The sequence below is a fragment of the Antechinus flavipes genome, chromosome 2 (genome assembly GCF_016432865.1).
Source record: "Antechinus flavipes isolate AdamAnt ecotype Samford, QLD, Australia chromosome 2, AdamAnt_v2, whole genome shotgun sequence".
NCBI classification, from domain to species: Eukaryota; Metazoa; Chordata; class Mammalia; order Dasyuromorphia; family Dasyuridae; genus Antechinus; species Antechinus flavipes.
The window spans coordinates 519,522,970-519,648,624 of record NC_067399.1 but is presented as its reverse complement, the minus strand read 5'-3'; the positions used below and the strand labels follow the sequence as shown (position 1 = coordinate 519,648,624).

The following is a 125,655-nucleotide window of genomic DNA, read 5'->3' as shown; positions in this document are numbered from 1 at the left end:
AGCAAAGATGCTGAAATGGATTGACCTTTCCTTCTCTGGAAGGCAAATAGGGCTAAAAGACTTATTGAGAGTCACACAGCTAATAAGTGGCTGAGACCAGGTTTGAATTTGGGATGATTATTCTTCCTGACTCCAACACTCTGTACAATCTAGCTACCCCATACAAAGTCTAGACCCTTGCTTTCATGGAGTTTAAGTAGCTTTAGGGTGCTAGGTCAAATATCTAAAAATCAAAAAAGAAATTAATATTTCACAATTTTTACAAAAGAGTTCAAGCTTGCAGGAAATGAACTCCCAATATTTCTCTAAAATTAAATGTTAAAAAAAAAAAAGCAATGGTAGTGAACCTAGAAAGACAGAGCAATAACAAAATGAAGCAATTCTTTAGATGATTCAGGCAAAATACTTAGGTTTTTTCCCCACTGAAATTATTTGGGTAATTGAAGCAAAAGTTCAATTTCTGCCCGAATTATTCAGATAATAATTGCCTTGAAATAAGTGCTTCACTGTAGTATAACTAGAGATTGTTTGTCTGAATATATTTTTGGAAGATATACACTGGCAAAAAAGGATCCCTAAAATTAGTCTGTCAGATGAAAATCAGATGATGTGCAAAAACAAAGATTTGTTTGTAAAAGAAAATAGGGAATTATCATCAGAAAGGGCACAGCAGTTTAGAGAGAAACAGAGAAAGAGAGAGAGAGATAACATAACGAAGAAGACTGGATGATATTAGTTTCTGTCCAATATGCCAAAAGCAATAAGATGATATCAGCATAAACTAATCATCTATTTTCTAATGAAAATTAAAATACACCCACTAAGTCAATTCTTTTAATTCTTCACAGTCAGTTTCTCAGCAAGAAATGAAAGTTTCAAATAGTATCAAGAGAGACTTTCAGTGTTAATAGGTATGGAATGATGATCACTTAAAACACTGAAAATGATTCAATTCCTTTTGAATCTTCTATCAAATTCTTATAAGTAAAAAAAATTCAAAGGCTCCTCACTTAGATAAAGATCTTAATTTAAACAAAGTTTTCAATAAATTCTGAAATAATTTTATTATGTGCACTCTATTTCTCTTTTTTGTCATTTTCATCCTTTTAGTTACTCTTTCTTTTAAAGGATATTGTTACTATGAGTCACTTATTAATTGAAATAGAGAAATTGGACTATATAAAATCCCTTCTCATTTTAAATCCCATGGTCTGGTACAGATTTTATTCTTAACTTCTAGGTGTATTAGTCATGTTCACTGATCATAGCAAGTAAGAAAGAAAAGTAGGGAGGGAAAAGCTAGAATAATTTCTTTTGTTTGCAAATTCTCAGTTTGACAATTTGATAAGCGAGAAAAGATTTGACTTAGAGATACTTGATGGGAGAAAAGCAAAAAGTCAGAGGGAACTTCATGTGGTCATTTTTCAGGATAGCTGAAACTAAATATAATAATGGGTGTGGAAGACAACTTCAGAAAATCAAATTATGATGCAATGAGAATCTGGTATAAAATTGCAAATGGAGCAACTGCAGGGCTAAAGTTGCCAATTATTTTGTTTTTTAAAGCACTTCCCATGTGCCCAGAAAAAACTAATTATGTCTTGATGAGACAATATGGTTGAAAGTCATGGGCTAAGACATCAAAAAGATTAAAATAGCAAATAAAGATACTTTAGTGTAATGGTTAGGGGGCTGGTCTTGGTATCAGAAAGATTAGAGTTCAAGCCCTACCTCTGATTTACATATGAGTGGCCAGCCTGTATCTTTGAAGGGAGAGCTTCAATCTTAGGAATTCTCTACACCTATAAAATAAAAAAGATTTGGACCTCTGAAAGAAAGACAGAGAGAGAGAAAGAGAGAGAGAAAGAGAAAGAGAGAGAGAGAGAGAGAGAGAAAGAGAAAGAGAGAGAGAGAGAGAGAAAGAGAGAGAGAGAGAGAGAGAGAGAGAGAGAGAAGAGAGAGAGAGAGAGAGAGAAGAGAGAGAGAGAGAGAGAGAGAGAGAGAGAGAGAGAGAGAGAAAGGTGGAGGGAGGAAGAGAGGGAGGGAGGAGGGAGAAGGAAGGAAAGTATGACCCCATCCTATTGCCAGTAATCACACCTTGACAGGGAGAGATGGACTCAATGATAATAATGACATTTGTGATCAGTAAAGTAGGCAGTCTGGTCACAAATGGAGAATGAAAGAGAATAGAAGGGTGGTTACCATGAGTGGCACATTGATATCCAATAGAAATGCTAAAAGAAGGCCATTACATTACAGGGAGTAAAAACAAAACAGACTAAAATCTGATAGGGTGAGAAGACCAATACTCATAAATCCGCCAAACCATGAAATATGTGTGCAATATTATGCTGACAGGTGAAGAGGTGACTTGGGAAACAAGAGTGAATGCTATTTGATCCTGCTTGGTTTGTCTCAGTCAAAGAAATCATTAAGGACAGTCTGTGTACAATAATAAGTTAACATTTATGTACAACTTTAAAGTTGACAAAACAGCATAAATATATGTTTATATATACATACACAGTTTAGTGTGTATGTATGTATTTTCCCAGAGATAAGTACTTTTTCATTTCCATTTTACAGATGAAGGAATGGAATTGGAGATAAAGTCCTTAGGCTAGGATTTTATAACTAGGAAATATCTGAAGAAGGACCCAAGTTTTCCTCTCTGTTCTATCTTGTGAAGTGCAGAATCTACACAATAGTAGTATACATAAAAGTATATGATTATAAGTGAATTTAATTCTATCACTATGTGAAGAATGATCACATATCCCAATAAATATTATATATTTCAGGAACAGGTTTAGATAATATATCTTGGATAACCTATCAGTTATTTTCCTTGGGATGTGATTTTGCTGATGTAGGGAACATTCAGGGAGGAACTTTTTCGACCATGCAATTAGTACCTCCTCTGAAATTTATAATCTTTAAACAGTTGCTAAAAGGGAGCACTTTCATAGGGTCACATAGTCACTATGTGACAAGAGGCAGGACTTGAATCTACTAGGAATCCCTCTGAGGCCAGCTGTCTATCCTGAGTATAGTAACTAATATTACAAAATGGGGATGGGAAGGGAAAGGGGAAATGAGAGTATGGGAGGCAACATGATATAGTGGAAAGAGCATTGTTTCTTGAATCAGAGAACCTGGGTTCAAATCATCCCTCCTATTCCCTATGCACGATTCTGGACAAATTGTTCATTTTAATCCAGATTCAGTTTTCTGTTCTGTAAAATGAAGGGGTTGGATTAGATCAATGGTGTCAAACTGAAATAGAAACAGATTCTTGAGGCAACATATTTACTAAGAAAGCCACAAGTTAACATTTGCTATTTTTTTTTTTTTTGTATTTCTATTTTTTGTTAAACATTTTTCAGTTACATTTTAATTTGTTTTGGATTTGGAGTTTCACATCTCCAGGAGTAGATGCCTTTTGACGCCCCTTTCACTGATAAATCTATGGCCTTATGAGCTATCTGAATGTGCTTTGTCCCTGTTGACCCTTCCCAGAGATCAGAAGAGAGGACAAGGAAGTGGAATCTTAGCCTCTGTGTGATACAAATGGAGAGGGGACTGGATTTGGACTCAGAATTTGGACTCCTCAACTCTCCCACTATCTCTGTGAACATGGGCAGGTAAATTCCTCCTTCTAGACCTGGGTTTCTCACTTGTCAAATGAAGGGGCAGGAGACTATGAACTTGACCATCTGTGTCAGCTCTAAATCTATAGTTCTACATTTTCAGTTTGATCAACAACTTTCTGGGTGAGATTTTATAAATAACTTGAATCTCTGGATGTCTACTTCTCTATCTGTGAAATTAAACTTTTGTGAAGAGCTTTGAAACCTTCAGTTGAAGTAGATCATATCAGTGTGAAGTGCCATTATAGTACTTAAGAATTCGTGATTTAGGAACTGATTGAGTTTGATGGATTTCTCTTCTACAGGGAGAAAAAAAAAAATCTTAACGAGATTTCAAAACTCCATAATTAAATTTATTTGATTATCCTCAAAGGCTTCCAATAAGATTCCCCTTAGTACACAATAAACATAATCAAAAGCTGAAAAATACTTATTAGCAGTATCCAAAATGAATTTTTTTAAACACTTTTAATGAAAAGGATAGACTCTCCTCCCTCCCGCCCTGATTACTGTCCACAAAACTTTAAAATACAACCCTATTATTATGTGCTGAAATCTTAAACACCAGGAGACCTCAGTATCTCTTGCCTCCTATAAACCTGAATCCATTCTTCACAGAGTGAGTGGGAATCATTCAGTCAATAAGTATTTATTGAATGCCTACAGAGCGCCGGCATCACAAGCATTGAGTGATTTATTTGGATCCTTCCAGGGATGTTTTAGGGGAGTCCGGAGCCCAAGCGAGGTCTTCGAGGTTCACCCCTACTAGCACCTCCCAGGCAGGTGATGAATGCGCACCAGGATTGAGCGCAGTCCCTGCGCTTGGCCATCCCATGCTGTGTCTCCCAACTACAGAAGTGCCGCTGATGGTCAGGGTGCTGGGGGGCAGCTGATTTACCCTCTCGTAAGGAAAGAGGGCAGTCAGGGCGCTCTGGCTCCGCCCTGTTGGTGCGACAGGGTCGAGGCAGGGCCTTAGCGCGGTGCACCTGGCTGACCCCTGGTGGTGCCCCACCCGGACCCCACTTTTCAAACCCTCCCCCAACCTCGCACCCATCTCGCCCCATCATCTCCCCCATCCCCTCCCGGACCAGTCCCGACCCGTTCTCGCGAGATCCGGGCAGCCGAGCGCTCGGGGCCTTTTCAAATCGGGATCCGTTACCGCTTCCCCTGCCGCCGCCATTGTCGCGCTCGGAGCCCCCCTCAGCGCAGGTGGCGGAGGTAGCGGCGGGCGGCGGGATGGCAGAGACTGACAAGCCCGAGGTGCCCGGGGCCGCTAGCGACGACACTCCGCGTCAGCAGCTGTCACCCCCGGAGCAGCCGGAAGAGTCGGGTCAGGAACAGCTACAGCCACAGCAGGAGCTGGAGAAGCAGCAGCCGCCACACGGAGGCAACTCCAATGGCGTTAAAATGTATTGTCTTTTCCTCGGGGGTGGGGGAGGGGGTCAAAATGGGAGGAAGGGGTCGGGACGCTGCAGGCCACCCCCTTTCCCTGGGCTGCCCTGCGGGGGGTGCCTCGGGGCAGAGAAAGGCGGCCGGACTACCCGAGCCCGAGGCTCTGAAGAAGCCCGTTAGGCCTTTCCCGCAGGGAGAACAATCCGCCCTCGCAGCCGGGTCGGACCCTTTCTCTAGGCTTCCCCACTGAGGGGGGCGGCGCCGGGTGACGACGGGTCGGGTCGGGGCGCTCGGGGAAGGGAGGAGGGAGAAGGGCCGGATTGTGGACCCTGCGCTGATCCGCACGTATGGGGGAGGTGGAGGCCGGGCGGCGTTATTCCGATTTATTGTCATCGTCGTCATCATCATCATCATCATCATCACCATCATCATCATCATCATCATCCATCCCAGGGCCAGACTGGGTCGTCTTGCCCCTCCTGTCCAGAGCAAGTGACTGTGTCCGGGAGCAGCTGATTTCCGAATCCGCTAGGACTTGCAGGGAAAGTGATCCCCTTTTTTAAAGAACAGTAGTTCAATGTTCATTCATCACTACAGACGAACCAGCGATGACTTGCACCTGACAGCTCTCAAATTGAGATGATATTTTAAAAGAATTAAAAAACATACAAAGTGTCCCAAATGTCTTAGTGTAGTTTTAAGACTTCTGAGACACACATCTCCGTAAAGATATGTATACATATATACACACATACATATACATTTATATATGTACATATAATCTTTTAATTCATTTTGAATTAGGAAGGAAAACTCAGGACAGTTGCATATGATGTGATAATTTCCTCAATTAGGAACTTTTTAAATTAACTTTTACAGAAGGGAAGTTTAGTACTGTGTTGTTAACTGCTGTGTTAAAAGGAAAACCCTTCTGTCTACAATAAAACTTTTTGTCTACTTATGAGCTCTAATGGTGGAGGATGGGGAGGGAAATATTTCAGAATTCAGGATTATTGTAAGAAGGTAAGTCTCTCCTATGGCAAAATTTAAAAAATTTGTAGGATTAGAGCTAGAAGAATCTTTAAGGGATCATCTAGTCCCAGTGTTTTCAAGTTACAAAATTTAGAGTAGATTGGCCAAGGATCACACAGATAATTTTGGTCGCATTTCTCTAACTTCAAAATGCAACACTGATTTTCAGCTTTAGTTTCCCTGCCTTTCCTTCCCCCTCTGTCCTCCCAAAAAGCTAACACACTATTTTAAGGGTTGCCTCATTTGTAAGGTAGCCATGAAGAACTTGGTGGATAGGAATTCTAAACAATTTCTAGGTTTCTGAGAATTTTGTGAGTTACCATTGTCCTTTTCTGTGCATGTAAAAGGGGTGATCTTATCAAAAGATAGTAAAATTTTATTTGGCATTTTATAACCCTTTTAAGTAAAATTGGAGATGCATTAATATATGAAAACATCTTTTTTAAGTCTCAGACATCTTGAGGAAGGTAAGTACATATGTAGATAAAAAGGAAAAATTTTAATTAATGTTCTTTTAGTTTAAACAGGGAAGGGGGAATTTTGCTAATTTTCACAATTAATTAGGGAAAATTATTTTCATTCTTTACCCTTTGCTAGGCACCACAGACCTTGGAATCCAAGATTTGTTGGGGTGACCAGAGTAAAGGAGGAGGTTAGGATGCTTCTCTCTAGCCTGGTATTTAATTTTAGCTTGCCTTTGAGTGGGTTTAGAAAAAGGAGGGGTCACATTGGATTAAGTGCAAATACAGGTATAAGAAACTTTAGGTATAATTAAGTTTCATGAGAAATGAAAGTAATTGAGTTTGATTATTTCTACTGTGCTTATCATATTGTGTAGTTTGAGGGCCTTATCTTTCCAAAGTGGGTAGGAAATTATGGAATTGTTAACTTAGAAGTACAGGTGAGTCTTTCAAATGTATATGTAAACAACATCTCCAAGATGGTCTGGACAAGAGGATAAAGCCTTAAATTGTATGAAATGACATCAACCTATTGAAACCAATTGCATTCAGGGCATTTGGTAAATTGAGCTTGTGTCCAGTAGGTCTAAACGTTTTCATCCTTATTGTGTCTATAAGTTCAAGTGGAATGAAGGGAATCATCTATTTTCTCTTTAAATTTGAAGGAGACTAAATGGTTTAGGAAATGATGGTGAGAAGGTTAACTGTTCTTTTTACACTACAGAATTACACTGGAATGGCACAACTTCTTTCCAAAGGCACTTAGTGCTTTATATATAAATATTATAGATCATACTTAAGATCTGATTCTTAAGATTGTCAGACCAATTTGGTAATCTAAAGTGGATTCTACAGAAACTTGATGACTAGGTGCATTATTTTTACTTATAGTAATTTTTGGGAGAGATTATATCTTGATAAAAATAGTGTGAACTACTTGGCTATCTTATCAGTTTTTAATATTGCCTTTTTTAGTGTTGACTGACAATTTGCTGTAGATGAGAAAGTTGCTCATTTTTGGCTCATCTCTGAGGTTTATATATGTTGTTTGTAACTGAAACTATAGTAGAGCTAATTTTTCAAGTATAGAGAAATTAGACCCCATATGGTAGAGGGGAAACATTATTTCTTGCAATATTGAATGTATCCTTTTGAATATGTAGGTTATTTGTCAAAATTATTTTTACTGTGTATATACATGCTAAATAGTGAGACATCACAGGTTTCTATGGAAGTTCCTCAGAATGAGGTGAGGGTCAGTGTTGTGAAATTCACTAGTAGAATTTGCCTTCTTGCTATCAGTATAGCTATACTAGTAATGCAATTTTTTTTTTATCCATATATCTCTTTACTATGCCATAAACAGTCAAGTTTTGTGTTTGCTAAGATCTTCATTTTCTTCTCTTAGAATCCTTAGCCTTCTTAAGCTCAACTCATGAGCTACCCCCTTTAGGATATCTTTCCTGATTTGCCCAAGTTGATGGTTCCTGCTCCTCAAATGGTTTTTGAATTTTATTAAATTGAATAGGTGAATGAAACATAACTAATCACTTTGTGAGTTTCTTGATCAATACTTGGTTTGTAATCTTTTGGAAAGTGTCAAAACAGAAGTTGCCCACATTTTGTTCCTATGATTTAAGTCTGCTTAATCCTAAGGTATGTGCTACCTGTTCTGCTTTTTAAAATCTATATATCATGTCATTAATAGCTTTTATTAATTTGGTTATGATCAAGTAACTTTTTTTGAGGTTATGGAGATAGAGGATGTATTTTTAATTAAAATAGGGGAATTACTAGTGAAGTAGCAAGTATCAGCGTATTTTGTTTGAGGAAATGGAACTGGATTTGACTATTTTTGTCCCCTCAAACTATCATGGACTTCCTTTGACATTAAATACTAAAAGTATTTAGGGGAGAAATAAAATGAACTTTAGATTCTTTAGGTAGTTTTGAGGTTTTTCATTAACAGATTCATTAATAGATTAAAAATGTTAAATTTAGCTTTCATATTGCAAGTAAGCATTTTAAATCTTTTTAAACTATTATGTTGGAGAAAAATTGAGAAACTCATGCTTTTCTTTTTTACAAGACTAATTTTAAAAGCATCTTCTAAATATATTGTTATGTAAGAAATTGGATTATCTCAGGCTCTTAAATCTTTTCTATCAGGAAAAGTGCTTTACATAGAGATATCAATTGTTTGGTGATCCACTTGAAGAACAATTTTTAGAAATCTCAAAAATTAATAGCCTAGAAGGAAAGTACATTTCATAGTACATAGAAAAGTAGTAACTGATTTAAAATAGCAACTAGTATGGCAAATAACAGTAGCATTTTCTAGTCTTCAGTTTCTTTAAATCATGGGGTAATATTTTTTTTATATTCTTATTCTGAAAGGAATTTTCGATCAACAGGAGACTAAAATCTATGAAGAAAGATGTCGAGTTACAGAAATGTTTGGAGAGATGGGGGGGAGGGTCAAGTTGGTCAGAGCTATGTTACTGTTGACATATTTGAATGAGCCAACTGAATGATAGCTGAGTTGAGCCCACCAATTGGTTTAAAGCAGCTGCTTAGAATTATCATTTCCTTGGGACTGGTGCTTCCTCTAGGAGTCAGATACTGAAGAGGAAAACTTTTCCCCTTCTCCCTTGTCAAGTTGTAGAGTAGCAGATTTGAAAGTGGTGATAAAACCAGGTCTTTTGATTAAATTCTATTTCTCATTTTTATGTTGTTCATAGTTGTAGCTCTTATCCCATGTTCCAAGTTCCTGAAATTCCTTTCCTCTGTCTCTGCCTGTTGACTTACTATTATTTTTATTTTTATTTATTTATTTTTTGCTGAGGCAATTGGGATTAAATGACTTGCCCAGGGTCACACAGCTAGGAAGTGAGACCAGATTTGAATTTAGATCCTCCTGATTTAAAGGCTAGTGCTCTATCCACTGTGCCACCTACCTGCCCCTTACTATTCTTTTTAAATTAAAAAAAAATTTTAATACTTTGGTTTTTACATTACCTGCATTTCCCAGTTTTCCCCTTCCTCTCCCCTTTCTCCTTTCTAGAGAACTATATAATATAGAATTTTAAAAAGAGATTGAAAATATTAAAATCAGTTAACAATCATGAAATTATTTGACATTATAGACTTTGTTTCAAACCCATAAGTCCCTGCATTTGCAATGAGGCAAGGGAAAATGTTTTCACATATCTTTTCTTGGGACCAAGCTTGGTCATAATTTTGCAGGATTTGTTTCTGTTTTCTTTTCACTTAGCATTATTGTAGTTATTGTAAATATTGTTTTCCTGGCATTTTGTTTGCTTCACTTTGAATAAGTTCAGCTAAGTCTTGCTGTGCTTGTCAGTATTCATCATATCCATTAATTCTTGCAGCACATTAACTTTTTTAGACTAATATATCATATTTTTAGGCATTTCCCCAATTGATGGTTATCTATTTTATTTACAATTCTTTGCTGCTATGAAAAGTGCTATTATAAATATTTTGGTGTATCTAGAGTCTTTATTATTGAGTTAAAAGTTGTATGCATAATAGTAGAATCTCTAGGTATAAAGGTATGACCGTTTTCTTTGGATAATTCCAGATTACTTTCTAAAATGTTTGGACCTATTCATATTTCCCTTTGCCAATTTGTTGCCTACATAATATTTTTAAAGCCCAATTCAAGTTTGTCACCTCCATGAAACCTCTCCAATTTCCTTCCTTTCCCAACATACTTAATCTCTCTCACAAAATCTTTCATTGCGTTTTGTGTGCACTTATGATAGTATGAATTAGAAGTATTTGTACTGCTGTCTTTTCTTTCCTCCTCCCCTCCATTAGATTGTACAAAACTTTTTTGGAGCCTGATCTGAACAGAGTAGATTTTTACTGACCTGCAAATCAGTTTACTCAGCATTCAGGTTATAATGGTTTGTTAAATCCCATTTTAACCTACTGTTTGTATACAGAAGGAACATAGTACATACAATGGAAAGAATGCTAGATTTAAATCCTGCCACTGATGTATATATACTCCATATATGTGATTTTGGACAAGTTTTCAATCTTTCTAGATCTCTGTTTCTTCATATTCAGAAAGAGGGAAACAGTTGAACTAGATGACTTGTGAGATTCCTTTCATCCCTAGAACTAGAATCGTGTGTGTGTGTGTGTGTGTGTGTGTGTGTGTGTGTGTGTGTATCCCTAGAATTCCATATATCTTATGATAATAGTGTTACATAATTACCATTAACTTAAATAAAAAATTTCAAGAGGCCTAAAATAGAACTTGAAATTATTTGTCTAGTTTCTTTTCTAATACAGATGTGCTTTAATTCATTATTTTGTGTACTTTTTTTTTTCTCAAGACTAAAAATGTGCCTGAAAAAATGTTAGGAAATGGAATTTTTAACAAATACTCCAGGGAGTCTGGAAATTTTTTTCTTTCTTTTTTTTTTTTAATATCATTACATTTAAAAACTAAATTAATATTGTTTTAAGTTTTAAGTTCCAAATTCTATTCTCTCCTTTTCCCTCCTCTCCCTGAGATGATTATAGGTTATATATGGACAATCATGTAAAACATTTCCATATTAGCTGCCTTGTGCAAGATGACTAGAAAGAACAAAAGGAAAAAAGAGAAGGGAAAGGAAAGAAAGTGAAAAATAGTATGCTTTAGTTTGTATTTAGGCAATATCAGCTCTTTCTCTGGAGATGGATAGCATTTTTCATCATTTTTCCTTTGGGATTGTATTGCTGAGAATAGTAATGTCATCTCTGGTTTTTCATCATAAAGTTTTACCTTTAATATGTATAATGTGCTCCTGGTTTTGCTCACTTCACTTTTTATCAGTTCATGTACATCTTCCTAGGTTTCCTGGAAATCAATCTGTTTGTCCTTTCTTATTGCACAGTGATACTCTATTACAATAATATACCACAACTTTAACCATTCCTTAATTGTTGGACATCCCCTCAATTTCTAATTATTAGCCACTGGGAAAAAAGCCTTTATAAATATTTTAGTACAAATAGATTCTTTCCCTACTTTTTAAAATTACTTTGGAAGATACAGAACTAGCAGTGGTATCAGAAGTTTGGATCTTTGGGTTTATTAAACACTAGATCACTATGGTTATATTACTATGTATTGTGTAATTAATCTGTTCCACTCAATATCCCTCTATTTCTTAGCAAGTTCTAGTTTGTTTTACTAGTTACCATGTCTTGTTATTTTCTTAAACAAAGAATACTTTTGTAAGAGAAAGCCCATATCTTCTTATATTGGGTTTCTTTAAAGTAGGAGGCACGTGGCATGCCACAATAAACTTAAACTAAAATTTATTAGCTTAATGAAATACTTTACTTATGTACTTTTTAACAGTTTGATTGTGGTAATGGGAAAAAAATAACAGTGTTGGTATCATAGTTTATAGTCAAAAACTTTTTTTTTAATAAGTTTTTATTGACAGGACCCATGCCAGGGTAATTTTTTACATTATCTCTTGCACTCACTTCTGTTCCGATTTTTCCCCTCCCTCCTTTCACCCCCTCCCCTAGTCCTATACATGTTAAATAGGTTACAGTATATCCTAAATACAATATATGTGTGCAGAACTGAACAGTTCTCTTGTTGCATGGGGAGAATTGGATTCAGAAGGTATAAATAATCCAGGAAGAAAAACAAAAATGCAAGCAGTTTACAGTCATTTCCCAGTGTTCTTTCTTTGGGTATAGCTGCTTCTGTCCATCCTTGATGAATTGAAACTGAGTTACATCTTCTCTTTGTCAAAGAAATCCATATAGTCAAAAACTTGACATAGGAAGGTTGAAAGATATTTTCAGAACACTAGTAAATAAAAACTTTAAACAGGTTAGCCTAGAAGAGTTTTGTTTTTGTTTTTTTAAGTAGTAGTATGCATGAAGAAAGTTCCTGTGATCCAGATTATTTCCTGGTAATGGAATAAACTGCACAAAGATGAGAATGCTGTTTTTCATTTAATTAATAAATTTAATTTTGAAAAGCTCTAATATTATTAGTCCTATTGCCCCTCTCAAAAGATAATTCTCCAAAGGAAAGAGTGTCTTTCTATCATGAATGCTTACTTAATAGAATGACTAAATCTTCTTTATCTTCTTTCTTTCTTCAATTTAATAAAAGGAGTGTTAGAATTTATTAGGTACTAGGTTAAGCAAAGAGAACTTATTTGGGCATTGGGAAACCTGTATTTATGTTGTACCATGGTCACATATTGGCTGTGTGGTCCTGAGTACTTCACTTTACTACCTAAAATCCTGGGCAGCTCTCTTGATAGTTTTGGTTCTGAATAGTTTGGCAGATGGAGTTTCTTCATTGAGTGCACTGATGAAATCACAAAAGAAAAATAATGTGCAGAACTTTATAGTTTAAATATTTGTAGCCTGTTTGTGTCTAGTTCCCAAGTGAGCTCTAGTGCACTGTATTTTGAAATAGAGTTAAGTTAATTGCTGTGTTTTGGGCAACATGAGCTAGGAGTCTGAATCTTCAGCTTCCTCTCTAGAGTCTGTGGCAAGGAAGTATTTTTTGAAATGTCAGATTTGAAAAATATTTATTTGATATAGATTGTTACTTTCAAAGCACAGCTAAATTTTTCTCTTCCTTTTTCTTTTTTTAAACTTTAGGGAGAATGATGACTCTGTAAAAGAAGAGAGATCTGACTTGAAAGAAAAGTCTACAGGAAATAAGAAGGCAAATAGATTTCATCCTTATTCAAAGGACAAGAATTTGGGCACTGGGGAAAAGAAAGGTCCTAACCGTAACAGAGTTTTTATTAGCAACATACCATATGACATGAAATGGCAAGCTATAAAAGATCTTATGAGAGAAAAAGGTAACTATTTCTGCAATAACCCACTCTTGATAATCCATTTCATATAGAAAAGGGAGAGGGGAGAAGTAGTTAATACAAATGTTTTATTCCCTGGAGCCTCAGACTCATTTTTGACATTTTTTGTTTGTTTGATGTCTTTGGACCTAAATTATCTTTCCCTCCTTTTTCACTTGAGGCATCTGAATTCCAAGGTAGAATATGTAAATTAAACATCCATATTTTGCAATATTAGTATTATACTAGAGAGCCAGCATATGTATGTATAGGTAAATTATATACATGTATATATGTGTATATGCATACATATGCCATCGTGAATTTTATTAATCAAGGTTTGTTTATAGTTGATGTTTTTTTCTAGAAAAAAAGAAAGCAAAAATATGAGTGTATTATATTTGTTAAGTAATACACTTAGTGAGCTAACGTATGAATAAGGCCTGATCTTTTTTTTTTTTTTTTTCAAAAGCTGTTTTGTATTTCCTTGGAGGAGTCTGGAATCTGGCTGTGGAATTAATTTCGTTTGCATTGTCATGACTGCCATGATGCTGTCTCTTCTGTTCTTTATAAAAATTGCGTTACTGCTGTTGCAGTTTTGATATCAGAATAACCTAAAAACCCTAAACTTACTGTATTTGGATGGTTTGGGGGGGAAATTATTCTAATATTTGATCTTGCAAAAGCTAGTTTTGTTTATCTTTTGATAATTTGAGTTTCAAAAAGTTATGCAAAGTATGCACTTGGCTTTGAGGCTGCTCCCTTTTAATAAATAAAAACTTTGCACTGGTGTATCTGTTGTAAGGTGACAACTATTTGACTGGTTTTATTCATTGAACTCATTTAGAAAGTGTGTGGCTTGCTGTGAAATATGACTTGTAAATTTAGTTTACTGAAGGCAAACATGATTGAAGACATTCAGGTAGAAAGTCACCTTAAAACAGCTGTTGTGTGTAGGATGACAAAAGTTATTTGAAAAGTGCTAATGTTGATGTTTTTAATTTGATAGGTTAAGGGACTATCTGTATATCTTTGCATTTGTTCACCAACTATATCATGCTGGCCAAAATATGATTTGTAGTATGAATTAGGTTAAATATAGTTGTTTAGCTTTTTTAGAGAATGTGGATGCTGTATATTTCTGAAAATTAGTTAAATTTATATAGCCATTGATAGGAGGTATGTTGGTCTGGTTTTGATTGTTGGTGAATAATAGGTGCTTCTTTGTAGAGTTGTGCACAGGGGCACAGTAAAGCAAGATATTGGTGTTTAAATGCATTGTTTCTTGGTATTTTCCTTTTGTATGTCTTATGTAGTTGGTGAGGTTACATACGTGGAGCTCTTTAAGGATTCGGAAGGAAAATCAAGGGTAAGTGCTGTGGGCCATAATCTGCTAGAGGTTTAAAAGTTCCTCAGCAGTTTACTTTTTGCTTAATAATTGTACCAGTTTTTTGGAAAGTAAGTTTCATTTTAAAAATTTTACTTTATTTTGAAAGATTTGAGGTTTCTATACTGGAAAGTTTGACACTGTCATGAAAATCAAACTAGCTGATTGGAAGGGATGAGTGTTGTAAATGCTTACAAAAATGGTGTTTACTTTCCTAATGCTCTAAGGTAATGCTTTTTAGCCAATAGATTTTAACATAGGATTTTTGTTGTGTTCTGAATGTCTTAAGGGATCTTTTTTATTTTTTTAAGTCACCGAATTGATAAAATTTCCTAAGTGTAAGGCCTATGGCAGGCCTGTAGCTTAAAGGTGTTAATTCAGAATGTATGTTTGAAACTCTTGAAGAGCCTAATTTAGGAGCTTGCAGGATTACTTAAGAGGCAGTACTCTTAACCATTGGTATTAATGAACTAGATTTTAAATTGAAGTGGAAGGAATTGGTTGGTAGCAGACTTTGATTGCCAGCAACAAAGAATGTAATGTAGTGAAGGATATACTGGGAAGTCCCTTTTTAAATAAATGATTATAATTAGCCATTTGTATCCCCAGCGCCTAGCACAGTGTCTGACACATAGTAGGCGCTTAATAAATGCTTGTTGATTGATTGATAGTGAGCAAAAAAATCTGTTGGGTGCATGAGAAATATAACATAGTAACAACATTTCACTGCCAATTTGATTGGTATTAATCATTTGTGTAATTATTTTAAAATTCTACAAATTTTTTAACATATGACTTTTTCATATTTTTAATTTTGGTGCAGCCTTTCATCTGTGAAAGACATATTTTTTTAGACATGAGAATAATTATATGGTTAATGTTTTGTTTTTGGTAGAATTAAAGAGTATAAATTTTAAAAAACCGAATTTGGAAATGCTTTCGACATTTTAATTATTCAAAAGTAATTATATTGGATATCTTAAATGATTCCTTCTGGCTCTTCTGATTTTTATTTGCATAGTGCATTTTTTTAACTTTTATTTCACAGAACATGTAATTTCAAAATAAGACTTTTTACATGACAATATTAGATTTTTATTCGATAACCTTATTTTAATAAGAGTTTACAGAGAACTTTTTTGTGATTTGAAAATTAGAATTTACTTTTGTTCAGGAGGTGGAAGTAATTGAAATGACTGTCTTACAGTAACTTAAAATGTTAAAATCCATTGTTAATTTTACTGACCAAAACCTTTTTTTCTCTTACATATGTTGACAAATCTTCGTGGATATAGGGTTGTGGGTAAGGATTACTTTTAATATATTAAAGTAAAATTTTTAACTTCTGGCTTAAAGAAACATAATTACTTAAATACTTTCAAAATTTTTTTCTTCCCTAAGTGTGGTTGAGTTCAAAGATGAAGAATTTGTAAAGAAAGCATTAGAAACTATGAATAAATATGATCTTAGTGGAAGACCACTGAATATTAAAGAGGTAAGATTTTTTTTATTTTGAAATTTTAAACTGGAACAGTTTTTTTTATCTATAATATTTTCACTTTGTATTGGGTTAGCTTCATTAGAAACATTTGCTTTAGCATGAAAACCTACTGAAATTTTGTTGTAGTGGTTGTTATACTTGTCAATTCATTTTTTCTTTTTCTCCTTTTGTAGTTAACCTATATTTTTGTTTTATTCTGTGTTACCATAAGTAGAAGTTGAGAAATTTAATTATCTAAATGATCTAGAAATTTAAAGTAACCAGCTTCTAAGTGCTCAATGTTTAGCATAGAAATTTTCCATTGCTTTTTAGACTTTTAAACTTTGTAAATATATGCATTCTATACAATTGATAATATAAATTATATGCTTAATAAAGTGAATATTTTATTGTTTACTGCAAATAAGTAAGAACCCAATTTTTAAACCATAATAATGGGTTCTACCCTATATTAGCCTGCTTAATGACTTTAGGACAATTTATAAATCAAGCTTTTGAATTTGTCACTAAGATACAGAGCCCCTGAATTGATGGACTTAAAACAGTATATTACATTTTGAGGGAGAAAAGAACAAAGGAGGAAAACTATTTAAAAGGTATATGAAGACTTATTTTCATTGAACATTAAATGCTGAAATGATCATGGAATAGTTAGTATGGGAAAAGTTAAACTCTTTAAGACCCTATATTCCACATCTATAATAATTTATATTATAATCTTTTTCTGCTTTTTTTGGTCTCTAAAAATTCTAAAAAAGAAATTTTAGAATTAGAAAAAGAAAAAAGACAATTTCTGTCATCATTCAAGATTCAGTTTGATGTGGATCATTGGTTTTTGGCAAATACTACCATTTGTAGTTCAGTGTGAGAATTGAATTGTCAATCTTGAGTACAAAATCTTAATAACCTTAAAATGAAAAGTTGTACTAAAAATACACACACACATATCTCAAAAGTGTCCTTACTTGATAGTTGACACAGATTTTTTTCCCTAAATTTTTATATTTTAATTTTTATAATTATATGTAAAAAACTATTTTTAGCATCTTTTTTGTAAACTATTCCTTTAGAAGCAAACAGTTTGATATAGATTATTACATATGCAGTCTTGAAAAACATAGCTCCTATAAACCATTTTGGGGAAAAAGCACCACCTATAGTCTTCTAATCCTGATTTAGAAATAGTATTCTTTTGAGGAGTTTAATTATCTAAGCCTCTTCAGCACAGTAATTTCCCTCTTTAATCTAACACTATCTTATCTAAATTTTGTCTCCTCTGATATACAAATATATAAATGCTTAATAATTGTTAAATTGAATTTTTTCTGGAGTGGAAAAAGAGATTCGAGGCAATGTGATTCATAATAATTTATTTTTACTGCCATTTTATGTGACCATTTATATTATTTCAACCATTTTGTGAGAGAAATGTAAGATCCAAAACCTTCCTAATTATAATAATTCCTTAAATGAAAGACATTTATAATATTTTATAATATTATATAATAAATAAAGGAAAGAGACGGAATACTGGCCTTGTTATCAGGAAGGCCTTAGTTGGGATCTAGCCTCTAATACCTGTTTGTGATCTTAAACAAATTACTTAGCCATGTTGATTATTAAGTCTCAGTCTCTTAGACTTTTCTACTTAGGAACCCTTGAGAAAGTTTGCTAACCTGAGAAAATCTCAGGTCTTTTGTTAAATCTTCTATGAGAGATATCATGAATATGGGGTTAAAGATTAGTTGTTTAGTGTTATATACTTTTTTGCTTTTCCAAATATTCAAGTTGTGGTTTATTTATAATAAAACACCCTTCTCTTCATTCCTTTTTCCACTCTGCTATAAATATTTATATATTTGTATATATTTGAAAAAATAAAAATCTTATCAAGGAAAAAAATTGTGAGATTGGCTTTTAGCAGATGCTTAGTCAGTGTTTCAGTAAAGAACCCCAAACACTGGAATAAAGTTTATCTGACCAGTCATGTTGGTTACATGTATAATTACGTATTCCAAATTAATAAATAACATGTTTTTACTCCTAACTCATTTCTTCTTTTTTTTCCTCTAGTAGAAGTATTATCTAGTAGTAGCTAGTAAAGCTCTCCTAATTTTAATGGATTGTTAATTGTCAACATTAGTATTGACAGTCTCCATAGAAATAATATGGTTATATGTTATGATGATAATAATATGAAGGTTAGGTATTATTAAGGTTTTGCTATTAGTACTGTACCTCAGGTATTATCATGTTATAATATTATTTCTGTGACAAAAATGTATAATGAGGTCGATCAGCCAATTTAAGAATAAACCTTTAGAACAAAATAGATTTTTAAGTTTAGGGAAGATGAGGGAGATTGTGCACTTTTTTCACTGATATCAAAATAACAACAAAAACCTTTTTATGTTTGATATTGTTACATATGAGTTGGTACTATGGAAATCTTTCAGGATTCACTTTTTCATGTAGGAAATTGGCCTATATTTGTTGCTTTCATCAACATTATACATTAATTATACATTAAAACTTTTTGTAAGTTAGCAAAATTTTACATTTATTAAAATTCAAGGGTTTGTGATTTAAAAAGACATAATTACAAAAGAAAAAAAAATGTTTACAGTAAGCACATAGCTGTGTTCAGTGTGCTGGATTTTGTAACCTTGACCCATATCCAGTAGGTGCCCTTGGACAAATCACTTAATCTCTCTAAGCCTCGGTTTCTTTACTTATGTAGTAAGATGATGAAATTGGGCCTAAACCTTCCACCTTCTAGGATCTTAAACAACACTCTGTTAATTTCATGAGTATCTTAGCATCAGCATCATTGTTTTTATCTACTGACGTGTCTTCTTAAATATCTGTTCAGAATAAATCAGTGCATCTGAAATTTATACTACTTAGTTCATTTTTGTCATGGTTAATAATTGAGCATAGATGTAGTGTTGATCTCACTCCCTACTTGACTATATCTTTAAATCCAAATTATTCTGGTTCTGATTGGCTAATAATAAGTTTTAGTCCAAGCCTCAGTTGCTCCTTGCTTGGGTTTTGATTGCTCCGAGTGAGTATAAATAGAAATTATTGCTGTTCTGGCCAGAAACTCTGTCTTCCTGTCCCAAATTGATTCTTTTGTGAAGGCTAATTAGGCCATCTTTTGCCATTCTTACCTAGCTAAAACTACTGAATGGATTTTGTCTCAGACAACCTCAGGACCTGAGAAAGGCATTAGCTTAAAAAAGGCCAAGGACTCCCACTACATCTGGGGACATCTTTAGTCTTCCTGACCCATGTCTTGCTTTTGAACTCTGATGACTGGAGGAGAGAGTGAGAGGCCAATGACTTTGCACAGCTTTGCCTTGCTTTAATCCAATTTGCTTCCAAGTCAAGACATTACCCTTCAGATGTCATTAGTCTTCTTCAAGAATGAAACAATGATCTCACTTTAACAACTCAGATTTTTATAGAAAAAAAAAAGAAACAAACCATAATTCTTTTTCAGGAAGTAGGCCTTCAACACATTTTCCCAGAAAGCATGCTATTGATTGCAAAGGTTATGGGTGAATCTAGATGACTCTATACAGCCTATTGTTATGCCTAATAAATACAATTCACTATTTATGTAAAACAAAACTGAAAAAATAATTAACATTTTACCTTTGAATACAACAAGGCAAGCTATAGTTGTAGTATAAATCATTCTTAAATGAAGATTCATGTAAATTCTATACATATATGTATTTATAAACTGGCTTGCCCTCTTAAAAAAGGTACTATTTTTATGAATTGGCTCTTTTTTTACTATTTGTAGCGATATAGAGATCCAATTTATAGAGTGCTTTGTTCTGATTGATAAAACTTCTTGACTTCTTTTCCATTTTGAAATATGACATTACATTTTTAAGTTTTGTGAAAATTTTCATTTAACTTATAAAAACAAAAATTGCTTGTTTTTCCATGTACCTTCTCAACCAATGTTAATTGTTAGTAATAATAATTTATCTAGCAACTTCAACTGTCTAGACCAGAATGGAAAGTAAAAAATGAAGCAAAAACCAAAATAGATACCACAAAGTTTATGCATTAAAAGTAATATGCTTTATTCATAGACAAGCCCTTTTGGCCTCTTAGATTCCCTAGATTCCCTTTACTTTTATTTTAGGTCTAGTAATAAAAAATTTGGTTATTCTTTTTTTTTTTACCAAATAAGCTGGAGAAGATTGAAAGTAACAGATTAAAAGCTAGAGCATTGCTAGAAGTATAGAGATGTGAAGGAAAAAAGACTTAATAGATTATATCTCTTTTTTTCCTTTTTTCCTTTTTTTTTCTTTCTGAGGCAATTGGGGGGATTAAGTGACTTGCCCAGGGTCACACAGTTAGGACATATTGTGTCTGAGGCTAGATTTGAACTCAGGACCTCTTGACTTCCAGGCTGGTGCTCTTTCCACTGCATCACCTAGCTGCCCCAATAGATTGTATTTTTATAGTACCACTTTCCATACCTAAAGTACTCCACACTCATGAAATTTCAGATCCATTTCCTGTGTCCAGCCCAACAAACAAAAATAAAACATACTACAGTGTTAGAAAGTATGACATTCTAGGACTAGTTAATACAAGAGCAGACAACTCTTAATATTTTCTCCATGTTTCATTAGCATTGCATTCCTGAATTGTTATTTTTCCCTTACCTCCTATGATTTTTCCTACATTCTCCAGCAAATTCCAGTGTTCCTCTACCTTTATAATTGGCTTTGTTCTGAACCTACTAGCTCTTGCAAGAAATGTATTCAATGGTTAATAGAGTTTATTCATTCAGATTAGCACTTGCTATGTTACAGATACATTGTGTATTTTGTAAAATAGGTGAAGAAGGTTTTAACATTTTGAGCTTGTTTCACTTCTGCCTCACTTAAAAATAAAATATTTTTCAGATAATAGTAATCTTTTGTTTTATATGAGGGCATTGATCTCTAATCCACTTTCTAACTAAAAACTTTATTCTCCACGTTTGGTCTCAAGATCATAGTCACTTCAGTAGAGTGAAAGGATTTAAGGAATAGGTAAATGTTCCCATTAGGGAAAGGACTAAGACTACATAGAGGAGAATTTTAAAAATTACTTTTTTTTCAAAGCCCTGGGTCATGTAACTTGGCTTTAAAGCCTTGCATTTGCTAATCAGTCCAAATATTGTATTTCATTGGGGTCATCAGTAGTGAGAATTCACTACAGCTGCATTGGGAAGAAAGAAGTTACAGGTAAGTACTTTTCTTCTTTTTAGGGTTTGTATTTTTGTATCTATGTTGTGTATCTTAATATGAGATAAATTTAAACTGATTTCAAGTTCTTTAAGTGACTTTAGTGATTGGAAAAAGGTATTCAACTGACATCCCTGGAGATTGAAATCTTTTATCTACCCCCAGACTTTGTACAGAGCTCCTTTCTATGTATAAGAATAATTCAGTCTCTGCCTATATAATAAGTACTTGATACTTCAGCTAGGTCTGTAAGATGGTCATTAATATTGAGCCAGTTGTGTTAGTTTCTATAGAATTTCAAGTTGTTTTAAATGATTTTAGACATATTGATTCATCTAGTGGTATTTAATATTCAATGTGTGTTATAGGATCCTGATGGAGAAAATGCTCGTAGGGCACTGCAACGTACAGGAGGATCATTCCCAGGAGGACATGTCCCTGATATGGGTTCGGGGTTGATGAATTTACCACCTTCCATTCTCAATAATCCAAATATTCCTCCTGAGGTTATCAGTAATTTGCAGGCTGGTAGACTTGGTTCTACAATTTTTGTTGCTAATGTAAGTTTAAGCTTTAGTCTCAAATTTTTGTTGTTCAGATATTTAGTTCTAATTTTTCATTAGTTCATTGTCACTGGCCAAATTGCTTTTGGGTTTTACAAGAATATTTTGCTTATTTTTAATAAAAGTAAGTGAAATAGTAACTATTTAAATTCTTAAGTAAAAATACATTTCTACAAATTGGGAGTATAAATACAATTATTTTAGCTTAGGTTTTCCTCCCAAAAAAGAACTGTGGGATTAAACATTTGTACAGTTCTTAACATTTATTTCTTCTGCATGTGCTCTTATTTTTATGTTGCTAAATGGGTTTTTTCCTGGTAGTTCTGCATATCTGGTCCATGAATTATATGTATTCATGAATTGTCATGTGTTGTAGTTGGTTTGTTTGGAGAATACCTGTCCAGCTGTTCTGTACTTAAGAAAGTAAATTAAATTAACACTGTTCGATATTAATTTCTTTTAGTAGAATTAGATGTACAAGTGTCAAATGTGTAATTTGGTAAGGACTGAGATGTTTCTCAGAGTTAATTGAGCAGGTGAGACTTTTGGGAATTAAATTTTTTAAGGAGAAGGGGATGTGTAGATGTGATTTAATAAGTGAGTTTAAAAAATTTAGGAGATATACAGTTTATTATTTGAGAATTATTGATATGTTGTATGCTGGTAGTAAGAATTATAGTTCTTTGGTATCATAATTTTGGAGTTTAGAAAAGATTTTGTTGTGTATAATTGGGAAGACAGGTATATTAGTAACATAACTGATATAATTTTATGTTAAGCTTGACTTCAAAGTTGGTTGGAAGAAGCTAAAGGAGGTGTTCAGCATAGCTGGAACAGTAAAACGGGCAGATATTAAAGAAGACAAAGATGGCAAGAGCAGAGGAATGGGCACAGTCACTTTTGATCAAGCAATTGAAGCAGTTCAAGCAATCTGTATCCTAATTTACATTTTAGCATTATATCTAATGTGATTGAAGGAGTCTGATACCATTTTCCCCTTGGTTTTTATTGTTAAAGTTCAGGCCAGTGGAATTTGGTATAATTTGTTGCCTTGTGCCTTCTTTGCACTGTACTTGGCTTAGCTGTATGTTAGACTTTAGTCTCCAGTACATGCAGACCTTTATTACATCCAAGTACTAAAGTCACTCCTAAAACTTGAAATAGCATTACAGTGCTGTCTTAGTAAAATACATGGGGTATTATAGTCATATACATAAAGCCAGCTGTTTTATATAATCCCTTGTTCACCAATAGTATATATACATTAAAATGAAACGTATTTTCTTTTTTTTAATTATTGGATTAAATAATGTTATATTTGCCTTTTAAAAAGCATAAAACAAAAACAGACAAATTTTTTATTTGCCAACATTTGTATACCTAAAAGAGGCTATTACAGTATTTAGTAACCTAGGAAATAATTGTTCAAAATATTTGTGATTGTTTAAGTATAAAATGGGGTTTATTTGTTTGGTTGATTTCTCAAAAATTCACCTTCAGTAATTTGATTTAGCTTTCCTTAACTGAATTTTCAGCTATGTTCAATGGACAGTTTTTATTTGATAGACCTATGCATGTGAAAATGGTGAGTCCTTGCCCAACCCACCAAAAACACCTCCCTTTGTCCCTCCGTATATTATATCTTTCTAGTTATGCTATTTCACAGTTTTGACCACATAATATATTTGCCTTCTTAATAGGATGACAAATCAGTCCCTCATGAAGACTATCGCTCTCATGATAGTAAGACACCTCAATTGCCCCGTAAGTAGAGCTGTACTTAAAAAATGAAATGTTTTGAGACTAGATAGCTATTTTTGTGAATTAGGAAATAAATTCATTCCTTGTAGCATGAATTAACTACTCAAAGATGCTTATGATTTTTAGGTCGTTAACTAGTGATTTAAGATGTGTAGTATTCTTTGCTATATTTAATTAAATGCAAGTAATATTTATGTGAAGTTTTCATCCATAGGTAGTGAACATGGCATTATTGTTGTTTGTCTTTGAAATGTTTTTATAACTAGATTATTAGAAAGATATTTTGAAATTTTGAAAATGCATATACAACATACAGTCTACTATTACAAATAAATTAGAGTTATTTTCAGGTCCTGTTTTAGAAAAAAAATTGGCAAAAATATGTATATAGGAAACAAGACATATGAGAAAATTAGCATAAACCAAGAAAATCTTGTGAGGCCTTTGGTAGAATTATATTGTTTTGTTTATTTAGTTTTGCTATGATAATCAGTAGAGTATTGTGTTTTTAAATTCTTTTTGTCAGTTTTTTCTGGTCTGTAATTTTATAAAGATTGAAGATGTAATACAATTTATTTGATTTTAGGACTGGCTCCTTAATACTATCATGTTTTGTTAATTGTTATTTTTGTTTTTAGGTGGTCTTGGAGGCATTGGAATGGGGCTTGGACCTGGTGGGCAGCCCATTAGTGCCAACCAGTTGAATATGGGAGGTGGAATGGGAAACATAGGACCAGGAAGTAAGTATTTTTATGGTGGTTTTTTCATTTTTTTTAATATTCCCCAGCTTGGTCAATCACAAAGCTTATGTTTATACCAGTTTCTACAATGTATTAAGAGTTTCCTTAATAACTTTGTTAATATGGTGTCATCACTTGAATTGAAAGTGAAGCTAAACTGTGAGAGTGGGAGAAAGCCAATTTTCCTTTACAGAAAATAGTTGATATAATATTAGGGGAGAAGGGAATGCCTAGAATGCCTTCATAGAGTAGAATTAAAGTTTTGTTGGTGAATGAAGTAAAGGTATATCACAACTCATTTATTGACAGGATAGCATAAATTTGCAGATCAGGTAAGGGTAAATAAGAGTGTGTGTCCATTCAAATGAAGCAATATAACTTAAATGATTTTTACATTTTATTGCTTAACTAAAATTGCATGATTCTTATTTGCTTCTAGAATTATCCTTTGAGCTCGGTCCAGGCATGAGAATTTTCCATAATCTTTTTTTTTTGGCTTTCTTAGCAGATTACACTAGGTTACATCTTTAGGGTACATTGTAAGAATGGGTGATGGTGTAGCCATAGGAATGCTCAGAGTACCTTTAGATATTATTTAGTGGCTTTATAGTGTCTGTTCTGAAAAGTATAGGTTTTTCTGGACCTGGAGATGAGGTTGAATATACTGCTACATAGATGATTTTCTCATACTTTCTACATTTTCTTAGATGTTTGTTGAATTTAAACTGAATTCTTATATTTATTGAAAACATGATGGGGAAAGGGGATTGGATCTGAGAGGTGGGGAAAATGGAAGCAACTTTCCTTTCTTGTCCTCAAGTAATTTTTCAAACCTATTCCTTGAACCTTCACAACTGGATGGCATAGGGGGTCAGACAAGTGACCCCCACCCCAAATATCCTATTATGACTTAAAGCATTTATTTATGCTTTGTTGCCTCATTTTGTGGCCATAAACACAAAACATTATATTCGTTTTTCACATTTGTCTAAGAGTAAATATTTTGTATTTCATTTGAGGTATGGGAATGGATGGTCCTGGTTTTGGAGGAATGAATAGAATGGGAGGAGGTATGTACAAAACTTTACATTTTGTGTGTATGATCCTCATTTACTGTAAAATTGTCAGACATGAAACAATTTAAATTCCTGCTTCCTTTAATGCTAACTCATTTCCCAGGGAGCATTTAATAGGAATTGATTCCACACAAAGGCTTTAGTAGGATTAGGAAGCAGCCATGTAAGGTTGGTGCAGTAGTCTGATGGGTAGAAAAACCAACACTTATTACTGACAAAAATATACTTTTAAACTATGTAATTAACAATAGTGTCTTCAAATTTATCCTTATTATGTAGGAGTTGGGTTTGGTGGCATGGAAACCATGAATAGCATGGGAGGATTTGGAGGAATTAGCCGAATGGGAGGTAGGTAAATTCTTAATTTGGAGGGGGGAGGGGAATTGGGAGTGTGTTCTGTGTTTAGCTCTTCCCTACTATTAAACTGTTCCCTCCTTCACTTAGGAATGGGTGCTATAGATGACTTCAGAGGGAGCATGGGCAGTGGAATGAGTGGAGGGATAGGGACTGGCATGGCAGGAATGGGAACTGGTATGGGCGGCCTGGGAAGCAGCATGGGAGGTAAGTTAGGTAAATAATATTTTCATATTTACAAGTTTTACTATCATCTTTTATTTTAGGCATATTATTAAATTATTTAGCCTAAGAAATATTGAAATGCTTGAAAATATTTAAATTGTTCCTACTATTATTTTTACATTCTTTACAGAATTATATCGTGGTGGAATGGCTAGTAGCATGGAAAGAGACTTTGGACGTGGTGACATTGGAATGAATAGAGGCTTTGGAGATTCTTTTGGTAGAATTGGTAGGGCAATATTATCATGTACTTGTTTTTCTTTCTGTGAATGTCAAAATACTTTTATTTCTCCTGTCTTAAAAATTAGGAATATTATGTATGCTATATCATTCAGTTTTGTTTTCTAAAGAAGGGAATATTTTTGATAATAAACCAGTAAGACTAAGGTGTTCCATTGTAATTTACTCTTTAAAAACAGAAAACTTGTACAAAAAGCATTTGCAAGTAAATTCTTTCAGAAAGTCCTCAATGACCTCAGTTATCTTCTTTAGCTTCTCACAAGCAAAATATTAAAATGTTAAATGAATTATTTTTAGCTTATTGAAAGTAACGGTAGCTAATTAGCATATTGTCTGTCTTTGTTAAGGTGGTGCAATGATTGGAGGTTTTGCAGGAGGAATGGGAGCTTCTAACATGGGTCCTGTAGGATCTGGAATGAGTAGGTTTTAAAGTTTTTCCTAAAATTAATTTAAAAATGTTTGCCATATGCAAAAAATCACTAGGAATTTGATTGTGTAAACATTTCTTCTTATGCTTATTCTAGAATAATACTTTTCTTGTGAAAGAAGGTTATAATTGAAAACTAGTAGTTTGATTGAAGGCTCTTTTTCTTGAGCATTAATTTTTACTCATTTACAGATATCTAAAAATGTGAAGTAAAACCCCACCCTAGATTTTTATTCTCCAACAAAGCTTTCCTGAACATACATGACCATGTGTATAACAATTACTTTTGCCCAAGTATCAGTTATATCTCCCTTGTCAGGTTTTTCAGCTGCCACTTTTTAAAAATTTGTTTGAGTTATAGTTGTCCAATGAATTGCATTGTACTTTAAATTTGAGGGTTCCTAAGATTGTGTGGGCCAAGATTTCGCCTAAGAATATCTTTATATTCTTACTGAAAAACAGATGCTAAATTTCTTCCACTTTAGTTCTCTTTATTTGTTGCCTTATTTTACTCTTATTTATACTCACTTATATTTATTACCCACTTTATTTTTATTTATACACACTTTATTAGCCCTACTTCCTTATTAAACCATATTTTCCCTATGAATTTTTCTTATCATAATGGCTTTTCATTGATAGACCTAAAACACTCCCTACATTCCCACATTGAACATTTAAATTCTAGCTCCTGAAAACTTTCTTTTAACAACACTTCCACTAAACCATTTTATCTGCCATTTATGTTGTCATAGACTAACTAGTACATTATTTCTGACAGCTCTTCTCATCCGTAATGTAGAATCATAGAATTATTAAAGTTAGGAGTAACCTAAAGGAGATATCCCTTGAGATGATGCATTTTCACTGACTGTTCCCTATGCCTGGAATGCTCTTCCTCCTTATCTTTATCTTATGGCTTCCCAGACTTCCTTTTTAACTTCTAGCTAAAATCCTATTTTCTACATGGAGTATTTCCTATTTCTCTATAAAACTTGTTTGTATATATTTGTTTAATTGTAGTCTTTTCCATTAGATGGTGAGCTCCTTTAGGCTTAGACTGGCTTTTTACCTTTCTTTGTATCTTCAGCTTTTAGCACAGTACCTCCTGCATAGAAAAATACTTAAATACATTTTGATTGACTAGTCATTTGATTCAATTAATATCTAAGTAGAAATAACAGGCAAGTGGCTAGTCAACTTCTACTTAAAGACCTCCAATGAAAAGAAACCTTTTAGTCAGCCTATTCCTTTTTGAAAATTCTTATTATTAGCTTTTCATTAAATCAAATCTAGATCTGCCTTTTTGTAAGTTTTACTCAGTGCTTTTATCTTTGTCATCTGGGACTAAGCAAAAGGAATATAATGGCTTCCACTGAATAACATTAAAGATAGCTCTCATGTCTTCCCTCTTTCTTTTTAGGCCAGACATACTCAGTTCCTTCAGTTTGTTTTTGTTTAGCATGATTTTGAGTTCCTTACAACATCCTGGTCTCTTCAGAATGTATTGAAGACTTGTCAATCTCTTTCCTAAAATTATATGCCCAGAAATGAGACTGTAGTCTAAATAGGGCTTATTAAAACAAGACTACACCCTATTTTATTTCAAGCATAACTTACTAATAATAATGGTAATATCATTTGTATAATGGTTTTATTGTTGTTGTTTAGTTGTTTTCCATCCCTTTCTGATTCCTGTGACCTTGGAATTTCTTGGCAAAAATATTGGAATTGTTTGCCATTGCCTCTTCTAATTTATTTTGCAGATGAGGAAACTGAGGGCTAAGTGAGTTAGCCAAGGGTTACTAACACACAAGTAATAAGTATCTGAGGCTAGATATAAGGTCTTCCTGACTTCAGACACAGTGCTCTGTTTACCATGTCATTTGCAGCTGGAAGAGATCTCAAGGGCCATCAAGTACAAGCCTTTCATTTTATCTTTTAAGGATCAGAAGCTCAAGGATTGTAATCTACTTGTGCCAGCTCATTTAGGTAGTAAATCACAGAACCAAAATTTAAAATTTGAAAACCAGGTCCTCTGATTTCAGAACCTGGTGCCTTTTCTGTTGTACTACTGTTATACTAAGATCACATTAACATTTTTGTCTGTTACATTACATCATTAATCCAGAGTGAACGCTTTACTCATTAATAGCCATGAGTCCTTTTATATGTGTATTTTTTTATGTTATCCCCATCCCATAATAATGAAATAGATTTTTAAAAAAATGAAATATAAGACATTAGATTAGATTGCATCTTAGTATATTTAGCATATGATCCTCGTCTGTTAAGATCTTTTGGGGTTCTGTTTACTTGTCCGTTGTGCAAGCTAATCCTTATGCCTTCATCTGCCAATTTGATACATATTTTAATTATACCATCATATAGGTTATTGAGAAAAATGGATTCAAGGATAGATGACTGAAACATTCTGTCAGAGACCTGACTTGACACACTGATCCATTAATTACCACTCTTTTGGTACTTGTTATTCAACCAATTCTAGATCCAACTGTTATCCAAATATATCTCTCTACCTTAGTCCACAAGGATATGTAAAGAGAAATTTTGACAGATGTCCTGCTAAAATCCAGGTATACTAGGTCTGCAGAGTTTCCTTGACCCACCAAAGTAGTAACCATGTCACAGGAAATGAGGTTAGCTTGGCATGACTTATTATTTAAGAAATATATGTATATATATATATATAATTTTTTTCAATTAATACAAATCTATTTTCTCTTCTGCTGCTTTCAACAACCACTACCACCGCCACAACAACAAAAGAAATCAAAGCCCTTATAAATGTGCATAGAAGGCAGAATATCTTTCTCACTTCAACGTGACTTATTCTTAACAAATCTGCACTAGGTTTTAATGATCTTTTATCACTATTTAAAATTTTTTTTTATTATAGCTTTTTATTTACAAGATATATGCATGGGTGATTTTTCAGCATTGACCCTTGCAAAACATTCTTTTTCACCTTTTCCCCTACTTTTCCCCATCTTCTCCCTTAGATGGCAGGGAGACCCATACATGTTAAATAATGATAATCTTTTCAAAGTGCCTCAAATTCCTCTCTTTAATATGTTATTAAATATTAAATTTAGGAATTAAAGTCACAAAGTCTGTCACTTGATGAATGCACTTTATTTTAAAAATTGCAAGAAAATTTGGTTATTTTTAAAAGACTAGTACCTTTTCCAATTTCCACATTTTTCAGAGATCACCAATAATAGCTTAGCAGTCAAATTCACATTCTTAGGATATCAAAATGCCTAGGTTTGATTACTTCATTTCATTGAATATTTAGGACATCTCATTTTTGGCTTGGGTTTAAATTCCCTGTTATTATTTTTCCTAGCTAAGAGATCTTTCTCCTTAGGGGAAAAAAAACAAGTAAAGAACTATAAAAATAGTTCTGTCTTCAGCCCTATTTCTATTATCATTATTTTTTTTTAACTCTTAGAAGTGGTCCTTTTTCTTTTTTGAATTTCCTCATGCTTCCAAACAAAGTGTTTAAAAAGAGATTTTTATTGTTCTTCAATATTAATTGTATGCCTTAATTCCTTTTAGACTTTTTAGCAATCCTAAATATTTGTTTATTCTTAGGACTTCATCCTTGCTTCTATCTTTACATTTTTTTTAACATAAGTTGATCTACTTCCCTTCTATATCTCTTTAGAGAACTACTTCTACTCTTTCTTATTGGAATTATTTGTATCTATTATAAGGATTTGATTCCTCTTGAGATGATTTCTCCATGAGTTCCACCTGTTTGGGTTTTTTTTTTTTAATTTCTTCAAAATCTACTCTCCTAAAGTTTAGGATATTCATTAGATTATGGCTGGCAATCTTTTCCTTATCCTACCCTTTATTTTTTTTTTCAGTTACAAACTGAAAAAGTGGTCAGCATATCCCCAAATCTTATTTCTTATTTGACAACCTGTCTGATCTTTTGCTTAACCAGGTCTTTCAAAAAAGATTGTAATTTCTCAGATGCTCTGATTTTGCTATAGAGAAAGTAATCACCAGCAGATGTCCAGATAGCTGAAGTGACACATCACTCACTACTCTGTTCTTTCCCTTCAGGAACCCATCATCTTGTTCTCTAGATTGGGATAGTCTAGAATGTACTACCATACAATAATGATGCTATATCTTTTTCTGTAATCATAACCTAAGTCTTCACCATGCTTTTCTCCTATAATTGGTAAAATTTATATTCTAATAGTATATACTTTCTTGACATGCAGTGCTTTTGTGTTGTTACCCCTTTCCCTCTAATCTTTTGACTTTAAACAAGCTGTACATTCTCATTGCCGTAGTCTGGTCATAGATTATATCCCATAAAATCTTAATCAAATTTTTGCTTTCCTATTTTTGTTCTTATCATTCATTCCTCCTTTGTTGCTCATATATAAATGCCAACTCATATTGGAATTTTTTTTAAATCATGTGATCCTAGAATTTTAGTGTGCTCGTTTGGTATAAAAAGAAACTAAGTAGCAAATGTTTTAACACCAATGGATAAACTGAGAGAATTGATATTAGAAGAATATTAGAGTACCAGGAGTAAGATTAAGGAGAAAACATGAACCAGGTACTTCAGTTCCCAAGCCTCCATAGCATTTTCTCTTTATCTCACTATATCTCCTGATTAATATTGAACTTAATGATCTTGCTATTAGAAGATGGTATCTATCTTATGTAGTATCTACTGACTCTTGCTGAGAGAAATCAAGAATAATTTTAGCAAACAGGATTTGTTTAAGGAAATTGGGAAAGTAATATAATAATATAATAATGGAGAATTTAGAATGTTAATTTAAGAGTTTGTAAGAATTGCTGTCTATGAATATACTTACCATAGTTCTGTATTTAGGAATGATCAAGTAAAATAAGGAATGAAAATAAAAGGCAAAAAGAAATAATGAAAAATTTTAACTATGCAATGTTGTGTGTGAGCTTTTGTATAAGTTGGATATGTTTGATCTTGAGAGAAGCACATTAGATGTGTTATATGCTGCATGTATATATAGTAGGTAGTATATTATAGGTATTCAGTTAACAACTTTTTACAACAGTTAACAGTAATCTTAAGTTAGATATTTTTAAACAACTTTCAGAAAACTTGTATTTTTAATATTAAAAGACTATTTTTTTTATCAATTTGATTATATTAAAAGAATAATGACTTATTCCCCCTATTTACTCTACCTTTTTTGTTTATCTAAAAAACAAATCTTCAAACTACCAACTCCCAAATCTTTTTTTCCTTCCCAAAAAACCCAGGTGGTGGAATGGGTGGTATGAACAGCATGACTGGAGGAATGGGGATGGGACTTGACCGGATGAGCTCCAGCTTTGATAGAATGGGACCTGGTATGGGAGCTGTCCTGGAAAGAAGCATCGATATGGATCGAGGATTTGTTTCTGGCCCAATGGGAAGTGGAATGAGAGACAGAATAGGCTCCAAAGGAAACCAGATATTTGTCAGAAATGTAAGCAAATAAATGTAAAAGAAACTTGTTTTCTTTAATTTTCTTTGTGTATCTGTTACTAATACCTGTTTTCATTCTAGCTGCCTTTTGACTTGACTTGGCAGAAACTAAAAGAGAAATTCAGTCAGTGTGGTAAGTATACAAATGATTGCAGATATGTTCATATTAATTATGGAGGAGAAATTAGTTCTTAAAGTTCTTAAAATTCTAAATGTATTTACTCATATCTATTGAAATTACTATTTTCTGGTTTGATTTCCAGGTATAATTACATTAAAGGCTTAAATGGAAGCTAAATGTTTTTTAAATGTTTTCTTGGAACAATAGAGGTCTCTTAGGGATTGTAGGGAAGTCTGAAGTTGCTTCTTCTGTAAAGTCTTTGATTTAAAGAATCTAACGTTATTATTTTATTTTATTTCTACTGTTGTAATTCATATTGTTGTATATGTTGTCAGTACTAGGCAAGTGACTTCCTTCAATTCATTGGTTCTTTATTGTCTATCCAGATCTGGTTTGGGCCACTCTCAGGAGTGTTGTGAGTTGCATATTTTACACTTATGATTTAGGTCATAATGGGCTTGGACAAATAGCATAGAGGTGGTAGAGTAGGGGAAAAAATGATCTCTAGTTTGAGGTTTTCGTGATATTTCTGTCTCATAGTTTTCCTACTTGTCTGGCCAGTCCTTCTCACTCAGTCTTTCCTAGATTATCTTTCCAATGTAACTCTAGGTATCTTCTTATCTCTTCTTTTTCATCAAATCCCATAGGTACAACTATCATCTGCGTACAGATGACTCTAATACATACATACACACATGCACATGTGCATCTTCAATTCTGTTCTTTCTCATGGCTTATCTTCCATCTCTTAAAGCTGTTTAATATCTCTCTTTTCTTTTACAAGTAAACTCCTTGGAAAAAAAAAGCCTTATATATTTTTTGCATATTGAATATTTTCAATTGGATATCTCATAAGCATCTCAGATTCAGCATGTCCAAAATAGAACTCATTATTTTTCTTCCCAGATTCTTACTATTCCTCACTTTTCTATTTCTTTTAATCATCTTCAAGTCACTCATATTTGCAACCTTGGTGAATCTTTGGCTTTTCTCTCTCTCTCTCTCTTAACTGTCAAGTCCAGTTACTTGCCTAGATTTGTTGACTTCTTTTCTCTAAACTTTAATGTCTACTATCTCAGTTTGAGTCCTTATCATCTTTCACTTAGCCTATTATAGTAAACCCCTGTTTGGTCTTCTTGTACCTATTCTCTTTTTTCCCAGCTCAACTTAACACAATTGCCACACACAGCTCAAATTCCGCAAATATCTAAAGCACTTATGCTTAAGAAACTTTTGTGGCACCCTATTTCATTTAAGTTAAAATATGTAATCTTCAGTTGGTCATTTAAAACCCTTCAAATTGGCTCTAACCTACATGTCAAGACTTCTTACATATTATAGTTCTTCAGATAGCCTGTGGTTTAGGTGAATTATTTACTGTTCCCTCAATAAGGCATTTCATCTCCCTTTTTTGTACCTTTGTATAAATTACTTCCTATGCTTAGGGTATTCTTCCTCCTTACCTTTTAAAATATTAAACTCAAGTGTAATTTCCCACACAAAGTCTTTCCTCTCCACAAAATTATTTTTTGTTTACTTTGTGTATTTTTTTGTGTATACTTATCTGTATGTGTGCTGTTTCCCCCAATAAAGTGCTGATGGCAGCGATTCTTATTTTTATATTTGATATTCTTACTATATCTAGCACAATGATTGACAATAATAGTAAGCATTTAATAAACATTTTCTTAATGAAAGAAGTCTATCTTCAAGCAATGGATGAATATGGTAATTACTTGGAATAGAGGGGAAATTACAAATGTTTCTTGGAACATTGTGTTTATTTTTTTACTTTGAGGTTGACATTAGGGCAGACAGCTTTGTTAATATTGGCACCAAGGACATTTTATGGGCAGTCAATGATCATGGGCTTAAATAGATGCCAGCCTCCAATGTGCTGGGGTTATTAAGAAAGAAAGAAAAAAAAATTGCCTGTACCTCCAAGGATCTCACATTATAATAGAGGAGAAAACATAATAAAATTGTTAAATACATTCAAAGCATATTTGTACACCATGTAATTAATATACATATCAATCATATCTGTTCAACAGAGTGGTTTGAAAATAATTTCAGAGGGGACTAGCAATGGAAGGAATTGAGAAAGGTCTCCTACAGGAGATGAGATTTGATCTAAGTCTTCAAGGAAGTTAGGAAAGCTAATAGATGAAGATCTTCTCAGGCATGGGGACAACCAGTACAAAGAGATATCATGAGATAGAGTTCATCTGTAAGAAATGGCAAATAGGCCAATTTAACTAAATCATAGAGTGCAAAAGAATTATAAACAACTTCGAAAAGATAGGAATGGGTAAAGTTGTGAAGGGCTTTAAATCAAAAGAATAGCTTATATTTGATTCTAGTGGTAATAGGGAAATAGTTAAATTTATTGAGGAGGGCTAACATGGTCATCTGTGCTTTAGGAAAATCATTTTAGCAGTTTATGGATTAGAGTGGGGGAAAAGTTGAAGGAAACTAGAAAGAAAGCTGTTGGCAGTAGTCCACATATAAAATGATGATGACTTGAACTAAATTGGTGGCTATGTTGAGTAGTGAGATGGAGACATATACAAGACCTATTGTGAAAATAGACAATTTTAAAACAGATTGGATGTGCAGGGTAAATATCAGTGCAGAGTTAATTCAATTATGGATGACATTGAAGTTGCAAAGCTGGGTGACCAGGAAAGTAGTGGTACCTTCAACAATAATAAAAATGTTAAGAAGAGGGGAACATTTGGGGCTTCATCTTGAGTAGTGACTTCTTTTTTGAACATGTTGAATCTGAGATGCCTATGATACTTCTAGTTGAAGATGTTGTGTCTACATACATACATATATATGATGTAAACGAAATCTGACCAATATAATTGGTTTCCTATATATTTTATTTTCTTAACTTTAAAATATTAATTTAAGAGGAGATCTATAGTTTTCAAAAACTAAAAGTGATCCATGACATAAAAAGGTTAAAAGTCCCTGGTCTAAAGAGAGAAGAGAGAGCCCAGGACAGAGCTTTTTCATGTTTAGTGGGCATGATATGGATGATGAACTAAAAGAGCCTGGAAAAGAATACTCAGAAGGAAAATCAGGAGAGAACAGTATCCAAAAACATTATCCAGGAGGAGAGATAGTTACTAATAAGTATGAGAATCTGCAGAAAAGTCAGGAAGGATTAAGCTTAAACAAATCAGAAAACAAATATTTGTTAAATGACTTCTAAGTGCCAGTTAAGAGCTGGAGATATAAGCACAAAAAATGAATGTCTGCTCACAATGGGCTAGTACAAACAACATAAATATAAAGTTAGTAAATATATATACACACATACATACACACATATATGGACATACAAATGTATGTACATGCAAAGACAATATTGTTAAATATAAAGTAATTTGGGAGAGTGGGCATTTGAAAAGAACAGAGAGATGATTAGTTAGTATAGCTATTATATCAGAGAGTAAATGTCCAATGGGGCTAGGGCCAGGTTGTGCAGGTGCTTAAATGCTTTGAAGAGTTTATATTGTATTTTAGAGGTAAATAGAAAGCCTCTTGGAGTAGGAAGTCATATGATCTGCTCAATGGAAAATTACTTTAACAGCATTGTGAAGAAAGGATTGAAGGAATAAGAGAATTGAGGTAGGAAGACAATAGTCTACTAGGAGGCTGTTAACAGTAATCTAAATAAGCTGATGAAAGTTTGAACTAAGATGGTAGCTGTATGAATAGAGAAAAGGAATTGGACATAAGTGTAGTAAAAGTAGAAACAGCAAGATTTGGCAATTAATAGGAAGTGTAGCATAAGTGAAAGTGAAAAAGTGATTAAAATGCTGAGGTTATAAACATGAGACATTGTAAGGATGATGGTGCCTTCAACAAACTGGGATATTTCAAAAGAGTAGATTGGTTCAGTGGGGCATATCAATGAGATAATGGGGAGTACATGCAGTTTTGGTCACATAAGGTTGGAACTGCCAGATGAAGAATTTAGAAGTAAATTTTAGTAGCTGAAGCACCTAATATAGATTACTTTCTTTTAATCAAGTTAGTAGAGAAGAAGAAAAATTTTGGGTGATAGATAGCAGGGTTGCAAGATCTAGTGAGTATGTTTTAAGGATTGGTTAGAGACATGGGAGGTGTTTGTAGCTAGCAGAGAAAAAGTCAGTAGACAGGGAGATAGTAAAGATGAGAAACAGTGAAATTAATAATAGAGGTACTCCATTGGAGAAGATGGAAGCATATAGGATCCAAGGTAAATTGTAGAGGGTTTTTTTGGCAAAAAAAAGGATTACTATTATTTAATTTATACTTTAACATATTTAACATGTATTGGTCAATCTGCCATCTGGGGGAGGGGGATGGGGGAAAGAAGGGGAAAAATTGGAACAAAAGGTTTGACAATTGTCAATGCTGTAAAATTACCCATGTATATATCTTGTAAATAAAAAGCTATAATAATAATAATAAAAGGATTACTATTTTAACAGATAAGAGTGAATAAGAAGATAGAGGGAAAGGATGTTTTAATGATTTGAAAAGATGAGAGAAGGACCTCTCAGTGAATAGCTTCAATTGTTTTTCCACTGTAGTGTATAAGTCAAATTCTGAGAGAAAAATAGGAGATGATGTGGTGGCAACATTGGGGAGAAATGAAAAGGTTTAGAACAGTAATTGCTTGAGTGCAATAGTTGAATAGATTGAGGTGAAAAAAGACTTCCTTGGGGCAGTGGATAGAGTAGATAAAGCACCAGCTCTGAAAGTCAGAAGGACCTGAGTTCAAATGTGGCCTCAGACACTTAACATTTCCTAGCTGTGTGCCTTTGGGCAAGTCATTTAACCCCAATTGGCTCAGCAAAAAAAAAAAAAAAAAAAATTGTCTTGCTGCGGTGAGAGTCTAGTTGAGATTATATAATAGTAATAATTATATAATATTATTTTATAATTATAATTACAGTGAACCTAATGTGACCCATTACTATGTAATTTACATTTATTTTTAGTTTTCCTTGGTCTACTTTTAGTCTTAATCAACTTGAGTTTTTAAAGAATGTAAAAACAAGCTTCTTAAGCAAAAATGATAGAAGTGGCAGTAAAAAGCTATCTTCAGTTTTTATTCTTCCTATACTCAAAAGAAAAAAGCAAATTAGTAAAAAGGCTTTGGGCAGTGACTAAACCTTTGAAGGGCAGTTGATGTAAGTGGGAAAAGGTGTTAAGATTAGGTAAGTAAAGATATGACATGAATTTCTGTATAAAAAATGGAATTAAGGACATTGTGGACAATGGTATAATGGCTTTCAACAATTACTGGTAATTTGTATAGGGTAGCAGATTAAGGAAACATCATTAATTGATTTCTTTTCATAGATGGAAAGTGAAGATGTTATGTTCAAAAGAATTTAAATGATAAAAACAGGTGCTAGAGCAAAGAAGAATATAGTTAAAATCTTACTATTGTATACACAAATTCGAGATAATGGCATTGATTGAATCTTCTCCTAACTGAAACAGAGCTGAGAGTCATAAAGAGCTTGTTTGGTATTTGTAGTTAGAAAGAGTGGTGGTGTTTTCAATGTGGAAATAAGTTTTGAGAGAGTAGTTTTTTAAAGGCATCAAATGTGATTATTGCTAAAGTTTACTGTGTATTCTTTTAAGATGGTAAATGTATTTTCCCTTCTGTTCCAACTACTTATGACTATTAAGATATTTGTTCTATGTTGAGTAAAACTCATTCTTTAAATCTATAAACCTTTAAAGGCTTATACTTGAAGTTAATTGCATGTTTATTACATAACTTCCTTATTTTCCCTCTGATTACTTTTTTGCTACAAAATTTGGGTGTTTTGGAGGCAATTAAAGGAGTTGACTGGATGTTGACATTTCTGTCTTGAGTGGGATCCAACTTTTATTCTGTTCTAGTCCTTGGTAAATATTTGTTAAAATGAATTGCTATTCAACCAATGATAAATTGAGGGTTTACAAAGAGACACATTTTTTGGACTTGGCCATTGTAGGAATGTGTTTTGCTTGACTGTGCATATTTGTTTATATGCACAGTATAAACAAACAACATGGGTTATTTTTCTTTTCAATGAGAGATGCAGGTGGAAATTTATTTTAAAGTGAAAAAATTAACTAAACAAATTAAGATGCTGTTCTCTATGCCCCTGATAGTGGAAACAGTCTGTTTTCTGTCTAATCCCAGGCAAATTTGGTCTACCATTCTTGTCTTGTCTACCATTAGCATTAAAGCCTATTGGAGATTTGGAAAAACATCTCTTTTTCCCTAATCATAAGTTGTTAGCATTTGCTATTTACAGGTACCTTATCTAAAGTTGTCTGAAACTAGAGAGACCTTCTGGCAAACATTCCGGATAACCAGCATTTTTGTAGCTAAAATTAGCTTAAAATTTATTGCTTCTACTTTACCATCCACTTATCCCTTGCAATATGGCTTCCATGTTTAAATTCTCTTTTTTATTATTTTGAACTTAATAAACATGAACCCTGTCAAATATAAAGAACAAAAAAGCTTATATATGAAATCATGAATCTCTAAAAATATATACTAAATGTGCTATGGTGGTCTAATACTTTTTTTTTTCTTCTTTTGAACTTACTGTCTTTTGTATATTTTTTTACATATTTCATTGATACTCTTTTTTGTTCTTTTGTTTTTTGCAGTACTTTAATTATTCCTCTTTTCCTTGCCCTTAATAAAAAGTAAATACAGTCACAATCTATACACATTAGAGAATGACTTCTGTCTGTACTTTCTCCTGAAATTTTTCTCTAGAGGTTCATTGATGATCATTGAATTTCAAAATCTAAAAGCTTTTTTCTATCTTCATACTGATTTTTAGTAATGCTGTCAACTCCCCCTCTTTCTGCCTTTTTTTGAAAACTCATTTTTCTTAGGCTTTATGATACTAGGCTACCTTGATATTCTCTCTACTTAATATTTCTCCGTCTCCTTTACAGAATACCTGAATACAAGTATATCTCTGGATTGGTCTTTCTGTGTTCTACTCTGGTAACCTGGTACTTGCTCCTATAATTAAGTATCCCTTTTACATAAACTAACCCTTTGTCCCTTTCTCTAAAGCCTTTAACTTTTTTTTTCTGAGCTATGAACAAATTGTCTATATTTCAATATTTCCAACATTTTATTTATTAATATCATTATTTCCTATTGTTTTCTGGATACTTCTATCTGGAGAGGCTCTTGGTACCATAACTTCAGAATTTTCCAAACAGAATCAAATCCCATGCCATTCCCCCTAGACACAGACATATCCTCTTCTTGACTTGCTTATTTCTGTTAATGGTTTACCATTATTCTAATCACCTAGTTTGGAAACCACATGTTTCTCTCGTATTCTTCTTTTGCCTTCACCCTGTATGTCCAATCATTTCCCAAGACCTATCAGTTGTGCTTTTGCAGTGTTTCTCCAGCCTGGCTTCCTCTCCATTACCATCATTCTCAGTATTTCTTACTTTTTTACAATAATGTCTTCATACATCTCCCTCTCATTTTACAGTAATTTAGCATCTACTATGTGCTAGACATTGGGCTAAATGCTGAGGTAAAAAAAATGGCAAAAAAGGCAGTATCTGTTTTCAAAAAGCTGATTGTTGGGGGAGATAGATATTCAATTAATAACAACTATGTACAAACAAGGAATAAAAATGTATATGCATACATCTATACATACATACATAAGTGAGATACATAAGCTGGGGACAAAGTTGGGAGTAGTCTTAGAAGGAAAGCACTAAGATTGCTGAGAAAGGATTCTTGCAGAAAGGGGGACTTTAGATGAAACTTAAAAGAAACCAGGGAAGCTAGGAAGTAAAGATGATAAGGGAGAGAGTTCCAGTTGTGAGGTCCATAGTTATGATAAAACTTGTGAATGAAAAAATGGAAAGTCATGTGCAAGGAACAGCAGGGAGGTTAATGTCACTGAAACAATAAAGTATGTGGTGAGGAATAAGGCGAAATAGGACTAGAAAGAAAAAAAGGAGCCATGTTATGTGAAAGGCTTTAAAAGCTAAACAGAATTTTATATTTGATCTGGAAATAATGGGAGCCACTAGAGTTTATTGAATAGTTGGGATGATATGATCAGATTTGAGTTTTAGGAAGATCAGTTTTGACAGCAAAATTGAAGGATTGGGGTAGGGAGAGACTTGGAGCAGAGAATAATCAGTAGATTATTCTCCAGAAGTGAGATGATAAGGGACTGTACCCGGATGGTTGTAGTGTCAGAGGGAAAAGAAGGGTATATATAAAAGATGTTTCAAAAGTAGAAATGACAAACCTTGACAACTGATAGAGGAAAAGATGAGACAGAGTGAGGAGAAGGAGGAGAGGGGAGAGGAGCCAAAAATGACAACTAGATTATCTCCTGTCATTCACTCCCTCTATAGTAATAGAGAAATTAGGAAGAAGGGAAGGTTTTTAGAAAGAGTACAATTTGTTGAGCCTTACGTGTTTTCTGTGGAAACATCCAGTTTAGATGTTCAATACAGTTGGAGATGAGAGGCTGGAGATCTTGAGAGAGATTAGAATTGGATAAGTGGAATTGAGAGTCATCTGCAGAGGTGAAAAGTGAAACCATGACAGCTAATTAGATTACCAAATGAAATAATATAGAAGAAGAAGAAAACATTCAAAACAACATTGGAGTACATTCATGGATAGAATGAGTATGGCCTGGATGAAGACCCAGCAAAGAAACTCAAGGAGCAGTCAGATAAGAGAGAGCACTATCAAGAAAACTTAGAAGGAAATGTCAAAGAGAAAAGAGTGATTGATAGTGTCAAAGGCTATAGAGAGGTCAAGAAGGATGCAGAAGAATGGGAAAAGACTATTAGATTCAGCAATTCAGACAGATCACTAGTAAATTTGTTGAGAACAATTACTGTTGAATGATGTGAAGAGAGTAAGAAGAAAGGAAATGCAGGCATCTATTACAGCACCTTCTCAAGGAATTTAGTTGGGAAAGAAAGGAGAAAAATCAGATGATAGATTGAGATGATTAGTTGAGATTTTTTTGAGGATGAAGGAAACATGGGTGTGCATGTTAGTAGGTGGTAGAGAAGCATCTAGTAGGCAGTGATTAAAGATTAGTGAGACAGTAGAAATTATAAAGGAAGTAGTCAGATGGAGAAAATAAGATGAAATTGGATAACTTGTGCATGTTCAGGGATTTGTCTTAGTGAAAATGTGAATTTAGTGAAAATGTGAAATGAGTAAAGGAAGAGGGGATAATTGCAGAAGATGATGTGATGAGAGAACTCTGCAAATACCTAAGTTTTTCAGGGCATTCAAGGTAGTGTTTTCAACTGAAAGGGAAGGGGAAAATTTGGGAGTTTAAAGAAGACATGAAAAGATTTGGAAAAGTCACTTTGATAAGTGGGCTACTGAAATCGATAAGGGAGATTAAAAGGATTGTGAGTTCACAGGGAGAACCTCTTTGAAATTATGTAACTTAAAATATGTTGTAAATTCCATTAGAATAGTCTCATGATTTTCTCCAATTTTGTTCACTGAGGCAGCATACAATGGAAGTTAACCAAAACTGGAATTTAGTAGGGCAAGAACTTCAGTAGATAAAGAGGCAAATTGGAAGGAGCCAGTATAGCTATAGCACTGAGCGCTTGTTCACCAAAACTTCAAGATAAAAAAAAAAGGAAAAGAGTGTACCCAGTGCAGGGGTACTGATCTGGAAAAGAGTTGAGGTTATGGAAGAATTGGAAATTTTTGATGAGAACAAAGAATAAGGTTTGAGATTACAAGGCCAAGGGAGAAGTAGAATTATAACAGATTATGATCAGATAATGGAATTCAGATTTAATGAATCTGGATGTGGAACATTTATAGATGATGGCAAGATAAAGGGAATAACCATCTCTGTGTGTAACTGATGAAATCAATAAATTGTTCATGAGAAATTGATAATTTGTGGTATTGGATATTTAGGTTATCAAGTGTGTAGCTTGAATTTGAAGTTCCCTTTGTATAGTAGTAAGAAGGTATTCTCTATTCTTAACTGCTACATTTTTTAAAAATCTGACTAATTTGGAGATAAATAGGCTACATTTTCCTGTCTCCCTCAAATTTCAGTGGTTTTTCACTGCCCACAATCTAGCAAATATTTTTTATCATGGACAGATAGTATGCTGGATATAAAATTTGTAGAATACCATCCTTCCAGATTTCATAACCTCATTCAGGAAATAAAGATATACACAAAGAGGGATAAGATAGATTTTTTAAAAGGTTTCAAATAGTACTAAGAAGTGATTTAGTAGAAAGAATATAGCTTTGAAGTAAAAGTTCATGGATTCAGATTTTGGTCTTGCCATATGTGTATGACCTTGGGCAAATTAATGAGCCTCAAGTGGAAAATGAAGGGGTTATTCTGAGCTACCTAAAAGGCCATTTTTTTCCAGCTCTAAATCTTTAATTCTGTAAAGTTAATGAATGGTAGAAATAATAGTGCTTATTTGAAAAGTGTGCTAGGGCATGGTACTAGAGAACCTCATAGAAGAGATAGACCCTGATAGATTTTGACAGATAGAAAGTATTGTAAGCTTAGAAAATATGTAGTATTTGGAAAACCACAAGTTATTCTTGAAATAGCAAGTATACTAAAGTAGTAAGTATATGAGAGATGAGAATGTTGAGAAATAAAGTGTAAAGGAGAATTTGAGAAGGCTTTGAATACCTCTTTTTTTTTTAATAACTTTTTATTGATAGAACTCATGCCAGGGTATTTTTTACAACATTATCCCTTGCATTCACTTCTGTTCCGATTTTTCCCCTCCCCCAGATGGCAAGCAATCCTTTACATGTTGAATAGATTACAGTATATCCTGGATACAATATACGTGTGCAGAACCGAACAGTTTTCTTGTTGCACAGGGAGAATTGAATTCAAAAGGTATAAATAACCCGGGAAGAAAAACAAAAATGCAAGCAGTTTATATTCATCTCCCAGTGTTCTTTCTCTGAGTGTAGCTGCTTCTGCCCATCTTTGATCAATTGAAACTGAATTAGCTCTCTTTCTCGAAGAGAACCACTTCCATCAGAATACATCCTCAAACAGTATCATTGTTGAGGTATATAATGATCTCCTGGTTCTGCTCATTTCACTTAGCATCAGTTCATGTAAGTCTCACCAGTCCTCTCTGTATTCATCCTGCTGGTCATTCCGTACAGAACAATAATATTCCATAACGTTCATATACCACAATTTACTCAACCATTCTCCAATTGATGGGCATCCATTCATTTTCCAGCTTCTAGCCACTACAAACAGGGCCGCCACAAACATTTTGGTACATACAGGTCCCTTTCCCTTCTTAGTATCTCTTTGGGGTATAAGCCCAGTAGAAACACTGCTGGATCAAAGGATATGCAGAGTTTGATAACTTTTTGAGCATAGTTCCAAATTGCTCTCCAGAATGGCTGGATGTGTTCACAATCCCACCAACAATGTATCAGTGTCCCTGTTTTCCCATATCCCCTCCAACATTCCATTGAATACCTCTTTTAAAGACTTGGCATTCATATCATAGTTATAGGAAATAAAATCTATTTTCATCTACTAAAAAGTAAACTTTGTTTAAAAACCTTCATTGATTGTCTATTGACCTGCTGAATAAAGTCTGTTGCTCAAGGTTCATTCAAGGTTCTACAGTCTGGCCCCACCATCTTGCTGTTTTATATTTAATTCTCCTACACACACATCTGCCATAATGGATCACTCATCATTCCTCAAAATGCATGTCCTTTACTGTTTACCTATCCACTGTTACTTTTAGGTGAAATGTCCTTCACTTTTCTCACTGTCTGTCAAAAACCAATCAACACTCAAAGTTACCATCAAGTGCTGTTTAGATCAGTCTTTGTGATCCTCCAGTGAAATGTGATCTTTATTTCTTTTGGACCCCTTTGACATTTTTGAATTAATTATAATTATAATAATTAGTGTTATTAATAATAATGATAATAATGATCATCATTTATGTAGTGCTTTAAGGTTTACTAAGCACTTTATAAGCAATAATTCATTTGATCTTCACAGCAACTCTGTAAGATAGGTACTATTATTTACATATTTACAGATGAAGAAACTGAGACAAGAGGGTAAGTGACTGTCCCAGTCACACAAGAAGCAAGTATCTGAGGTGGGATTCAAGCTAGATTTTATTGACTCCAAGTTCAGTACTCTTATCTACTGTGCCACCAGCTGCTTAACCTATCTTGTAATTCATCTTTCAGCACTTAGTAATTATTTGGATACTTATCTCTTCCATATTAGATTGTAATTGTAAGCCATTTGTAGGTTGTAATTACAATTGTTTGAAGGCAATGATTCTGTCTTAGTCATCTTTGTTTCTTTTGATTGAGAAGGCATTGGTGATGTTTAACCTGGAGAAGACTTGTATGGGAAAATGGGAGGTACAAGTGGGAGGGGTGTGTGGTGTATGGTTCTTTATTTCAAATATTTGAAGAGTTATTATATGGAAGAGAAGGATTAGATTTATTTGCTTAGCCCCCAGGGAAAGAACTAAGACTGAAAGACTGAAAATCTAAAGCTAAGAGGAAAAAACTAGATACTTAAAAGGAAAAACCACTTAACAATATGAATTATTCTACAGTGGAATGAACTGCCTTTAAGAATAGTTTTTCTTGTTATCAAAGTAAATAAATAAATTACCATTTTTTGAGGCTATATTAGGATTCAGATTTTAGGTAGAAGATGGATTAGTTGACTTTCTGAAATCCAATCCATTTCTGAAAAACAAGGATTTTAATTTATATTTAGCATAGAATCTAACACAGAGTAGGTATCAAAGTATTTTTTTATTTGAATTTTATATTTGAAGAAACTCTTAGGAAGGAGGGGACGTTTCCCATTGTAAAATGAAGGGGGGAAAAATAGGTGAGTAATATGATTTGTTGTCACATTTCAATACCAACATTTTAGTTATAAAAATTATGTTTTTCATGTTTCATTCATTGTAAAGGGTTGAAACTCTTTGAGTTCATGCACTTAGGTCGGACAACCAAGCACTTAAGGCTAATTACTTATTGGACAATACTCTATTAGCATATGCTTGGAAAATGGCCCGCCCCACCATTCTGTGCTGGCTTGATCTGTTGGTGTATACAGAGAATTGTAGGAGGGATTAGAGGGTGGAGTAAGACAAGCCAGAATTACTTCTGGGTGGGAGAGGAAGAAGAGAGATGTGGAAATTCCTGTGTCCATTCCTCTCATTTCGACCAAGAATAAAGACCAAGGACTTTTGCTTATCCTGACTCCAGCTGATTCTAAAGTATCTAGGGTGCTAACTCAGTTTTCACAATTCATTACCATTTTTTTCAACATATTAGGGTGACAGAAAATTACTGTTTTTAAAAATACATAGATTAAAAAAATACTATTGCTCTTTATTACTAGAATGTACATTTTGAGTTTTCCCAAAAGTATGCATGTAATGGACTCATTTATTCACACTTTTTTTGCTTCCATTTCTCTTGGCATGCTTTTTCACAATGGCTAATGACTGACTTATACCTATAATTTCAGTTCAAGAAGTGTAGGAATATTGATTGATTAATGGAAAATAATTAACCCTGGACTCATTAACCTGATAATCTGGGTTAATCCATGATATTATCTTAAACATCCATTAATTTCAGGCTTTCCATAAAATTCTTTTCTTGATTCAGCCAAGTATAATAACGTATCTTTTGTTGCTATGGAGGAAAATTTTCTCTCAGACACTCTAGTTAAGGGGTGGTAGGGCTGGGGAATAAAGAGTTCACCTATTCTAAGAAGCTGAATAAATTTATTTCCATGAATTTCCAGTAAGTTACTAACCTACTTATTCATAACAAACAACTATAATAATCTTTATTAATTTCAATAATAATTGAAACTTCATTGAAAAGTTTCATTACCATTCTTCTGGGTAGAGAGCAAAATATATATGTCTATTAAAATAATAGAGTTCTTTTGTTTGGTCCATATATTTATACTAAAATATCTTTTATCTGATAATTTCTCAGTTGGTATCACAATTTTGCTACATTATATATTTTTAAATCAGTTTTTCTCAGGATTACACCTCATTGGTTGCTTCACTCAAGATCATAGGATGAGCTAAAAAGGATATTGGGATCAGAAGACATACATTTTAGTTTCATACAGTTGAAAAAAAAAACAACAGCAACAATAACAACAACAACAAAAAAAGACAGTGATCATATAAAATGAAATTCTACAAATGTATTAGTATTCAATTTATAACATTAAATTGGTAGAGTCAATACGAGTTTTAAATCTGGAACTGAACTTAAATAATTATATCTGATAATAAGTTTTCATTGTACAGATGAAGAAATAAACCCAGAAAGGTTGAGAGACTTGCCCAAAGTCACAAAGCTAGCTAGCAAAGAGTTAGGACATAAATTCAAATCTTGTAATTACTATTCTGAGATTTTTTTCTACTCCATGATGCTTCCTCTTAAGATTTTTTTTTTTTTATGATGGACAGAAGCAGCTACACCCAAAGAAAGAACACTGGGAAACGAATGTGAACTATTTGCATTTTTGTTTTTCTTTCCAAGTTGTTCTTATCTTCTGAATCCAATTCTCCCTGTGCAACAAGAGAACTGTTCGATTCTGCAAACATATATTGTATCTAGGATATACTGCAACATATTTAACATATGTAGGACTGCTTGCCATCTAGGGGAGGGGGTGGAGGGAGGAAGGGGAAAAATCGGAACAGAAGCGAGTGCAAGGGATAATGTTGTAAAAAAATTACCCTGGCATGGATTCTGTCAATATAAAGTTATTATAAAATAAAATTTAAAAAATTAAAAAATAAAAAAATAAGATTTTTTTTTTGGCTGGCAGAGTACTTTTTCTTTATTTTCTGAAATTAAATGTTGGTCTGTGTAGGAAATATGGTACTTGAAAAATAGCTGCAACTTTTTTCCTCATTAAAGATGAGAAACTATCTGATGTGTCTGTGGTTGTTATATAGACTTATTTAACTCATTTTGTGAGGCATAAGTATAAATTTCTTAAATTTCTTAAAATAAGCATTCTAGAATTTAATACCTCTAAATTAGTATCAGCCTATAGTATTTACCATGGGAAGTTATATTCTTACTTGAGTGTGGCAGCTATTATGATACAATTTTAAAATCATGTAATGCATTCCTTTGACCATACCAGGAAATGGTCATTTCATTTTTTACCCAAAAGTCATTTGGAGGGCAACTCTGGTGAATGAGGTGAATCATTAAGCTGGAAATAAGTTGGTGTTATTCAAACAAGGTGTGACTAAAAATTGAGTTTGATATTTTATGTTTATTGCTAAAGTTAATTTCAGAACAGAAGTCACAAGTATATTTTGAGCAATGGTAATATATTTGGAATTAGCATGTAAATCCCAGGATAACTTTGAAAGATAACGAATAACCTGCGTATGGATGTATAAATGTTATGATATTACAATTATTAGTCCCTTGTTAAGTAACTAAATAGTCCTATTACTTTTGCTATTAAGTTGTGTCTAACTCTTTGTTACTCTGTAGTATTTGTTAGTATTGACCTGAGGTTTTCTTGGCAATGATACTGGAGTGTTTTACCATTTTCTTCTCCAGTGGATTAAGGCAGACAAAGTTAAGTGACTTGTCCAGGGTAACACAGTAAGTATCTGAAGCCACCTTTGAACTCAGGTCTTCTGACTTCATGCCTAGCATTCCATCCACAGAGCCTCTTAACTAAATAAAACTTTTGTAGAAATATTTTTACAGATATTTCTCCTTTAGCTAATTATTATAAGTTAGAATGGTATTTACTTTTCAAAATTCTTTGCCTAGTATACTCAACTATTAAAAGAGCTGAAAAGATTTCTATCATGCAAGGTAGGTGTTGATCAGATTCTATTTAGCTATTGATGCCTATTTGGAAACTTTTAGGTCTTTTTATTAAGAAAAGTATGTTAATTTCAAATTAACTAATAATGTCAGGTTACCTTTTTCTACTTTACATAATAATGGATTCACTTATCTTAAAAACATCCTATTAGGCAGAAAAACATCTTTATTTTTGGAGCAGAAAAAAAAAAAGAGGGGGAGAGAAATAAAACATTTATTCAAAAGTACAGGTGTCTGTGATAAAAAGTGTCAGGAACTATGATAAGAATTAAGAATGAGGAAATGTACCAAAGCTGCTATTTGTTATGACTTCACATTCCTTCAAGAATGTTACCTCTGTTACCATCCACTAAGTTCTCTTACTCATATGCCCTTGTGAATCTCTTAATAGGTTTGTTTGGGGTACACATAATTTAATAAACATTTTGAAATTTTGGTCTTTTAGATAAAAGTAAAGAGAACTTTTAATTTTTTAAATATTAACATAAATATGTGCAATTTATATAATTTGTACTGTAGTTTTGTACATAAATATCTTAATATCTAGTGATACATTATTTCATTCATATTAATAATAGAGATTATTTTAACATTTCATTCATATTAGTAATAGAGATTATTTTGTTTTATTTTTCCTATTTGAAACTTTACAAAGTAAGTAGGTATTTAAATTCTTTGGGGAAAAAAAACAAGTTTTAAAATTTACCCCAAAAAGCCAACTGGGCTTCTTAGTAATGTGGAAGGTAGACTTCTAAGTATCAGTAAGAGAAAATTTGTCCCTCCACTTTAGGTTCAGCATCTCCCAGTATATGTTTGAGCTATTAGGGGAGTGTTAACCAGTTCTTTCATTCATGGAACTTATGGACTAGGATAAAGTAGATAACATAAAAATAATTGGTATAAAGTTTGTTGCTGAAAAATAGTTAGAGAAATCTTTATTATAAGGAAAGGGCATGGTGCTTATAAGTGGAATTTTATAGATGGAATTAGGCTGACTGGGAATTACACCCTAACTAGAAGACATAGCTTGAGTAAAAGAAGGGAAATGTGAAAGAATAGGGTATTTCTAGACTTGAGAGCAGTCTGGCATACAGAAAACACTTTGGGCCCTGCTACTTTATTCTCTAACCACAAATCACAACTTTGAGTGTAGATGAGAATTTAGAATCTGTTGATAGGATAGACTTTATTTGCTACTTGCAGTCATCTCTTCACCATACTGCCTGTACTCTGACCATCAAACTTATATCTCTCTCCCTCTGTCCACCTCCCCCAGCCTTAGACTATAACTGTGAGTCTGATGGGTTAGCTTTTTTGCCATATCTTGTAGGAACATGAACTTCATGACACTTCCTATCCTAATCAACACCATGCTACCACATGTATATCATCCCTCCTTCCAGCTCTCCTTTGTGTTCCCTTCATTAGACTGTAAGCTCCTTGAAGGCAAAGGTTGTCTTTTTATTTGTATCATCAATATTTGGCACACTTCTTGCTACCTGGTAAGCAATAAATATTCTATATTTTGATGGAGTTGTAATATAATATGAAGCCAGGACTTGGGAATGTGTGCTCTTGAAAACCCACCTTTTTAAATTTTTTTACTAATCTGAGACAAGGAGAAAGAAAAGAAATGAGAAATGGGAGATATCTTTAGAGAAAATTTGAATTCAAAAGGTACAGGAAATTTTGCTTTGGAAGTTAAAGTAATTGTTACTTTCAAAGTGAAACACTGTAGGTTAATTTCACCTATAAGTCTGAAAAACTGAGGGTTTTTTTTTTTTTTTCATGAATAGCAAGCCTAACAGTAATTAGAACTCTTAATTGTTAAAGCTATATTAAGGGAAAAGAATGCTATGGTTTGAAGTGAAATGATACCCTAGCCCCTGTAGCTGTAGATTCCTTTACACATACTGAAACGCAGATGTTTCTGTCTATCCCTTAATCCTCTTTTAATTTAAATTTTTATTTCTTCAAATAACCATTTAGGGTAACTGGAAAGCTAATTCTCATTCCTTTTGTATTTTCAGTTTCATTTACTTACATAGCACATATGGAGGCTATTTTTTATTAAAAAGATTTTTTGGAGATTAACTTAAAATATTATAGTTCAATATGTATAATTTTGTACTTCTTGCTTAAAAGTAATTATTTCTTTAGCATTTTCATTATTATAAATTTGTAACATTTTCAGCTTCAACTTGAGTTAAATAGGTTCATATGGCCTATCCTGGGTCACTAGTCCTTTTATTCTTCCTGGTGATTGTGAAGATCTTCTCTTCTTGTCTCAAGATACCTTCATTATTATGTTCCCTCTTTCAGTAAATATTCTTTTTTTCTTCACTGAGAAAACTGAAGAAGTCATAAGAGTTTCTCTTCCCTGATTCTACCTTGAGATCCCCTCCTCCTAGCAGGTACTGCCGCCTGATTCTCTCTCTTAGTGCCTTGCTGCCTTAGCTGGGGTATTTTGCCTGTCCTGTGTATGTTAGTTGGTAGAAATGGCTGGCCCCTTCTCCACAGGAGTTGCTTTCTCCAGAGGATTATTGTGAGGGCATAAGGTGATTTGCAAGGAGGAGATGGTTCACTCCTCAGTTCCTAGCCTAGCTACCAGTTGGTGGCAGTTACTCAGATCTTGTTGCTGATCGAGAGAGATAGGCCTTCTCTCAATAAAGATTTCTCCCCTCATTGATATCTCTGGGAATTAGGCAAATCGGGTTGTTTGATGGACACTGCTATTCTAGGGTTCAGGCTCCTTTCAACTTCTCATTCACTGACACTTCCTTGCAGTTTTGAAACATTGCCAGACATCCTTCATTCTTTAAAAAAAACAAAAACAAAATCAGAAACTTCATTTGACCTCTTTTTTCATAGCCAAACTAAAAAACAAAACAAAACAAAACTTGTTTATGCTTGCTACTTTCTAGTTCCTCACTTCTCACTTACCAAAACTTAAGCACTTAATAGACATTGTTTTTTCTGAAAGGCCAGTAATCATATTTTTATTCTTTTTCTCAGTTCTTGTCCATCTTGATCTTTCTGCAGTGGTTGACACTGTTGAACCACCCTCCTTCTGGATGCTTATTCCTCCTTTGGTTTTTTGAGTCTGTTTTATAATGGTTCTCTTCTTAACTGCTGGGCTAATTTTTCTATTTCATCTTTGTAGGATTGTTAGATGAGGACCTGCCCTATGTATGCAGGTGTACCCCAGCTCTCTGTTCCTTAGCATTCTTTTCCAAGGTTCTTGTCAGTTTCCATGGATCTAGTTATTCCCATGCAGTAGACTCCCAAATCTTACCTATCACCTTTATTTGAAAATAAAATTTTCAAAAAATTGTCTCATTCCTAAGCCTCCATCTTATACATTTCCATAATAGATTACTCAGTAGCTTGATACTACTTATAAAATTATTTCTTTGGAAAATTGTTTGATGACATTTCCAGAAAAACTTTGGAATATGACCTGTCTTGAGTTGAAAACTACCTTAACTAGACTTAGACTGAGTATGGCATTTGTATTCTTATACCATTTTATTATTAGAGAGCAGATCTATAGCAAAGAGAAATTTCTGAAGTGGCAGAGTCAAGAAAAGAGAACTAATGACTCAGAATACTATAGATAAGAAAAAAAATAGTTCTTATCATGGACTTTAAAGAAATTAAAAGAAAAAGATCTTTATAGTCCTTTGAAAATAGTTTGAATGAGCCAGGTTTTAGGAATTATCACCAGTTTGCCTTTTAGGAATATGTATTAGTAAACCTGATACTACTACTTCTCCTGGTCTATAAGTCACACATTGTCTTCCTGTATTAGTGACTGGGATATTAGCTACACATTCTCCAATTTCCCAAAGCAGTGTATGGAGAAACACTGTTTAGTAAGCACTCTCAGAAGGTGAAATAGTCAAGCTTTACTGTGTTTGGAGGCAAAGAATCCATAGGCCAGACAGGGACAGATTTCACCTCTCCAGGGAATATCTCAGTAGTTCCAGCTGCATAAAACTCTATTCTCCCCAATTGTAATCTCTTTTCCCCATTAGGTTGCTTCTTGGCTGATTGATCACGTCAGAGTATGAACTTCTAAAGACTTTCTGGGTGTAATATCAATTGCCCATACTCCAAGTGCTTTTTGTCTGGGGCTCTGAAGTTGGGCCCTGCTTCCTGTTTCCCTAAGTCATTCTACATTCTGATGCCCAATGGAAGCCTCTATTGCAATTTGGACATAGAGTTTTGGGTCTTGTTTTCCCACCTTGTCTTCTTTGCCAACATTGAGCTTTCATGTGCCCTACTTTTACCACATTAAGAACATTGACGAATCTCTCTGGAAGTCCCTTGCCAAAAGGGATCCTGTCTTTCCATGTTCAGATTTTGAGAAATCTGCATCATAGTGTGGGTATAAAAGATATTTGTGGCTACACTGTGGCACAGCGTCTTATGATCTCATCTAAAGGAGCATCCTTGTCTAGTCCTAGTATAATTCTTCTACAAACCTCATTAGTATTTTCCTTCGCAAGTTGTCTTATCATAATTTCTGTTGCTATGTTTTCATCAGTAGTTCATATGACAGCTGTCTGCATATGTCTCATGAAATCCGCAAAGGGTTCATTTGGACCTTGTGCTATTTTTGTGAAGGCTTCCCCTCTATCTTGTCTTCCTGGGAGGGTGCCCCATGCTTTGATAGTAGCAGAAGCAATTTGCTCATATGCTGTTACAGGGTAATTAATCTGCTCTAAAGTGTCTGCATCAGGACCTAAACCTGCTAGTTGTTCAAAGGTGACTTGTATATTAACTCCAGTTTGCCTGTTTCATTGTATTCTACAGAGTTCATATACTCAGAAAACCACAAGAAGTTATGTCCAGGTTCTAAACATGTCCTTGCCATATATAGATTTCCAATCATTAGGGATTAAAACTTCAAAAGCCAAATTCTCTAATAGCATCTTAACATAAGATGATGTTTTTTTCAGATCTTTTTTCCTTGACCTGAAGAGTCAAACTTTTCAATCACAGAATATACTTCTATTTTTAAATCATATGCATCTTGCCCTTCCTCTTTAGCTTTAATTAGTGCCCTTTGTAATCATGTCATAGGGGGTGGACAAAACTGCTTATGGGTGGTGCTGATGGTTGTCACTGTCCTTCTCCCACTTCCTCCTTCCTTCACCCATAAGGACAAAATTGAGGGAGGATGGTCAAGAGATAGGGAATGCCCTAATGACACCTACTCCAATGTAACTGAGCTGTGAAAGTGAGAAGCACCACACCCCTTAACTTCATCAGAGCTGTTCTTGTCCAATTCTCCATGCTTTTCAGGTGCTTTGTCAATACCATTTTCCCTCCCTCTTCTTTCTCCTCACACTTCCTTGTCTGATTTTCTCCTTAAAACTTCCTTTTTTTTTAGAACTTATGGGATTCTTTAAAGCCAATTGCATTATATTGTACATAAGGAATGTTTCTTCAGGAATTGAATCAGGACCCATAGCTTCATAATATTCAATTAGTTGCTTTCCCACCAGTGTTCCCACATATCTGGCTCTAATTTTTCTTTCTTAGATAACCAAGGAGATGTGCATTGTTAATATATTTAAGAGTCTAGTGATTTGCTTCCAAGTTACTAACAAACCTAGAGTTGTATGCAGCTGGGACTACTGAGATGTCCCCATGAAGAGGTGAAATCTGTCCCTGTCCGGCCTATGGATCCTTTGCCTCCAATCACAGTAGGGTTGACCTTTCACCTCCTGAGAATGCTTACAAAACAGTATCCATCCATATACTACTTTGGGAAACTGGAGAATGTGTAGCTAATATCCCATTCACTAATATAAGTAGACAGTGTGTGACTTATCAACCAGAAGTAGTAGCATCAGGTTTACTGATACAGACTCCTTATAGACAATCTGGTAATATTTACCCAGTCTCCTCCATCAGTCTGGCAGTCTGACAGTCTCAACCAGTCTTCCCTTGAGTCTGACTTTGCCCCCAGTTTAAATATTCTATTACAATTACATCATTACAGTATACTGCATATGTGTGAACTAGAAAACCATTATATCATCATTTCCACTGAGTTAACACCTTGTTTCAAATATATTTCTTTCAAGTATACTTCTCCACAGTTCGTCCTTTACAGGAATGACAAGGAATTCCATAAAATGGAATGCATAGGATTTGTTAATTGCATTGCATGTTATAGGGAACTAATTTGGCAATGTCTTGCTCTCTAATCTGGTAGCTAGAATATAATTTATTAGTCATTGGCGACCTGGAAAATAAACTTTTTGAAGTATATATTTTATATTTTGAATTTTGAATTTATATTTTGAAATTTGATTTCATAATCAAGAGGGGAGGAGAGAGGTCATGGTAAATAGTTATAAGTTAGTAACCTTTTGGATTTTTAATAATTTACCTCAAATACCAGTCTTTTATCTCTGAAGGGCCTCAGCTATTTCTTCTTTTGTAGAGTAGTCTCAGGGTGGGCATGTCCCGCCCCCTCTATCTCTGTCTCTTTTCTCTCTCCCCAATCCTCTCTTTCCTTGTCGCTTGTCTCGTCTTGACACTGCTACTATTTTCTACTGTCTTTCTTAGATGCTAAGCCTAGGGCCATTCTTTCTCATGGTTCATTTTCCTGTTGTGCATTATCAGATTCTGCCACCAGGTTCACAATTTGGAATTGTGTAGAAGAAATTTGCTGTGGCACCATAGTACCTCCTATTAATGGCAGTAGAAGCCTGGGAATGATTATATTTCTGTGCTGTTACTTCTTGTTACTTGAGGGGAGTACATTTTAAGAATATAGACGGGGAGAACTAAATTTACCAATATATTTTTTACATATATTCTCATAATATACTTTTTGGTGGAGTTCTATGCAATAGATTCTGGGCAATTCAATTTCTTTTAAGAGTTTGACCTACAGCGTCTCTTTTTAATATCAAATGTATAAACTGAGACTAGCTAAGCTTAACCATATTGACCCTTAATTTGTGATTGTCTAGCAATATATATGTATAATTTTGTAATTGTTTCATCTAATTTTAAATCAAGGGTTAAGTTTTTTTCCATAATGGACTTCTTTGGCAGTGGCGAAATTTCTTATAAAATTTTTTTAAATGCATAAGATAAAATATATAGGATTAAAAAGGAAACCAATTGTATTGAAATAGTTATTCAAGGTCTTATCCCTAGGTAAAAAATGTTTTAAATAAAACTTTTCTGAGTATTGCTTATTTGGACTGTTGTTTAAAAATCACTAGTGTTATAACTATATAGCTTATGACATATGATGATGTCCAAATCCATGTAAATTAGTTCTTTCAAATTGATCCTAATAATTGTGTATTTTTGCTTTTACAGGTCATGTAATGTTTGCTGAAATAAAAATGGAGAATGGAAAGTCAAAAGGCTGTGGAACAGTCAGGTTTGATTCACCAGAATCAGCTGAAAAGGCCTGTAGAATAATGAATGGCATAAAAATCAGTGGCAGAGAAATTGACGTACGCCTGGATCGTAACGCATAATTTCAAACTACATTCAGAACATTCCTACATATGTTTAGCTTCTCTAGCCTAGTAAAAAGTTGTTTTAGTAACATTGTATGCTTAAAGAAGCTGTAAAAAGGAACTTTTTAATCCCACCAGCCTTTAACAGTATAGTGTTAAAATATACTGTAATTCTTGCTAACAAACTCGAGTTTTAGTTTTTAAAGACAGTGGCTCTGGTCATTCAGTTTAAATGAATGGTTATACTGTTTTTAATGAAATAAGCCATTTCTTCATTGTTACTTTCAGTACTGCATAGTGGGATTCGTTTAGTGTTCAAATTTCCCCAGCTTGTACCCACTTTATTGTAATGTAAAAAGTAGATGTTTTTTTCCAGAATTTCAGTTTTTCTATATGCATTGTAGTAATACTTTAACTTGAAAAGAAAGGGCTCAGATAAATTAGGTTGTGATTTTGTTGTGTTTAAAATTAGTTTTATGCCGTGGTGCAGAATTACTGTAAATAAGTTTTTCAGCCTAGAGGGAGTTTGGGATGTTTTTTATTTGATTAAATGAAATGTCTCTTTCCTGATCCCTGGTCCTAAGCTCCCACACCTTTGTCCCAAAATAGTCATTTTATCCCTATAACACTAGTAAAGATTAGTCTCCACAGCCCCTTATTTTATTGTTTCCTATAATTCCAAGTTCATATAGAACTGATAATGTAGCAAGCACTAAGTACGTTATTAGACAGATTACCCCCAACTTCTTATTGAGTTTCCAGCCATTCAAGTGAACAGCTAAAAAAAGAAAAACAATGGAAAAAATGAGAGAAATAGCTGTGTAAGCCAATCCATTGCTGTTAACTTTGACAGGAGCCGATGTATTTGTGAATGCAGTTTGAATAAACCATGGAGCACCTAAACACAACATATCAAACACATTGGATCCTATAATGTTAGACATAGCCATATCTCCTCTACCTGCAAAAGAAAAGAGCATGTTGTTGAAATGTGCACATTAAGTTAACATTTTATTAATAAGCTACTTCATCAGTTACACTGGATACTTTTTTTTTTTCTGTTTTGGAAAACTTGTTTTAGAGCAGAATTCTTACTGAATTTGTATTTGCTCATTTGTTTTTAGTTAGTATTTAAAGATTTAACATTTATTTATGAAATAGTAATTATCTTTATTTATTAAACCATTTTCTTATAAGATGTAGATTACTTGTTTTTAATTCTCATTTAACATGTTTAAGCTTTAATAAATTTTTCAGGTGAATTTAATTCTTTACAATTCAGGTTTAGTGAACTTAAGCTGCTAAAATTGTCACTTTTCTTTCTCTTGATTTGCTTTGTTCGGTGAAGTATATTGAGGAAATGAACTGTTTTTAAATATCTTTTCCCTGTGCATGTGAGCCAGCTTAAGAATTGGGCATAAAAACCTGAACCAATTCTTACCTTTTCTTGCAACCAACACACTTGCAACAGTGTCTGGTATGCTTGTTCCTGCTGCTAATAATGTAAGGCCCATTACTGTATCTGGAATTCCCAATGTTTCTCCTATAGGTGACAAAATATTGATAAGTGATAAAACTCGTGGTGATTTTAGTCATCATATATTTTTCAGCAGAACTATTTTACAGAGAGAGAGTTCAGAAATGTTATGGACTCTTAGATGGCACTGTTTAGGATGTTTATTAGCTGGAATTCCACTACTAAGTGATTCACTTTCTTTGTGCCCTGACATAAATTGTGGATAGCATTCATCATTAGAGATCTTTATTTTAATTGGGGGCTCTAGCCTTTAAAAATAAACATCCTAAGAAAACCACTTTTTTTTCTTTTAGATCATTTTGGTATCATTATAGTTTAAGTCAAGAGATCTTGACAGCTCTTTCTAAGCTACACAAATATTATTCTTTTGTTATTTAAGCAATTTTAAAATGAGTTTCTTTAAAAAGTCCTATTAAATAATGAACTCTATGTAATGTACTCTTTGGGAAAGCATGTAAACTCCCCAATAGAGAAGAAATAGGGCTCTATTAAAGTCTTCCTAATGCAAGGTCCAAATTTTTATATTCCTGTAAATTTTGATGTTAGCCGATGGTTAATTTTTCAGAAATGTAATAGCTCTAGGAAAGGAACTGGAGGAAAATAGTTACTGTAAGAATTGCTTCTTTTGTGTTATTTTGAATGAAAACTTGCTTTAGAACCATTTTTTTTCTTGTATATGATGTCAATTAAAACAGTTTAACTAGAAATGTAGTTTGTTTATTGGAAACTCATATGTTTATGTTGGAATCAGTTTGTCAATTTTAACTCATTTATCTTTATCTTTCACATATTCATTTTGTATTTTGGTAAAGCTATTATTAGTTCTTATACTGTAGGCTTGGGGACTCCAATATGACATATTTGATTGATTCTGTTGCCCTGAATGTTGGCAATTCTAAAATTTTTCTTGTGAACTAATACTAATAATACATGGAGGCTCAAATTGTGTATAATCTATGAGAAAGATAACATTTCCCCATACCCTTCCCTCTCAATAATAGTCAGTATAGAAAAGGAACTCAGCATAGAGAGTCCATTTTAGATCCTATACAAGGAAATTGAGTTACTAGTTAACAGACCATATCCTAAAGTGGGACCATAGGATAGAATGCCATGGATTATTAACAGTGAGATGGTAGTATTTGAATAATTTAGTCATAAATCCTAGTAAATAACATTAAACTTTATCCTAGCTGAGTTAGTAAACATTTCATAGTCTTCGTTGTATATTATATGGAGCTAAAACTTAATAGCCTTGGATAAATCACTTAATCTAAACCTTCAGAGTCTCAGTGTTCTCATGTAAATGAGTGGAGATAAATTGTAAATATTTTAAGTCTGAAATGCATACTCAGAATACTTGCCAGTTATTGTGACCATCCAAACAAGAATATAAGTAAATGCAGAAATCCATATTGCAGCCATGAAAAAAGTTATCATGAAACAGTTTTTCCAAAACTTTCTTCTGCAGTCTGGTGTAGTTAGGAAAAGCAATGTAACAATAGGCAGGGTTAGCACCCAAAAAATTCTTTTCAAGTCGGCCTCAGGCATGCTGAAAACACTAGGAGGATCTGTTTTAAAGGAACAGTTAAAATGATGTGAGTTTCCTCAGCCAGTTAAATTTGAAATGCACAGTAAGAAAGCTATGTTACTTTAAATAAGTTAAAACTTAGAATCGGAACAAATTAAACACTGAATATACCAAATTATTGATATTTTTGGCATAATTGAATTTTTAGAGTGGAAGACAAAGTAAACAGTCCTTGCTCCCATTCTCTAACCATTTATGCTCTGAAACATGTAAAGAGAATAACTTGGTAGTTGGGTTATAATAAAGGAAATTATTAGTCAATTCTCGAATATCTATATATAAATTTTCTGTAGTTTTTTTTTCATGGATTAATTTTTTTCTACCATCTAACATAGCATGGGGCTGCATGTATATGACAAGAGGTTCCAGAGCTGGAATGAATGTCAAAGATAATTTAGTCCACTTTTCCTCTATTGGATAAATAAATAGACTGAGAGCCTAGGAGATTAGAACTTAATTAGAATTTAAACTACACAAGTAGGAAGTAGAAGAATCAAGATTATGACTTGATTCTTTAACTTCATAGCTACTGACTTGGGACATAGCATCTTGATGGCTCAACTAAATTATGCATAAGGATTCCTGATGTCTGGACCTTGACTGGTTTTAAAACGTCATCTATTCTTATTTTTCAATTTGTTAAGTTTTTCCCATTTAAATTTATTCTGGGTAGGGGAATGAAGCTGCTTGTTTTACATCTATTTACATCTATGACAATGCAAAAGTGGCCAGTGATAGAGACTTAAATTCAAGTACTACCATCGAGAAATGTGAACTCCTTGAGTAAGAACAAATCACTTTTACTTTTCAGTACCCCAAGCACTCTTCTTAGCTCTAATAAATCACAAATAAGTTTCTGATCTACACTGGAAAATTTTCACATCTAGGGAAATCACAAGTCTCGGTTCTACTGCAAAAAAGCAGCACAATTTTAATTTTAATATGATCTACATGAGCTGCTGATCAATTCCACTATAATGTAGTGACCTATAGGTATATCTATCCTATTTGTACCAGTAATGTAGCAATTTCCACACTATTCCCCTCCAAAGAAATGGTATAATACGAGTTTCATTTTTATTGAAAAATAAAACAGTAAAAAATGTCCTATTGGAACCCACCATCATTGAAGCTGGAGATAATACTCAAAACTGAAAACAGTATTTGGAGAGGAACTTTCTCAGTCTGGAGTTTTTTTTTTTTTTAAGCTTAATTTTTCATCTTATTATAATGAGGCACCCATGTAATAAGAACTTTTAAGTATTTTATAGGTTTTTATACAAGCTATTTCCATTTTTCACATTTTTAATTAAAACTTGGAATCTAATTCTCCATGCTTAATCTCATACCTAAATTGTTTAAAACAAACACAACCAAAAACCTAAGACTGTGGTCTCTCATGAATTCTGATTTTTACCTGTGAACCTGTGAAATATATTTCTGATTGACTCATTTCCTTTCCCAGTGATGACATTTTAATTTAGGCCTTCATTACTTTGGGCTTGTACTACTTGTAGCAGCTCCTAATTGGTCTCCATCCTTTAATCTGTTCTAAAGCACAGTTAGTGATCATATCCCATTACTTTTTATAAACCTCGAATTCTCCAAGTTTTCATAATTAAGGTTAGGGTAGTCTAGGGTCTCTTCATGTTCTACTCTTCTAATGCTTTCATTTCTTATTTTTTAGTCTTTGCTTCTGTGTACTCTATACCCCACCCAACCTAAGTTCTATCCCATGAACCCACTTTAACCTTCTCCCAACTATGAGCTTTTACTCATTCCATTTTCTTGGGGATCTTTTTCTGTCCTTATTATCTTAGTCTGTGTTTTGAAATCCCTTTAAATTCCCAATTCAAATGACACTTCTTTCCAGGATTCCTATGCAAAAATGCGATTTCTAAATTTGTATTACATTTTATATCCCTTTTAAAATACTCATTTTATTATAGCTAAATTGTGTACTTATCTCCTCTACTAGATTTTAAACTCTTTCAGGACAGAGGATATATCGTATTTATAGTTACCATAAGCAATCAATTCTCAGACAAATCTTATTATTCAGTTTTTCATTTAACTCAGTATCCTGGCTTGAGAAATAGTTCCAAAGATAATTATGGGGGAATGTAGCTATAATATTTGTGTATTATATTGTTAAAAAGAATACATTGCAGTGGTTCTTGGATGATCAATCTTGTGTAGTTAGATTATACATTACCAACAAAATTCTGCATAATAAACTTGGTCATTTTATGTGAATGAAAACAAACAGTTCAGATTACATTTTGAACCCTACATTCTTAATAGGCTTATATAATGGAGTAATAAGATTGGTAGGAATGGTAGGCATCTCTTACCTTCAGAAACTTCATTAAATATTTGCAAGCTTGTAGACAACTGTGAATAATCGGAATCTTCATGAAAGATTCCACTATCAGTTCTTGACTGTCGACGGATGAGTGGTCGATCTTCCCACCCCATCAATGACTCTTCAGTTTGTCCTTCAGTAGTTTTAGCAAAACAAGTACAACAGGGACTGCATTTCTTCATGATATATTGATTAATTTTAATGTCAAAACATAGCACTAAAATATATACTCCATATATCAAAAGCAGCACAGTTCCTTCATACCTATGAAACAAAGAATGTTACTGTTTTTTATATTATTTAAATAATTAGTTTAAAGATATAACTGACATTCAAGAAATAACCCATTAATTTTTGGTTTGTTTTAAAATTGCGTTGCTTCCATAAGCAAAATATAGTAATTTCTGGAAATATATTAAATGAAGATTTGTTTGTTACAGCTGCTAGTAAATGAGGTTAAAATGTTGTTGATATTTATTATACACTTGCTAGGCATCAGAGATACAAATACAAAAAAAAGGAAACAATCTCTACTTTCAAGGAGCTAGGGGATATAAAATGTTTATATGTAAATATATAAAAAATAACAAAGTAAATATAAATCAGGGAATGAGAGAGGATGCTATCATTATGAAAACCAGGGAAGGCTTCATTGCAGAAGGTGGTTTTTTAAATTGTCTTGTAGGGAGTGAAACAAGTGAGGGAGTACATACCTTGAATGTGAAGAATGAATGGTACTAAGGCACACATGGGAAGATGCTATATGTAAGAAACAGAAGGATACATGGATTGGCCTATAGGGAACATTTAGGGGAGTTAATATACAAGGAGACTGGGAAACATAGATTAAGACAGATGGTTGTGAAGAGTTAAAAAAAAATTAAAGGAAATTATATTTTATCCTAGAGGCAATAGTGAGCCACTAGAAATTATTAAGGTGGTCACATCATCAGACTTGCATGCCAGGAAAATCCCTGGCTGTAGTATGAATAATGATTTAGGGAGGTGGGGAGGGACTTGAAACAGGAAGACTGATTAGGAAACTGGTGACATTCTATATGAGAGATGATGAGGCTGAACTAAGATGGTGACTCAGAAGAGACCAAATATGGCATATTGTGGAGATAGAGAAGACCAGAATGGGATAAGTGACTGGATATATAAATTGAGATAACAGTGTGGAAATGAGGATAATGTTGAAGTTAGAATTTAAGAGATTAGAAAAATGATGGTGCCTTGACAAAAAATACATGTTTGGAAGTAGGGTAAGGTTTTGTTGGGGGAGTGGGTAAGGAGGGAATTTGGTCTATTTTGAACATAATGAATTTAGATGCCTTCAGGACTGCAAATTTGAGGTGTCCAGGAGGCATGATGATGCAGGACTAGAACTCAGAAAAGAGACTAGTTTAAAATTGCCCTCAGACTTATGAGACCTGGTGTATATAGATCTGTGAGCCATCTGTTTAGAGATAATAATTAAGCCCATGGGAGTAATGAAGTCGACAAGAGGTAGATTATAAAGAAAAAAAATGATGCTTTCAGTGTTGAGGTACAGAGATTCACTTTGCATTTAATCCCCCCTGATGAAATTTAAATTTAATTATGATAAAAATTGTGCTTAAATTTGCCATAGGACTTTTCCTATTTTACACATGCCCCTGAGAGGGGCGTGTAAAGAGTAAAAAGAGTGCTTCCGGAGGAAAAAATAAAAACTTTTGTGAGATGACAGGAAATGATGCAAAAGGAATAGCTTTCTCGGGCACCACAGTGGATCAAGAAGACTGCAAAGAGATGAGCCTGAACACAGAACAGTGAGAGGCAATATGGAGAATGATATTCCAGGTTAAAGAAAATAGCTGTTCCTTTTTCATTTGGCAGAGTCTCTCTCCACCAATTCCCTTGATCATAACTTTTGAGTGGTTTTTGTTGTCTTACCAATAAACTTGATTGTCAAGTATTATGCCAAGAACTGCTGCTGTACTGATTGCATATGCCACACAATCTCTAAACATGGGCCAACAAGATAGCCTTGAAACCTGTAAAGTAAAACAATAATAATTTACTGTTTCCATTATAATAGTGTAACTTTATCAGATGTTATGCCCATTCTATTTTTTAAATGGTTTGTGTGTTTGTAGTTAAAATATTGACTCTGAGAAAATGATTCTGATATAGGAGTTGTAAAGAAAAAAAATATTTTGCTACCCACACTAATTTTCAGAAATTGGAGTGGTAATTTTTTTAACTGCTAAGCAATAAATTTGATTCTTATTAAGTGCATTTTGTGGCTTTGTCCTTGCATCTTAAAAAGTTTATAATTTCTTCATTTGAAAAGATGATTAATTGTGCTATTATTAAGAGAATTTACTTCCATACCACATTAGAGAGCAGCCCACAAGCTGCACAGATGCCGAGGAGATTATAAATTGCAGATCCAAGGATGGTGCTAATTCCAATATCTCCCTTAGTGACAAATACCCCTAAGAGCAATACAATAACTGAGTTAGTAGTTGAATTTAAAAGAGAGGAAAAAAAGATTTATTTGAAGCAGCAAGGTAAAACAAACTGGATTTACCTAAAAAAGCAGTAACTAATTCAGGGGCTGAGCTGCCTGCTGCCATGAAAGTTGCTCCTGCAACATCCTGAGACAAGCCTAGACCTAAAGATACATGAAATGATTGTTACTTTCATAGTGACATTAGAAGCAAGCTGGATGTGACTTCATAGCAAAAAAGAAGTAGGTTAAGATACCACTCCCACTGTCTCATGTAAGAATTTATTATTGAATAAGTTTAAAAAAATGGAACTCGAGAAATAATGAAATGAAAAGAAAGGAAATACTACCTTATTTTAGGGTGTTCTGATGATAATCATTTTTTATTATCATGGACATTTTTTGGTAATGGAATGAAGCTCATGGACCCTTCTCAGAATTTTTTTTTAAATGAGAGAAATTGCTAAAGTTAGAAGTTAGATGTATATTTTTCCCATTCAAGTTAACAGACTCCCCCCTGAAATAAATTTTAGGGTTAAGAACTCAGTTAATGACTATTGTAGTTGGAATGAGACCTAGATTTGAATGCCCATCCCTTATGATTATCGATCATGACCCTGAAACAAGCTAATTCACATCTTTGAAACTTATTTTCAAATAATGAATTCTTTTCCCAGAAGTTAGGGGCTTTGGGTTTGTCAAACACTAGATTGCTATAGTTAACTATTCTGTCTTGTGAACCTAACCTTTTCCACTGATCCACTAATCTATTTCTTAGCCAATACCAAATGGTTTTGGTGACTGCTGCTTTATAATATAATTTTAGATCAGGTACAGCTAGGCCACCTTCATTTGATTTTTTTGAAACTTATTTTCTAATTTGTAAAATGGAGGTGGCAATCATGACCTGTCTTCTCAGGGCTTTTATGAGGAAAAAAAAGGCTTTACAAACAAAAGTGTTATAAAAATGTGAGGTTTATATATGTTTTATAGAAGGCCATTTGTTGAATATTGTGGAATATTGGAAGAAGAGACAGGAGACCTAGTTAGAACCCAAGAATTAGAGGAGCAATGATGTTTGCAGTTAATTTTTGGTCCTCCACCAAGACACACTGGCAACACATTTGTAACTTATAATCAGAAAACGAACACTGAGTATTCCTTTCATAAGTGTCAAAGACAGGATTTCTGAACTAAGGTCTTCTCCACTCCAAAACTAGGCCTCTATCCTGTATTAAGCTTGTGTTTAATTTCCCAGGAGACAAGATTGCATGCAGATAATAAGAGCAGGTATTCCTTTAACTATCAAGGCTGAAAACATTAAAACACATTTAATAAAACGATTTCCAGATAGCCAGATGGAGCAGTAGATAGGCCTGGGACTTAGGAGGACCTGAATTCAAATTCAACTTAGGGCATTTCTAGCTGTGTGACCCTGGGTTTGCCTCATTTTCCTCATCTGTTCCTTCCTGGAGAAGGAAATAGTAAACCACTCCAGTATCTTTGTCAAGAAAACCCAAAAGGAGGTCATCGAAAGTCAGACATTACTAATCAACTAAAAACTATTTATAGAATTTAGTCTATTGATAATTTGTTTTGGTCAATAGGTCATTCCAAGGCATAACTAATATTTTAATTTGTTTGTCTGATGTTACAAAGAAAAAACATTTCCACTTGCCCAGAAATACAAGAAACACTATTACTATTTGGTACATTTCTATAGATTAATAAGAATGATAGCAATAGCATTTACATCCATAATAAGGTGAGATTTGCAAAATGCTTTATAGATAGCATTTTATCCTAACAACCCCCTATCCAATTTTCAAAAAGATAACTGAGGAAGATAGGCTAAATGACTTGCACAGGATCACACAGCTGGATTTCAAGTAAAGTTTTGTGACAGCAGGCCCATATCCACTGCACTACCTAACTAAGCAGTCCATTGCAGTGTGAAAAATGTGGTTAGCATACCATGCTAGCCCTAAAAGGAACAATGCTGAGTGATTCAAATTGTAGTGAATTCTCTGTATAATAAGCAAGCTCCTTGAATACTTGCCTGATCTTGCACCATATTTTCTTGTTTACCTTTAGATCTTATCCTGATTCTTCTGGACCTTAAACACATCTACAGACTCGGGTCCATATTTCCTGGGTGTCTTTGTGTCAGCTGTCCTGATAAGTAACCTTATTTTCATAGATGAGACCCAAGTTCAAATCCCATGTCTTTTTCATACTACATGTATAACTGGGACAGGACATTTAATCTCTTAGTATCATGCTCTTATCTATACATGAGAGTTTTGACAAGATGTTTTGCAAAGACATTTCTAACTCTAAATCTATTACCTTTAAAGTAAAATACTAGTGCTATGGATTATTCCACTTTTATCAGGTCTTGGAATGGTCTCCACTACTGCCTAATCCAGTTCAGTAAAGGATAAACTGTATGGGATAGTATATTAGCCTGAATATTAAAACAAATGGAAAATTAATTGCTTCATAAAACATATCCAACATGTATTAAGTGAAATCAACTGGCTAAAATTACTTGATTAACAAAGAGATTGAGAACTGTGCATATTCTAAGATCAAAGTATTTAGCTATTGTCTTCAGATATTAATAATTTTATAAAAATTTTGTTCTAATAAAAGATTTGAAAAAAGGAGTTAAAATGGACAAATAAGCAAAATGAATAGACTCAAGTGGCTATCAATATTTTTAATTTCCATTTTCCATTTCCATTTCAAATATGGAGGTATACATTTTCATACTTGCTTATTATTTCATTAGCTTAAGTAGATTAAGTAGATAAGATTTGAGCTTTAAATAAATCTTTTGAGATATTTTTCACCCTTTTCATTTGTTCAGATAAAAAGTCAAACTTGAAATTGAGAAGAGAAAGACCCTAAAAAGATAATTATGTTGTGCTTTTAAAAAGTTGAGAAAATATATTAATATATTCAGGAATAGATTAAAGGTTATCAGTGAGTAGATATTAATTCCTTGGTGTATTTTTGAGACATTATGAACCCGAGGAAGGAAATTCCAACACAGAGGCAACATATAGTAAACAATAAAGTAAAGCAGAAGAGAACAATGAATAATCCTATCTGACTGGAGTACAGAATCCATATAGTTAACAATGAAAATAGGGCTGGAAATAAATTAGAGAAGTCTTTGGATATTAGGCTAATAATAACTATCATATAATATTTCAAGATGTACAAAGAACTGTACATAAATCAACTCATTTGATATGTGCTTAGGTAGTAGGTACTAGTTTTTATCCACATTTTGCATGTGTAAACCAAAGATAACAGAGATTTTAAGTGTCTTGCCCACTGTCATGCAACTAGTGTGCTTCAAGCTGAATCTGGACTGGTCTTAGACCAATGCTCTCAACTACTGTGAGTTGAGTTTGTTTAGTTGTTTTTTCAGACATATCTGACTGCATGATTCCATTTGGGGTTTTCTTGGCAAAGATGTAGTTTGCTGTCTCCTCCTTCGAAAAACTTAAGATAAAATTGTGGCAGTAGTGGAAAAAGCATCAAGGATTTGTAGGGCTGGTAAGAGAAAATGAGGGAGAGCAGATGCCCAGCTGAGTGTTGCACCAACATTACACTCTTTTCCACATAATATTAAGGAACTGGAGAAAGGCATCTCTTTAATATATTGGGTGGATCCTCTATAGAGGATTTATAGAAAAATACTGAGAAAAATCATATCTGAAGAGTCATGGGTGATCTTGACCCAGAAGGGATAGACTCCAGGTGTAGAATGGGGCATAATGATTAAAGTAAGAACTCAATTAACTTGAATATGCAGGTTTGTTACAAAGATTTACTTTTTTTTTCTTTATGTGAGAAGGTGCATGAATATAGGGAAGGTCTAATAACAAGGTTGCTCAAAAAAAAAGCTATATGATTATTTTTAAATGTTCAAAAGAAAACAGAAGGAAATCCAGAAGGAAAAAGACAAGCAGAACAGCTTTGAAAGTTACACATTGTATTTATTTTATTAAAAAAAAAGCAAGTTATATGTAATAGTTTCACATCTCCATATATAATCCTCTCTGCTTTACTTTCTATATGGAAATCCTCATTTAATTAGTGTTTGCTATGTCTAGAATTTTTTAAAGCTATGAAAAGCTTGTGGTTTACACTGCCAACATCTATGAGATGATATAGCCAACTGATTATTAAATTATATCACCAGCTAAAAGACAAAGAGCCTTCAGAGTTAGTGCAATCAGGACAATGCTGCCTCTGACTGTGGGACTCTGTGCAAATTACTTAATCTTTCGGTGCACCACGAGACTCCTGAAAACTATAATTGTGGAGCAGAGTCTAATCTAAATTAATTGAGGGAGTTTCTTTGTTGAGCATTCCCTATGCCAATCAAAGCCCAAATTGGGTTCCCTCCCATCCCCATCTCCATCCCTAGCCCTTGGGGGGGAAGGGGAAGTCATATTTGCAACTACAAACTTTGTATGTTACTATGGGAATAGAAAGGAAGGAGGCCTACGTGTACTGAATAATAATTTTTATGATAATGATGATAGGTAGCATTTTTATATAGTGTCTACCACATGTTAGGTGTTGCTTCAAAAAATATTTCATTTGATCCTCAATAATTTTGGGAAGTGGGTAATATTATCTTCATTTTATAGATGATGAAACTGAGGCAAATAGTGGTTAAGTAACTTGCTTAGTGTTATTCAATAGTAAGTGTTTGAGGCTCGTTTTGAATTGAGGACTTCTAACTCCAGGCCTGGTTCTCCAACCACTATGCTATGTAGCTGTTGAATTTCACATGATACTATAAAGCAATAATCATTAAAACCATTTAGTGCTGATTTTAAAAATAATAAATTGATCACAAATTAGAGAAATGAGACTTACAAGCAATAGAACATAGCATAGAACTAAATAAACCCAAAGACATCAGTTACTGGGAAAAATACTATTCAAACAAAATAGTGGGAAAACTGGAAAATAGTCTGCTAGAAATTTTATAGAACAATATCTCACACTACTTGTCACAATTAATTCTAAATGCATACATGAGACATATAAAAGGTTATATCATAAATAAAAGGAAAACAGAAAGTGACACCTTTAACAACTACTATGTATAGGAAAGAATTCTTAACTAAAAAATGATCATAGAAGATAATCAATTACAGTTACACTGAATTGAAAAGATTTTTGCAAAAATAAAAGTAATGCAGTTAGAATTAAAACTTGAAAAAACTTTGTAGCAAATTTCTCTGATTAATATTGATATTCACAATCAATACAGAAGGGCGGGAACCATTCCCCCAAAAGACTTAATATTCAAAAGATATTACCTCTTGCAATAGAATATTACTGTACCACAAAAAAATTACATCAGGTATGTTTTCAGAGAATTCTGGGAAGACTTATGTGAACTGATGCAAAGAGAAGTGAGAACACCTGGAGAATAATTTATATAATAATGACATTATAAAGAAAAAGAACTTTGAAGGCTAAAGAACTCTGAATCAATATGATTAATTATGAATAATAATGAAGCATGTTATTCATATACCTCTAAAGATAATGGACTACAGACCTAGAGTATGACATACATTTTCATGGGTAGCCAGTGTAGGAATTATCTTTTTTGGGTATACATATGTGTAACAAGGATTTAGTTTTTCTTTTTCCTTTTCTGATAGTGAAAAGGAAAAAAAAAAATTTTTTTAAATTGAAAATAAGTCTTTTTTTTAAGTTGCTTTTATATGCCATCTAGTCTTTTAGGCATCAAGGATACAGACTCCACAACTTAAATAATTTATAATCTTCAAGGAGCTTACATTTTATTTGGAGGAGAAAAAAAAAAAAAAAAAAAAATATATATATATATATATATATATATATATATATATATATATATATATATATATACAAATAAGTATAAATGCAATATAAATGAATAGTAATCAGGGAGAGAAGGTACTAGTGGCCAGGAAAACAGGAAAGATTTCATGCTGAAGATGATGCGTGAGTTGCAAAAGTAGGAGAGGAATTCTGTGAGGCAGAGGTGAGGAGGGAATGCATTCTAGGCATGAGGGATAATTGGTGCTTATTTATAGATGGAATTCCAGGTGTGAGGAACCAAAACAAGATCCGTGTGGTAGACTCACAGATTCCAGAAACTCTGTGAAGTTGAGCATTGTATAATAACGAAACTGAATGCTCGTAGCTCATATTTGATTCTAGAGGCAATGGATAGTTATTGTTGTTTATTGAGTAGAGGAATTACATGATTAGAGCTTGAGTTTAAGAAAAATCAGTTTAGCAGCTGAATGGATGATAAGATTGGAGAAAGGGGAGTATTTGAAGTAAGGAGTATAATGAGATTATTGCATTGGTTCTGAAGAGATCCTGAATTATGGTAATAGCCATGTGAGCAAGAGAAAAGGGGATGGATTCAAGAGATATTGTAGAAGTAGAAATGAATTTTTTTTTTAAATTTTGATTGAAGACTAGTATAAAGAGCTGTAAAAAGATTAAAGGGAAACATTGAGATTGCAAACCTAGGTAACTAGAGGGATGATGGTGCTCTCAATAGAATTAGGGAATTTTAGAAGAGTAGTTGGAGTTGATGAGACAATGAATTCTGTATACAACATGTTGAATCTGAAATGCCTATGGGATATCCAGGTCATAATTTTGGAACTTAAGGTCAGGAAAGAGTTGAGAGATAGAGACAGAAGCAGAGACAGATGCGAGGGGGAGAGGGGGTGTGGAGAGGAGGGAGGAGGTAGAAAGAGAAAAAGTGTGTGTGAGAGAGAGAGAAAGAGAAAGAGAAAAAGAGAAAAAAAAACCTTGGAGCTATTTATGTAGTAGAGGTGTTAATCCTATCTAATTTTTTTTTTGTGTCGTTTTCTTTTCCAAATACATTCTTTTCCTTGTTACAAGGACAAAAAAAGAGTTTATATAATGTCCTGTATCCATAATCCTTAAGCCTTGCAAATAAGTAAGGAAAGCATATTTTCTTATCTCTTTGGAGAACCAAAATTTGTCATTATACAGAATTCAATTAAAAATGTTATCCTTTCAAAAATTTTCAAAAGCTGAAATGAAAGCTGCCAGCAACCATATGAAAAAAAAAATATACCAAATCCATGGATAAAGGAATTGCAAATTGAAAATCACTGAAATTATAACTCATATTCATCAGACATAAAAAGATGGTGAAAGAAAAATGACAATTGTTGGATGAGCTTGGAGAGGAAAGGCACACTAATGCATTTTTGATGAAGTTATGAAAACATTTTGGAAAGCAATTTGGAATTGTACCCCCAAAGTCACTGTACATGCCCTTTAACCAGCAATATGAAGTCTAGACTCTATATCTAAGAAGATAAAAACAAAAGAAGGAAAGGAAATTCATGAATAAATTTTTTTATTTTAGCAAAGTACTGAAAACAAAGTAGATATCCCTCATTGGAGAATGGCTGAATCAATTATGGTATAGATTACAGGGGTCCTCAAATTACAGCCCGCAGGCCAGATGTGGCAGCTGAGGACGTTTATCTCCCTCACCCAGGGCTATGAAGTTTCTTTATTTAAAGGCCCACAAAATAAGGTTTTTGTTTTTACTATAGTCCGACCCTCCAACAGTCTGAGGGACAGTGAACTGGCCCCCTATTTTAAAAGTTTGAGGACCCCTGGATAGAATATAAGCATAATGATAAGATAGACAGGATTAAGAGAAATTTAGGAAGATTTGTATGAATGTGGAGAGAATTAAAGAGAACCAGGAGAATAAATTACTCAATACCCACAATAATATAAAGGAAAGAAGCTCTGAAAGACTTAAGAACTCTGATATAGTGATCAGTCATGATTTTTGAAGGCTGATGTTAAAGCCACCTAATGCAGAGGTGCAGAATGACCTTATTTTTAGATTTAGCCAATGTATTGGGGTTGGGTTTTTTTTTTTTACTTCATAATATACTTATTTGTTCAAAGGGAAGATCATTATTTACTGAAAATATGCAGAGCTGGTGGATAACCATAGAGACAAAAAAAGAGAAAAGTGTCAATGAAATATTAAAATACTACAGATGATAAAAGAAAGCTCAGAAGATGACAAGTAGGGCAGTTTTGTTGTCACTGTATAAATTTTATTGTGTACCTAAAAAGAAAAAAGATATACTGTAGGTATTAGATATTCACAGTTTCATATTCAGTCCTCTCTTCTGTTCTTTTTTTTTTGGTATTAAAATATTTGTGTAAATAAAAAAATAATTTTACACCCTGAATATTCAAACTTTGGAAGTTCACTATATTGCCTCCCACATGGAGGGATGGTTGAGTTCATAAAATCACAGAATCTCAGTCCTTATCTATTTCATCCAGTACTTGAATAGAGATAGACAAAACAATATTCACAAGTGACCATTAAACTTCCTCTAATAGGTTTACAGAGATAGAGATTCACTTTCTTCTAAGGCAATACACTCTCCTTTCAGACAATTCTCATTTCAGTGAAAATTTGGTTTTGAGTCAAAATCTACTCAGCAACTTGTACCTATTCTAGTTCTACTTTTTGGGGTCAAACCAAACACATTTCATTCTTCTTCTATGTGATAGCTCTTCAAACAACTGAAGGAAGCTAAACTGTTTTTTTATTTTGTCTTGGTGTCTATCTGATTACACTCACTTAACATTCATTTTCCTTGGAGAAGAATACCTCTGATTGAGTAAGAGGAAAACCTAGGGAAATCTCAGAATTCATACTTTTATCACTAAAAAAAAAAAAAAAAAAAAAAAAAAAAACTTTGATCATCTAATCATTGTTTCTGTGGTCTCATTTGAAGCTGAAGAAACTGAGGGGTGGAAGAGCAAAGTGATTAATCCAAGGTCATATACCCAGGTTTTCTGAGCCTGCATTCTATTATGATATACTGCTACTCTAAGCAGTACTTGGAGATACAGCTCCATTGAGCTAATATAGAGATATAAGCCTAGAGAACCCACATCTCTTGACTGTAGTTTCAAAGAGGGAATATCTTTGCCATATAAGATCCCAGAAAATTCTGGAGACGGTGATCAGGTTTGTCATATTGGACAATAGCATATTGTTTTTGAAGAGAACCAGTGATTTTGAGACTCCTGGGAGAATTAGATTTAAGCAAAGCAGAATTGACGCCTTACTCTCTCTTCCAAAGTCAGTGGAAGTTTAGTGGAAAGACAAAAGTCAGTGTGACTAGTGATGGTCTGGGATGCAGTGGATGACTTTGGCATCTTTGATGTATGACTCAGCTCTAAGCATTCCTCACTTGCTTTTTTTTTACTTGGAACAAATTATTCTCATCTTCCTATTCCATGGGAGAAGTCTTCACATGCGAGGGATAGACATCCCCTCACTCATTGAAAGTTTGAGACTTGTCAGTCACCCTTAACCTGGTTTAGCCTGTCTGCTGAAATGGTTTTACTGGAGTGTAGGCACTGGGCAGGCTATAGCTTCTTGGAGTCCAGGTGACAGCTGGGTGAGTAAGCCCTGCAATGGATTTGGCAAGCCCTCCTCTCATTTGTTAAAAGTGAAAAACAATAATGTATTTTAGGTTGTTTGTTCAATACTCCTAGTAGTATAGTAGACTCCCAGGCTGCCTGATTGTTCTCTTGGTTCAACTAAATGCCCAGTCCGACTGCATCATTAGCCTTTCTTTCTTTGCCCTTGACATTGCCTTCCCTATCTACCCCACCTCATTAGAGTGTATTCTTTACCTACAGACCCTTTCAGCTAAGAACATACAGAGCTGCCTGTGCCCTGTGTAAAATTAAAAGGTTGTCCAAGGGAATCTCAATTGAGCTGAAAGGGGAAAGATAGAAAAGAAGGAGAATAAGTGAAGGATGAGTGTCCTCTTGGCAGGGAGAAAGTAATATTCTTAGTTGCTTTGTTCTTCAGAAAGGCTTATCTATCTTTTATAAATTTTACAAGGGTCAATAATCAAAAAATTCACACAAAGTCTAAGCCAGTGGTTCTCAAACTTTTGTTCTCAATATCTTTATCCAATTAAAAATGATTGAGGATCTGTCCAAAGAGTTTTTGTTTATGTGGGTTATAGTTATAAATATTGATCACATTAAAAATAAAAACCAATTATGAATTTGTAGACTCTCTGAAAGGATTTCAGAGATTCAGAGGATGCTCTGGACCAGATTTTGAGAACCATTGGAAGCTAAACAAATATCCATGTCTTCTACTAATTTTATCAATGTACAGCCAATTAAGTTTAGCGTTAGAATCTGAATTTCCATCCTAAAAACATGGAGACATCACTAAGCAGACAAGTTGAAATTATTTTCCCTTTTAAAAACATATTTATATTGCTTTTAAAATTACTAATATTCAAGCAGCATGTTAGTCAAAAGGCAGAAACATTATGAGGAGCCAGCAATTGAGCAATGGACCCAGTAAGTGGCCAGCAACTGGGAAATGGATAATATGTAGGACCGGAAATTGCGGGTTTCCCCAAAACAAGGATTAATTTTTTCCCTAAAAGGCAACAAAATTTTCCCCTGAGACTTCTCTCTTTGTCTCTCTTGATACAGATTCCCAGTCATCTAAGAGCATACTCAGGAAGATTCGGATATAATGGGATTTTGAATTGGTGAAGCCTGCTTTAAAAGGCAAGAATAATCTGCATGTGCTGTTTATAAAGAGGAAAAAACATGAGTAGTACAAAGGACTTTTTGAGGAGTTTTCTGGAGATCTTGAGGAATACTTATTTGAGATAAGTAAGGGAATGAATTTCACAATGAATTAGTATTTCATTTTATTTGTCTTAAATGTACCTTTTTCTGATGATTCTTCAATTTTCTGCTCCAAGGTTTGTGGACTTTAATCAAACCCCCTCTCAATTTCATTTTCCAAGATGAAAGCTATTAATCTTTTATAGGCTGTCTTCAAAAGACAGCAACTCTGCCCCTCTTGGAATATTATAAAGACTTTGTCCTATAAAATGTAGAAATATATTCAGGAAGGGAAATCTGCAAGAAGGTCCCAAGAAAATAGTGTAGAAATGAGGCAGCAAAGATATCTGCATGGCTCTCTATACTTGGAAATCAGAGGAAAAAATCAAGAGATTTTTGAATCCTAGAACCAGAGCAGACCCCAGAGGTTCTTTATCCAAGCTCCTCCTCTTAAAGATAAATTGAGAAAAGATTCTGGGGAGATGGTGGAGTAAGTCATAAAATTTCAAGGTCTCCAGACTTCCCCCACAAAAGTAGACAAAATAACACCTGAGAGTGAATGTAGAGTTGCATAAACAAATTGGATTTGGAGAACAGTGGTCGTCCTGTGACAATTGGAGAAAATCTGAAGAAATATCACAGGACTGAGCTAGATTAGGAGGTAAATTTAGCTCTAATCACAGGAATTTCTATCTCCCAACCAGTGTGAGAAGTTGAAGATCTGAGATAGATAAGATTGAGGGAAGCCTAGGGGAGAAGGCACTTCAGGTCCAGCTGTGCTGTTGAGATTCAAGCCTGGGGAGAAGTAACTAGCACACAAAAATTAGTGCAAAAGCAGTAGGGCAAGTGGGCATTTACAGGAGAGTGGAAATTTTGACCAGGTCAGAGGGCAGAACTGGAAGATGACCTGAAGGTATACCCCATACCCCTTAGAGGTGATTATATCAACAATGGGATAAAAATTGTTTTTTTTTTAATTTTTTTTCAATGTGTAGGCAAAAGAGAAAGAACCCAACCATAGAAAGTTACTGTGGGAATAGGGAAGATGGGGGTTCATCTTCAGAGGAGGATTCCAAAGAATAATGTTAAATGGTTAACTGTCCAAAACACATTCATAGAAGAACTCAAAAAATACATTTAAATATCAAATGAGAAAGATCAAAGAAAAAAACAAAAGAACAATCCAAGAAAAACAAGATTATGAAAAGTCAATAAAGGGAGTTTCAGAATCTTAAAAGAAGAAAATGACTCCTTAAAAACAAGATGTGGGCAAGGGGAAACAGCAAAGTTATAAAATTATATAAAAAATAAAGAATGAAAAAATAGAAGAGAATGTGAAACATAAGGAAAAGATCAATTTGGAGAACAGTGACAGAAAAGAGACAGCATAAGAATGATCTGGTTATCAAAAGTTATGATAAAAAAAGAATTTTGATACAAAAGTATAAGAAATAATATTGTCCTGAAGTATTAGAACATTAAGGGAAAGTAGAAATAGAAAAAAAAAAAATCCAGTGATCACCACCTGAAGAGAAGATCTTAAGAGCAAAACCTACAGGAGTCTCATAGCCAAATTCCCAAATTCTCAGGTCAAGGAAAAAAAATATTATGAGCAATAAGAAAAAAACAATTCATATATGACAGAGCTAAAATTAGAACAACACACAACCTAAACCTAACAGCAGCTACATTAAAAGACCATATAGTCTTAGAATATTTGCAACTAAAAATAGCATATCCCCCCAAATTAAATGTAATCCTGAATGGAAAAAAAAGAATATTCAATGAATTACCAGACTTTCAGGATCTTGTTGCAAAAAGACTTGAACTTAATATCAAATTTGACATATAAGATTCAAGAGCAATATAAGGTAAATATGAAAGATTACTTTCAAGGGATTGAGTAATTCAAGGTAATTCGAATCAAGGTAAATAGTTTGTTTTATATGTGGAATTTTTTTATGTTTTATATGTGAAAATGTAAATCATATGTTTAAGGTTGTCATCAGTATTTGGGTAGTTTAAAAGAAAGATTTTAAAAAGCAAACTGTATAGGAAAAGTTAAAAGTATGTTATATGAATGAAGTATGAGAGGAAGAACTGACATGATGAATTAGATGGGGGAGGAGGACTGGTAATTCTGGAATCCTACTTCCATTGGGAATGGGTTAAAATATATATAAAGGTATAAAAGTCTTTCCTTCCTTCCTTCCTTCCTTCCTTCTTTCCTTCCTTCCTTCCTTCTTTCCTTCCTTCCTTCCTTCCTTCCTTCCTCTCTTTCTTTCTCTCTTTCTCTCTTTCTTTCTTTCTCTCTCTCTTTCTCTCTCTCTTTCTTTCTTTCTTTCTCTCTCTCTTTCTTCCTCTCTCTCTTTCTTTCTCTCTTTCTCTCTTTCTTTCTTTCTCTCTCTTTCTTTCTTTCTCTCTCTCTTTCTCTCTCTTTCTTTCTCTCTTTCTTTCTCTCTTTCTTTCTCTCTTTCTTTCTCTCTTTCTTTCTCTCTCTCTTTCTTTCTCTCTTTCTCTCTCTCTTTCTCTCTCTTTCTTTCTCTCTTTTTTTCTCTCTTTCTTTCTTTCTTTCTTTCTTTCTTTCTCTCTCTCTTTCTCTCTCTTTCTTTCTCTCTTTCTTTCTCTCTTTCTTTCTCTCTCTCTTTCTCTCTTCTTTCTTCTCTCTCTCTTTCTCTCTTCTTTCTCTCTCTCTTTCTCTCTCTCTTTCTCTCTCTCTTCCTCTCTCTCTTTCTCTCTTCTCTTTCTCTCTCTTTTCTCTTCTCTTTCTCTCTCTCTTTCTCTCTCTCTTTCTCTCTCTCTTTTCTCTTCTCTTTCTCTCTCTCTCTTTTCTCTTCTCTCTTTCTCTCTTTCTTTCTTTCTTTCTTTCTTTCTTTCTTTCTTTCTTTCTTTCTTTCTTTCTTTCTTTCTTTCTTTCTTTCTTTCTTTCTTTCTTTCTTTCTTTCTTTCTTTCTTTCCTTAATTTTTGAGGCAATTGGGATTAAGTGCCTTGCCCCCAGGGTCACACAGCTGGGAAGTGTTAAGTGTCTGAGGTCAACTTTGAACTCAGGTCCTCCTGACTTCAGGGCTGGTGCTTCATTCACTGTGCCACCTAAGCTGCCCCTATGGACTTAACTTTCACTTAATTTTTATTTTTAAAAGTATAAACATCATTTCAAAATTTTATACAGTTAAAATATAAAATGTCAAACATATAGAGTCCCATTCCTTAATTCAATAAATATGCTTAACATTTTTGAAAGCTCTTACAACAAATTCGTTGTCAGCTGTAAGAGACAAAGAGAAAAAGACAAAACAGAAAGTAACATAATAAAGCAGAAGTGCTGTGGGTGTCTATTTCATGCTTAGTATTAACTAAGCCAATCTTTTAAGGTATAAGACTACATTTCAGTACTTGGTACACTCATCAGATTCTCCAAGAGTAGGACAGCCTATCTCAATCCAGATGAAAGAATTTCATAACACTTACATTCACTGATAACTTCCAGGGAAGGTAAGAAGTATTCATCACAAACAACCGATATGGCCATGAACATGTAAATGATTATTAGGAAATAAATTATGATTCCTCCATCTGTTTGCTCCTGTTTGGTAAAAAATCCTTCAGGAAATTCCGACGATGGAGCAAAGACACATTGGGTGTTGTTTTCTAAGAGAGGAAAACAAAAGACAAGAATAATTTATGTCAACTATGCACCATTCATGAACTTGTGAAAAAATATTTTGAACATTTAAAAAGAGATTTTTGTGAAAAGTAAAAAGTATGGAAATATAATTTTGATTCTATCAGTAAATGTAATATATAGATTTTGCTTATATGTAATAACAATGCTCATGTTGTTATGTTTTATATTATACATGTATGTAGTCTGTATTTTCTAGAGGCAGCTAGGTAACAGTCACTGGAATACTGACTTTGGAGTCAGAAAGACCTGAGTTCAAATCTAGTCCTGTGACTCAGGTGAGTAACTTAACCTCTCTCAGGGGTAAAATGAGGCTAATAACAACATCTATCTCCCAAGTTGTTGTTAGAGTCAAGTAAAATATATATATATATATATGTAAAGCACTTTGTAATCCTTGAAGAACTGTATAATAGAAGTTATCATTATATGTTTGCAATTATGGTAATTTTTACTAAACCTGACCTTGGATTTCATTGATATAGGGAAATCCTTGGTTGGGAACTGCCCTCAATCAATGTAGGTCTTCAACTGCTCTGCAATTTTAGAGAGTTTCCTATGAATACTTAAAGGTCATCATTCAGTCACTTGAGCACTTAAAAAATAAGTATAATCATTTTATTTTATTTTATATCTTAAAGTTTTGAGTTCCAAAGTCTATCCTTCCTTCCCTTTCTTTCCCCTGAGATGGTAAGCAATCAAATATAGGTTTTATACACGTGCAATCATGTAAAACATTTTGATATTAGTCATTTTTAACAAGAAGACTTAAATAATAAAACAAAGTTTAAAATTGCATGCATTTGCATTCAAACAATATAATTTCTTTCCCTGGAGGCAGATAGTATGCTTCATTATTAGTCTTTTGGGATTGTCTTGGATCATTGCATTGCTGCAAATAGTTAAGTCATTCACAGTTCTTCACTGAACAATATTATTGTAATTGTGTACAACATCTTCTTGGTTCTATTCACCTCACCAGATTTTTCTGAAATCATCCTACTTGTTATTTCTTACAACACAATAAAATTCCATTACAATAATATATTACAGCTTATTTAGCCATTCCACAATTGATGAGCCTCCTTTCAATTTTCAGTTCTCTGCCATCCCAGAACAATGAGCCTTTTTAAAAGCAATTACCAGGCACTATGCTAAGCATTGGCAATACAAATATGAAAAATAAAAGTAGCTTCTGCCCTCAAGATGTTTACAATCTAGTGAGGAAGACAAAACACAAAGGTTCAATGACTTTCCCATGGTCCCATAGGTCAGCATCTTCCTGTTTCGTGTGTCATTTCTCTCTTCACTATATCGTGCTAACTATTCTAAATTTATTATCATAGTTACTAATGTTAATAATAATGATGAGAAACAATGTTTCATAGAGGATAGAGAGGCAGTTTCATAGGAAGACCTGATTACAAAATCTGGCTTTAATTGGCATTGACTATGGCTCTAACTATGGGCACTGGACTTGGACAAATCTTTTAAGACTCTTTAAGTTGCAAAACAGTAGCCAATCTCCATCAATAAGAATCACCTCACTGGGAGTTCCCTGCACTGATAAAAACATAGGTTTAAGCAAAATAGCAGCAACAACAATAACAACAACAATGATGATAACAATAATTATATATTATGCAAATATATAATAGATCATACAAAAATATGAGTATATAATATAATAAATTATACAAATATATAACATGTAAAACAAATTACACAAAATAATTTTAATATATGATTTTATATGTACATATTACATATGGTTATGGTGTATATACAATTGTATAAACTATATTATGTGGATATACAATTATTATATGCTATATAAATATATAATTTTGCATAAAAACATGAGTGTAGTTTGTTATAAATATACACTTATATGATATAAAATATATAATTATGTCATATAATGTTATATAAAACTATATATATTATATAATATATTAAATGTTATAGATGTATTATGTAAATATATCTTATGTAAAAATAATTATGTAAGCATATATTTAGATATTTATTTTCCATGTTTATGTTACTCATTTTATTATCACTAAGAGTGATAGCTAACATTTATATTCTCTTTAAGGTTTATAAAGCTTGTCACAAATATAAGTGCTTTTCATTGATTGATCTCATTTAATCACAACAGCCCTATGAGGTAAATACTGTAATTATTGCCATCTTACAAATGAGGGAGCTGAAGCAAAGAGATGTTATGTCTTGCTCAGGGTAAAACATCCAGGAAGCATCAGAAGTGGGGTTCAGACTCTAGTCTTCCTAACCCGGGGTCTAGCTTGTCACGCAGTAAGCCGTCCAGCTTCCTTCCCTGCTTCAGTTCAACTAAGCTCATGTTTTGTGTAACTTCTTCATTCTCTGCACTTGCAAGCACAAAATTTCCTAGTTATGACGTTCTCCAAAATGCCGGACAAGGTACCATACTTCTCTCTTTGGCCTCTGAGGTGGCTGGACTTATCTGGCTCTGAAGGATTCAAATCCTTCTTCAGATAAGAAGGTGTGGTACACAGCATTCCTATCTTCAGCCAAAGTGCACTTCCTTATCTGTAAATGAATCTGGACCTGATGCCCCTCTGAGATCCTTGTCTCAAGATCTACAAAGCTGTAAGCATAGTGCTCGAGTTGGAAATCACCTTAGAAATGAGCTGTGCTAGTTTGCTACTCATATGGCAAATTATTTCTCTTCTCTGCACTGGTTTCCTCCCTGGAAGATGAGATGATCTCTAAGTTATGTTCTGTTATTGAATTGTTGGACAAAAGTGTATATTTGAGTTGGTTCATGGACTATAGCAGGTAAAGGCACTTCTACAAAAGGAATGAGTGACCTGAGGGGGAAAAAAAGGAAAGGAACTAGCTCTTCTTCTTCACCTCTCCACACTTGTTTTCTGCTGGTATTATGTCATGACCCTAAAACTAAAAGATACCTCAGAATGAGCAGGATTCCTTGGGTCCTATTTACCTCCAGGCCCTGCTGACACTTTACCCACTTTGCTACCAAAATTTATTCCTTACAAAGAAGGCTTTTGTAGGGGAGGCAGAGAAGGTTGGCAGGTGGGTGAGTGGTAGGGTGGGTGATCTTTGCAGAAAGGATGTAAGAACCCAATCCAGACAAGCCTTTGAACTCCCCCAAATCTCCATTAAGCTCTCCTGGAGTGTTTCTGAGACTCCCTCTAGGAAAGTTAAACCATTCGGTCTATTTCAAGCTGATAAAACTAGAACGAATGCCCCAAAAAGCATGAAATGAGGCAAGTGAGAAGGCATTCCCCTCCCTGGCAAAGCTGAGAGGAGAGAGTATAGCAGAAACAGCTGAAATATCTACCTGTGTCCCTTGGGAGCCGTTGTGGGTGGGAAGCCCCTTGGGGAGGCAGGTGGGCTGTGACCCAAAGAATTCCTAGCAGCATGAGCCTTCTCCAGTACCTCCGGCTGGCTCCCTTCTCCATTTCCCTGCTTCTTGGATGCTCTGTGCTGTGAGAAGAGACAAAGAGGATTAAGCTCAATCATGTGAGGCATGTGAGGCACTCCTGCCTAGTCCCCTGCCCCCAGCACATTTCAGCCAGGCCAGGGGGTGATGTTAGTTGGCTGGGTCCATTCATTCTCTGATCAGGAGATTTCTGCAGGAATAGGGATAAAGAGTGGGCAAGTTAGCCAATTAATAGCTTGTGGAAAGAGAAGCATAACCTGTAGCCTTTCCTGGTATTGCAAACCTCTTAGGGCATATTATATGCCATAGTATAAAAAGGGTTGGATTTTTGATTCAGTGGATATGGATTTGAACTTAAGCTTTTCTGCTTACAAGCTCTATGACATGGAGTGTTACTTCATCTCTTGTGGTTTCAATTTTTTTTCCTACATACAACAACCAGGATACCCCTCTCATTGATGACCATCCAGGTCCTAGGAACTCTGCAGATCTGTATGACTAACTCTCAAGCCCCCACTGAAGTGTTACCTTTTTTCAGCAACAAGGGCTATTTCTCACAAGTGGCTGCTCCAAATTCTAGGAACCTTATGGATCTGCATGAATGGAACTCACAAGCCCCCACTAATTTTTTAATTTTTGTTTCTTTTATCCCTTCTAGTGAACTAGAGAACATAATTAGTATAAACTTCAGAGGCTCTTTAACCTTGGGTCCATAAATTTAAAAATGTATTTAATATATTTCAATGTATTTGAAATGTATTTCAATATAATTGATCTCCTTTGTAACTTATGTATTTAAGAACATTATTCCAAAGAGATCCATAAGCTTCATTAAACTGCCAAAGAGTTCCAGGACACATACTAAAAAAAAAAAAAAAAATTGATAACTTGTAGTTTAAAGAAAAGCAATCTAATGCTTTTCTAATAATAAAATAAAGTAATATAAGTAACAAAATATTTCTTGCCATAAACCTAGAGCAAATTATCCCTCAAATACAAGCACCATCAAGTGGGAAGAATGGATATCTGTAAGAAACACTTGAGAAACACAGATATAAAGAACCAGTGTATGGAATATGCATGTTGGAGGGGATAATGCACATACAAAAAGACATAGAGAACACACATGGGTAAGTCACACAGAGAGGCACCTTTTGATTATACCATTATTCTCTTGCTCCCTGATAACCCTTCCATGAAATCTCTCTGCTTGTTTCTCACTGTTCTCATACAATCTCTACTGGGTGAAATCCCTGTTGAGTGCATGGGACCATGTGCAATCTCTGTTGACCATTACTCCCAGCTGGTATTTCATGGCTGCTGCTTGGCAGTGTTCAAGGAGCTCATAGTGACTCTTAGGCAGGACCCACTGTTCATTAGCCTGAAGAAGTGCTCTCAGCTTTAGCCAGAGGAGAAATAGGTTCTGTTACTGTTGTTTTAAATTAGACAACTGTTCTTTTAGGGGGCTTGGCTTTATCTTGTTTAGAAAAGCAAAGCTTTAAAGTGTTTAATGACTAACCTGGATAAAAAAAAAAAATCAGCTTTTCTCTTATAAGATTGTTTTTATCTGTTTTTTTAAAAAACTTGATAGGAAGAATAAAAGTTTTCTTTTCCACAAGGAACCTCAACTGAGCTACTCAGTTCTTTGGAATATAGAACAATCTCACTTAACCAGTGACTTCAGGCTTAAATTTATTTGTATAACTATCCCTAATTTATAACCAAATGTCTGAACCACAGTTAAGTTTCAATGATTGATTAATCAGTTAAATCTACATTCAGAGTTTGCGTATGTACAAAGTGACAATCTCACCTCTAGAAATGGGGAAATTTTTTTTTTATTAAATGTTTTCTTTGGTCTCTTAAAAATTCTATTTCCTGATTTATTCAGAATGAAAATTTTTCCCTTTACTCAATTATTTGCATATTGAATTTAGCACAGGACTTATCACAGATCAGATTTGCCCCTGAATCTCTAACTAAGGGGATAGCTAGGGGGAATCTTTGTTTACAAATCTTATTTTTTCTCCATGCAAATTCTGTCATTAGAGATGAACTGTGAACATATATATCTTTTGACTATCCAATGCTAATGTTTTTGAAAGTTGTTAATGATCAATCATAGCACAGAGACATAGATAGGATGTGATACTTAGAATTATCAAAGATAGTAGGCAAATGAGAAAGAAAGGAGATGCTTGAGCAACTAAAAATAGAATATATGAGAAATTCAAAATTGATTATTTGATTCTTGCTCAGTCATTGTATTCCACTCATGTATACTGTCCCAATGAAAGGCAATAACTGTCAATCTCCTGTAGAAAGACATGTCTAGACAGATAGCCACCAAATTAATAAAAAGATATGTGCAAGAAACAGCATAACACAGGGGATGCTGGAGTGAAAAATTATCCTGCTTCCCTGAGTGTTTTTTGGAAGATAAGGAGACCAGATTAGGGGAAATGGAGGACCATTCCTGGCTGACTTTTCAAATAATGTCTGTTTCAGAGATACTTTGAAGCTGCCCCCTATATCCTCCTATTTTAAGAACTTTTAAAGAAATCAGCAATAAAAAATGATGAGCTGGCTTGGTTTTTCCATTTCTGGCTCTGATGGGAAGTAAAAATCACAATCTGGGTGTTCTGGTTCTGGGTTGGCAAAAATTCCCAGGCACAGTTGAGTTTTTCTGGGAAATGTTTCCCACTATCACCTTTTCTGTCGTTGCCATTTCTAGGAATTAGATATCTCAGTCTTCTGTGTGGCTATGTGGCTATGCTATGAATGAGATTTTGGTGAATCTGACTCACCAAAGTATAGTCCAGGAACACAGCAGATACTCTTCAGTGGCAGAAAACCCTATATGAATGTATCCTGTGTAATCAAAATGTGGTCTTGTTCAAGAAGCTGAGACTGTGGAAAGGAGCTATTTAGGTTTATTCTATGAGAGGGATTCTAATGAACTTTTTCCTCCTTGGACCACAATAACCTCACTTATCCCTGAACTTTCAGCCTTACCTTCTCCCCAGTCCTCTCACAACAAAACCACACAGACATAGCCAAATAGTCTATATAGTCTATGTGTGGGTAAAACTATGGGAAATAAAGTAGTGATGAAGAAAAGGACAGACCAAGTACAATAGCGCCACATACTTAGTGTTCAAAAAATACTATTGATTAAAATTTAATTGAAAACACATTTTTCCCAATATAGGTGAGTCTAGTTCTGCCCAAATCAATAAACATATGGAAGGAAGGAAGGAGATGGAGAAGAAAAAGAGAACTTAATCAAATGGCAGAATGGGGAAAGCATTTGAATCTAGCATTTGGTCAAATCCTGCCCTTTATCTCTTGTAATACGACCATGGAGAAGACAGTTTTTCTCTCTGAGCTTCAGATCCCTCAGCTATAAACAGGGATAATAATATTTAACCTACCTACATTACAAAGTTCTTGTAAGTAATGCTCTTTTTTTTTCCTTTTTATCCTGAAGCAGCATAGAAATATAAACTGTTTTCTTTGCTTCATTAAAGCACTTGCAATAGTACTCCTTTAAATCGAGTCTTTTGTCTTGAGGTAATAAAAAATCAATTTACACAAAATTTGTGGGAATATATATGGAATCAAAGTTTAGACCAAAGAAAAGAAAACCCTATGTGGGACTAGCAAGTTTATCACCTTGGATAAATTGAGATCTCTAGGCCTTGCTTTCCTCATTTGTAAAATGAAGGGGTTGGAATGCGTGGTTTTTTTTCTTGCTTTGTCTTCTATTTCTATGATTCTGTGATTAATGATCTAAATTCTTCTAGTTATTATTTTTTAAACATTATGGTCTTCTAGTATAGAAGCTGTGTGTTTATTTCAGCAGTTAAAATTACCTTATTACTTTCTTTCTTTATCTGCACCAGAACATATCTAATGTTAATCTTAGATATAGCTATTATAAGTCTTCTTCTCACAGTTTATCTTGCCACTTCTCACAAAAATGTCTCCCAGGATTCATCATCTTCTATGATCCTTTCTTAAAGTTATCTGAGGTGAAATCAATTAAAATAAAGCTCACATTAATAAATAAGTGCTATTTAATATTATTGCTCTTATTTGTTTACTATATTTAATAATATCAATGTTGTTGTGTATAAGATATTCTATGCAGAATCAGGGGTACAAAGACAAAAATAAAGAATTCCATACCCTCAATGGATTTTTATTTTATTGGGAGATGCAATATATACACCAAAAAAGAAACCCACACACAAGCTACTTAAATACTCAAATGGATCTGTGACCCCATTGATTTGGGAATTCCTTTCAAAAAAGAAAGTGACAACTCTTCTTGCCTGCTCATCCCATGTGACTCTTGCCCTTGCCTCCTTCCTGCTCACAGTTTACTCCAAACATGTTGGAGACTATGTTTTCTCTCCTAATGAAGAGGGGACTAGTTAAGCATTCTAAGCATCTTCCTGCCATCTCCAAGCTTTGCCATGTGACCAGTCTATCTCTTTCAGTCTTTTAAATCTCTGATAGCGTCTTTTAGTCTTGTTCTTTGGCTATATATGGCAATCTGCTCACATCCACCATATGCCTTTCCATTGCTTTCTATGTGATGCTCATCTTTAGTTCTTCAGAAGTCCTGATGCTCTAGGTCTTACTGCTAAACAGCAACCTGAGTTAAATATTTGTGTGAAAAAGATAGGTTTTAGCTGTTATGGCATGGCTAACTTGGGATCATTAAAAGTGCTTTGAAATTTCAACCTACGATTCTCTTGACAAAGATACTGAGTTTGCTATTTCTTTCTCCAGTGGATTAAAACAAACAGGGTTCTGTGATTTACCCAGAGTCACATAACTGGTAAGTATCTGAGGCCGGATTTGAACTCTGGTTTTCCTGACTCCAGGTCTAGTACTCTATTCACTGAATTACCTACCTGCCTCCAATTGGATGTTTATTAGCATATAATCATTAAGTAGGATGATATTTTTGTTGTTACATTTTCCAAGAAATTTTTACTTTTGATATATATGGCTGTGACACACCTTGTTGTAAAAAATTCTGTAAGCTGCTATTTTGTTCAATTGAGTAAAATGCTTTTTAAAATAATCAATGACAAAATAAATAACATTGAATCTTATACATTCTGCATCCTTCAGTCAACTGAGATGTTAAAAACTGATTTGTTGCTAATCATCGTAAAAGCATTATTTCTTACTAGCACTGTTATTGAGGATGCCCTTGATTCATGTATAGATGAATGTTATAAAGACTTTGTATAAGTGGGAGAGAAGGTATACGTGTTGGCATCTATTTTTGTAATTTTTTAAAAATTAATAATGTCTGAGGTTTTTCTTATACCTCTGGTATCTTACCCTCCTTTAGATGCCTTGTAAAGTCATCTCTCTCAATTTTCAATTATATTATCTTCAGCACAGTTCTCCTTTATATGTACTTGATCTAATTTGCTTATTTTTTCCTTTGTAATTCTATCTTTTATACAAAGTAAGTGCTATACCAAATAAACACAAAGGAATATTGTAGGGAGAGACCATTAACAACTTGGGCAGTGAAGACTGGGAAAATAACTATTCATGAAAATGAGATGAAGCTGGAATAAAGCTGGGGAATTCTTAGAGATGTAACTGAAATAGAAGAACATGCCACAGATAGAAGCCATTTTATACAGAAACATGATGGCCACAAATAGAAGATCATTTATTGAGAATAACAAATAGCATGAGGAGAAATTATGTCAAATAGTAGGCTGAAGCCAGAACGTAAATACCTTTAAACATCAAACCAAGAAGTTTATATATTATCCTAAAGGCAAGAGGGAAAAACAATGAAAATTCTTAAATGGGAGAATACATGATTTAGACCTGTATTTTTAGAAAGGTTATTTTGTCAACTAGATGAAGAATGGATAGAAGAAGGCAAAGAATGGAAGCAGTGATATCAATTAGAAAACTATTTACAATAGTCCAAGGAATAGTTACTTGATGAGGATTTTAAACTAGGGTGGCAGTTGTGTTAGTGGAGAGGAGCTGGAAATCAAATATTTTGTAGAGGTAGAATCAACAAACTTTGATAACAGATTGTATGTGGGAAATGAGAAGCAGTGAAGAGCTGAGGATGATTCCAGAGTTGTGAGGATTGCGAAGAGGGTTGGCTTGAGGGAGGGGGACAAAGGTCTATATTAAACACATGGAATGCAGATGGGACATAAAATCAGATATGCCGGATAGGTAAGTTTGGTAAAATGAACTGGATTCAAGAAAAAGACTTTATAAGACAAATCTGTGTATCATATGAATTAGATCCATGGAGAACAGGATTTTATCAAGTGAAAGTGGAAAGAGAGAAGTGGAGGGAACATCCCCTTGACATAACCATCCTAAAAGGGTTAGACATGGAAAAAGAGTGAAACACTGAGTCAGTAGAATTCTAAGTTCCATAAGTGTAGGGATTTTCTTATTTTTGTTTTTCTATACATCTATTGTCTAGCATATAGGATCTTTCATATAATAAATACAACTATTTGCAGTTATTAAGCTCATTATACAATGAGTATTTGTTTTTCATTGCTTTGCCTTGGAACTGTCATAACTCTATCCATTTTTTCATTTTATAATATCTAAATTTAATAGATAATTTATCTGTCAGTATTAATTAATTAATTTGTTTATTTGCTTATTTATTGTGCTGAGGCCATTAAGGTTAAGTGACTTGCCTAGGATCACATAGCTAGGAAGTGTTAAGTGTCTGAGGACAAATTTGAACTCAGGAGCTCCTGACTTCAGGGCTGGTATTCTATCCACTGTGCTATTTAGCTGCCCCCACTATTACTTTTTATATTGCTGGCATATTGCATCTGGAGTCCAGATATGTGAGTCAAAAGCTAGGAATTTTAAGTTAGTAGTTGTGTGATTGTGAATATGCTATTTATTCTTTTTGAGTCAGCTTTTTTAAAATGGAAAATGGACACTATCAATACTCCCTGTCTGTTATAAGGATCAAATAAGATAGCTATGAATACCATGTTTTGTGAATTGCTATGAATGCCCTATACTAATATTAGCTATTTTTCTTCTTTATTGTCTACATACATTGATTAGAGCATTTATAACACCATCAATTCTCTCAATTCTCAAAATTATCACATTTATTTTGCCAACTGCTTCCTATTTATTATTTATAGTAAGTGGTCATAATTCATAAAGAGTTAGAAAGGGAAGAAACCTTTGAGCTCTTCTAATCTGATTCTTTCATTTTGCAGAAGGTAACTCCCAAGGTAGAGATGTCAAGTGGATATTGATAACCTGGTAGGAAGGGGACCTGGACAATTCCAAAGCCAAAAACTTTCCTTTCTTTCTTTTTTCATGCCAGTAAGAAATTTCATTCTTAGAGGGCTAAGTCAGAAAACTACCCTTGTTCTACCCTTTTTAATGAATCTGGTTCTAATAGCCAAGATACTGATGATGAGATATAGGAGGATTAGCTTAAAGAATAGCTGGAGAAAAGATTTAGGGCATTATATCTATCTTCAAATATTTTAAAGGTTGTCATGTAGAAGAAGGAATAGACTGATCTCAGAGGGCAAAATTAGAATGAATGGAAATTATAGAAAATGAAATTTTAGCTTAATGTAAAACAAAAATATTCAATTATTAGATTAAACTCATCCAAAAGTTGAACGAACTATCTCAGAAAGTAAAAAAATCTCTCTTACTAGTTTTTGAATGGAAGCCAAATGAGCACTTGTTGGAATGGAATAGAAAGGTTTCCTTTGGATTTGTAGGATTCTCAAGATAGTCTAGTAGAGTCTATTTTTTTTTTTTTTGTATGAGTGTATGGTTAAAATATACACTTGTTCAGAAGAGACCCCAAAAGTTTGGGGGTTACAGACCCATGTTGTGAGGTGTCTCAAAAGAATTTGTAGGCTTGAACCTATCTTCAAGTCAAGGGCAGTTTATTATAATTGTAACCCCAATTGAAGGCAGCTAAATTCCAAAAGAATTTAGCAAAGAATCAGGAGCAAGAACACAAATTTATCCAGTTTTTCATGTCACTGATATGCTAATTTTGTGGCTGAGAGGTAGAACTGAGGAGTGGTCTCAGGAATTTAGTTATCACTGACCAGCAGATTTTGTATCTGACAGCAATGTTTGTAGGACTATCCTAAGACCAGAACACTTTAGAATAATTGACAAACAGCTTGTTAGAACAATAGCACTCTAAGGTCAGAGGGCCTCAGAATCCCTAATATATCTTCCTTAAACTCTAAGGGAAGAAATATTATTATATTCCTAGGCCAGAAGACTTTTACAATCATTGATGGACAGATCATTACAACAATAGCATTCTAAGGTTGGGGGGTGTCAGGATCACTGATTCTGAAGCCAGAAGACTTTAGAATCATTAACGGATTGTTAGAACAGAAGCACTCTAAGGTCAGAAAACCTTTAAATTACTGTTATATTTCCCCTAGAAATACCCTATCAACCTCATTTTAGACTAGATAAGTAGGTGAGAACTGCAATGATGTTTCATGTATAAATCATTAAGCTAATTGGCAGTACAGTTGCGTCCTCTTCTTATATGGAGGCTTTGGAAGGAGCTCTGTGTTCTCCCCTCCAAGCAAGAGGGTGAATGAAGGGAACTGTGACAGCTGTCTCACAAGATGGAGACAGTGTTCTAAAGCCTGAGTGAAAGCCAGCTGGGCCCAGGGCCAGGTTTCTTTCTGCAGAAATCTCCTGGTTTACAAGGAGTGGGACCAAGACTAAGTTGGGGCCACCTTGGCCCTGAAACTCCCATAGAAGGTAATTTAGTAATGGTAAAGATGTGGTTGCGTTGAAAGTTTTTCCTCATTTATAATGTAGGGTGTGGGGTCATTTGTCCAGAATCAGCCTATAGGGAGTGTTAGCCTAGGCCCCCATATAATTCTTGTATGTTAACTGGGCCTTGCCTCTCTTTGCCCAACTGCTTGTGGGGAAGGAGACGCCCTTTCTTGCGAGATTGTAATAATTCCTTTCTGCTTTTGCCTTGAGAAATCTCCTTAATTTATTTAATTTATTTGAGCCACATTGATGTGATATGAGTACCAAGACTGATGCACTCTTGTAGGATGATGCATTCCTAAGAGGATGATGGAGAGGTCCAGATGAGTGCAATTAGATGAGCTCAAAGAGTATGGAGTATGTTGGTCTTCCCATTTTCCCATTGTTGTTTTAGCCACTTCTCTAGACCATTTTATTTCAATGACTGCATTATGAGCCAAGGACAGATGGATACAGAATCATTGTGCTTCATCAAGATAAACATCTTGAACGCTACTATCAATTAAAAAAAAAAAAAAAAGGATTTCAGCATCTAAATGCTGTTATCTCTTTAGTAGGTAGACTTTTTAAACTTGAGCCTAACTTCCTTTGGATTCTGTGAATATTTGTGGGAGAGGATGTCATAGGCTTTTTGAGGGGCAGGATTTTTGAACCAGTTGTTTTCTTTATTCCCCTTAGTAAAAACTTTTCTTTAGAAGCTGAATGGCTGATTAAATGATTTTTCATGGATAATGAAGAAAGCACACCTCCACCATCTCAGGATTGCCAAGAACTGAGGTAAAAATGGAGTTGGGATAAGGATCTTGTTTGTGTGCTTGATTTAGTCAATAACCATTTAAGTTTCTCTAAGTCAGGAGATGGGTATACAAATGCAAAAATTAAATTGTCTCTGATCTCAAGGAATTTACATTATTCATGTATGTCATAGATTGCGAACTCTGAAAGAATAGGGGAAAAAAGTCTGAGTAATCCCTTTTGTATATTGCCTAACATATCAAGCACGATTTAAAAATTCTTAATGTAGATTTCATTTTCTGTTAGTCCCGATATAGGGAGTTCTACAGGTATATTGCTCAGGACTACAGCAGAGTCTTGAAACACTCATCTGGCAATGATTAGTCTTGAGATGGGTGATCTTTGATTAATGGAGACCAACACTATTTCAATTTATAACCTTCAAATTTTAACACTGAATCAGCAATTTGTTGAATTCAAATTTTTTGAGCTGAGACCATATGACAGTAGACATGTTCATATTCAATGTGGTTAGTTTGGAAAGGAAAATGGGTGGAGATTGTTTAAAAACAAAACAAGAACTCCAGCATGCACAACTAATGAAACTAGTGAGGGTCAGGATGAAAGGGTATTTTAGGGAGGAATCTGAGGTCTAGCTGAAACCTGGTAATTACTTTCTTTTTTTAGAATCAAAACTGACCACATTGTTTTGGGGTCTTTTTTCAGTGGCTTCTTGCTTCTAAATCTTCTGATCTAAATCCCCGAAGACAAGGTGTTATTGAGTTAGACAGCATATCCTTACAACCTGTTGTTTTTGTTTGTCCTTCCTTCTTATTCACAAAGAAGACTATGACTTTGGGAAGGTGATGACATAACTTGCACATGAATTGGATTTAAATGAGGCAGGGCTGTGCAAAGTCACCAATCTTACTTTCTACTCCAGAATCATCTGGGTCCAGTGACAAGATAGAGATCAGGGCAACTGGAGATGTCCCTGGCTTCAGTGAGCATATAGTAATAAGGAAGATAAATTGTGATCCTTGAAATTTCCCCAGATAGGCTAGATTTCTTTCTTAAGGGACATTCCTGAAACTAAATCACTCTGGCTCTCTTTGATTGGCCAACCATAGATTCCAGGCCAAATCTCATTTGGTCATTGTTTGGTGCTAAATGCCCTCCAATGGAATAAAGGGCCTAGACTAGGTGACCTGTGAGGTCACTTGCAGCTCTAAATGTAAGAACACAACATAATCCTGTAAGATCAAAGTTACTTACTGAAGCCAGTTTACTTAAAAACCTGCATCTCCAAAGTATAATACTGTTTTTTCAAAAGAAAAAATATACAATGGCTACAAATGTAAATGAAGGAAATATTTATTAAGCACCAGCCACTGTGCTAAGTGCTTTATATTATCTCATTCATTATCCTCATAACTTTGAAAGGTAGATGCTTTTATTATTTCATTTTACAGTTGAAGAAACTGAGGCAGATGTTAAATCACCCAACTAGTCAGTATCTGAGTTCATATTTGAGCATAATTTGAAGTCCAATTGGTTCCAGGCAGAATTCCATTCCCTGCAGTATCTAGCCACCTTCAAAAAAAAGATAACTGAAAGGAAACTGTGGTCTGAATAATTGAAAAACTAACAACACTGTCAAGGGAAATTATAGTGAAAAACATCTCCCCTTAAATATTGTGAGTCTAGGGGGCATAATCAAGTTTGACCTAATTTTTATCCATCTTTATTACCCCAAGTTCTATATGTAAGACTTGAACCCTTTCCTACCAAATACCAGTTCCACAATGACTACACAGAATAGCAAAAACCCTTTTATCTAAATCATAGCAAAACAGATTTCAGAGAAGTAAATACAGAGAAATATATACCAGAAAATGCAGAATGAAGGATCTCTCCCATTGGGAATTTAAAACCAACAGAGGGTCCTTGATCTCAAGGGAAAACTCCATTAAGTCTAGTGAAGCACGCTGGAGACAGGAACATAATGGAGACTGCCAGCTTCTTTTATATCTTTTTCTTTGGCAACTTGAAATGAGGTTGTTCTATCTCTCTTCTTGAACTTGGGCCACAAATATTCAAAGCAACTCAGTGTTTGAAGAGTCCATAAGAATATTTGAAGCTTGAAGAGTCCCATAGAGGGCTGGAGAAGGCTAGAGCTTTCTTATCTCACCAATTCTGCCTATCTCCCAAGACAGAGAGTTCATTTACACCAATAAAACAAAGCCCCATACCAAAGGATTTTGGAACAGGGATTTCACACACGTTGTTATACTTGGTCACTGTGTTATTTTTGTTTAATGTTTTTCTTTGTAATAAAGGACAGTTCAATTTAGAAGAGTAAAAAGGGGAGAAAATTTCAAAATATAGCTACAATATAAAACAAAAGTTTCAATAAGCCTTGTTTAAAAGCAATTATAGTGCACACCCTTTGATTCAGCAGTATCACTACTGGGTTTGTATCCCAAAGAGATCATAAAAAAGGAAAAAGGATCCACATGTGCAAAATCATTTATAGCAGCCTTGTTTGTAGTGACAAGGAACTAGCTGAGTGGATGCCCATTAGTTGGGGAATGGGATATTATTGTTCTGTAAGAAACATCAGGATGATTTCAGAGAGGCCTGGAAAGACTTACATGAACTGATACTGAGTGAAGTGAGCAGAACCAGGAGAACACTGCATACAGTAACAGCAAGATTATGATCTACTGTGATAGACTTGGCTCTTCTCAGCAATGTGGCAATTCAAGATAATTGAAGTAAACTTAGGATGGAAAATGCCATCCACATTCAGAGAGAGAACTATGGAGACTGAATATGGATTAAAGCATAGTATTTTCACCTATGTTTTGTTTGTTTTCTCATGTTTTTTTCCCTTTTAGTCAGATTTTTCTTGTACAACATGACAAATGGAAATATGTTTAAAAGAATTGCATGTTTAATTTAAGTCAGATTGCTGTCTTGAGTGGGGGGAGGTAAGAGAGACAGAGAAACTTGGTACACAAAGTTTTACAAAAATGAGTGTTGAAAACTGTCAACATATATTTGGAAAAATATAGTATTGATGAGGTCCTGGGTAACTAGATGGGGTTGGCAGAAAAAGCCTTAAATAATAGGAAGATTATAATATTACTTGAGAGGACCAGGGAAGGGCACTGATGAGGATCAGCTTGGCCTTATAGTCTCACCCCTGTGAAGACCTTGGTATTGTATCCAATCAGAAAGCCAAGAAATGATGTTAAATCTCCTAAGGCTAAATTTCCCCTATAAATCTACTTATGGCCCATGTCATCTTTATTATACCCCATTTGGGTAACTGTCACAGGATTCTGCCTCAAGGTGTCTTTTTCCTCAGCCCTGACCCATGCCCCATGATATCTTTTTTCTTGTTATAGCAAAATAACTCTTTTAGGGTGCTAAAATCCTCTTATGGATTTAATCTGCCAATGAATGGCAGACTCCTACCTCATGCAGTATTCCCTTTCTCCTGGTAAATTGTGAATTCCATTAGGGAACTTGTCTTTTCCATTGTTATTTGTTAAAACCACTTTTCTTTCTAATTGTATGCTCTCCCAAATCTTTTTCATATTTACCACTCCTGATATCTACTTTACCTCTTTATTTTGACCATAACTTCTTCTTTATATACATAAATATGTGTATCTTTTGATAAGGAGAAAGCCCTTGTAAATTTGTCACATGTGTCTTGTGTCTCATATTTGAATTAGGGATTGCTATCCCAACCTCATTTGGTATTGAATTACTCTTCTGAATCTCAGCAATATTGAGAAATTAAAAAAAAAAAAAATAAAAGCAATTATAAAAAAAAGAATGCTCAGGGTTCTCATTGTGTTTAGTGTGTTTTCTTATTCTGTATCCCAGCTGTCCAACTCTTGGGTAATTTGTATAACCTATTTGACCAAATGCATTAAGGCAAGTCTTTGAATCCACCTGCTTCCTGTAAATAAATCAAAGCTAATTCTATAGTTTATAGCCAAAAAGGAAATAGGCTATTTGACCTTAGTTGATTTTACCTACTAAGAAAAAAGCTTGGAATGATTTTAGTCATGTCCTCCTCATTGTGAACCTAATTTAATGGGATTTTCTTGGAAAAGATACTAGAATGGTTTGCCATTTCATTCTTCAACTCATTTTATAAATAAGGAAATTGAACAAGGTTAAGTGTCTGATCAAGGGCCACATAGCTATTAAATGTCTGCGACCAGATTTGAACTCAGAGGAGTCTTCCTGATTCCAGGTCTGGTATTGCATCCCTTGCACCACCTGGTTGTTGATTCTCCTAGACAAGTCTATTTTAGAAAAATCTCCAAGCATTATAACATTTAGTTGTCTAATGGTGAGTCTTGACAGACCATTGCATGGAGTAGGGCTTTTCCATTTCTTTACCTTTGTATTTCTTCACTGGGGAAATTAAGAAGGATGATAAGCAAAAAAATGAAGTGGAGGAGTGACCTGGTTCAGTCATTTTTTTTTTTTTATAAACATCTTCATGGTCTGATTTATCATCATAATTTCCCTTGATCCTTTGTAGCAAAAAATTGATGGGAGCTTTTCCTTTTTTTCCTCTTTTTTCTTTTTTCTAAATAACGAGGACTATAGCATTCTTGGAGGAGCTTCCAGACCTATCACTTTTTACTGGGTTTGTAAATTTCTTCTTGACATGGGGCATAAGTTCAATTTAATTGTTTCAACACATTTACTTTGTGCATATTATGTATAAAGAACTATGCTAGCCAGTGAATGGGAAATAAAATACATGGTCTTTCTCAAGGTGCTTACCATCTCGTCAGGGAGACCTATCAGCACACTGAAGAGCTATTTAAAGAAAAAAAAAAAAAAGAAAGAAATACGAATGCAGTGTACAAGAGTTACAAAGAACGGTTTGTAATTTCATAGAATGTTTACAAAACTATGTTTGCAAAGTACTTAAGTAGAAATTGCCCTCCAGGTGTTTACAATCTAGTTGTATACAATATATACAAACTTAAAAAAAAAAAAAAGAATCAAAGGAATCAAGTGCTATGGTGAGAAGTACCAGTTTGCAAACTGAATGGGACTTATTGGATGAAGTATATCTCAGTATTTAGTCACATGATTCCTATTCCTAGAGCTGGGAAATTGGTCCAGGGAGGGAACGTGGGTGGGTCAGGCCCTGGATTGTAGGAGGTGACAGGAAGTTTCAGGAAGTGACATGCCCATGGGAGGCAGACAACACTATCCAGTGAAAAGGCTCGGGTCTTTGCCTATTTAACAGGCTATTTTATCAGCTGGTCAGGTCCAGGAGCACACAGTGGGAGTTGGGATGGCTTCCAGGTGTGTTTGGGCCTCTCCCTGCAGCGATTAAATAAATGCTTTCTCTTTGTACCTGAAGATGTCTCTGATTAATTAATTTGGGAAAGGAGGTCTAGCACTTGTCCCACACAAAACTATTATAATTACTTGAACTATATTTATTAAATATTATGATTGGAACTGCTCTCAAGGAATTATAGTTTCTAACTGAGAAACTACCAGCAAATAAATAGTTTGCAAAATATATACAGTTTGATCTAAAAAGTGGTGTGGGCCTGAAGTCATGAAAATCTGAGTTCAAATCTGCATTCCGACACTACTTGAGCAAGTCATTTAATCAATTTAATCTCTTGGTAGGGCAGTTTCCTTATTTGTAAAATTGTGATAATAGTAACACTTAACCTTCCAGGACTGTTGTGTAAGATCAAATGAGTTAACAATTTAAAAGTACTTAGATCATTGTATGGCACATAGTGAGCACTATATAAATGCATCTCCTCTTCCTCTTCTTTTTCCTCCTCTTCTTCCTCCTCCTCTTTCTTCTTTCACCTCTTCCTCCTCCTCCTGCTCATCCCCTTCCTCTTCCTCCTTCTCTTCCTCCTCTATTCTAATTCTTCTTCTTTTCTTATTCTTTCACCTTCTTATCTTCATCATCGTCATGTCTACCAGGAAAGGCCTCTTACAGAAAATGGAATTTGATTGTCACTCAATGAATTTGATCTTTGGGATCAACTAGAAAGTTCCCCACTTAATAATAATTAATTGAATACAACAAAGTACTATTATTAATTAATTAATTAATTAATAATTATTAATACTTAAATAATAATTGCTAGTTAATTATATTAGAGTTATTCATAAATTATTAACATTGCTGGCTTGAATAATCAACCTAGGTAATGGTGACATGAAAAAAATTCATTTTAACATAAACAATTTCTTAAAAATTTAGGATAGTAGAATCAACTGAAAACCAACTAGTTCAAAATCTTTGCTTTTTAGAGGAGGACTCTGGGGGTCAAAAAAAATGACAAGTGATTTGTGAAAGGTATTAATTAGAACTGTCTGAAAATGGGGATGATGCTCTTTCATGGGGGAAGTGAATTTGTTTTTATTGGAAATGTTTAAGCAGAGCTTGGATGGCTAATGTGGATGTTGAGAATTTATGATTTGGGTAGCAGCTAGGCTAGATGATTTTGAAAGTTCTTCCTAATTCAAAGATTACATAATTATAACATCAGATTTTTAGAAAGGTAGGTTGAGGGAATCAAACTATAGAAAGCATTGAATGGTGGGGAAAGAAGCTTGCACTTTTATATTTTAGCCAATGTGGAACCATAGAAGCTTTTTGAGAAGGGGATATAAGCAGAACTTTCTATTAGCATAATTAATCTTCTAGTAGTAGGAAAGAGAGATTTAAAGTAAGAGAAAGATAAAAGGGATTTATATAAAAGGGAAAATTGTTATTTTTATGTAATAACTCTAATATATTATCCTTTCTAACCAAAGATGAGATTGTACATAGAGACTTATGTCTATGTGGAGAGATTACTGAAAAAATTAATACATTATTTCATTCCTCTTTTTTTCCATTTCTACCACTATCCACTTCCCCTTCCCACCTAAATAGAAGCTCTTTCTCATAACAAATAAATGACATCTAGCAAGAAAAGCCTTAAGTTTTGAAAAACCTTTAGTCATATGTAAAAATGTATCTCATTCTATACTTCTACTCCATTATCTCTTTGCCAAAAAGTGAGTGCCACAGTTTATCAGCCGTCTTTTCAGGCCATAATTGGCTATTTATTGCTGAGTTCTATAGTCTTTCAAAGTTGTTGGCCTTTAGATTTTTTTGTGTTCCTGTTACTGGTTCAGCTAATTTCACTCCATATCAGTCCATACAAGTTGTCTCAGGTTGCTTTGAATCCATATTCATGAATCTACAGTGAAGTAATATTTCTTCATATTCATATTGTAGAATTTGTTCAGCAATTTCCCAATTTATGGGCATCCATCTTACTACAACAAAAAGACGTTATTTTCCAACACACAAGTAGTGATCCTTTTCATGCTACACAAATGACATTCTTGATATTATAGTGGAAGATATCCTTTGTCAACTTTTTGCTTTTCGACTTTTGACTTATTAATGGAATACTAATATGTCAAAAAGAGTTTTGAGACTGCATAGGACAGCTAATAAAACTCTTATTTCAAGATGACCAATTAAGAGCTCTGGAAATGTATTGGTTAACTTGATAACTACATGGAAATCTGGTGCTGGGATATTCCAACACTCTACAGTGTGATATAAAAGAAATAAGGCTGGATTTGAATTCAGGTATAACTGTGTAATCCTGGGGAAGTTATTTGGCTCCTCTGGGCCACAGTTCCTCATCTGTAAAATGAGGTAGAAAATGAAACCTCTAGAATTCCTATCTTAGTTCTAATTTAAGGACCTACAAACTTTTGTGACTTTCCAATTAACTATGAGTGGAATTCAGGCTCTATTGAATGCCTCTCAAAGTCTTGCCCCATTTTACCTTTCTTGTTTTATTTCTGAAGACACCCTGCTATAGCATTTGTTCTAGAAAAACTAAGGTATTTGCCATTTCTTACAGATAAGAAACTAAGAAACTACTCAATGCTACAAGGTCTAACTGAAATGTAACCTCTTCTTCTTCCACAAAATTTTCCATGATTACTTCATCTAGAAAGGATTTCTTGCTCCTCTGAGCCCCTTCTGTTTTTGCCACTTTTATGACACTTACTGAATAAATATATTTTCTCCTTGACTGTAATATTCTTGAGAGCAGGAGTTATTTGTTATTCATCTCTAGATCCCTCAAAATATTTAACAAAGTTCCTTGCATGCGTAGATGCCTTTAACATTTGTTAAATGAATGTGTTCTATTGCCTAGTGTATTGTTTTACACATAAAAAGTACATAACATTTAAATTGAATTTTGAAGCTATAAGAATAATATTTACAAAGTTCTTTAAGGTTTGCAAAGTGTTTTGTCATTATTGTTTGAACTTTACAACAACCCCATGAGATATGTGCCATTAATCTTCATTTTTACATAAATGTTGAAACTGAGGCTGAGATATTAAGTGGCTTACTCAGGGTCACACAGTTAAGTGTTGGACAAAGGATTCAGATTCAAAGCTTTCTGACTCCAAGTTTGCTTTGTCCACCATGCCATGGATACAGTTATACTCCTATGTCAGGATTCACAATGATTCCTTGTCCTGAATGTAGGTTCATAGAAGGATGGTACTTCCCCTGGTTCCCAACTACCAAGAGAATCTGCTCTTTCTTGAAAATAGGATTGAAAGTTTTTCTGGATGAAGTGTGGGAAAGACAGTAAGAGGGGGGGAGGGAAGAAAGGGAGGAATTAATAAGGCAAATGGAAATTGAAAGTATTACAAATGGAGAAAGGACTAATTTAAAAAGCTTTAATGCCCATTGTCTGAATTTTTATTAGATTCTCTTATTTAGGTACCACTACACACCTCTCAGATTGGCTAAGATGGCAGGAAAAGATAATGATGAATGTTGGAGGGGATGTGCGAAAAGTGGGACACTAATACCTTGTTGGTGGAACTTTGAATACATCTAGCCCATTCTGAAAAGCAATTTGGAACTATGCTCAAAAAGTTATCAAACTGTGTATGCCCTTTGAATCAGCAGTGTCTCTTATATTTTATATATAGGCTTATGTCCCAAAGAAATCTTAAAGGAGGCAAAGGGACTCACATGTGCAAAAATTTTTGTGGCAGTCTTTTTGGTAATGGCTAGAAATGGGAAACTGAATGGATACCTATAATGTTCTGGTTATCTTTCTGGAGGTCTTTGGATCAGCCTTTGTTTCAGCTGAGTAATCACCATGAGAATAGCCAGAGATAAAGTCCAAATGTCTTTATTGTCTTCTTCACTTGGGGCCTGGCTAGCTTTCTGGAGAGCCTTCAGACAGGCCTTGGTCTCAGTAAGAGATGCAGGAAGACAGGCCAGCCAGCTCCAACCTCCAGTCCTCTGTTTTTCCGGAGTCTGTCTCTGATCCCTTTTGATCCTCCTCTAGGTCTGATTCTGTCCTTCTTAAATACTCTTGTTACAATTAATCATACTGAGTATAAGCTAATCATTATATCACTAAGGAATTAATCTTGTAAGATTAATTCAATCATACTGAACTTGAGAACCATTAATCACCATGCTAAACTAGATAACCATTGTCTTATCAATTCCTCTGAGTTAACACCTTGTTGTAAGAATCCTTGTTTTAAGTACATTTCTCCAGAATTCTGACCCATTACATCTCTTGCTTTCTTTAGTTTTAGAACATAGGTGGTCATACCCTACTTGACTTCTTAGGGAGGTGAGAACCCCAAAAAGGAGGTAATCATGTTCTCCCTGACTTCTCAGAAAAGGGGGTGAAAACATCAAAAAAGGAAATGATCACACCCTCCCTGATGTCTCAGGGATATGAAAACACCAAAGAGTAGTGGGGAGTCAAACCAGATTTTGTTAGCGGATTTCTGAAGGATTTTTTTGAAGCAAGTATACACAAATCCATCAACATGGAAAGTATTACACAAACACATAGTAACACAGGCTAGTAGTGATGTAACAAACAACACAAATCAACATAAGGAATTATACATGTCCATAAATCCTAGAAATAGTCCAAAACCAATCTATTGTCTATTACTTCAGGTGTCAGGGAATCCAATGATTCCTGCAGATTTTGAAGTCCTGTGTCAGTCTTATCATGTCTCAGAGAATCTGATGATTCTTTCTGGTTTTGAATTTCTACAACAGTCTTATCAACAATTTTTCATCTCAGGGAATCCAATAATTCCTGTGGGTTTTGAAGTTCTGTAACAGTCTCATTATCAGTCATGTTCTTTCAGTGTCAGATGTTTCTTAGGTCTTCTCTTTTGTTTTGAGTTTTTTTCTCTTTTTTTGTCTCTTTCCAGGTGCTTGTTGGCACCCATCTGATTCCTTCTCCATCTGTAGAGATACAAGCAAACCCTTTCCCCCAAGCAGTTAACCTATCTGGTCCCTTCCATTCACCACTTTCTGGATCTTTCCTCATTACCTGGAAATTATATTGGAGCTGTTCACACTGGACATAGCCCTTCCATCAGGTTAAAAAACCTGTATTCTCCCCAATTGTAATCCCTTTCTCCCATCTGGTTGCTTCTCTGCTGATTGAGCATATCAGAGTATTGAACTTCTAAAGACTCTCTGGGTGTAAACTTGGCTGCCATCATGCCTCACCTGTTTTTTGTTTGAGCTCTTGGAGCTGGGCTCTGCCTCTCATTTCCCTGAGTCAATCTACATTCTGAGGTCCAGTGGAAGCCCTTGTTGCATTTTGTACATAGGGTTTTGGATCTTGTGTTGGGTGTCTTCTCTGCCAACATTGAGCTTTCAGATGTCCTACTTTACCACATTGAAAGCATTGACAAATCTCATTGGAAGTCCCTTATCAAGAGGGACCTCATCTTCCCATGTTCTGCTTCATAACCTGGGTATAAAAGGTGGTACCCACTGTGGCACAAAGTCTTATGATCTCCTCTAAAGGAGCATCGTTATGTAGATTCTTCTGCAAACCTCATTAGCATTTTCTCTAGCAAATCTTTTTTTTAATTTAAAATTAAAAAAAAAGTTTTTTATCATTATTCCTATTGCTGCATTTTCACCAATAGTTCATATGACAGCTGTCTGTAGACGTCTCACAAAATCAGCAAAGGGTTCATTTAGACTTGCTCTATTTTTGTGAAGCTTCCCCTCTATCTTGTCTTCTGGGAGGGAGCCCCATGCATTTATAGCAGCAGAAGCAATTTGCTCATATGCTATCAGAAGGTAATTAATCTATGCTAAAGCATCTGCATACTGATCTTTACTAGTTGATCAAAAGTGACTGATATTTTAACTCCAGTTTGCCTATTTCATTAGTCTTGTATCCTACATGGTTCACTATTCTCTGAAAGCCACAGCAAGTTTTGTCCAGGTTCTAAACATGTCCTTGCTATAGATTTCCAATCATTAGGGATTAAAATTTCATAAGCCAAATTCTCTAATACAATCTCAACATATGATGTAGCCCCATAAAGAATGCAGCCCTTTTTCAGAGCTTTGTTAATTTCCAGATCAAAAGGAATATATCTTCTCCTTTCTTAACCTGAAGAGTCAAACTCTTGAATAACAGAGTATGCTTTTATTTTTTAATCAGATATATCTTGTCCTTTTTTTTTTTTTTTAAGCTTTAAGTAGTGTCTTTTGTAATCTTATTAGAGGGGGTGGACAAAGCTTCTGCATAGATGGTACTGATGGTATCACTGCTCCTCCCCCTCCTCCTTTTTCCTCCACCCATGAAGGGTTAATTGAGGGCAATAGGTCAGGGGATGGGGAATGTCCTAATGACTCTTGCTGTGAAGCACCACACTCCTTAATTTCATCAGAATTGTACTTAACTCCTTTCTTGACTAATTCTTTATGCTTTTCCACTGTTTTATCAGTACCCTCTTCCTCCTGCTCTTTCTTCTTTTTCCTTATTCTAATACTTATGGAATTCCTTAAAGCCAGTTATATTAAGTTATATGTACAGAATGTTTCTTTAGGAATTGAATTAGGACCATTATCATTGTAATATTCAATTAGTTGCTCTCCTACTAGTTTCTACTTGCCTGGCTCTAATTCTTCTTCCCTAGAGAACCAAGGATATATGTATTTTAATGTTTTGAAGAGTTCAGTGATCTGCTTCTAAGTTACAATCAAACCTTGATTTTTTTCATTAGTTTAACTATGCATTCTACACACTTCCTTGGGGTGGAGAAGGTTTCTTTCTAAGCATTTGTCCCATTTCAGCTGAAACACTAGTTTATCCCTTAACAAAGTTTCCTTCTTGTCGATTTTTGTACTCATCCTAATTTCTGTGTCACAGAGACTTTTCCACTGAACTCCAGATTGTGTCAGTCTGGACTGCTGAGTATAAATCCTTAGTCCCATGTTCGGGAGCCAAAATGTAATGTTCTGATTAGCTAGCTTTCTGGAGGTCTTTGAAACAGCCTTTGTTTAAGCTGAGTAATCACCACAAGAATAGCCAGAGATAGAGTCCAAATGTCTTTATTGTTTCCTTCACAGTCTGTCTCCTTCACTTGGCTAGCGTTCTGGAGGGCCTTCAGACAGGCCTTGGTCTCAGTAGGAGAAGCAGGAGAACAGGCCAGCTAGCTCCAGTCTCCAGTCCTCTGTCTTCTCTGAGTCTGTCTCAAGTCTGTTCAATCCCCCTCTAGGTCTGACTCTGATCTCTTAAATACTCTATTACAATTAGATCCATTCATCGTACTGAATATAAACCCAATCATTATATCACTAGGGAACCATTATTTGTTGTAAGATTAATTCAATCATACTGAATTAGAAAACCATTAATCATCATGCTAAACTAGATAACCATTCTATTATCAATTCCTCTGAGTTAACATCTTGTTGTAAGAATCCTTGTTAAGTACATTTCTTCAGAATTCTGGCCCATTACAGATGCCCATTAGTTGGAGAATGGCTGAATAAATTATGGCATATGAATATTATGGAATATTATTGTTCTGTAAGAAACGACCAGCAGAATGATGTGTAGAGGTGTAGAAAGACTTATATGAACTGATGCTAAGTGAAGTGAGTGGAACCAGGATATCATTATACATAGCAACAACAAGATCATACAATGATCAATTCTGATGGATGTGGCTCTCTTCAACAATGAGATGATTCAAACCAGTTCCAATTGTTCAGTGATGAAGAGACACATCTACACCCAGATTGAAAACTGTGGGAACTGAATGTGATTCACAACATAGCACTCTCACTCTTTTTGTTGTTTGTGTTTGCATTTTATTTTATTTTTCTTGTATGGCACAATAATTGTATAAATATGTATACATATATTTAACATATATTGGACTGCTTGCCATCTAGGGGAAGGCATGGGGAAGGGGGAGGAAATTGGAACACAGGGTTTTGCAAGGGCTAATATTGGAGAAGTGTCTACTGTTTTGAAAAATAAAAAGCTTTAATTAAAAAAAAAAAAAGATTCTCTTATTTACACTGGATATGCCCTAAGATTTTAGGCTCTGATTTAAATAAGGCAGTCTTTATTTTCATATCTAGACTATAATAGCCCATCCAGTACTGTATGTATAATTTTCTAATCTAATATCTTGAAATGTAGGGGATCTGGAACTTTGAAAGAACAACCTCCTCCTAGGGATTGGCTTCCCCATTCTCCAATCTAGAGGGTGTTATGGGAGCTTTTTGTATCTGCATATGCAACATTTGAAATTGTGATTATGGAAGCAATCCCCAAATTCACTCATGTTTTAAGACTGCACATAAGATCCTTTAGGAATTTGTGGCCTGAAAGACTGAAGTCTGATTTGATTACTTGCCTTCAACTAGCTCCTCCGCCTCCTGCAGTGGGTCAATCACCTCTCTGACTAAGTCACATTGTTTTCAAAGAAAAAAGTTGGGACATATTAGAGAAGAAGAAGAAGGCACAGAACTGGCAAAATTATGGGAGGATCAGAAGGACAGTTTATTTCTGTTTTTTCTACTTGAGCTTACAGCAGGAATCTTATGTCTAGTTCATTATCTCCAAATCAAATTAGAGAAGAGCTGCATAGTGTTTTGATTGGGGGTGGGGGGTGTTTTCACATTTTAAAGAATTTTCAATTTATAGAATATATTACTTAGTGTTTTTTTCCTATTAGGTTGATGTTTTAGAACTTTGTTTATGCAAATACATTTGAGTTTGAGAGAGGTGATTATTTCTCTCTTAAATAATAACAATTATTAAATTATATTGAACTGAAATATATTGTTGATGAAGATGATTTCTCAAACACCAGGGCACATGACTTTTGATCCTGGGTGAGAGACCCTACCCAATTAGAGGGCCTTAACAAAGATTTTAATCAAAGGTGTATTCTAGCTCCTTGTGTTCCACTCAGCTAGATCTGAGCAGAGACAGACCCTCACCCTCTATGTCTATATTTCCCTAGGTGATGGTGGTTTGGAGAAGAGATAGGTCCAAAACTGAGTGATCAGAATCATGTCCTATGGCTTTTCATTAGGTCCTCCTCTCATTCATTCTTTTCATTAATTGTTTACCAATCAGAGTTGATTGCTACCTTCAGGAATAACTTCTCTTCCAAAGGCATATTATCATTGAGTGGGATCTTTGTCATTCAAGAGTACCATTGACCCCTCTTATTAATTATTGCTAGCATGATATATAGTTATGTATATACATATAACTATATTTCTGCATATATATTTACACCTATATCTATCTATTTATTTATATTGCTTCCAATGGAATGGTTAAAGCGAAGTAGAGAAAAGGATGTTATCAAATTCTGTATGAGATTTTGTGTGAGTGATTCTTCATTTCTCTCTGAATCATTCATTTCCATTTGTCCCATTCTAACTTTTAGTGAATTATTTTCTTCAGTTAGCTTTTTTACCTCCTTTAGCATTTGGCCAATTGTACTTTTAAAGGAATTGTTTTGTTCAGTAGATTCACCACCCCCCATTTTGTCAATTTTATTTTTTAAGGAGTTGCTTTCTTCAGTATGTTTTTCCCTCATTTCATCAAAGAAAAAAATTTTTTTTAATGGTAGTGTTTTCTTCAGTCAATTTCTGTGCTTTCTTTTCCAAGGTATTGGCTATTCATTCCAAACTTTTACAAGTCTCAATGTTCTCATTTCTTTCCTCCATTTTCCTACTATCTTTCTTTTAAGATCCTTTTAAAACTCTTCTAAAAAAGCCTTTTGAATTGGAGACCAATTCATATTCCCCTTTGAAGCTTCATCTGCAAATATTTTGTAATTGTGTTGGAGGTTTCATAGCTGGTCTGCTAGTCTGGCTTTCCTAATCAGGATAGAGTAACGAATGCCACTATATTTTGGCTAAGAACTTACTGCTAGATTCCTTGTGCCAGATCTTCCCTTGCTATACCTGCACTGAGCCCCATTCCCCTAGTCCAGTTGAGACAGGCTTTTATGGAAGTCCTTCTAAGATACCTTAAGCTAGAAAATTATTACACTCCAAATATTTGAGAGCTCCATCACTCCTAAATCTATTCAGAAGCTTGATCTTGTGTTGAATCTGAGGGAAGGCAGGAAAAACTCAGGCAATGTGCTTGTTTATTCTCTGCCATCTTGGCTCTACTCTGCGCTCCCCCCCCCCAAAAAAAAAAAAAAAAAAAAAAAAAAACCAATGTATAAGAAAAAACAAGATAGTCTAGTTTCATTCAAGAAAAAGGACAACTAAAAGCCAGACAATGTACTCCTCTCACATAATTTCCATGTCAAGACATCTTGAGGTTCCCAGCACATTAGGTAGAATCCTAGGGTAGGCTTAAGGTAAAAACTTAGATGTAATGCACTGTGGGCAGGCTTAGGTGAGTTATATACTCTTCCTTGTTAGAACTCTTCTATCATTAAGATCACAGTACAAATGATTGTGTGTACATATTTATATATGTGTAGGGTCTTCCCCTTCTTAGTCTTAGAAATTTTAGCTTAAAACTGCACCAAAACTCTTGAGACAACTTGTAAATGTAAGTATGTAGTCAAATGGACATAACATACTGGCAGAGGAAACTTGCCTCTCACTTTCACAAGCTGTGTAACTTTTAGTTTTTAGGCTCTACTTTTTTCTTTTTTTAAATTTTAAATTTTTTTATTTTTCCAGTTATATATAGCAACGGTTTTTTGGTTATAAAAGTACATTTTTTTTACATATTTCTTTATGAATCATGTTGGGAGAGAAAAATCAGAACAACCACACACACAAAAAGAACTGAAGAAAAAGGAAAACAAAGTGAATATATTCTGTGTTGATTTACATTCAATCTTCATAGTTTTTTCTCTGGATTTGGATGGCATTTGTCATCCAAAGTTTATTGGGATTGCCTTGGATCATTGAATTGCTGAGAAGGGAGTTCATCACACTTGATCAGTACACAATCTTGCTGTTACTATGTACAATGTTTTCCTGTTTCTGCTTGTTTTACTTTGGATTAGTTTATGTAAATCTTTTCCAGGGTTTTTAGAAACTAAAGTCATCCTGTTCATCATTTTTTAATAATAATATTTCATTACTTTCACATGCATAACTTATTCAATCATTCTCCAACTGATAGACTACTAATCATTTTTCAATTCTTTGCTGCCACAAAAAGAGTTGCCACAAACATTTTTGCACATGGGTCCTTTCCCCTCTTTTATGATTTCTTTGGGATACAGACTACTGGCTATGTAACTTAACAATTGGGAAAAGGGTCATTTGTGACATCATGCCCCTGAGACTTTAAAATGCCTGCAATTTCCTGGTAAAAATATTGCTAGCCAATAACGCATAAGACACATTCCCCATCAGTAAACAACCATGCTGCACAAAAAAGCCTTCGCACACCACGGTAGTGGAAAGGACATGGATGAAGAAGAATTCCATGAAGCACAAAGAACATCACAAAATTTGATTTCTGATTATAAGAAAATCCAGGGTGTTACATTAAGGGAGGATGGAGGATTTCCGGAGCCACAGAAAAAACGGTATGAATTATTTTAAAAATTATTTATTTTTATTTTTTTTTGGCATGAACTCTTACAAATGTGCTTTGGGGTTGTCTTACTGTTGATCAACCTTTTCTCTTGGATTCTCTCTTCTCTCTAGGGTTCCATGACACCATCTATCCTGACTCTTCTAGCTGTGTAAAGATCTGATTCTCAGTTCTTTTTGGTGATATTCTTCCAGGTCACTCCTTCTAACTGGGCTCTGTTCTGGGTCCTCTTCCCTTCTCCCTTTCTATACTATCACATTTAATACTTTCATCAGCTCTTAGGATTTTGTTTATCATCTTTTGGCAGATTTACTTGACCTAACTTTTCTCCTTACCTTCAGACTCACATTTATAATTATCTTAAATTGGATGTCATATAGATATCTCAAGCATACCACACCCCAAATTGAACTCCTTATCTTTAACCCCTAAAACCTTCCTCCTCTTCTGAATTCCATTATTACTTCTGATGTCTTCCCAGACATTCATTTTCGCATTCTAGGTATCTTCCCCAACTTTTTATTCTATCTCAATCGCCATACCTAGGCAATTATCAAGTCCTGTCATTTCCACCAAGAAAACATCTCTCTTATACAGTCCTTTTTCTCCTCTGACATCATTACCCTCCTTATCATTCCATACCTGGACTTGCACACTAACCTTCTTAATGGTTTTTCTGCTTCGAGTCTCCCTATTCTGGTCTACCTTCCGCTTAACTATTAGAGGGAACTTCCAAAAATGCAGCTCCTTGCTCCACTCTCCATTCATTAAATTCCAGTGATTTCCTATTTCTTGCAGGATCAAACATAAAAATCTTCTCTTTAGCATTCAAAGCCCAACATATAATCTAGCTTCCCCTTTTCCAGTTGTTTTATGCCTTATTCCCCTATGTACTCTGTATTCCAGTGACCTTGGAAACCTCCTTATTTCTCTCACAATACATTCCATCAGATTTCTCACATTTTCACTGTTTATTTCCCATGTCTGGAATGCCCTCCATCATCCCTTGCCTCCTGGCTTCCTTGGATTCAAAGCCCAGATAAAAATTATACCTTCTACAAAAGGCCTTTCCTGGTCCTTTCTTACTTTTAGTTTCTTGCTCTATTGATCATCTCCAGTTTATCCTATATAAATACTCTTTTCTCCCACAATCATTTTTTATTTATTTTAAGCAAGCATATATATATATATATATATATATATATATATATATGTATGTATATATATATATACACACACACACAATATACATACATATATATATGTATATATGTGTGTGTGTGTGTGTGTGTGTGTGTGTGTAACTGTGTGTGTGTGCTATGAATGACTGGCTATGTTTTATACTTATTATTTTTGTGTTCTTTGACAATCAAAAATTTGATATCTTTGATATAAAAAATCATAACTTCCATAGAACATTGATTTCACTACAGTGAGGATTCATGACAAGGCTGCTGTGTTCATTCAGTAATATAGCATGCTGATTTTTGATGTGAGTGAATAAGATTGTACACTCAATGATGACAATGCATTTATCCGTGATATATTGCATTTATTTTACAAATATTAGATATATTCTCTGTTGTGAAAAAAAATTACCTATAGCTCTGGAAAAACCTACATCTCAATCCTATCCCATTCTAAATCAAGAATTCCATATATTCAGGAAGAATGATAAACAGTTCTTGGGTTATGGAGTGTCCAATAGTATTATGAAAATCTTTTTTTTCTATGTGTGGCATAAGGGGGAATCTTTAGGAGATACCATAAGCACCATGTACCACTGTGCACTTAAATATTACATAACATTATTATTTCCCTGAAATATGTCCATATGATGTTGAATCCATTCAGGTATCACCATCATTTTCCTCAACACTGACTTTACAACATATTGTTGATTATATTGATTATTATTGGTTATATTATATACATTTCTTTCCCCTCCAATCCAGTTCCATGTAATTTATAAGGTTTTTATTAAGTGCTTACTAGGTGCCAGGAACTGTGGAGACAAAAAGAAAAATGAATATTATCCTTAAGAAGCTTACATTTTACTGATTGAAAGAAATGTATATAGCTAAGCACATATAAAATACAAAGGAAAATATTTTTTACTTTAATAATTTATTTGTCCCAACTAGATGAAAAATTATTTTTTAACATTTGTTTTAAAAAGATTTTGAGTTCCAAAGTTTTCTTTCCCTATCCTCTGGCTGAGATGTTAAACAATTTGATATAGGTTGTGTATAGGTAATCATGTAAAACATTTCCCTATTAATAGTAATGGCAAATTCCCTATTAATCATATTGTCACAGAAGATATTAAACAAAATCCATAAAAATTGAAATAAAAAATATTGTGCTTTAATCTGAACTCAGGTTGTATCAGTTCTTATTTTAGTTGTAAGTAGCAATTTTCATCATGAATCTTTTGGCCTTGGCTTGGATCATTATGTTGCTGAGAATAGTTAATTCTTTTACCGATGATGATTATACAATACTGTTGTTACTGTGTTATTGTTTAGTAACTACTGCAATATTGTACTTATATGAAAACATTTCCATATACATAATACACACACACATACATATAAATATAGACGCATTGTCTCAACATAAATTCCTTTGCATTTATAGGTTGATTGCATATTCATTCTTTATCCTCTCAAAAAAGGTAATGAGCAAATTGAGTCCTCTCAGTGCCTTTCTCATAATAAGTACTTACTAAATGTCTAATGATTGGAAAAGAATCAGTGGCTGTTGGTTTCTAAAGAGGATTGTCAGCCAATAACCTTTATTTTATTTTATTATTTAGGATCTATTTTTCATTAAAAGTTTTCCAAATGGTTTTCTTTTCTCTGTTGTTTAGTTGTTGATAGTCATGTCCAGCTCTTCATGACCCCTTTTGGAGTTTTCTTGGCAAAGATACTGGAGTAATTTGCCATTTTCCAACTCCTTTTACAGATGAGAAACTGAGGCAAACAGGGTCAAGTGACTTAACCAGGATACATGGTTAGTATCTGAAACTGAATTTAAACTCATGAGAATAAGTTTCCTGATTTTAGGTCCAGCGCTTTAAATCACTACCCTTGTTAGTATCATAGGAGGATTTAAATCAAGATCAGAGTTGGAAGAGATGTCAGAGACATCAAATCCATCCCCCTCCTTTTACAGGTAAAGAAAACTGAGGTCCTGATTAAGCAGGATCACAAAGCTAATGAATGAGTATCTTAAGGGAACTTTGAAACCAGATCTTCCTGAGATACCCTATCCTGTCTTCTATCCCCTGTCCAATGTCATCTCTTTGACTGCCAATAAGAAGAAAGAAAAAAAGAGGAAAGGGGAAAAAATTTTTGGAGATCAAATGGTATATTATGGGGTGGCAAACTTTTATATTCAAGAAAGAAAGCCTAGTTAGAAAATTGAAGCTAGAGCATGATCCTCATTACCAGTTTGGAAAATAAAATATTGGGCTTAGGTGAGATTGTTGGGATGCCTAAAACTCTCTCACTTTCTGAATAAAATGGTGTGGTCAGAACATCATGTTGTCTTGTCCAATTCTGTCTGCATGACCCCAATTGGAATTTTCTTGGCAAAGATGCTGGAATGGTTTGCCATTCCCTTTTCCAGCTCATTTGACAGGTGAGAAAACTGAAGCAAGCAGAGGTAAATGACTTGTCCAGGATCATATAGCCAATAAGTGTCTGAGTTCAGATCTGAACTCACCAAGATGAGCCTTCCTGATTCCAGACCAGACACTGTACCCACTGTGTTGTGTAACTACCAGTGATTCTCCTAGATAGTCTATTTTCGGAAAAAAAAAAAAAAAAAACAGTTGCCAAGTATTATAGTTTTTAGTTGTCTACTGAGAGACAATTGCATAGAATATGGCTTTTCCATTTCTTTACCTTTGTATTTCTTCACTGGGGAGAATTAGGAGGAGAGTGATAAGTGAAAAAATGAAGTGGAAGAGTAGCCTGGTTCAGTCATTTCATACACACACACACAGACACACACACACACACACACACGTTATATATTATATATATACACACAGAGGAGATTTATTTTCTTGACTTGATATAATAAACATCATCGTGGTTTGATTTATCATCATATTTTTCCTTTGGTCAGCTGTGTTGAAGCTGCCATCCTCTATAAAAGAGATTGATCAGAAGTTTTCCTTCTTTTTTTTCTTTTTTCTAAATAACCAGGACTATACATTCTTGGGGGAGCTTGCAGACCTGTCATATTTGTTTAGGTTGTAAATTTCCTCTTGGCAAAGGATATAGGGCATTTCAATTCAATTTAATTCAGTTCAACACATTTACTTAGTACGTATTATATGTAAAGAACTGTACTAGCCATTGAATGCCAAATAAAACACATGATCGTGTCCACAAAGTGCTTATAGTCTATAGGATTATAGGAAGTATATCAGGAAGGAAGATCTATCAGCACACAGAAGAGCTACTTAAAGGGGAAAAAAAGGAATATGATGCAATGTACAGGAGTTACTAAGAGCTGTTTGTAATTATAAAGAATGTTTATAAAACAATGACTGACTGAAAAATGTTGGCAATCTGCTGAAATAGAAACTGCCCTCTAGTTGTTTACAATAAACAAGGAGTAGAGGAATCAAGTGCTATAGTGAAAAATACCAGTTTATAAACTACTATAATAACTTGGATTATGTTTATAAAATATTATGATTGGAACATCTCTCAAGGTGAGTGCTTTCTAGTCAAATGGATATGGCCTATACACAATTTGCTAGAATAAAGACAGAATTTGAATTTAAAATTTTAAATTCTTAGAAAAATATTTGTTTTCCCCAGTTAAATGTAAAGACAATTATCATTTATTTTTTTTAAATTCTGAACTGCATATTGTTTCTCCCTCTCTCACTTGAGACACTAAGCAATTTGATAATAGAGTATAGATGTTCATCATGCAAAATTTATCACTATATTAGTCACTTTGTGAAAGGCAACACAGACCCAAAGGGAAATGTAACCATGAAAAAAATACAGGTTGTAAAAAATAAATATGTGTTGATGTGCAGTCAGACTTATCAATTCTTCCTCTGAAGCTGGATAGCATTTTTCTAAAGAGTCCTTTAGAATTGTTTTGGATCATTGTATTGCTGAGAATAATTGTCTTATTGTTGGATCAGAGGGTATGTACAATTTTATAGCTCTTTGGGTATAGTTCCAAATTACTCTCTAGAATGGGATTCACAGCTCTTACATGAGTGCATTGATGTCTTAATTTTGCCACAACCTTTCCACTGTTATTTTCCTTTTATTTCAGATTAGCTAATCCGATAGATGCCAGATACTTCAGAGTTGTTTTTATTTGCATTTTTCCAATTGTGATGATTTAGACTATGTGGATAGTTAACTTCTATTTTCTCATCTGAAAACTTATTATTCATATCTTTTGGTCATTTAGCAATTGGGAATGACTTGCAGTCTCATGAATTTGAACTAGTTCTCTACTATATATTAGAGAAATGAGACCTCTGACATTTGCTCTAAAAATTGTTTCCCAGTGTGTTTTTCTCTCTCATCTTGGTTGCATTGATTGTGCAAAAACTTTTTGACTTTAATGTAATAAAAATGTACATTTCACATCTTTTTTATCATAAATTCTTAGCTTCTTCATCAATCTGACAGTTACATTCTTTGCTCTCCTAATTTCTTAATGACATCACCCTTTATGTTTAAATCATATATCCATTTTGATCTTATTTTGCTATATGGTAGTGAATTCTTGTTCCCAAAACTAAAATCTAGGTTTTTCAAATATTACTATGATCATTTATTACTGAGTCTTGTGTATTTTATTTATCTATTCCATTTATCCACTACATTATTTCTTAGCTAGTACCAAATAGTTTTGATGAGTCCCTCTTTATAATACAGTTTGAGATCTGGTGGGGCTACACCCAACTTCCTTTACATTTGTTGTCATTAATTTCCTTGATATTCTTCACTTTGATTCTTCCAAAGGAATTTTTTTAGCTCTATAAAATAATTTATTACTGATACTGAAATACTTACTGAATACTTAATTTAAATACAATTGTCAACTTTGTTATATTGGCTTGTCCTACCCAAGACCAATTCATATTTTTTCCAATTCTTTAAAAATGACTATTTGAGTGAAAAGTGCTTTAGAGTTGTGTTCATGTGATTCCTAGGTTTGTCTTGACAGATATATTGTTGACAGGTTTTCTAAAGTAAATTTTTCTATGTCTTACTGGTGGACTTCATTGACACTTTATTGAAACTATATAGAAATGCTGATGATTTATGTGGATTTATTTTGTATCTTTCATATGAAAGTTATTAGTTATTTCAACTAATTTTAGTTGATTTTCTATAGTTCTCTAAGTATAAAAATCATGTCATCTGCAAAAAGTGATATTTTTGGTTTTTTCATTGTTTATTTTTTAATTTGTTTTTTCTTATTGCCATAGCTAAAATTTATAGTTAATATTGAATAATAATGGTGATAATGGACATCCTTGCTTCACCTCTAACCTTATTGGAAAAAGTTCTAGCTTATAAATGTTTGTTGGTGGTTTTAGAAAGATACTACTTATCATTTTAAGAAAATGACCATTTATTCCGATGCTCTTTAATTTTTAAAATAAGAATGAGTATTGTATTGTTGAAGGCTTTTTCTTGAATCTGTTGAGATAATCATATGGTTTCTGTTGACTTTGTTTTTAATATGGTCAATTATACTGATAGTTTTACTAATATTGAGCCAGTGCTCCATTCTTTCTATAATCCCACCTGATTATGGTATATGAACTTTGAGACATATTGCTGTAATCTCCTTGCTAATGTTGTTGTATTGATATTCATTAAGGAAACTGGTCCATAATTTCCCTCCCCCCCCCCACCACTGTTTTGGCTCTTTCTGATTGAGGTATCAGCACCATATTTCTGTCATAAAAGGAATTTGGCAGAAATCTCCTCCTTTACCTATTTTTGTGAATAGTTTTTCATAGTATTGCAATCAAATAATCTTTAAATGTTTGATATAATTCACTTGTGAATTCATCAGGCCTAGAGATTTTATTCATTTTGTCATGTAAGTATTCAATGTCTTCTGTTGTCTTGGCAATTTATATTTATGTAACTATCCATTTCTCTTAGATTATCAGATTTATTGGCATAAAATTGGGCAAAATGGTTCCTAATTATTACTTTATTTTCTTCTTTATTGGTGATGGATTCAACTTCTTCATTTTTTAATACTGGTAATTTGGTTTTCTCCTTTCTTTTTCTTAAAATCAAATTAATCTAAGATTTATATATTTTGTTGTTCTCTCCCTCCCCATAAAACCAGCTTTTAGTTTTATTTATTAGTTCAATGGCTTTCTTAATTTCAATTTTATTCCTCTCATTTTTAGTTTTTATGATTTCAAAATTGTTTTTAATTAGATGTTTTAATTTATTTTTTATCTGTTTTTTTATTTGCATGTCTAATCTACTGATCTTGCTTTTGTCTATTTTGTGATGGTATAAGTCTTTTAGAGCTATAAATTTCATCTCAATACTGCTTTGATTGCTCCCTACAAATTTTGGTACGTTCTCTCATTGTTGTCATTCTCTTTAATGAAATAATTATTTCTATGATTTGTTATTTGATCTGCTCATACTTTAGGATTAGATAATTTACCTTCCAATTAATTTTTAATCTTTATTTTATGGCCCTTTGTTAAATGTAATTTTATTACATAGGATCTGAAAAGGATGCACTTAATATTTCTGCCTTTCTGAATTTTATTGTGAATGGCTGAATACATGGTCAATTTATGTACATTCTATGTACTGCTTAGAAAAAGGTATATTTCTTTCTCCATTCAATTTTTCTTCAGAGGTCTATCATATCTAACTTTTCTTAATTTATTTTTTATATTGTAGTTAGATTATCTAGCTCTGAGAGGGAAACCTTGAGAATCCCCTACTAGCACAGTTTTACTGTCTATTTCCTCCTGTAACTCCTGTAGCTTCTCCTTTTAAAAAAATCTAGATGCTATTCTATTTGATGGCCCTATGTTTGGTATTGATATTATTTCATTGCCTGTAGTACCTTTTAGCAAGATGACATTTCCTTCCTTAGCTCTTTTAATCAGATCTATTTTTGCTTTTGCTTTATCTGAGATCAAAAATAGCTATCCCTACTTTTTTTTTTTTACTTCAGCAAAATAGATTTTACTTCTGCCTTTTACCTTTGTTCTCTGGAGATCTCTCTGCTTCATATATGTTTCTTGTAAACAATATATTGTAGATTTCAGTTTTTAATCCACTCTATCTGCTTCTATTTAATGGGTGAGTTTATCCCATTCACATTCACAATTATGATTTCTAACTGTATATTTCCCTCTATCCTGGTTTTTTCTCTGTTTATATTTCTCTCCCTCTCATCCCTTTCATTCTGTTCTCCTCACCAGTTTTGCTTCTGATCACTATGTCCTCAATCTACCTTCCCTTCTATGAATCCCCCCTTCCTCTTTTTTCCTTTCTCTCCCCCCTTCTATTTCCCTATAAGACAAGATATAAATTTCTATATCCAACTACATGTGTATGTTATTCTTCCTTTGAGTCAAATGCAATGATAGTAAGGTTCAAATAATGCTCACCTTCCTCTTTTATTGAACATACCGAAATAAATCTTTCATGACTCTTCATGTGTGATAATTTACTCCATTCTATTTCTCCCTTTCCTTTTATCCAAAGCAATCCTCTTTCTCAGCCTTTATTTTTTTACATTTTCCCATCAACGTCAACCTATATACACACACTGTACAAATAGTGATGTAGTTTTTAAGAGTTACAAATGTCATATTTCTAAGAAGGGATATAAATAATTTACCCTCATAAAATAACTTATTTGATATAAACAATTTACCCTCATCAAATAACTTATTTCTTCTCTTTTTCTTTTTACCTGTTTCTCCTGAGTTTTGTATTTAAATATTTCTAGTTAGCTAATCTTTCATCAGGAATGTTTGAAATTCCTCTATTTCATTGAATATCCATTTATTCCCTTGAAGGATTATGATCAGATTTGGTTCTAAGCTCTCTGATCCTTTAATGTAGAAGCTGCCTCATTGTGTATAATCCTACCTATGGCTCCCTGGTACTTGAGTTATTTCTTTGGAATGTTTCCAATATTTTATCCTTGAGCAAAGAGTTCTGGAACTTGAATATTCCTGGGAGTCATTTTATGATTCCTTTAAGGAAATGATCAATATATCCTTTCAGCTACTAATTTTATCCTGTAGTTCTAGGATATGAATATAGTTTTCCTTGATAATTACTTCATAGATGCTATCCAAACTCTTAATTTTTTAAAATCATGTCTTTTAGGTAATACAATAATTCTTTTTTTCCCCCAGAATCACCTACTATTTCTTTTTTCTTAAAGTAACATTTCACATACATTGCCTCATTTTATTTATTTAAAAAAAATTTATAAAATTTATTTTTTTCTTCCCTCTTTTCCTCACACTTAGTAGAACACTAATTCTTAAATTAAGTCTCCTCAATCTACTTTCTGGATTGGTTGTTTTTAAATAGGATATTTCACATTTTCTTCTATTTTTTTTCATGATTTTGATTTTTGTTTGATTGCTTCTTAGTCATTAGCTTTACTTTTTAATTCTCTAGAATTCTACAATTAATTCTTTAGAATTCTACAAATTCTACTTTTTAAGGAATTGTTTTTTGCAGTTAGCTTTTGTCTTTTTTGATCTTTTATATTTAGCCAATTCTACTTTTCACAAAGTTGTTTTCTTCTGTGAATTTTTGTACCTTTCTTTCTATTTTTTGTGCTTTCATTCCCAAGCTGCTGTTTATTCTTTTTTTTCCTGATCCTTTTATGTAACTTTCATTTCGCTGCCCTCCCCCCAATTTTTCTTTTACCTTTCTCCTTTTTTGAGCACTTTTGAACCTGAGACCATTTTATATTTTTCTTTGGGCCTTTATATATAGCCATTTTGACATTGTTGTCCTTTTCTGAGTTGGTGTTTTGATCTTCCCAGTTGTCATAGTAGCTTTTCATGGTCTGACTTTTGTTTGTCTGCTTTTTGCTCACTTACAAGCCATTTCTTGACTTTTAAAATTCATCTCTGCTTCTGATATACCAGGAGCACTGTGTCCTATGTTTCTTTTGCTGGGATTCAAGGGCCTAACCATTGGCCTACTGTATGAGAGCCCATGGGCCTGGTCACAGCTACTGTGCTGGGTGCTGGAGGCCTCACAGCAGTAGGTTTCTACTCTGTTGCACTGGGACCTTGGATTGCTGATCTATGCTAGTCCCAAGTGCCTCCTGCAGTTACCCAGACACCACCTGCACTGGGCTGCCCCTCCACTTTTACCTATGAGAATAACCTTTCCTGCAATCCTTCTAAGTTGTCTTGGGCTGCAAAAATTTTTTTTTGGTGGATTCTGCTGCTCCAGAATTAATCTTGAGACATTTTATTTGGGGAGGCTTCAGGAAAATTCCTGCCTTTTTTTTCTGCCTTTCTTGGCTCTGCCTCATCTGGAATCTTTTAAGGATCATATAAACCAAGGGAGATTCCAAGAGATAGTCCTTATTTCCATACAATCATCAAAATGCTTTTCCTAAAGTCAATAAGTCAACAAACATTATTTAGGATTTTGTACATGAGGCACTGTGCCAAGCACTTAGGGATTAAGAAATTGTAGATTCTAATTAGGAGACATCTTGTAAAAACTAGTTGCGTACAAATATATCTACTGTAATCTGAAAGATGGTGCATGCCTGGAATCAGGAATTAATTTCCAATCTTCCCCAGACACTTACTAGTTATGAGGACCCTTGGGCAAGTCATCTAACTTCTCTACTGATCAGTTTTCTCATCTGTAAAATTGTGATAATAGTAGCACTAAACCTCCCAGGTTTATTCTGAAGACCAAATGAGATAACAATTGTGTGGCACATAATATAGTATAAATGGTATTTCTTCCTCTCCTTTTTCTCCACCTTCTTCCCCTTTTTCTTCTTCTTCCTCCTCCTCCCTTTTCTCTTCCTCATCATTATTTCTGTTATTATTATTATTGTTGTTGTTGGCAGGAAAGAACACTTAGAGAAAGTAGGATTTGACTGTGTCATCTCCATATTCAATGAACTTCAGTGGTCCTAATTATCTTTATGATCAAATATAAATTCTTTCACTTAATAATGCTAAAATACTTAAATGAATACTACAGCAACCACTACCACTAATAAATAATAATTACTTATATTAAACATATTCATAAATAATTATTAACATCATTGGCTTAAATAATAATTAGACATAGATAAAGGGCACTGTGAAATCTATTTCTTCTGCTTCATAAGTGTGTGATCATGGGGAAGTTAATTTGACTCTCTATGCCTCAGTGTCCAATCCGAAAAATTGGGTGTAGAAGAGACAAAACCTCTAAGATTCCTTTTTTAGCTCATATCTATGATACTGTGATCTTTTGTGTGACTTTCCAATTAAATATTGAATGGAATTCAAACTCCTTAATCTGATCTTCAAGGACTTTCAAAGTCTTGCTCCATTTTACCTTTCTAGACTAATTTTCTAAGACATCTCAACATAAACTGTTCATTCTAACAAAATTAGTCTATTTGGCATTTCCCATAGATGATTCATCGGCTTGTGCCTCCACACTTTCCATATTGCCATTTTCTCTCCTTGGAATACTTTCTTTCTTATTCTGTTTTCTCTTCCTTATTTCTTCCTCCCCCCATCTTTCTAGCTTTATCTTTGTATCATTCTGGTTCTCATTGATTGGTCAACAATAAGGATCAAGTACTCAGAGTGAATCTGAATAGCAATTACTTCTATTTTGCCCAGAAACTCTAAAGATTCTTCTCTTTCAAGACTGCATTTTTTCTTTTTTGGAGTAGGTAAAAAAGGCCATTCTCTGGACCTCAATTTTTATCTAGCCTTTATTGATCAATGGGCACTAACTCAGTCAAACTGGGATCTGTTGAAGACTAGCTTAAAAAGGTCAAGTTCTTCCATCATCTCCAGGGCTATTTCCAGTCATCCTGGTCTACATCTTGTCACCAAACCCAGATGGCTCTGGAGGAGAAAGGGAAGCTGATGACTTTGCACATCCCATCCTCACTTAGTTCCAATTCCCTTGTATATCATGATATCATCTTGCTGATGTCATGGTTCTCTTTGAGAAAAAATGATAAACAATAATCTTTGTAATGATGAGTAGAAACAGCCTCACTGGGAACACAACTAGAATTGGCCAGTTGGGCAACATAACTCCTTTTTTTCCCTTTCTCCTTTCCCTTCCCTTTCTTCTATCCATATAGTATATTATATCCTTACCTTCAGGTGTCCAATTCAAAGGACTCTAAATGCTGATTGATAACTGAAAACATAGCAAGATATCATGGGGTTTATGGACTAAGACCAAGCCTTAAACCCAAATTACTGTGACTGTCATTGATTGACTAATAATCGGTCCCAGATCAAGTCTTCTCATTGACCTGATTGGTTCAGAGTAAATGTAAATAGAAATTGTTTATTTTGTCTAGAAACCCTGAAGATCTTCCCTCCCAGATTGATTTATTTATTTTGACTATTTAAAAGAGGTCATTCTCTGCCTCATTTCTTACCTCTCCAGAATTACAGATTGGACACTTGTCCCAAGCAAACTGAGACCTGTTAAAGACCTTAGCTTAAAAAGGTCAAGGGTCTTCCACTGCATCCAGAGACATCTCAAGTCATCCTGATCTATATTTGCCAAACTGGATCCCTATGGCTCCAGAGGAGAAAGTGAGACTGGTGACTTTGCACAGCTTTCCCTCACTTAAATCCAATTGCCTTACATGTCATGGCATCATCTGCTTGATGAGTCCTCTTCCAGAACAAAGGATAAACAACAACAAGAACAACCACCCCATGCTACAAGGTCCAACTGCAGAGTAACTTCTTTCCTGCATGAAACTTTCCATGATTACACATCTGGATCCCTCTCAGCATCTAACACAGTTCCTTGCATGCTATAGATGCTTGAACATTTGTGAAATAAATGGATTCTTTACCTAGTGTAGTGTTTTGTACACAGAAAATGCATAACATATTTGTATTGAATTTTGGAAGCTATGAGAATAATAAATATTTACAAAGTGTTTTAAGGTTTGCAAAGTGTTTTGTCAATATTGTTTGAACCTTACAACAACCCTGTTATAAGGTACCATTAATCTCTATTTTTATAAAAATGCTGAAACTGAGACTGAGATGTGTTAAGTGGCTTATTCAAGGTCACACAGTTAGTGTTAGACTAAGGCCTCAAACCCAAAGCTTCCTGATTCCAAGTTTGTTTAGTCTACGATGCCATGAACATAGTTATTCTCCTATGTCAGGTATTATTAATTCCTTGCCCTGAATGTAGGTTCATAGAAGTCTGGTATTGCCCCTCTTCTCCAAGCTATCCAGAGAGGCTTCATTTTTACTCAACATAGAATTTTAAGTTTTGTGGATAAAAGGATAGGGGAAGGAGTGTACAGTAAGAGAGGGGAAGGAAAAGGAGAGAGCAAATAAAAGAGCAAAAGGGAGTATAAAGTATGACAAATGCAGAAGGATTTCATTTAAAAAGTTTTACACCTATTATCAGATTTTATTAAGACTCTCTTATTTACATTACACATGCCTTAACACTTTAGGCCCTGAATAGATAAGGCGGTCTTTATTTTCATAGCTGGACTAAAAGTCTTATAGTGGCCTATCCAGTACTGTATGTAGTTTTCTAATATAGGATCTTGAAATGTAGGGGGAATCTAAACTTTTGAAAGAGCAACCTCTATTTCTTTGCCTCATAAGGATTGACTTCCCCAAATCTCCAAACTCGAGGATGTTAATTCCTATAAGCATATGCAACATTTGAAAATGTGATCATGGAAGCAATCCACAAATTCACCTATCTACTAGGATTCCATATAAAATCCTTTAGAGATTTGTAACCTGAAAGACTAAAGTCTGAAATCTGGTTTGATTACTTATCATTCAAATAGCTCTTCAGCTTCTTTTAATGGGTCAGCCACCCCTCTGACTAAACCAAATTGCTTTCAAGGAAAGGAACTGGAATATATGAGAGAAAGAAGAGAGGTACAGAACTGGCAAAATTGTGGGAGGATCAAAGGGATATTTTATTTCTGTTTTTCTCCTGGGGCTTAAAGCAGGACTGTATGTCCAGTTAATTATCTCCAAATAGAATTAGAGAAAGCTATGTATAGTATTGGGTAATCCCCTCTGAGTTTTTTTTTTTTGTTGTTGTTGTTTCAATTTATAGACTATTTCTCAGTATTTTTTCCATTATTGGGTTTGTTTTACAACTTTTATGCAAATACATTTGAATTTAAGAGAAATGATTATTTCTTTCTTAAATATTATTAATCAATTATCAAATTATATTGAACTGAAGTATATTGTTGATTGCTCAAACAACAGGGAACATGACTTTTGATTCTGCATGAAAGACCCCACCAATTAGAGTATCTCAAGGATTTAATCAAACATGAATTCTAGCCCTTTGTGTTCCACTCAGCCATTTCCGAGCAGAGATAGACCCCCCTTTTATCTAGATTTCCCTAGGTAATAGTGATTTGAAGAAAAGATAAATATCCTTGTCCAAGACTGAGAAATCAGTTATGTCCCCCAGCCCGTATTAGAATAGGTCTACCTCTCATTATAATATTAATTCTTTCCATTGTTTACCAGTCATAGTTGATTGCTAACGTCAGAAATACCTTCTCTTCCAAAGGCATAATATCATTGAGTGGATTCCATGAGGAGTCTTTGTTTTTCAAGAATACTACTGACCCTTCACTTGCATAATTAATAAAAATTTTAATTACCCCAAAACCATGTGTCTGGAATGTTTTATATGTCCCCAATTATAGCTGGAAGACTATAGATTGTCTATGATAGAATGTATACACAGTTACTTTTCTCTTCATCATTCATTGGTTTAAACATACATATGTAACATATAAAAATATATATGCATATGCAAATATACATGTATGTATATATATCTTTATATTTATATCTATCTATATTGCTTACAATGGAATGGTTAAAGATTAGTAGGGAAAAGGATATGAGAAAAAAATAAAATAGTTTGGTTTCATTCAAGAACAAGGACAACCAAAGCAGCCAATGTGCTTCTCTCATATATTTTCAAGGTCGAGAGATATTAAGGTGCCTAGCACATTAGGTAGACATCCTAGGGTAAACTTAAGGGAAAGACTTGTATAAGAGTAGTACATAGTGGGCAGACTTGGGGTATACTCTACATTATTAGAACATTTGAATCATTAAGATCACAGTACAAATGATTTGTGTGTACATGTCTATATATGTATAGGATATCTCTCCAAATTTTAGAAATTTTAACTTAAAACTGCACTAAAACTCAACTTGTAAGTGTAAGTATATAATCAAGGGGACATAATATACTGGAGAGAAAGCTAGCCTCTTAGAATTCAATGGCTGTGTAACTTAACAATTGAGAAAAGGATCATTTGTGACATCACACCGTGAGGCTTTAAAATGCCTGAAATTTCCTGGTAAAAAATATTGCTATCCAATAACGCCTAAGACACATTTGCATCAGTTAAACTACCATGTTTCACAAAAAAGCCTTCTTACACCACTATACCCAAAACCAGGTAGATGAAGAAGAATTACGTGAAGCACAAAGAACTTCACAAAATTTGATTTCTGACTATGAGAATATTCAGGGTATTACATTAAGGGAGGATGGAGAACTTCCGGAACCACAGAAAAAGTGGTATGAATTCTTTTTTAAATTTATTATTTTAAATTTTATTTTTGGGTATGAACTCTCCAAATTCTTTTTTTTAATTCTTTTTAATTTTTTTTTGGTATGAAGTCAATTTACTTATAAATGTGCTATTATGATATCTCACTTTTGACATGTAGATCAACGTCTTCACTTGGATACTCTGTGTTCTCTAGGTTTCCATGACACCATTCTATTCTGACTCTCCTACCTGTCTTAAGATCTCAGATTCTCAATTCCTTTGGTGATATTCTTCCAGGTCATTCCTACTAACTGGGCTCTGTTTTGAGTTATCTTCCTTTTCTCCCTCTCTATACTATTTCATTTAATGCTCTCATCAGCTCTCAAGATTTCATTTATCATCTCTTGGCAAGTAACTCTCAGATCTAACTAACTAACTTTTCTCTTTACCTTCAGACTCACATTTATAATTATCTCTTCAGACTAAAATTTATAATTATCTTAAATTGGATGTCTCATAGATATCTTAAGCATACCACACCCCAAACTAAACTCCTTATCATTTCCTCTCAAACCCTTCCCCTCTTCTGAACTCATCATTACTGTTGATGTCCTCTCAGACAACTACTCTTACAATCTAGATGTCATCCCCAACCTTTCATTCTGTTTCAATCACCAGATCCAGTCAGTTGTCAAGTACTGTCCAGTTTCTACCAGGAAAACAAATCTCTTATATACCCCTTTCTTTCCTCTGACACCATCATTATCAAAGTACAAACCTTATTATCTCATATCTGAACTTCTGCACTAACCTTAGTTTCTCTGCTTCAAGTCTCCCTACTCTGGTCCACTTATCACTTGACTAACAGAGAGGAAACTTCCAAAAATGCAGTTCTATGTCACACTTGCCACCTCACTCTCCATTCAATGCATTCCAGTGACTCCTTATCTTCGACAGGATCAAACACAAATTTTTCTCTTTGACATTCAAAGCCCAACATAATCTAGCTTCCCTCTTTCTGGTCGTCTTATGCTTTATTCCCCCATGTACTCTGTGATCCACTGACCCTGTGGCTTTGTTTCTCGCACAGTGCACTCCATCAGATTCCCCACATTTTTAATGTTTATTCCCCATGCCTGAAATGCCCTCCATCATCACTGTCTTCTGGCTTCCCTAGTTTCTTTGAAGTTCAAACTAAATTCTACCTTCCACAAGCAGCCTTTTCCTGAACCTTCTCATTCTTAGCTTCTTGCTCCATTGATTATCTCATTTATCATTATCATCTATCTATCCTCCCAGAATCATATTTTAATTTTAAAACATTTTTATTTATACTTTGAAGTTCTAAATTCTATGCTTCCCTCCTTCCCAAATCCCATTTCCCCATCATGGCAACCAACAACATA

General features: G+C 34.1%; 2 protein-coding genes and 1 long non-coding RNA gene across 3 annotated transcripts; 2 read left to right on the top strand and 1 right to left on the bottom strand.

Annotated features, from left to right (window-relative positions):
• The first annotated feature begins 4,731 nt into the window (after positions 1–4,731).
• On the top strand, positions 4,732–56,457 carry MYEF2 (myelin expression factor 2). The gene is made up of 17 exons (XM_051980598.1): positions 4,732–5,059; positions 13,199–13,407; positions 14,718–14,770; positions 16,084–16,091; positions 16,190–16,283; positions 21,919–22,110; positions 22,893–23,046; positions 23,649–23,698; positions 23,814–23,877; positions 24,513–24,614; positions 25,634–25,684; positions 25,970–26,038; positions 26,400–26,498; positions 26,857–26,928; positions 32,238–32,446; positions 32,527–32,578; positions 55,890–56,457. The coding sequence occupies exons 1-17, from the start codon at positions 4,887–4,889 to the stop codon at positions 56,051–56,053; spliced, it is 1,815 nt and encodes a 604-aa protein (XP_051836558.1). The 5' UTR covers positions 4,732–4,886; the 3' UTR covers positions 56,054–56,457.
• A 100-nt stretch (positions 56,458–56,557) lies between these two features.
• SLC24A5 (solute carrier family 24 member 5) lies at positions 56,558–81,963 on the bottom strand. Its single transcript, XM_051980595.1, has 9 exons — positions 81,789–81,963; positions 78,229–78,408; positions 64,104–64,187; positions 63,905–64,008; positions 63,464–63,564; positions 61,518–61,792; positions 58,937–59,143; positions 57,477–57,578; positions 56,558–56,996 (listed from the first exon to the last, which is right to left on the bottom strand). Exons 1-9 carry the CDS (start codon positions 81,907–81,909, stop codon positions 56,674–56,676), a joined length of 1,497 nt encoding a protein of 498 aa, XP_051836555.1. The 5' UTR covers positions 81,910–81,963; the 3' UTR covers positions 56,558–56,673.
• A 94-nt stretch (positions 81,964–82,057) lies between these two features.
• Positions 82,058–86,087, top strand: LOC127551126 (uncharacterized). The gene is made up of 2 exons (XR_007951017.1): positions 82,058–83,020; positions 85,102–86,087. It is a non-coding gene; the product is annotated as an uncharacterized LOC127551126 (long non-coding RNA).
• The last annotated feature ends 39,568 nt before the right edge of the window (positions 86,088–125,655 follow it).

Bases quoted from the DNA above. Each gene is read 5' to 3' on its own strand.
- MYEF2 (XM_051980598.1), top strand. From the start codon at position 4,887: ATGGCAGAGACTGACAAGCCCGAGGTGCCCGGGGCCGCTAGCGACGAC. The intron at 5,060-13,198 runs GTATTGTCTTTT...TTTAAACTTTAG, and splicing joins AACTCCAATGGCGTTAAAAT to GGAGAATGATGACTCTGTAA. The intron at 13,408-14,717 runs GTAACTATTTCT...TGTCTTATGTAG, and splicing joins AGATCTTATGAGAGAAAAAG to TTGGTGAGGTTACATACGTG.
- SLC24A5 (XM_051980595.1), bottom strand. From the start codon at position 81,909: ATGGAGAAGGGAGCCAGCCGGAGGTACTGGAGAAGGCTCATGCTGCTA. The intron at 64,188-78,228 runs GTAAGTGTTATG...ATGTATCTTTAG, and splicing joins CCTGGAAGTTATCAGTGAAT to GTCTAGGCTTGTCTCAGGAT. The intron at 61,793-63,463 runs GTAAGACAACAA...TTTGTTTCATAG, and splicing joins CTTGACAATCAAGTTTATTG to GTATGAAGGAACTGTGCTGC.